The sequence below is a fragment of the Cryptomeria japonica genome, unplaced genomic scaffold (genome assembly GCF_030272615.1).
Source record: "Cryptomeria japonica unplaced genomic scaffold, Sugi_1.0 HiC_scaffold_446, whole genome shotgun sequence".
Classification (NCBI taxonomy): Eukaryota; Viridiplantae; Streptophyta; class Pinopsida; order Cupressales; family Cupressaceae; genus Cryptomeria; species Cryptomeria japonica.
The window spans coordinates 1-120,915 of record NW_026729266.1 but is presented as its reverse complement, the minus strand read 5'-3'; the positions used below and the strand labels follow the sequence as shown (position 1 = coordinate 120,915).

At 33.9% G+C, this 120,915-nt stretch overlaps 3 protein-coding genes and 1 pseudogene across 3 annotated transcripts; 1 reads left to right on the top strand and 3 right to left on the bottom strand.

Moving 5' to 3' along the window:
* The first annotated feature begins 4,348 nt into the window (after positions 1-4,348).
* Positions 4,349-4,792, top strand: LOC131871708 (secreted RxLR effector protein 161-like). The gene has a single exon (XM_059215993.1). The coding sequence runs from the start codon at positions 4,349-4,351 to the stop codon at positions 4,790-4,792; it is 444 nt and encodes a 147-aa protein (XP_059071976.1).
* Positions 4,793-22,285: 17,493 nt separating this feature from the next.
* Positions 22,286-26,160, bottom strand: LOC131871707 (cucumisin-like). Its single transcript, XM_059215992.1, has 11 exons — positions 26,071-26,160; positions 25,863-25,960; positions 25,672-25,769; positions 25,334-25,480; positions 25,117-25,222; positions 24,463-24,994; positions 24,283-24,386; positions 23,943-24,173; positions 23,243-23,354; positions 22,919-23,132; positions 22,286-22,827 (listed from the first exon to the last, which is right to left on the bottom strand). The coding sequence occupies exons 1-11, from the start codon at positions 26,158-26,160 to the stop codon at positions 22,286-22,288; spliced, it is 2,274 nt and encodes a 757-aa protein (XP_059071975.1).
* Positions 26,161-54,758: 28,598 nt separating this feature from the next.
* Positions 54,759-74,470, bottom strand: LOC131871706 (cucumisin-like; annotated as a pseudogene).
* Positions 74,471-81,891: 7,421 nt separating this feature from the next.
* LOC131871705 (subtilisin-like protease SBT4.14) lies at positions 81,892-85,748 on the bottom strand. Its single transcript, XM_059215991.1, has 11 exons — positions 85,656-85,748; positions 85,457-85,563; positions 85,266-85,363; positions 84,843-84,989; positions 84,623-84,728; positions 83,972-84,500; positions 83,792-83,895; positions 83,448-83,678; positions 82,880-82,991; positions 82,520-82,733; positions 81,892-82,436 (listed from the first exon to the last, which is right to left on the bottom strand). The coding sequence occupies exons 1-11, from the start codon at positions 85,746-85,748 to the stop codon at positions 81,892-81,894; spliced, it is 2,286 nt and encodes a 761-aa protein (XP_059071974.1).
* Positions 85,749-120,915: the final 35,167 nt, after the last annotated feature.

Genomic DNA, 120,915 nt, shown 5'->3' with positions numbered 1-120,915 from the left:
TCTTAACACTTGCATTGTTGTGTGCAAGAAATTATCATTTGTCTACAGAGTCAATCCATGCCCTGAGTTTCTCATGGCATCCTGATTTCTATAATTAGTGGTGCAAGCCACTCAGGGCAACATCAAACTAGGTTGGCTCTCCACATTTGTTGTGCACAAAATCTCACCATCATTCCATCAAATCCTAAACTCAATAATCGCATGGATTTCTCAATTTCCCCCACTTCCCATCTATTCCATATTCTTCTATCTAAGATCATTGTGTTATTATTGGCATATTCCCTCTTTTTATTAATTCATTCACGTCATATAAGATTGCATCATATAAATAAAAGATACACTCATCCATATAGCATTACATTTAGACTGCATCATAAATCATTCACACATGTGTATTTATACATAAAGCATAAAAAAAACTCATCCTGCATCCAAAAACTATGTCAGCAACACATCATAAACATACATACATAAGCATCCACTCTGCATCACAAAATAGGTCAGCATAGCACATCCATGATTGCATCCATATATGACATCATAAGACAAACAAAAATAATCCATCACAATAAATGCTACACATCATCTGTCACCAATCGAATCATGTATACATATATATATAAAGAGGAAAATATGTCCGTCATGATACAATGACCCCTCATTAGGTCCATTGTGGCGTATATGGCCCCCCGTGAGGGCCCATCTTCCCCCGCAGTCTCGCCTCTCCTATTCTTCTTTCCAAATTCTTCACGATTGCTTCATATTTCTTCCTCATTTATCTATTCCACCCTGATTCTTCTTCCTCTCTTTTTTCGAGAATTTTTCATCCTTTTTTTCGAAAAAATTCTCAAGGGGGCATACACCTCCCATGCTTTACGTGGGGGCATCCTTTTCTTCTTCTATCTTCTACACATCACCAAAATGTTGACACTTAAAAATAATTATCTTAGTTATTTTTTTATTCCTCATATAATTAATTTTGACTCTGATCATGTCTTATATAGGATGGATCCTTCCTGAAACCAGATGCTCTGATCATGTCTTATACAGGATGAATCCTTCCTAAAACTAGATGCTCTAATCATGTCTTATACAGGATGAATCCTTCCTAAAACCAGATGTTGTGATCAATCATGTCTTATACAGGATGAATCCTTCCTGAAACCAGACGTTGGGCTCTGTTCATGTCTTATACAAGATGAATCCTTCCTAAAACCAGATGTTGTGATTAGTCATGTCTTATACAGGATGAATCCTTCCTGAAACTAGACGTTGTGCTCTGATCATGTCTTATACAGGATGAATCCTTCCTAAAACCAGACATTGTGATTAGTCATGTCTTATACAGGATGAATCCTTCCTGAAACCAGACGTTGTGATCAATCATGTCTTATACAGGATGTATCCTTCCTGAAACTAGACGCTCTGATCATGTCTTATATAGGATGACTCCTTCCTGAAATTGGACTAAATCTAGACCTTATCAATTGAATCAAAGAAGATTATTCTTTGAATCAACGCGTCATTACACCTCGCTTCAAAGAGGGATGAAATGTAGGCACTTAAAAATAATTATTTTTATTTATTTTTTATTCCTCACATAATTAATTAATTAATTATACTAATTCAAATTCTCCTCAATATTAATTAAATATAATTGATATTGTCACTATAGTATATGACTGATTTATTTAATAAATCAATCCCTTTCTTTATCCTTCTAAAAATTGAATTCTCGTAAATCTCCCTCTGAGCTAATTAATTTCAATTAATTAGTTAACCCACATGCTTCCTACAAACCATCTTCTTAATTCATCATTAACCTAATAAAGTCTTCTAGAAACTTCCTAAACTCACTTAACCTTATTCTTCTAATTTTTAATTCCCTCCACTCATTCTCTCACCTAATCAAATCCTCCTACAAATCCTAATCCCAATTAACATTTCCTCTAATCCCCCTCCTAATGAGTTACTAATGGCTAATCATCATGATTACCCACAAAGTCAACTCCTTGTCCCTTCCATCCAACCACTAGCTTGTAATGCTCTTTTCCTAGGTGAATGTGAGATTTTCAAAATCTCACAATCCTCTAGGCATCTCCTCTCCCAAGGAATTTTTAATTCCTTCTTATTCCTCCAATCCCCATGATTATCCCTTTTTGGAGAATTTTAAATTCCTCCTCCCCATTCTTCAAGGAATGTCACATCCCTTGCTCCTCTCAAGGCACATTGGGAAGTCTTCCCAATGCTTTTTTCTCTTCTCAAGGTACCTTGGGAAGTCTTCCCAATGTACCTTGAGGAGTGTGTAGACAAGAAATGCCTTTAAGGCATATCTCTTGGTCTCCACACCCTCTCTTGGGCCTTGTGGGAGCTCACAAGAAATCCTAGCCCTTCATCTTGAATCCATCCTAGCCATCCATTTTTCCTCTCCTCTTCCTATAAATTGAGGATGTCATCCCTTCATTTTTCATCTCCAAGTTTAGTAATCTTATGCTGCCCTTTTGAGCCTAGGAAAATCACTTTAGCATCCTTATCATGTTCAAATCATATCTCATCCACACTTGATCATCTCATTTCCATCATCCTCCAAGATCCATCTCATTTGTGCACAACATTGGAGAGCCATCCACATCAAGCAAGCAAGAGGAGCACATCAAGTGGAGCATCATCCAAGGGCGCCTTCACTTCATCAAGATCCATCCAAAGGAGAAGGTATAAGGTTTGAGAGGTATATACATTCTTATTCTTGTTTTAAGCATTTCAAATTATGTCTTTCAATTTCATATAATTATATGTTTGATTTGCATGCTTATTAACTAATCCACCTCACAGGTCTTTGTCCCCTCTTCAAGAACATAGAAATTTTCCTAAGAAATATTGGGCTGAAGTAGTTTACACTGCAGTCTACCTTCTGAGTTGGTCACCTACACATGCCAATAAGAAGATGACTACTGAAGAAGCTTGGTCAAGACGCAAGCGTAAAGTGGGGCATTTGAAAGTCTTTGGTTCTATGGCTCATGTATGGTTCCAAACGCTAATCATGCTAAGCTAGATTCAAAGACCCAAACACTTATGTTCACTGGTTATAGTGACAACCACAAGGCTTACAGGTTGAATGATGTGGGGACAGATCGTCTCATTTTCAATCATGATGTTGCGGTTGATGAGACTACTGGTCCATTCATGCCTACTACTCCTACTCCTGTGACTCTGTCTATATAGACTCCTGATGTTGGTTCATCTTCCTCTTGGTTCCCATGATGGGAGGGTTTCAAAGCATTCTAACTCTAAAGATGAGGAATCTACTATTCCAACACCACCTGATTTTTCACAAGATTCACATCTAGATGATTTTACTCCAGCAACTCCAAAGGATGTTGTTCCTCCAATGCTAGATGTTGGAACTTTTACCCTTAGGCCTAAATTGTGGGCCAAGACTATAAGACATCTTCATGATGATCATATTCTTGAGGATAGATTAGTTCACTGCAAGAGAAAGCAACAAAATATAGTCAACCTTGCACTTATGCCCAACATCCACAGCATCCATGAGCCCCAAACATATTTTGAGGCTAAAGGAATTCATGAGTGGGAAAAGGCTATGGAGATAGAATACCATAGTCTTCTAAAGAATAACACTTGGGTTCTTTTGAATTTGCCTCCGAGGAAGAAAACTATTAGTTGTAAATGGGTTTACAAAGTCAAGTATCATGCAGATGGTACTTTGGATAAGTACAAGGCTAGATTGGTTGCTCGGGATTTTACACAGTCGGAGGGTATTGACTATGAGAAGAGTTTTGCTCCTACTACCAAGATGAATACCATTCATCTTCTTCTCACCATTGTAGCTCAATTTGGATAAAAAATTCACTAGATGGATGTTAAGAGTGCATTACTCAATGGTGAGTTGCAAGAAATTTTTTATATGATTCAACCTCCTGGCTTCAAGGATCCTGGTAAGGAACATCAGGTTTGTAGATTGATAAAATCCCTATATGGCTTCAAGCAAGCCCCTCAGGCTTGGTACTTCAATATTGATCAGTATTTGGTTGAACATGGTTTTCAGCGCAGTCCCTCTGGCACTAATCTATATGTAAAAATTTTCGGTGATGATATTGTTGTCTACATGGTTGACTTGATGATTACTGGTAATTTAGCACATTTGATTATAGCCATCAAATGGGACTTGTGCGAATCTTTTGACATTACAGATTTGGGGCTTCTCCATTATTGCTTAGGTGTCAAAGTGTGGCAGTCTGGTGACAGTATCTTTATTTCACAGTCCAAGTATGCCTATAGATTGCTTGACAAGTTTTGAATGCAAGATTGTAAACCTGCTTCCACACCCATGGAGAAAGGGCTGAAGTTATCAGCCAAGTCTGATTCACCTGCAGTAGATGAAACCGAATTCAGACAACTAATAGGCAACCTCATCTATCTCACTGCCACTAGACCTAACATCTATTTTGCTATCAACTACATCTCTCGCTTTAGGACAACCCCAAAAGATGAGCATTGGATTGCAAGAAGGCGAGTGTTCCAAAATGTGAAAGGCACTTCCGACTATGGCATTTTGTATAGCAGTTGCAATGATCCAAAGTTGATTGGTTATACAGACTCAGATTGGGCAAGATCAATGGATGACAAAAAATCCACTTCTGGGTATGTATTCAGTTTGGGTACTAGTGTCATCACGTGGAGCAGCAAGAAGCGACAGGTCGTGGCTCTTTCCTCCGTCGAAGTTGAATACCAGGGAACAGCTAAGGCCGCATGTGAGGCAGTTTGGCTCTGAATAATGCTTTCTAACATGCAGATGCCGGAAGTAGGTCCTTCTCCCTTATATATTGATAATCAAGGGGTGCTCAAATTGGCCAAAAATCCAGTCTTCCATGAATGTACCAAGCATGTCGAGCTTCATTGTCACTACATCTGCAAGCAGGTAGAAGACAGATCAATTTAGTTGCAGTATGTTCCGTCAGCAAACTGCAAATATTCTCACACCATCTTTGAGCTTGGATAATTTTGTAAAATTTAGGGGGCAATTTGGTGTTTTTGATAGATTGACCATTAAGGCAGGGTGTTAGAGTAATATTTAATATTATTACTGTGAATGGTCAATAATGTAACTAGTTGTTAGACATCTTAAAATGTCTACAGTAACAGGTAGTTAGAAGTAGGTGTTTTCTTAAATATCTACAATGTTTTGTATTTCTATAAAATGTAATCTTTTCCTAGTTTATAAATGAAGAAGATATTTTTACCAGTGAAGCTGTTTTTCAGAAAATTGCCCTTCACCACCTTATTCCAAAGAACCCCATTTAATTAAAACATGTTGCAATTGTGTGGCTCCATTTGAATAAGGTCCCAACCCATGGTTTGCACAATAAATCCAAAAACAAGGCCCAAAAAGGGATAGCAAATTTACCGGTTTGGGGAAAGACATAGGAAAATGAGGTATTGCTAAAAGTGTAACTTTCACTAGATCTAACAAGGTCGATCCTTTCCAATAAATGATTGCAGTACAATGTGGCTAGGATGGAGATGAAAAATGTGATTATAAAATGTTTAGTTCTCATTGGGATTAATTTCTTCAAGGATCATATCATGAATATCTTCTAGTAATTCATCTTGTGTCATCTAATTTTTGAACCCCTTAAAAAAAGTACTTAAGTTGGCAGCTTAAGAAGCCAACTATAGCCAATTTCTTTCTCATAGTTCTCTAATATAGTATTAAAGCTATGTTAGATTGAATATTTTACTTTTTAATGTGGTTGAAGATGATGTTAAATTATATACCTATTTATCTCATGCTAATGTATAATTACCCATATTATTTTAATGATAATTTCACTCTTTCTAATGATACTCCCTATCCTCTAAGCCATTTATAGGATTAAATGAAAATATAAATTACTTAATTGAATTTGAGTTAAAATACCTAAAAATATATACCTAGTCATGTTTACTAATAATTGATTTTATTTTTATAATTTATAAAAAATAGGATATGCAAAGGATCAACTTCATGTCAGTTTTTCTTGCAACCAATAAACACTATTTATCATTTGTAGAAGAGTATCTATAACCAAGCATGAAGATGTAATTGATTAGTCAGCAAATATCTATGATGGAATATTTTATTATAGCAATTACCTATTTATAAGTTTCTTACCTATTTATAAGTTTCTTGTTTCTAATATACTTTTATGAAAATGGTAAAAAATATTATGTAACTTTAGTAAAATATTATGAGTCATCTTATATAAAAACTTGAGGGAATCACATAAGGAATGTTTAATCATGTGATATTTGAAGGTGATATTCGAAGAAGCATAATTGAAATAATTAGTGTTTTAAATATACTTATTTTATAATTTTGAGGAAAATTAAGTAGTTGCATCAACAAGAGATAGTTCTCATTATAGACCATTAGGTAGGGCCAATCAATGAGAAATGTGTCTTGATGATGAAATGAATTATTTTATTTATTATATTTATTTTGAATTTGATTATAAAATATGTGTGATTTGTAATATTAAAATCTACTTAACATATGTGATGAATAGAACATAGACATTACATTTATTTTAATTATTGTTTTGATTTATGAATCTTACAAGTCTGGAGTAAAAAAGTTATTTTAATATTGTGTAGGATAGATTTATTTCATTCTTATTAAAATAGAATAGAATTTTTTTTTTAACCTTTTGAGTTATTTATTGATAAGCATTTATAATCATTTTGTAAACTAATTATCATTGTATTATTTTTTATGACATTCTTTATACTAGTAGCTAATTTTAAAAAAATATATCTTCTTCTTATAGTTCTTTTAACCATATAAAACTAGAATGAGGATTTAATCATCTTATTGTATAATATATAAGCTCAAATCAAAATAAAAACAAGAAAACTAAACTATATGATATTAAGTATATCTCAAGACATACCAAGCATAAGGGGCCAATATTAGGTCACATATAGATCTTCTAAGCTTGCAACCTAAGGCATCTATAGAAAATCTTATTGTTTTTCCATCTATATCTTCTCTTCAATGTCTTCATCATGGAATAAACTCTTCATATCTATTGAATCTCCAAGTAACATGTTGTAGTGATAAAAAGTGTGATTTAGATAGAGTTCATTTTTACAACTGGTGCAAATTATTTACATTAACCAGTGCCGAAGACTTTCAAGAACCCTTTTCCTCTAATCTATCCAAATTTAATGATCTTCTCTCCCCACTACAACTATAGAACTAAAATACATCTCACTCGCTCGCTCGATTATAGTTCTTTGAGCATTGCAACTTCTCTGGCTCTGATTGCAACTCATCTGGCTCGGGACAGAAAAGAAAGAATGCTGAACCTTCTGCACCACCTTCATGTTAGGCCAGCACTAACTGTATTGCTCTCCTCACTATTAGCCATGGACTTATAACCATTGAATTAGGATTGATCTTAACATTTTTCGATCAAACTAGTGTGAATGGTCTAATAAAATAATAGGATATTATTTAATAGTGAGGGAAAATAAAGCACATCTTGAATTTTTTATATTCCACATCAATAGTCTCTCTCACACACCTCAATGGGGGTGTCATCAACCAAAAAAATATCTAGCATAGTACATGCATCAAAAAATGCGAAACCACCTTGAGATTAATATTGTTGGGATTGCTCCCAACGACCCCTGACTAACCTGTCATGTCTCATCTCCTCTGTATGCACATCATATCTCTTTCGCATTGAAGACAAGCAATGAAGAAATATTTTGGCAAGATTTGATTTGATATCTTTCAACCTGTCAACTGTCTTAACTATAGATTTCACATAGATTGTGGGTGACTTAGAAAGTATTATTTTATTATCTTCTCTCTTTATCTACCATATGCGCCAAGTTCTATATAATGCATAACTCTATGTTTTGTATTCACTCTTCTCAGAGTCCAGCTCCGTAAGAGCTATAAGATGTAAGGTGTAATCTGTCAAGTTTGAAGCAAGAAGTAAAATCTTAGTTAATTGCAAGATGTTTCAGTTTATGTAATGGTGATTGTATGAACGAGCCATAGGTCAACTTGTTCAGTCAAGAGTAATATTTTATTTTGAACAATATAAATGTTTATGTCTGTTTTCCTTTATTTTTGTTCTTCGCCTATTTTCCTTTATTTTTGCTCTCCCCCTGTTTCCTTCTTCATGTGGTATCAGAGCCATGTCGGTCATGCTTACTAGGAGTAGAGGATCATGGGCCATGCTAGCAGTTGCCAAGAAATATTCATTTGAATGATTGCAACAGTCGGATGGAACCTGCCATCTGTTGAAAATAGTGGAGACAGAGATTTTTGTAGTCAAAAACTAAGTCTAACTGCTGGAAGAAGAAGAGTTCACTGTTTAATGTTTTGTCGTTGTGAAATGACAAATCATTGTTAAAAGGAGATGTCACAAAAAATACAGAAGTGCCAAAGTAGAAATTATGAAAATCGCCAAGTCAGTCTGCAAAAGTCAAGGTTTCCGTTGCAAGAGCCAAAGGAGATCCTGATTGCCAATCAAAAAGAGATCATTTTTTGTTTTATTGTTTAGCAACAGCTATTTGGAAAGTATAAGCACTAATCAAAAGAATTGTTTGTATTATATAGCGAGAAACAAGTTAAAAATTGCTGAAGTCAAATGCGATTGTAGTTTCAAAACGATCTGATGGATATGATGGATATAGTGTAATAACTCACCATAATTAACTCAACAAAATTGACCATTCTTTTTTTTTGTTTAATTTAATCATTTGTGTTTGATTCAATCGCATACTCTGGGCATCCATACATTTGGATTAGGCATTCATCCATCCGGGATGAGCATCTAACCATACGGGTTAGGCATCTGTCCATACGGGACATAAGATTTCATCTATCCAATACGGGATAGGCATCTACCCATACGGGGTAGGCATCTATCCAATCGGGATAGGAGGTGCTCTGGCCAGAGACTTAGACTCATCGGGACCATTCGGGTCCTGAGCCACTCACTAAGTACTACACTCTTCTAACAGAAGTGCACCGAGGTCGCTGTCCTTAGGAGTAATTTAAATAACATAATACAAGCTTGAATTCTGCCTCGGAATTTGGCTTAAAGCCTCGGGAAGTCAAGCGAATCCATACGGGATTCCTTCCGAGTATGCATTGAATTACTTTCTCCATTTTATTATACTTATCTTTCAAATTAGGATTCTACTCAATCCTTCCTTACCAAGCCTAGACCCCACCCACGAACGCATGAGTACTGGGAACAACTCCGTCCCAAGACTGCCTACATACCCGTTTCGACACGGGATCAAGTCGTAAAGTATGTAGTTCTATTTTCTACTCTATGGTTTGATGTAAATTGATTAGTGGGTACGCAACCCTTTCTAGGGTCAATGTCGCAGACAGTTTCTCTGCGGTTGCTACCCATGGTGGTAGCACTTAAACAAAGGCTCAAGATGGCCTATTGTTTGTGGCCTAAAACAACTACATCCTAACACCTATCATAAGCGTCACCCTTGACCAAATTGTCAATCACCAATATCTCTTCAAGATTAAATCAATTTCATAAAAGCATTTTACTTAATCAACACTAACGGGGGTTTACTATGGTTTAACTCAATGGATGTAAAATCATTTAAGGATTATCTTGTTAGATTATCGATCCAAGAGGGATTACCCGCCCCTTGGATTTTAACTTCCAAGTGTCCCTTATTACTCCCTAACAATTTATAGGGACGATGCCACAGACGTCGTTGATGCAGATTAATTAGGCATTAAGTGCAGTAGTTCAACACGACGACATTACCCGTAAGCGTGACCCAGAGGCACTGTATATACGAACGCTGTTAGGTTTTGGTTTCCATCTTCCTTTATTTAATTTTCTAACTAAGAGCTATGAAAACATCATGCTTGAAAACAATTACTTAATTGAACATGTATAATTTAATTAATTGAAATAACAACTTGATGAATCATGTAGAATAAAAACCATAACTAACTTATTTATTATTCGAAACTTGAAATATAACTTGCGTAAAAATGACAATTATGAAACTTGCATATTAATAATTAAACGTGTGACTTGCATGAAGATGAAGAAAATGTAACTTTGTCATTAATAAAATGCAAATAAAGTATAAGTAATTCGCATGAAGCAAGGATGGCATAAGTTACATGCAAGGTTGAGAAATGTGTTGATTTATACCATGAGAAAAATCACTTGTAGAGCCATTGGTCCCAAAAATAGCAACTCGCTTAGACATTTGGTTTGAATTATATTAATACGAATTAATTGCTATATACCAACTAAGTGCCCCAATGGATCCTAATAGATTGAATGATTCTATTTATAACATTTGATATAATATAATTTACAATTATAAAATTTACTATAGATAAATTAATTATGAATTTACTACACAATAATCCCCAATATCTATAAATTTTTCTAAGTTAAATTTAATAACTTAAAGTTTATACTAAGGAAAAAAAATAACAATTTCTAAATTGCAATTTATACATTTATATTTATAAAAAAAAGTTTTAAAAAACGGAAAGATATGCGAATTTTTTTGTTTAAGGGTTAGTGGGGAGTGGGGCCCATGGGTCCCATCACTACTGTGGGTCTACGGAAGTAGGCCCACAGTGATGAGGGGACCCTGTGGTCCCCTCCACTACCCTACGGCCACTGTCGTGATAGTGACCGCAGGTAAAGTGCAGGGTACCACTTCCCTGACGGTGACAATAACCGCCTCCCCCATGCACGCCGCCCGATATTTTTCAAAATGATTTTCAAGAACATGTCGTTTGCTAAATTATTATCACTTTGCAACATTTAATATATTTTATCATTTGAAATAAAAAATTTATATATATATATATATATATATATATGGTTTACATTCCCAATTATTTAATGATATATATAAACAAAAAGAGTATTTATGAAAATAAGAACATGAATAAAATAGATAATCAAGTTATCGCAGAGGTAGGTAATTATTTTAAATTGACTTCATAGGAAATGAAAATAGAGAGATTAGCTTCAGCAAATAAAACAGATAATTAGAAATTGATTTCACAGGAAATAAAAATAGAGAGAGATTTGCTTCAGCAATAAACAGATAATTAGAAATTGAATTCACAGGAAATAAAAATAGAGAGAGATTTGCTTTAGCAATAAACACATATAGAAATTGATTTCACAGGAAATAAAAATAGAGAGAGATTTGTTTCAGCAATAAACAGATAATTAGAAATTGATTTCACAAGAAATAAAAATAGAGAGAGATTTGCTTCAGCAATAAACAAATAATTAAAAATTGATTTCATAGGAAATAAAAAAAGAGAGAGATTTGCTTCAGCAATAAACAGATAATTAGAAGTTGATTTCACTGGAAATAAAAATAGAGAGGGATTTGCTTCAGCAATAAACAGATAATTAGAAATTGATTTCACAGGAAATAAAAACAGAGAGAGATTTGCTTCAGCAAATAAACAGATAATTAGATTTCCATAGAGGATTATTCACAGAGAAATATATTCCTCCATTGCAACTAATATTCACAGAGAGAAGTGTGTAACAAGATAAAAATATTCATGAAATCAAATGAGAATAAGGAATTACTCACAGAGATAAATAACACAGAGGATTATTCATAGAGAAGTATATTCCTCCATTTCAACTAATATTCACAGAGAGAAGTATATAACCAGATAAAAATATTCATGAAATCAAATGAGAATAAGGAATTATTCACAGAGATGAATAACACAGAGGATTATTTTCAGAGAGAAATGATTACATGAGATTTATATCTTATTATTAAGCATTTTCTGTTCGTAGGGAAGTAAGATTTTAAATGTAAGAAAAGAATTATATTTAAATTTCCAATCCAGTAAATGAAAAAGAGAGAAGAAAAGCAAGATCTGATATTTTCTAAAACAAATAATAAAGCTATCTTTCACATGCAAGAAAGATCTGATATTTCTTCTCTAAGGAAAAAATTAAACAAACAAATAAGCTATCTTTTCAATATTATCACAAAATAAAATTTTATAAAGAAAAATCTAGAAGCTATGTTTTTGGATAATACCATTTTCTCATATGAGAATGTGAAATAACAAGAGAAGAACCTGGCTTAGCGAAGTTCGATGTTGAATCCAACCTTCTAGCTATCCTCCTTAGATCCTTCCTTGCCACTTGAGAGAAATCTTTCAAACAAAAACTTAACAAATCCTGCAACGAAAATGAGACTACCAAGAAGATCCTACTACTAAAAACTTGGAAAATTTTCTTCAAAACATAATCAACTCCCTTCTTTGAAACTTGCATACAATTTTATAAGAAAAATCCCTCAATTCCATTATCTAGAGAATTTAATTAAAAAAAGAGATTCTTTTCCAATATTGGACTCATGCAAATTGATTAAAAACTTAGTGGGGGAGTTACATGCAAGGTGGTGGGGATTCCTCTAGAAGCTTCTAATTCTTGCTACAACATGTGCGATAATTGGGAGTGGGAAAAAAAATAAAAATAATGCCTTTGAATTATACTCTCCAAGTTTGTGTGTGTGCTTATTATTATTCTTTTATATTATTTATTCAATCATTTTAAATAGTTTAACCAAAAATATAATAGAATTGTATTTAAATCAAAAAGTGATAAAGGAGGGTTGTGACATCCTCCCCCCCTTAATTTGTGCATCGTTCTGATGCACTTATTGAATGTATCCAAAAGAGTCTATAGTTCATGGTTAGTTTAAAACAAAAAAGGAAACAACTGTTGCATTTCCCTAGTATCTTCCCATCCGGCATTCTATTAAACATACTGGTTCCATTGTACTCTGCATTGATCAACCTCTCTGTTGTGCAATTAGCACTGGTGCCCCTCCAAGAATTTGAATGGCTTTATCATTTTTCCTCCCATTTCCTGGACCTGTAAAGCATCCCAATTCAAAATATGTTTCTCATCAGGTACATACTTTTTAAGAAGAGATACATGGAAGACATCATGGATTTGGCTCAACTGGGGAGGTAAGGCCAACTGGTATACAACTGGATTAATACTTTCCAAAATTTCAAAAGGTCTAACATAACGAGGTGCAAGCTTGGTCTTTTTCCTAAACCTTATGGAACCCTTGTGCGGCCTAACCCTTAGGAAGACTTTCTCTCCCACCTCAAACTCCCTTGGTGTCTTGTTTTTGTCTGCATAAATTTTTTGCCTATCTGAGGCTTCCTTCAATCTCTGCCTAATTTCCTTAGTTTTCCTTTCCATCTCCTTCAACATATCTGGTCCAACAATTACTCTATCTTCAAGATTATCCCAACTCAAAGGTGTTCGACATGGTCTACCATACAATGCTTCGAAAGGTGTCATTCCCAAAGATGTTTGATATGTATTATTGTAAGCAAATTCTACAAGAGGTAGGTACTCTTCCCATTTCTTTTGTTGGTTCATACAGTACATGTGAAATAGGTCTTCCATAATTTGATTTGTCCTTTCTGTTTGACCATCGGTTTCAGGATGGTATGCAGTGCTAAAATCTAGTTGAGTTTTCATAGCTAATTGAAGAGTTGTCCAAAACCTTGAAGTGAATCTAGCATCTCTATCTGATATGATTTTCTCCAGCATTCCATGCAACCAAAATATTTCCTTAACAAAGAGCCTAGCCAAGGTAGGTGCATCATCCATCAGATTCCCTGGTATAAAGTGTGCCACCTTAGTGAGTTTGTCAATTACCACCATTATTGTATCATTCCTAGAAGGTGATGTGGGTAACCCTTGCACAAAATCCATGCTAATAACTTGCCACTTGTGTTGAGGTACATCATGTAAAGGTAATAATCCAGCTGGATGTCTATGTTCTACCTATACTCTTTGACACTCCAAACATTTAGCCACATACTTAACTATGTCATTCTTCCTCCCTTACCAAAAGTATAACTTCTTTAGGTCTGCATAAAGTTTGTTAAATCCTGGGTGACCTAAATAAGGGGCATTATGAGCCTCCAACAAGACTACTTCCCTTAAGTCTCCTGAATTAGGAATATAGATTCTATTATTGTATCTAAGCATCCCATCCTCATCCAATGTATACCCTTCAACCTTAGGATCGGTTGGATCATATTCTAAAGTCAATTTGACTTGCTCATACCATGGGTCATGTCCCTGCTCATCCATTACTTGCCTTTTGAAAGAAGTTTTGAATGTTGCTATAGTCATTAAGTGTCTCCTCCTACACAAAGCATCTGCCACCTTATTTTCCTTCCCCTTAATATATTCAATTTCAAAATTATATTCACTTAGAAACTCTAACCACATTCTTTGTCTAGCATTTAAGTGGGGTTGGGTAAAGATGTACTTTAGTCCTTGGTTATCTGACTTTAACTCAAAGGGCTTCCCTAGTAAGAAGTGTCTCCATTTCTATAGGGCATGCACAATCATTGCTAACTCTAAGTCGTGGGGTGCATAATTAACTTCACGAGTCTTCAACTTCCTAGATTCATAAGCTACTACCCCTTCATCTTGGACAAGTACTCCTCCTAAACCTTCAATAGAAGCGTTAGTTATGACTATGAAGTGCCCATTTGGATCTGGTACTTTTAAAATGGGTGTTGAAGTTAGTTTCCCTTTCAAAATTTGGAATGTCTTATCACTTTGTTATGTCCACACAAACCTTTTACCCTTCCTCTATAATGAGGTGATGGGGTTTGCTATCTTAGAGAATCCTTCCACAAACCTCCTATAGTAACCCGCTAGCCCCATAAAGCTTCTTACCTCTAAGACATTTTTAGGGATCAGCCATTCTACTATTGCCTTTATCTTATCTGGATCAACTGCTATTCCTTCCTTGATATTATATGCCCAAGGTAGTGAATCTTTTCCTCGAAGAAGGCACATTTTGACAATTTCTCATATAACTTATGTTCTCTCAACCTTTGCAAAACAATTTGTAGGTGTACTAAATGTTGCTCCTCATTCCTAGAGTAAATCAATATGTCATCCAAAAATACCAAAATAAATTTATCCAAGTAATCATGGAGTACACTACTCATTAGGTTCATAAATGCAGCTAGGGCATTGGTTATACCAAAAGGAACTACTGTGAATCCATAATGCCCATATCTAGTCCTGAAAGTTGTCTTCGAAATGTCCTCCTCCTTAATTCTGAGATGATGGTATCCTGATCGGAGGTCTATCCTTGAGAAAATTGCTGCTCCTTTCATTTGGTCAAAAAGATCCTCTATTCGAGGTAAGGGATACCTATTCTTTATTGTGACCTTGTTCATCATCCTATAGTCGATGCATAGTCTTAAGGTTCCATCCTTCTTCTTAACAAATAAGACTGGCACTCCCCATGGTGATATACTTGGCCTTATTAATCCCTTAGCTAAGAGCTCCTCTAATTGCATCTCGAGCTTTTGTAATTTAGTTGTGTTCATTCGGTAAGGTGCCCTTGACACTAGTTCAGCTCTGGGTAGTACGTCGATAGAAAAGTAAAACTTCCTTTTAGGGGGGTAAGCCGGGTAATTCCTCTAGAAATACATCCTTGAATTCTATTTTAAGAAAGGGGTATTTTCAAAGGTTGGGGTATTTTCCTCTTTTCCTTCATCAATTTCAAGCATATAGATTAGGCCTCCTCTTCTTCTTTCCTCCTTTAATTGCATGGCTGATATGGTTTCTATATTAATGGGGTTAAACTTTCGTTGGATTTTGACCCCTTTTCCCGCATCATCCAAACATTCAACAACTTTATTATAGCAATCTACATTAGCTTGATGGTCTGTTAACCAACTCATTCCAATAATTACATCATACAATCCTGGGGGTGCCACATAGAGGTCTACCCTTATTCAAACTCGGGAAATTATACCCTTGCCCTCGACAACACTTAGTTACTTCCCTAGCCATTCTAGGGTTTTACCTGAAGTTAAATTATGTAGTTAGTTATTGATTTAAGATTTTAAGATTTAATTTCTACCATTACAAAACATTCCCTTAGTTGTGTAAATTGAAGTGAGCACAAGGCCTAGATTTGAACCTTTGCTCTGATACTACATGTAATAACCCACCATAATTAACCCAAAAAAAATTGACCATTCTTTTTTTTTGTTTAATTTAATAATTTGTGTTTGATTCAATTGCATACTCTGGGCGTCCATCCATTTGGATTAGGCATTCATCCATCCGAGATGAGCATCTAACCATATGGGTTAGGCATCTGTCCATACAGGACATAAGATTTCATCTATCCAATACGGGATAGGCATCTACCCATACAGGGTAGGCATCTATCCAATCAAGATTGGAGGTGCTCTGGTCAGAGACTTAGACTCATCGAGACCATTCAGGTCCTAAACCACTCACTAAGTACTACACTCTTCTAACAAAAGTGCACCAAGGTCGCCGTCCTTAGGAGCAATTTAAATAACATAATACAAGCTTGAATTCTACCTCAGAATTTGGCTTAAAGCCTCGGGAAGTCAAGCGAATCCATACGGGATTCCTTCTGAGTATGCATTGAATTACTCTCTCCATTTTATTATACTTATCTTTCAAATTACTACTCAATCCTTCATTACCAAGCCTAGACCCCACCCACGAACGCCTGAGTATTGGGGACAAGTTCGTCCCAAGACTGCCTACATACCTGTTTCGGCAGGGGATCAAGGTGTAAAGTATGTAGTTCTATTTTCTACTCTATGGTTTGATGTAAATTGATTAGTGGGTACTCAACCCTTTCTAAGGTCAATGTCCCAAATAGTTTCTCTACAATTGCTACCCACGGTGGTAGCACTTAAACAAAGGCTCAAGATGGCCTATTGTTTGTGGCCTAAAACAACTACATCCTAACACCTATCATAAGCGTCACCCTTGACCAAATTATCAATCACCAATATCTCTTCAAGATTAAATTTCATAAAAGCATTTTACTTAATCAACCCTAAAGGGGGTTTACTATGGTTTAACTCAATGGATGTAAAATCATTTAAGGATTATCTTGTTAGATTATCAATCCAAGAGGGATTACCCACCCCATTGATTTTAACTTCCAAGTGTTCCTTATTACTCCCTGACAATTTATAGGGACGATGCCACAGATGTCATTGATGCAGCTTTATTAAGCATTAAGTGCAGTAGTTCAACACGATAGCATTACCTGTAAGCGTGACCTAGAGGCACTGTATATACCGAACACTGCTAGGTTTTGGTTTTCATCTTCCTTTATCTAGTTTTCTAACTAAGAGCTATGAAAACATCATACTTGAAAACAATTACTTAATTGAACATGTATAATTTAATTAATTGAAATAACTACCTGATGAATTGCATAGAATAAAAACCATAACTAACTTATTTATTATTCGAAACTTGAAATATAACTTGCGTAAAAATGACAATTATAAAACTTGCATATCAATAATTAAACGTGTGACTTGCACGAAGATGAAGAAAATGTAACTTTGTCATTAATAAATTTAAATAAAGTATAAGTAATTCGCATGAAGCAAGGGTGGCGTAAGTTACATGCAAGGTTGAGAAATGTGTTGATTTATACCACGCGAAAAATCACTTGTAGAGCCACTGGTCCCAAAAATAGCAACTCGCTTAGACATTTGGTTCGAACTATATTAATATGAATTAATTGCTATATGCCAACTAAGTGCCCCAATGGATCTTAATAGATTGAATGATTCTAATTATAACATTTGATATAATATAATTTACAATTATAAAATTTACTATAGATAAATTAAGTATGAATTTACTACACAATAATCCCCAATATCTATAAATTTTTCAAAGTTAAATTTAATAACTTAAAGTTTATACTAAGGAAAAAAAATTAACAATTTATATATTTATATTTATAAAAAATCCTAAAAAAAAAAATATATTAAAAAAAGGGAAAGATAGGCGAATTTTTTTGTTTAATGGTTAGTGGGGAGTGGGACCCACAGGTCCCATCACCACTGCGGGTCTGCGGAAGCAGGCCCGCAGTGATGAGGGGACCCCGTGGTGCCCTCCACTACCTTGTGGCCACTACCATGACAGTGTCCATAGGGGAAGTGGAGGGTACCACTTCCCCGACGGTTACAATAACCGCCTCCCCCATGCACGTCGCTTGATATTTTTCGAAATGATTTTTGAGAACATGTCGTTTGCTAAAATATAATCACTTTGCAACATTTAATATATTTTATCATTTGAAATATATATATATATATATATATATATATATATATATATATATATATATATGGTTTACATTCCCAATTATTTAATGATATATAAACAAAAAGAGTATTTATGAAAATAAGAACATGAATAAAATAGATAATCAAGTTATCGTAGAGGTAGCTAATTGTTTTAAATCGACTTCACAAGAAATGAAAATAGAGAGATTTGCTTCAGCAAATAAAACAGATAATTAGAAATTAATTTCATAGGAAATAAAAACAGAGAGAGATTTGCTTCAGCAATAAACAGATAATTAGAAATTGATTTCACAGGAAATAAAAATAGAGAGAGATTTGCTTCAGCAATAAACAAATAATTAGAAATTGATTTCACAGGAAATAAAAATAGAGAGAGATTTGCTTCAGCAATAAACAGATAATTAGAAATTAATTTCATAGGAAATAAAAATAGAGAGAGATTTGCTTCAGCAATAAACAGATAATTAGAAATTGATTTCACTAGAAATAAAAATAGAGAGAGATTTGCTTCAGCAATAAATAGATAATTAGAAATTGATTTCACAGGAAATAAAAACAGAGAGAGATTTGCTTCAGCAATAAATAGATAATTAGAAATTGATTTCACAGGAAATAAAAATAGAGAGAGATTTGCTTTAGCAATAAACAGATAATTAGAAATTGATCAGATTTCCACAGAGGATTATTCACAGAGAAATATATTCCTCCATTGCAACTAATATTCATAGAGAGAAGTGTATAACCCGATAAAAATATTCATGAAATCAAATGAGAATAAGGAATTACTCATAGAGATAAATAACATAGAGGATTATTCACACAGAAGTATATTCCTCCATTTCAACTAATATTCACAGAGAGAAGTATATAACCAGATAAAAATATTCATGAAATCAAATGAGAATAAGGAATTATTCACATAAATGAATAACACAGAGGATTATTTTCAGAGAGAAATGAATACATGAGATTTATATCTTATTATCAGGCATTTTCTGTTCATAGGGAAGTAAGATTTTTAATGTAAGAAAAGAATTACATTTAAATTTCCAATCCAATAAATGAAATAGAGAGAAGAAAAGCAAGATCTGATATTTTCTAAAACAAATAATAAAGCTATCTTTCACATGCAAGAAAGATCTGATATTTCTTCTCTAAGGAAAAATTAAACAAATAAATAAGCTATCTTTTCAATATTATCACAAAAGAAAATTTTATAAAGAAAAATGTAGAAGCTATGTTTTTAGATAATACCATTTTCTCATATGGGAATGTGAAATAACAAGAGGAGAACCTAGCTGATTGAAGTTTGATGTTGAATCCAACCTTCTAGCTATCCTCCTTAGATCCTTCCTTGCCACTTGAGAGAAATCTTTCAAACAATAATTTAACAAATCGTGCAACGAAAATGAGACTACCAAGAAAATCCTACTACTAAAAACTTGGGAAATTTTCTTCAAAACATAATCAACTCCCTTCTTTGAAACTTGCATACAATTTTATAAGAAAAATCCCTCAATTCCATTATCTAGAGAATTTAATTAAAAAAAGAGATTCTTTTCCAATATTGGACTCATGCAAATTGATTAAAAACTTAGTGGGGGAGTTACATGCAAGGTGGTGGAGATTCCTCCAGAAGCTTCTAATTCCTCCTACAACATGTGCCATAATTGGGAGTGGGAAAAATAAATAAAAATAAAAATAATGCCTTTGAATTATACTCTCCAAGTGTGTGTGTGTGTGCTTGTTATTACTATTTTATATTATTTATTCAATCATTTTAAATAGCTTAGCCAAAAATATAATAGAATTGTATTTAAATCAAAAAGTGATAAAGGAGGGTTGTGACATATAGTGCAGTAGATAAGTTAGAATATGTAATGTTATGAGCATGAAGCTTTGAAAATGTGAAAGGTGAATAATGCAGATGTGTAAGCTGTTGTCAAAAACAAAAGATAGATCACTAGTCATGTGAAGAAAACATAAGTGTTGAAGCCGCTATAGAGGACTAAATTGGATGGAAGTAGAAGTCAACAAACAAAAGGCAGTGAAAAAGATATTCATAGAAATTGAACAAGGATTGAAGCAAGAAAAAGTTTGGAGCAGATCGCTAAACAAGAAATAGTTGAGTATAGCCACAATTGTTGGATGAAAGGTTTGATGCTTGTATTTTTAAGTGTGTTTGAAGATCAAGAAAATTTTATTTTGTTGTTTTGGGATTAATTTTATTTTTGGTAAAATGTTATATAGACTCAAAAGATCTTCTTGAGCAAAGGGTGTCCTGGTATGTTTTGTGTTGTTCATTTTAAAGTTGGATTAGTTGATGGTTGAAAGTTTGGGAAGGGTGCCTAAGTATGTGTCTAGGTTGAGAGAGAGTGAAAGATTGTAGGAGAGCATGTTTACTGTTTGTTGAACAATGTAAGAAAGAGTAGTGATAAAAGAGACCAAAGGAGGATATTAGTTGTCAAAAGTCATAAAAAGATCAAGGAAGTTATCAACAGATAATGAAGAAATATTGTTGAATGTAGCAACATTCTATAATTTGTGTAAGCATGTTTGATGCCAAAAGAGCCCACTGAATTTGAGATCCCCAAGCACTAGCAATGTAACTCCATGGGAGGTGTTGATAGAACAAGTGAATCACACTTGAACATATGATGGACTGGTTGCTAGAAGGGCTAGAGCTCATGGTTAGAGTATCCCAACAGGATCATGAGATTTCCTAGGTTTGATCTCTAGTATTTGAAGATGTCGAAGCATCAAAGAATGAAGTCAAAAACAATTTAGAATTGGTAGTTGTGATTAAGGAGAAGTGTTGGAAATAATCCCAACTACCCATGACTAACCTGTCCTATCTCATCTCCTTCGTATGCCCATCATATCTCTTTATCCATTTAGTGATTTCTTCTGACTTCCAAATTTTTGATTGCAACACTCAAATGACTGTCTTTGATTTCTGTGATCTCGTCTATTTTCAAATTGCTTTGGTGGTGGCTTCTACTTCCATCAAAACATCCAAATCAATACATCATACAGATAGTGGAGCTTCAACTACTCAAAGATGACTTGATTCTATAAAGACTAGTAACTCAACGATAGAACACTCTAATAACAAATGGAATGTCCTAAATTTATATCTTAACTAATCCATTAAAAACTCACACACTTTGCAAACTGACCTCTAGATTAGAATACCATAAATTACAACTTCTTTGCTTTCCCTAAAACAAAATCCATTTCCAGAAATGTTGTCTCCAACTTTGGACATAATGTTGAAGATACCTATGAGGCGGGCATTGAAATCTACTCTGACACCTGGCATGTATTTGTCCCATATCGGGGTAGCTTGGAAGATATCGACCAAAGAGATATTTTGTCTCTTTCAGCATGCACCATTATGTTGCACCTCTCTCTCCGGCCATGCACAATTCTATGGTTCCTCTTCCTCTCTCCTCGTTACTCCATTCCGCCTAGGCTCTTCCTTTAAATTATGTGGCAGTTCCAGTTACCATGTCTAACAAAATTCCTCTCTATTCTATGCCCCCTCACCTCTCCTTACGCATTGATGGGCATCAATATCTTTTTCAATAGCTCTTATTTTCGCAAGAAGTCTTGACTGCAGAGATGCACGGCTGGATTGAATATACAGATATGACCTCCCGACTCTATCTTTCCATACTAAGACTATCCCTCTTGTCCCTTCCGTTTATTTCTTTTCATTTTATTTTAATTAATATTTTATCCATTTAATATGCAGTCGAAGGGGCCGATGGTGGGATGTGACAAAACCCTCCTTTTATAAATTGTACCTGTTTACTAAGCCCATTAACTTATCTGAAGAGCAATATAATAATTCTGTTTAAAAAACAAACATCTTGATCATGTGACACAAATTTCCAGCAATTTTTATTCGGTAAAAATATTTCAAACAAAATCAGAAGCGAAACAATAACCATGAATAATGGCAAGAAAAATTACTTTGGGTTTTAGTGGTACAATTTCAAAGTAATACCTAATTAACAGTTACGTATAGATGCAATGATTGTCTTACTGTTTCACATCATAATATACAAGAATGGGGCTGCGCACACTGTAATTGCCAAAGCTCCAAGTCAGTGCACCTGATAGTAAAGCGTAATTATCTGGTATGACTTGACTTTCAATTTTTACATTGTATGACATCTTCTGGTTGGAGGACGTGAAAGTGAGTGTATCTGGTTCCACTGTCACGTTCATTCCAAAGGGTGCATCTATTTTGACTTCATATGTAGATTTTGCAGGTCCCACATTTGTAACAGTTCTTGGAAATTGAGCCAAAAAGGGCTCGCTTGCATTGCTAATAACCATTATGGAAGGATAGTTAAGTTCCCATACTCCTTGTTTAGATAATTTTGAAGAACAGCTGATAAATTCTCCTGTCAGCAAACGTAAAGATGTTTCATTGTATCCTTGGCTACATAGCATGTTGATATAAGAATTTGCATCGGTGTCATAGACAAGCCCTGGATTGATGGCCTTCAGGGGATTAATCTGCCCTGCACCATATCCTAATTCTGCAGCTTCATTGCCGTCTAGTGTTGCATCTAATGCTGATGCTGCATGACAAATGAAATTGTGTCAAGAGTTAAGTAAAGATAAATGAATTTAATACAATTTTTGGGTATTTGAATCGATATCCACCTGTGGTCATGAGAGCGGATTTAATAGCAGCAGGAGACCAGTCAGGATGAAATGACTTGACATAGGCAGCTGCTCCTGTGGCATGAGGACATGACATGGATGTTCCGGAGATGATATTGAAATCCACTACTCTTTTGTCCAAAGGATCTATGCTCATTGGTGCAACTTTTGACCAAGCCGCTAGAATATCTACACCAGGTGCGGTGATATCAGGCTGTCAAGGAATTATAATATGAATGGATTTGTTTAATAGTTAACTATGAGCAATTCAAGTCCCTTGTAAACGAATTTTCAAATTCCAATCAGATATTTGAGTTTTCATACCTTTAGAAGATCTGGCGTGATTTTGCTAGGACCTTTAGATGAGAATGAAGCTGTTATAGGTGCAGGTGAATCATTCCCAGCCACACTTTTTGCTATACTTGCAATAGGAGACCTATTAAAATGTACAAGAGTTAAAGCATGGTTTTATTCAGAGTTTTCATTTTTTTATTCAACTACCCATGTTAGAGGTTTTGATTTCAGTTTTGATTTTTATTTGTACCATAGATATAATCATTCTAAATGTCAGTACTTGTACAATTTTTCAGTAATCTTGAATAGGGGATGTAATTCTTAATAACTGGGATGACCATACGGCTGAGTACTCCCATACACTAGAACAACAACTCTAATCTTAAAGGGCCCATCTGCAACCATCATCATCCTAAACTGCAAGTAATGTTAGTAGTGAGATGTAGAGTTATAAAACATATAATCAATATTACACTTATATTTTAAAGGCAGCTTACTAATTCATACTAAAATAATTGTAAAAAAATAATTATATTTAGATGATCATTTACCACCCTATCCAATCCTGAAAAATCTTTCTAAACTTAGTTTAATATAGCAATCCCCATTTCACAATATAAAAATTCTAAAATTTTGAAACTTTCCTAGATATCCTAGGCGACTTTCTACTCAATCAAATACATCTTTAATGGAGAGAAAAGTAATTCATTTCATTGGTCAACCCATTTACCTTGTAGAATTGATGTAAGATCTGACAACCTCTCCCTGCTTGCGTGAAATAACTGTGGCAGGGACCATGAACGAGAAAGCAGTATCATTCATTGGATCGTACATTATTATGGCACCTGCCCCTCCAGAGACATACACTCCACCATCTGGCAGATCACCGGGGCTTGATAAGTAGCAAACGACTATTTTTCCTTCGACTATACTGGGGTCCAGAGAATATAACCCGCAACCACTGATCAAATTCACAATTAACAAATGGAGAGCTTTGAGTTCAACAAAATGAACAAATATAATTGAAGTAATTCTTAATCAATATCATGTGATTTTGTTACGCATTTCACCTGGAGTCCTCTGAAGAAAAACCACCAGAAACATTAGCAGCATCTCCTCCATATACTAAAGGATACCAAGGCTGCTCCATTATGAATGTGTTTATAGCATGCCCCTACGTCACCATAAACTCAACACATTAGAACTTTGACCACTTAATATCAGTGGAAACAATGATATGTTCAATTTACCTCGAAAGACATCTGATTTTCCAAAGTAAGTTCTGATTTGAACTGGCGATCAATGGTGCTTGCAGCCACTGTCAGAGACCAGGGGGAAAAGTTGCAAACAGATCCCTCAAGGGCATCGTTACAAGCAGAATTTGATGTTAAGATTCCTCTCTTCATAGCATGGAATGCTCCTATTGCAATGCTATCTTCGAAGTAGTCAGGTGGGGGAAGGAAGCCTCCAGTTGAATAACCAATTGAAACAGAAATGACATCCACACCATCATAGATTGCATCATCAAACGCTGCAAGGAGATCTACATCGCTGCAAGAAAGTGACCAACAAGCCTTGTACATAGCAATCCTTGCACCTGGTACTCCTCCACGTACATTTCCTTGGGCTAGTCCAAAGAGGCTGGCATTTCTGACAATGCTTCCAGCAACTGTGGAGGCGGTGTGTGTTCCATGGCCATCTGAATCTCTTGGAGAGAGGAACTCGCCGGCAGGTAGTGGAGATGTAAAGCCTCTATAATAAAAGCGTGCACCTATTAGTTTCCTGGGAAACAGTTAAAACTCAATTGTCAGCATGGCAAAAAATTAAAAAAAAAAAATTTCTGCACTAGTGTTTCTGAATGGGAAATGGATTTAGTTCTAAAAGTAGAACGAATGAGTGTTTACTTATTGCAGGCTTTAAAGTCGGGTGTTGTCTCGCACAGTCCCCTCCATTTTGAGGGAATGGGACCCAATCCCGCGTCATCGAAACTTTCTGATTCCGGCCATACCCCTACACGCAAATTGGGTCAGAAATTTTTTCAGAATTAATATGGGAAATATGCAAAACCATTATACTGTCTCTTCTGTGGTACCAATGAGGCTTCTATTGTTTTACTTTTACCTGAATCTAGAACGCCAACAATTACGTCACTTTGATATTCCAAATAATTGGTTTGCTGAGACAGAGGAAGTCCCACAAAATCCCATGATCTACTTGTCAAGAGTTGAGCCTTTTTGCTTTTAAACACCGAAACTACACCCTCTGTGCCTATAATTCTTAAACAAGCACGACATTGGTCAATATTGAAACATGTCTCCTACATAGAGCAAGGAGTGCAAATATACAGCTTGCATAAAGGAATTTATCAATTCAAAAAATTTGTTGTCCACCATTATGGTATGTCGACAGCATTCTAATAATTCCTACAATTAGTTTGGGTAAATACGGCGCAATCTTACTTGAGAGATGTTGGACATGAGATGAAGAAAGCCAAGCCGCGAATCCATTAAAGCTCTTCCAATAACTATGAACCAAAGATTCATGTGCTGCCTCATGGCTTAACAAGCATATTGAAAATATTTAAATTAGAAAAATAGCTCTTCTTTAGAAGGACAGAGTGGACATACAGAAGGAGGAATTATATAAAAACCTTCCAAGTACAGGATGAAGCAATAAAACGTGGGATGCAGTCGCCGCTGTTTGGGAATAATCTGGGGATGGAACATCACCCATGTACACAATGTAAAGCTGATTTGGCAGAGAATAAAATGTTAGTCATTAATAATTCAAACAGAGGGAGATGAAGTTATTTACTATATAACATAGAGTTGGTAGAAGGAGAAGGGTAAAGATATTACCTTTACATTCAAGTGTTGAGAAGCAGAGGTGCAGAGGCTGAGGAGAAAAATGAAGGGAAACACAAGATGAGAGATGCCTGTGGCTGCCATTAAGAGGTTAGTAATATTTTGACTCTATCAAAATGCAATGGAACAACCTATGTATTTATTAAATTCTGGTGTTTAATAAATAAATATAACATTGGCGTTTCACAGATATTAATGAAAAACAACAATAACAGATGCAGCATTTGCCGTTTTCTTCTTAGTACAAGTTTTGCGAAGGCGTCAAGGCTAAAACCATCGATTGAATCGGAAGTCGGATGTATTTATACCCGCCTTTAGCGCATTCTTAAATACTATAAAATCCACACAAATTGTTCGAATTTGAACTAAAATTTAATATAAAGGTAACTATATATTTTTAACAAAGGATGACCACTACGGACTAATCTCTTTGCGAATTCGATGATCCCCAAGGGATAAGGTGTTAAAAGAGTTTTTGGGAAGAATTAAGAGGATAATTAATACGTAAGTTTTTAAAGATATATGAGAATTAAAATTTTTATATGTAAAGAATAAGTATACAAATTTTTAAAAAAGGCTAGTTTTAAAAAGTTTTGAATTTTTAATATTGATGAGAATATATTTAGTATTAAGATTGAACAAATAATCAAATAGTTATTATATGAAATACTAGTGTAAAGATTAAAAATAACTATATATTTAAAATTAGTAGCACAAAGACAATCATATTACAGGAATTGAATGAATTGTGGCAAAAAAAAATGAGATAAGCAAGTGGCATAAAAATTGAAGCGCTTCAAAGAGTTCTAAACTCTAAAAACATCATTGCCCTTTAAATCATCGATGTAAATTTCTTTCCTAACTACTCTCCCTTCTTTAACTATTGAATCTAAACCAAAAGATACAGGACCACCTTGTGGGCTCAACTCAATTTTTATTTTCATTGCTTGGCAATGGTAAGATGAAAGGAGGATGAATTGTCCACATAGATGTGATCTCATTTACCTTCTAGCAAGGACCCTATGACCCACCTCTAATACCTTCCCCCTTTCTACAAACCTCCACATAATCCCTCAACTTTGAGGAAGCCTATTAACAAAAAATATAGGGATAAATACTTGAGTTTTGAACGTCAAAGAGCTTTTGATGTTGTAGTCTTTATCCCAAATTTGGTCCATTTAAGGTGAACATAGAACTAATTCCAGACAGAAGATATCTTAACTTAAATAGAAGAGTAAGAACACATACAACACCTTATGCTCTATGGCTTTGATTCAGCAAGATGCAGTGTTAATCTCTAGATGTCTATCTATGGTACCTTCTTTTCCAATATCATCTCCCCTTTAAAACATTGACTTGTCCTCAAGTCAATTTTTTCATGTTATAAGCATGTCCTTGTATATGTGTTGGAGGCTATCAAAATTATTTTCACACTAATTTATGGCCAACTGTAGCTAGTAGATGTGGATGTGGGGCTACAACAATTGTTACTCTAATTATAGAACTGTGGTGGGTATTTAAGGAGTTTGGAAGAATTGTTGTGTATCTAAGTACATTGAAGATATGAGCCAACCATAAATTAACAACCTCCCATAGCCAATGAAACTGGTGCCAAGTCTTATCCTTCTACTCTTCTAATTGTTGGTATTGGCCATGTAGGGTATTTATGTCTACCCAATCCTTCTCATCTAGATCTTCTAATGCATCATAGCTACTTGATTTTTGGATGATCTATAGCTCTAGATTATCCACCTACGCCTTGAGTAGAGCTACTATCAATGACCATTATAAAAATAACTAATATAACCTACTCACATCTCTTTCAATATCCTCCATTGTATTGATTTGGTTTTCCAATGACAAGAAAGTAGTTGTACACTTTTTCCTTTCATCATCTATTATAGCCTTGGTAAGCTTGATAGTTACATTATTTCTTAGAGTATCCTTCTATAGTGTGGTATCCTTGAGGAAGTTTCCTCTATTAGGATTCTTAACCTCACTAGTAGTGGCTATGATATGTCCCCTTGAATTAAATTCTAAAGTTGTTGGATTAAATTCACATTATTATTTTATCTTCCTTCATGATATATGGCTTTTTTATTTTGATGGGTTTTTAATAAGTTTTTGTAACGTTTGATAGTTAATATGTAACTTAAATAAATATTACAAATATAAAAGATATAATAGAGTAAATGATATGCATATAATAAAATATTTTTTAAATAAAAGTTAGAATTTGTGTTCATTTGTGTTATGAAAGAATACATGCAATGGAAATAGCACAAAGAAGAGGGATACATGTTAAGGATATCAAGGAAGATGGAGCAGAAATGGTAAGTTGGGTACATGAAGAATTTGAAGGTGAAGTGGACCAAGGAGGATAGATTTTTTAAAGAAGTACACACGATAAACAATACACCAAGATTGGACTCCCAAATATAATGAAAGTCTAAATATATAATGTATATAGATAGATAAATGACATTATTGTTATATATGAGAGTAACATTATTTATAAATAATGTATACATTGTTTCCATTCTTAACCAGCTTTGAATCTTTCTTCTATGCTTTTACACCTCATCCTATTTCTTTAAACAAAGAATTTTAGTAAACAAAATCAAAGATAGTTGATTGTGTGGCTACTGCAAGTATAATTGGATCTTGCAAGGCTATTCTTGGTCTTTGAATATCAACCACATTATGTTGCATGTTAAGATAACCGGTGAAAAACTAAGAGGGCGGGCGAGGGGGGGGGGGTGGTGAATCAGTTGTTAACAGATTATGAAAATTTAAGCACACAAACCTTTTACCAGAATGCATAAACCAAATATCAGAATAATAGATATATCAATTAAGCACAGACATAAACCATAAAAAAAATACCATGCATCCACAAAACATAACACCAAGATTTGTACGTGGAAAACCTGATAAAGAGAAAAACCATGGTAGGAAGCCTACCCACAGTCAAATAATACTTCTGCAGTAAGTATGTGATTACAATAAGGGGCCTGCACATGCAAGAAGGTCAATAGCCTAGAGTGCATTGCTCATCACAAAGGACTCTCACTGATTACAAAAGAAACCTAGACTACAATCTAGAAATAAGAATGAACTGCAAGAATAGCATCTCCTATGCCTGACTACAATTTTAGTTAAGCTCAATGTCAGAGGTCTAAAACCTCTTACACAAACTCAATTCGATCACCTATGATTGACCAAATCCTCTCCATATGATTACCAACCCAGTACCTAAACAATTAGGTCGGCCACCTAAAAGATGATACAATAAATCCATTACATAAACCTGCAAACCAAAGATAATCCAAGTCGACCTAAGAATAAAACAACATTAACCAAACAATAAATCCAACCAGTAATGCATTAGGAGAATCCACCAAAACGTTACATAAACCAGTCCATAACCTAGCAGAATAAAGCTGGACCTAAAATAGGTCGCCATTAACCAAATCAAATAACACCATCACACATGTTAACCATCAGCATCCTAAAAACCTTCTAGAAGCTGCACCACCACCACTTATCAAATTCATCAAAAGATCTTCAATAAAGCTCTGCCGGTAGAACCCTTACTGGTAACCAAAAGTCTTAGTAGAACATATGATAGCTTTCGGATCACCATATCCCAAACCAACTGAATGTGACAAGCATCTGAACCACATGAATGACCGAACCAAACCAATTCCACCAATCGAAATATACCAGAGACAAATCTCTTGATCATCATGAAAGTCAAACCACTCTACCGGAATCCAGTAGACAACCAAATAAGCTAGTGTTGACATCAATGACAAACATCAATGCAACACATAATCAATTCCTCCAAATTGCCAACATTGCCTACTATGCAAGAAATTGAATCTTTTTGGATAGATAAATTGGGATTGATAAAAAAGTCAATAGAAGATGTTTGTGAAAATTTTGAGCTTGCTTGAAAATCTATAATTCTATACTCAAATTCCTCTTTCCATAGCTCCAAGTTAATGCACCTATAGCAAAAACAATTCGTATGTCAAATGCTTGGAAATTGTCTACTTTGTTTTTTTCATTGAAATTTTAATTCTAAATAAAATTCTATACCTTTGAAGGGAAAAAGAATAGAATAGTTTGTAGCCTTAATCCAACCATTTTGGGTACAACCTAATGAAAGTAGTTAAGATCTGTAACTCTTGGCCTTGAAAGGCACTTCAATGTTAGAAAAGTAAATTGGACCAATCTCCAAAAATAGAGCGAAAAAATAGAAGTCTTACACAATTGCACTTTACTTATAAGGTTTGAGATGTATATGACCTTTCTTGCTAGACAATTTATAAAGTCAAATATTTTTAATAATCTTATTTTCTCTTTATTTATATTCTCCTAAGTTGTTATAAATAGCAAGTCTTGTGATTTGTTCATATTTATGAATGTTAAATATTTTGAAATTTGATGTCTTAGCATCTTTCATTTATTTCTTATGATCACCCTCAACATAAACACCATTCATTAGAGGTGTTCAACATTTTAGATGTGTAAAGTAGAGATATATTCTAAAGATTTTCGAGCCCATCAAGTGTACATGCACTCCTTTACATATTATTAACAAGAAATTTGAATATCTATAAACAATTCTAAAGAAAAAAAAAAATTAAACCATCTAATAATCAAGAATATGAAAAAAACAAAACTAATTACTACAAGTTTAAAAACAAATAAATCAGCATTTTTAATATAATATTCAAAAATTTGCAATCAATATTTATTTATAATAATCTTTTTAATTAACGATTAGTCTTTCAAAGATATTATGAATAGACACTAGTTTTATTAGACATTTTTCTGTTTACCAAGACTGTTAAATTATCTGAAGAACTCTATGATAATTCTGTTCAAACAGTTCGCATTGATCATTTGAGACAAATTTCTAGCAAGTTTTTGTTTCTAAAAATCATTACAACAAAAGCAGAAGCAAATCGACAGCTATGAATAACGAGAAGGAAATTTAATTTGGGTTTAGTGGCACAATTTGGAAAGTAAATTTGCCCAATAAATAGTTACTCATAGATGCCATGATTATATTGGTGTTTCATATTATAATATACAACAATGGGGCTGCACACACTGTAATTGCCATAGCTTCAAGTTAATGCACCTATAGCAAATCGTAATCATTTGGTAAAACTTGACTTTCAATTTTTAGATTATATGACAACTTCTGTTTGGAGTAGGTGAAAGTGAGTGTATCTGGTTTTGTTGGGTATATGAAGTCCAACAGTCACATGGCTGTTTGTCTTTCTGAGAAGACTCTTCATTTCATATTTGATATGTTTATATAAATGGCTGTGTGTAGCCCATATATGATGTACTATGTAATTGGATATTGGTTAATAAGAATTCTCCTTGTATTTTTTGTGGACGTAGCCATTTAATGGTGAACCACGTTAATCTTGTGTCTTGAGTTCTTTGTTGTGTCTATTATTCTTTCTGCTGTTTTGTGTTCATTATTATGTGTTTTCTTTGCTCATTTTAAAACTAACAATTGGTATCAGAGTCACGGTTGGCTTGAGCAGAGATGGGATCCGATTGGATAGTTGATCCTAGAGTTGGGTGCTTTTATGTTATCAATAAACAAACTAGAGTTTCAGATGATGAGGCCGAATCAGTCATCAAAATTTTTTTTGGCAGTCTAGACTCGGTAGAGAGTGATGTCCAAGTGTAGGTTGAAACCAAATGTCATTGGTGGGATGGCTGGAAAAAGGAGGAGACTTTGGCTGAAGAAGAAGAGGGTGTTTTGTATTCATTGTTTGAAGAATAGACTAGTTTGTTTCCCTTCCAAGATGAGGAGGATGCCTCGCGGGGTGAGGAGGATGTAGTCTTGAATCTAGCGAATGAGGATGACCCTGAAGAAGAACAAGTAGATTGCAAAAGTGATGATTTAATGTTCCAGATTGTAGCAGTGGAGGCAGAGTGCAATGCATTGATTGTAGGTACTACACAAGTTTTCCGCACAAAATACAACAAATTCATTCAGTGAGGCAATCATGAGAATTGGGAGTGACATTTGTAGGCTATTCACACCTATAGGAGAGTTTTATATTTGGGCATAAAAATCTGATAATGATGATCTAGATATTCTATTACGGGGGAGCACAAGAGCAAGAGACTTTGATGGAGGAGTGTATTATGCATCAAAAGATAGTAGTGTTCCTGATTATGGATTACCAGATGAAGTAGTTAGAGAATATGTTCTTAACTCCGATCTGACTTGGAGAAGATTAATTCACACTGTTCATGAACAGAGTTTGGCGATATTAAAATCTTCTCAAGAGCTGGTTGTAGTATGAGCCTTGGAATGGAGATGTAGGGAATGTTACAGGCTATGCTGGTTGGACTTCACGGGGGAGATTGTTGGGTATATGAAGCCCAATAGTCACATGGTTGTTTGTCTTCCCCAGAAGACTCTTCATTTCATATTTGATATGTTTATATAAATGGCTATGTGCAGCCCATACATGATGTACTGTGTAACTGGATATTGGTTAATAAGAATTCTCCCTATATTTTTGGTTGATGTAGCCATTTAGTGGTGAACCACGTTAATCTTGTGTCTTGAGTTCTTTGTTGTGTCTATTATTCTTTCTATTGTTTTGTGTTCATTATTATGTGTTTTCTTTGCTCGTTTTAAAACTAGCAGGTTTCACTATTATGTCCATTTCAAAGGGTGCGTCTATTTTGGCTTGGTAAGTAGAATTTGCGCATTTGTAACTATTTCTGGAAATTGAGCAAAAATGGGCTCACTTACATTGCCAATAGCCATTATAGAAAGATAGTTAAGCTCCCATACTCCATTTTTTTGATAAATTTGAAGAACAGATAATGAATTCTCATGTCAGCAAATGTAAAGGTGCTTTATTGTATCCTTGGGTACATAGCATATTCATCTAAGAATTTACGTCGGCATCATACACAAGCCTCAAATTATAAGATGTTTTCCTATTTACCAAAACTATTAAATTATCTAAAGAGGACTATGATAATTCTGTTCAAAATAGTTCATGTTGAACATTTTAGGCAAATTTCTAGCAATTATTCGTTCCTAAAACTTATCACAACAGAACTAGAAGCAAAATGAACACTGATTAACGATAGGGAAATTTAGTTAGGGTTTTAGCACCGCAATTTTGAAGTGATCCCTAATGAATTGGTACTCATAGAAGCCATGATAAACTTAATGTTTCACATAATATTATACAACAATTGGGCTATGCACATTATAATTGTCATAGCTGTTGGAATGTGAAGTCAATTAGGACTTTACTTTCATATGTGTCATACAAGTTGTCTTCAATTAGGACTTTTCTCCTCTATGTGTCATACATGTAGTTATGTGAGTCGTACTTACTATATTTAGTAAGTTGTCTCAAACTAGGACTCTGTAGCTCAGTTATGTTGACTTAGTAAATTATTAAGTGAATCATAGGAGAATCAAGTTGGACTCTATATGTGTCAACCTTGTAGATGATTGAGAGCCACATATAGGCTTAGTCAATAATATGACTATAGTGGTGGCATTAGAAGGGTTAGAGGTGCAAATTTGAGAACTTAATTATAGCATCAAGTTTCTCAAATTTGTATATATATAGAGTAGATTTCCCTCTTTTGAAAACAAGGCGAGAATAGTTTTTTAGATTGTTGTAACTTGTAATTCTTGAGAATCAATATGAAAGACAAAATTTGCTCATGGTTTTTTACTGGTATGTTTTTACCAAGTTTTTCCACATAAATCTGTGTGTTATGTGCTATTGTTCTTCTATGTAAATTTTCTGCGCTTGTTATTTTTCTTACAATTGATATCAGAGCTTAGGTTATTTGTGTAGAAGTTGTTTGTTTCTAGAAGTGAGAAATGGCTGGAAATAGTGTTACCAGATTTGAGGTACATAAGTTTGATGGTTCGAATTTTCCTCTATGGAAGCTTAATATTCAAGCTTTGTTGGTGAAGGATGGATGTGACAGAGCTCTTAAAGGAGTATCATCAAAACCTGCAAATATCAGCATGGGAGATTAGAATACCATGCATAGTGTGGCTAGAGCAACAATCCAGTTATCTCTAGAAGATTCAGTTATGTTCAATGTTGCAGAGGAGAAATCTGCTCATGAATTGTGGAATAAGCTTGCAAATTTGTATGAGATGAAGTCATTAGCAAACAAAATTCTTCTAAGGAGATAGTTGTATAATTTGAGGATACATGACAACTCATCTGTCACAGATCATCTGAACAATTTCAACACACTAACAAGCAAATTGGCTTCAGTGGGTGTGAAAATCGATGAAGAAGATAAGGTAGAAATATTACTTTGCTCCTTGCCAGATAGTTGGGATCACTTGGTTATGGCTCTCAGTAATTCTGCACCAAGTGGGAATCTTGTCTTTGAGGATGTGGTGGCTTCTTTAATCTCTGAAGATTCAAGGTGGAAGAAATCTCAAGAATCTTCTTCTAATGAAACCCTTGTTGCAAGAGATAGAACTTGGGAAAGAGAAAATATTGAGTGTGAACAAACCAGGTCCAAATCAAAGGGGCAAAAAAAGGTGAAATGCTGGAACTGTGGCAAGAATGGACATGTCCATAAGGATTACAGGCTGCCAAAAGCATCCAAGGAGAAACCTAGTACAACTGCATCTGAGGCAAACACTACTGAAGTTCAAACACCATTGGAAGATGGAGAGGTATTAACTGCTAATTTGAGAAGTTCTTTACTTCATGTTTGGATTATTGATTCTGGTGCATCCTTTCATATGACACCACATAGAGAGTGGTTTACTACTTATCAGTCTTGTGATCATGGTGATCGTGGTATGGTCTACATGGGAAATGACAACGCATGTGAAGTTGTTGGTGAAGGAGAGGTAAGAATCAAGATGTTTGATGGAGTAGTTAGAGCTATTCAGCATGTTAGGCATGTACCTGGTTTAAAGAAAAAATTACTTTCACTTGGAATGTTTGATGAAGAAGGTTATAGATTCAGTGGTAAAAATAGTTGTCTCAAGGTAATAAAGAGAGTTGTGGTTGTGCTAAAGGGAGAGAAGGTTGACAATCTCTATAGATTAGTTGGACAAACTAACATTGGAGAGGTTGTTGTGGTATCTGATGTAAAGATGGACTCATTATCAACCTGGCATCAAAGGCTAGGCCATATGAGTGAATGAGGTCTCAAGGTATTGCTAGATCTAAAGATTTAAGTATTTGTGAACATTGCTTGTTTGGAAAATAGAATAGACTGAGTTTTTCTAGAAGTACTACCAGAAGCAAAGATGTTTTAAATCTAATTCATTCAGATACTTGGGAAGCTCCTGTAACATCTATTGGAGGTTCATCATATTTTGTTTCATTTATAGATGATCATTCCCATAAGGTGTGGATTTATCTTCTAAAGAATAAATCTGAAGTGTTTTCTTGTTTTAAGAGGTTTAGAGCTCTGGTAGAGAATCATAAATGTAAGACAATAAAATGTCTTAGAACTGATAACGGAGGTGAGTTTTGTTTAACAGAATTTAATCAATTTTACAGTGAGCATGGAATTGCAAGGCATTTGATGGTTGCTAGTACACCCAAAAAAAATGGTGTTGCTGAATGCATGAACCGTGCAATCATGGAGTGAGCCAGATGCATGCTAAGTAATGTTGGTTTGGAGCAGAAATTTTGGGGTGAGGTTGTAAATACAACTTGTTTCTTGATCAATAGATCTCCCACTACAAATCTTGATAATAGAGTTCTAGAAGAAATATGGAAAGATAAACCAGTTGATTACTCATTCCTCCATATATTTTGGTTGCAATGCTTATGTACATATTCCCAAAGAGAACAGAAATAAGCTGGACAAGAAGTCCCCAAAATGTATTTTTCTTGGCTATGTAGAAGGTACAAAGGGGTACAGATTGTGGGATACTGCTGCCCACAAGATTATTGTTAGTCGAGATGTGTATTTTAATAGAAATTCAATGCAAAGAGGTAAAGACCAACAAGTTATAGAAGTTATTCCAGTAGAGGTTGAAAAACCTGATGATCATCTAGATGTGCTTGATGAAGAACAACTAGATGCAGAGCAACTAGATGAAGATCAACATGAAGAACAACAACCAGTTGATCCACAAGGTGAATCATCACCTTTTTTAAGAAGATCTAGTAGAGTAATCAAACCGCCTACAAGGTATTCTCTTACTTGTAATTCTTCTTATGCATTATTTACTAATGTTGGTGAGCCTAGTTCATGTCAGGAGGCTTGTGAAGCTAAATGTGCAAGCAAATGGGTAGTTCCTATGGAAAAGGAGATGGAAGCTCTGCATAAGAACAAACTATGGCAGCTTATGCAATTGCCTAAGGGGAGAAAATCTATTGGGAACAAGTGGGTCTTCAAGTTGATCATAGATTTACATGATAATTTGGAGAGATATAAAGCTCGATTGGTGGCCAAGGGGTATGCACAGAAATATCATATTAATTTTGATGAATTTTTTTTACTTGTTGTATGGTTAAGTACTGTTAGAGTTGTTTTAGCTCTTATTGCTAGTCTTGATTTGGAGTTAGAACAATTAGATGTAAAAACAACCTTCCTACATGGTGATCTCCCTGAGGAGATTTATATGCAGCAACCAAAAAGTTTTGAGGAAAGAGGCAATGACAATCTTGTTTGTAGGCTGAGAAAATCATTGTCTGGTTTGAAATAGGTGCCAAGGTATTGGTTCAAGTGGTTTGATTCCTTCATGTTGAATTTGGGTTTTAGTAGATGTGACGCTGATCATTGTGCCTATTTTCAAAGATATGATTATGGTAGTTTTATTATTCTACTACTGTATGTTGATGATATGTTGGTAGCAAGTCCCAACATGTATAAAATCATCCATTTGAAAACTCAGCATGCTAGGGAGTTTGAGGTGAAGGACTTAGGCAGTGCAAATCAGATTCCTAGAATGAGGATACATAGAGACAGAAACAACAAGAAATTATGGTTGTCACATAAAACTCATGTGGAGAAGGTTTTGCAGCTCTTCAATATGTAGAAAGTACAACTAGTTCGTACTCCATTTCCTATTCATATTAAATTGTCTTCTGAACAGTTCCCTAGCACAGAAGTAGAGAAGACACAGATGTCTCATGTACCATACTCATCAGCAGTAGTAAGTCTTATGTTCACCATGGTGTGGACCAGACCAGACATTACACAAGCAATGGGAGTTGTCAGTAGGTACATGGCGAATCCTGAAACTGATCATTGGGCAGCTGTGAAGTGGATTCTCAGATATTTAGGCACTTTAGATGCTACTATCTATTACAATGGGAGTAGTCTTCAAGTTAATAGGTATGTGGATGCAGATTTTAGTGGAGACAGAGATAATAGAAACTCTACAACAGGTTATGTTTTCTCTTTATCTGGAGGTGTTGTTAGTTGGGTGTCGAAGTTGCAGGTAGTGGTGCCATTGTCTACTACTAAGGCTGAATATATGGCAGCAACACATGCTAGCAAGGAGATTATTTGGCTTCATAAAATTTTGGGTGAATTGCAAGTGAAGCAAGATAACATGGTACTGCACTGTGACAGTCAAAGTGCTTTACTCTTAGCACAAAACTCAACTTACCATTCCAGAACAAAGCATAGTGATATTCAATATCACTTTGTTCGTGAAGTGGTGGAAGGAGGACAGATCTCTTTAGCCAAGATTCACACTGATGTAAACCCTATAGATATTATGATGAAACCTGTTAGTATAGAGAAGCTTATTTGGTGTAGAACTTCTCTTGGTCTGCAGATTATGTGATGATAGGCAGCATTGGAAATGGTCTTTTAGTAGAGGAATTATTTAGAGTTTGAAACTTGACTTCAAGTGGGAGAATGTTGGAATGTGAAGTCAATTAGGACTTTGCTTCCATATGTGTCATACAAGTTGTCTTCTATTAGGACTTTGCTCCTGCATGTGTCATACATGTAGTTATGTGAGTTGTACTTACTATATTTAGTAAGTTGTCTTCAACTAGGACTCTGCAACTCGGTTGTGTTGACTAAGTAAAGTATTAAGTGATTCATAGGAGAATCAAGTTGGACTCTATATGTGTCAACCTTGTAGATGATTGATAGCCACATATAGGCTTAGTCAATAATATGACTATACTGGTGGCATTAGAAGGGTTAGAGGTGGCAAATTTGAGAACTTAATTATAGCATTAAGTTTCTCAAATTTGTTTATATATAGAGTAGATATCCCTCTTTTGAAAACAAGGCGAGAACAGTTTTTAAGATTGTTGTAATTCTGTAATTCTTGAGAATCAATACGAAAGACTAAATTTGCCTATGATTTTTTATTGGTATATTTTTACTAGGTTTTTCCACGTAAATCTGTGTGTTATGTGCTATTGTTCTTCTTTGCAAATTTTATGCACTTGTTATTTTTCTCATAATAGCTACATGTCAATGCACATTAATAGAAAATTGTAATCATCAGATACAACTTGACTTTTAATTTCCACATTGAATGATTTCTTCTGGTTGGAGGATGTGAAAGTGAGTGTATCTGGTTCCACTGTCATGTTCATTCTGAAAGGTGCCTCTATTTTGGCTTGCTAGGTAGATTTTGCAGGTCCTACATTTGTAACTGTTCTTGGAAATGGAGCCAAAAAGGGCTCACTTACTTTGCCAATAACCATTATAGAAGGATAGTTAAGCTCCCATACTCCGTTGTTAGATAAATTTGAACACACGATAAATTCTCCTGTCAGTAAATGTAAAAATGTTTCATTGTATCCTTGGCTACATAGCATATTGATATAAGAATCTACGTTGGTGTCATACACAAGCCCCAGATTGATGGCCTTGAAAGGATTAATCTCCCCTGCACCATATCCTAATTCTGCAGCTTCATTGCCATCTAATGTTGCATCCAATGTTGATGCTGTAGCAACAAATTGAAATTGTGAAGATAAGAAAAATAAAATGAATGTATAAATTTTTTGGGTAGTGAAATGGATATGCATCTGTGGTCATGAGAGCGGATTTGATGGCAGCAGGAGACTAGTCAAGATGAAATGACATAACATAGGCAGCTGCTCCTGTGGCATGATGGCATGTCATGGCTATTCCAGATATTATGTTAAAATCCACTACTCTTTTGTCCAAAAGATCCATGCTCACTGGTGCAGCATTTGACCAAGCTGCTAGAATATCTACACCTGGTGCAGTGATGTTAGGCTGTCAAGAAAATATGATGTGAATAGATTAGTGTGGTAGTTAGTAAGAGCCATATATCTCCCTTGGAAAGGAAATTTGAAATTCCAATCAGATATTTTAGTTTTCTTACCTTCAAAAGATCTTGTGTGATTGGGTTGGGTTCTTTAGATGAGAATGAAGCTACTATAGGTGCAGTAAATCATTCGTAGCTGCACTTTTTGCTATACTTGCAATAGGAGACCTAGTAAAATGTACAGGAATTTAAACATAAGACACCTCTTAAAGCATTATTTTATTTAAAATTTTCATACGAACATACTACTGTACAAATGGTTTTATTGAAGTAGCCATTTTAGAGCTCTTTGAAAATAGTAAAAAGATAGCTTTTTGTTTCAAATTCTTTTGTTGTATCATAGATATAATGTTTCTAAATGTGAACATTTGTCCTATCTTTTATTGTTGGTGTTGAACAGAATTCAAACTTTTTAATCAATTTTAAATGAAAATCTTAATAGCTCAATTGCTTTTGGATTTCATTGTGTGTGTCAATTTTTTAACATCAACGTTTTGAATCACACTTCGTGATTCATCATCGGGATGAGCAGGAAAACCAAGGAGATGAATCACTCCAGTGTGATTCCAAATGTTGATGTTAAAAAATTGGTACATACGATCAAATCTAGAAACAATTATTATACATTAGCATGGATTGTGGAAACTTGATAGCACTTATCTTAATAGCTGGATGATTATATGATGATTATATGAGTGAGTGTTATCAAAAACTAGACCAAGCATTATAATTTTAGAGGGTCCATTAGCATCCAAAAACATATTCATAATTAATTTCTTCCATTATATTTTAATTAATTAAAAAATACACACTTTTAAATGATATATATATATATATATATGTTGTTATGAAGAGGGTCTTGAATAGGCAAGATTAAATATTAGAGAGTTTTGCATAAAAGAGTTTCAAAAATAAAAATGAATTCAATTATTCTAAAAGTTTTAATGATAGATATGATTAGATGTATCTTCTAATATTTTAATAAACCATATATAAATATAAGCAATTTGTAAAGGTTTTGTATCAACTAAATCATGAATAGTTTAATGCTATAATACTCCAAGCAGTTTGGACAAAATTATCTTTTTAATATGTTTGCATACTAAATATTTGATTATGTAGTGTCGTAAATTGTACACCCTCGCTAGGGTTGTACAATTTCATGCTTAGGTTAGCACCCGCCTTAGTGTGTCTTGCATCTTGCATTTCTAATTCCCCTTTTGCATTTAATTAATTAATTTAATTAAATCTAAGGTCATGTTTCATCACTTTACATATTCTAAAGCTGGGCCCTTTAACCTAAGTGTGCCCCTTTTCATCTTATTCCTCCAATGAATCATTTAATCATAAACCCTAACTATGTCTTATTTTGATTGTTTAGGCCTAATTTCGATTATCAAAACATCTCGAAATCAACTGTAACTTTGCGACGTGCTCTAATACTATCATATCTAACGGCCCCAAAAATTTGGTGAAAAGTTGGTCCGACCGTGGTGGGAATGCACATAGTCTGCGGTTTTCCCTGAAATTTTGGGAGTAAAATCCTATGATATAATAATGCTTAACCCCAAAATATTAGCAGAAAATTCAAATCCTAGGTGAAATTAAGATCTAGGGTTTCATATTTAAGAGCTCTCTTTCTTCATTTGAAAAGGGTCTTCTTCTAAGAATCTAAGAGAACGTTTTTGGAGCATTAGAGCCTTCTTTGCAGCAAAAGAGTAGATCTTAGAAGTCTTCAACAAAATTCAACATTCATCCATCGAACATTCATCAAGCATCATTTACTCAATTGGGGGCTTTTGAAGATGTAGAAGAACAATAGGAGACCACCGACTGACAATTGGCTTGTACCTCTCCCTTGGGGTTTGGTATGGTTTCATGTTGTTTTCATGTCTTTGCATAAGCTTCATTTTGATTCACATTCACACTTTAAATCATTTTGTATTGTGAATTTAGAGTATTTATTTTGTCAATTATAAGCAATTAGGGTTTACTCTTTAGGGTTTCTCTAGGTTGTTTACTTTCATTCTTAGGATCTTGCACACACAAAAGGTTCTTGCACACACATTTTCAGTATATTATCAACTATTCGTGGAGGTGAAAATCACCAACACGGGGGTTTGAATAAGGCAAAACCCTATATAGACATCCCAAACCCTCTTTTTTCGCTTTAGGAACAAGCTCGGATCTAAGCATTGCTGGAAGTTTCAGGACCGGAAGAGCACACAGGGACAGTTCTGGGTTGTAGATGTTGGCATAAACCCCAAGAAAAAGGGCATGGTTCCTTGGAAATGCCTAGGACAGTGGCATGGCACCATGGTCCTGCCCTTTGTCAGCAGGACTTGGAAGAACAACACTTTGCAGTCTCAACAATCCTTTCTGTCAGTTTCGGCTCTAGAATTGCAGAATCAGGACAGTGGCATGGCACCTTGGTCCTGTACATTGCTTCTCAGATTTTAGACACAAGTGCACCTCTGATTTTTCCTTCTAATATGTTTTTTGCAGCAGTATATTAGTTGTTCTTTGATCTGCATTCTCAGATTAAGATTTGTTTGCTTACTTGTTTTCTAGGTTAGATTGAATTTGGCGTCATTCCTCTCTCTCAATTACAAAAAAGGAATAGAAAACCTAAGAGGTAATCCACGAATCTCTCTTTCTCATAAGAAGTAGCCGATAGGTGTTACCTCCCTAGACTCTTTCATATTCCATGAGTGTGTATGAGAGTGGGATTAGGGTTTCCATACTTAGTCTCACTTTTGCTCCTACACATCTTTGGTGAACCCAATGTGAATCCAATTTAATTTTCATTGCATTTCATTGTTAGATCTAGATCTAACTTATTTAATTTTCTTTCAAAACATTTAGAAAAAAAGAGATAGGTTCCTTTTATTTTCCTTGCATTGTGTGTTTAAGTTTCATTCAATTTTCATTTCAAAATGTTAAATTTTTATTTACAATATGTTCATGCTTTTGATTATGTATGCAATTTTTTTTATTATGAGTTTAGTAAGGATGAATTAGATGAAGCTCTAGATGATTTTTTTAACCCTAAGCCTTCTAAACCTACATTTTCCCAAAAATTAATCAACCTTGTTACTATGCCATTTCGTGGTGATGAGAAAGATAAGTTGAATGATTCCTCTCATGGTCACATTCCTATCAACTCCTCCACTAGATTTAGCAACACGGTTGACTCTCATGATTCCCTCTATTATGTTATGTCTCCTTTTGAGTCCAAATATAAGCCTTTCAATCACTATGATCATGCTTTATTGGATGATACCCTTGATGACTTTATGTCTTTTCCTAAACTTTCAAACAAGAATAATGCATCTAAAAGGTTAATCAATATGATCAATGTGACTGAACATAGCAAACCACTCTTTGTTGCCCAAGGTGCTTGTCCTTCTCCAACTTCACCTCTTCCTAATCAACCTCTTTTCATGGTTCAAGGTGGATATAGTCATGATTCCTTTAGCACTCCCAACAAGCCCATCATTATGGTTCAAGGAAGGAATCCCACTAAGAGTCCTTATAGCTATGCTAGACAACTGACTAAGGAGAGTTATAATGTAGTTGCCCATACCTATAACATGATAAATAATAGGAAACCTAACCCTCCTTCAGTTGTTCTGACTCCTCTACCTAATCCTCAACTCATTCTGCCTCAAGCACCTTGCATTTCACATACCCTTGGTAAGGAATATGATCTTGTCGAACAACTTATGGCTACTCCTGCCAAGATATCCCTTTGGGATTTACTTCAAACTTCCTCGACTCATCATGAAATGCTATAAGATGCCTTGAAAATATTGAATGTCCCACCCGCAATGACATCCAATAATATGGCTTCCTTGATTCACTCTATTACAACACCTAAGGCTCATATTTTGTTTACACAAGATGAGCTTCCCTCTAGTGAAGTTCAACAACAATATGATCCCTTAATTATTGTGGTTATTGTAAATGATAGGGTGATAAGATGAAAACTAGTGGATAATGGATCTGGCATTAATGTTTATAGCATTAACTTGTTGCATAAGATCTATGTTAATACATCTCTTATTAAGCCTAATTCTCTCACTATTTGTGGCTTCGATAATGTTGCTAAATCTTCATTAGGTATCATCACCTTTCTTGTTAAGGTAGGTCATGTTACTTTACCTACACCTATCCATGTCATGTCTGGAGAGTTGATGTACATCTTGTTGCTAGGGAGACCCTGGATTCATAGCATGCAAGTTGTTCCTTCCACATTGCATAGGCAAATCAAGTTTATTCACAACAATACAACATACACCTAGTTAGGTGACACAAGATTTTAGGCTTGTTTACAAACATCAAATTCCAAATCCTCTTCAATAAATTCTTCCCCAACTATCTTAGACAATTCCTCTAAAGTTTCTACTTCGATTAGTGTGACCAGTTCATCAAACCTATCTCTTATATTTGGATTGATTCCCAATAGTTCCTCATGTGGATCTAAGGTTCTTGAGGAAGAGTCTTCTCAGCCCGATTCTACGATTGAGAACACTTTATCTCTTGAAAAATATTCTTGTAGAAGATTATGGGGGATCCTTGGATTTCAATCCTACTTTCATAGGGGAATATAAAATCCCCCTAGAGATCCTAAGGTCGAAAAGAAGAAAGAAGAAGAAGAACCTAAAAAGAAATCTACTTTATCTAGGTCATTGAGTAATAACTTTGTGGTGGCTTCTCAGAATTCATCTCCCTTAGTTTGTGGTCTAAAGGATTTTGGTCCTTCACTTTTTCAAATCCTCCTTCTTCGCAAATGACTAACCTTTATGGTCCTAGTTTTCATATCCTAGCTAGGTGTGGATATAATGTAAATGGATGTGGTGCTCAAGAACAAGATATTAAGGTTCCCTTGGAAAACATCTTCTGTGATATGACATTTGTGCTTGGTTATGATCCTTTCAAGCACACTAAAGCCTCTAAGAGACCATCTATTAGTGTTAATGTCATTTCAACTTCTCTTTCGCTAAAATATCCAGAATATATTGACTGTGACCTTTCTTGTGTCTTTTCTTTGGATGTTTTTTCTACCGATGATTCCTTAGCTAAATTCTTGGGAGCTTATGACAACCTTCCTCATTATCACCATAACTGCAGTTTTCCCTATTGTCTAAATATGGAATCTTACTATAGGAAAGAAATAAATAACAATGAGATAGTTAAATTATTTCCTCAATTAAAAGACACTCCTCAACAATTCAATCTCTTGATAAATGACACCATTGATATCAAGATGGATCCTGGTATTGAAGACAAAATCATCAAGATAGGGAAATGTCTTGACAAAGAAGAGCAAAACAGTATGTCGAGTTGTTACATGAGTTCTCTAAGAAATTTGGTTTGATATATTCTGACATGCTTGGTGTAGATCCTATGATTTTAACTCATAAAATTGTCCTAATTCGTGATGCTAAACCTGTGAAGCAGAAGATTTGAAAGATTCACCCTAAAGTGGCATTACTTGTTAAAGTTGGGATTAAAAAACTGTTGGAATCTAGATTCATTCATCCTATCGATTATTCACCATGGATTTGAAACATTGTGGTCATGGCTAAAGCTGAAAACAAGATTAGGATGTGTAGGGATTTTCAAGATTTAAACAAGGCCTCTTTAAAGGATGACTTTCCTCTCCCGAATATCGATATAATAGTGGATTTAGTAGTAGACATTCTTTATCAATCTTTATGGATGGTTTCTTAGGATATAATCAAATCTTCATTAATCCCCAAGATCAATATAAAACTGCTTTTACCACCCCTTGGGGTACGTTTTGTTGGATTGTGATTCCTTTTGGATTGAAAAATGCAAGTGCAACTTATTAGCATGTTATGAATATCATCTTCCATGACTATATGCATAAAACCTTAGAAGATTACATTGATCAAACGTTAGACAAATCTGTTCTTCGTACAGATCATGTTAAGATCCTTCGTCAAATCTTTGAGAGAATTCATAAGTATAATATGCGTTTGAATCCCCAAAAATGTGTTTTTGGTGTGGATAGTGGAAAACTATTAGGATTCATAGTTTCACATCATGGCATTGAGGTGGATACGAAGAAGATAGATGTTATTGTTAACATGCCACCTCCTAAGAATGTCTCCCAAGTAAAAAGTTTGCAAGGAAAGATCCAAGCTATTTATAGGTTCGTCTCTCAACTTGCAGATCGTACCTTTCCCTTCACATAATTGCTTAAAAAGAATATCGCTTTTCAATGGAATGAGGCTTATCATCAAGCATTTGAAGACCTAAAGACCTATTTGGCCAATCCTCCTATTCTTCAACCTGTTGATCCTACTAAGACTTTCCTTCTATACACCGCTGGTTCCCATCAAGCTCTTGTAGCCTTATTGGCACAATGTGATAAAGATGGTAGAGAAGGCCTGGTTTATTACATAAGTCGCATTCTACTCGATTACGAAGTCTGATATTCTGCAAAAGAAAGACAGTGCCTTGCTTTAGTCTTTGCAACCCAAAAGTTGAGGCATTATCTCTTGAATGCTGAGATCCATGTTATCATTAAATTTGATCCTCTTAAGCATCTTTTCTCCAAAACTGACCTTTCCAAACATTTAGCTAAGTGGGTTATGATGTTGACCAATTTTGACCTTAAGTTTGTCTCACAAAATCCAATAAAGGGTCAAGCGTTGACTGATCACTTAGTTGATGCTCCTTCACCCTTCTCCCTACCTAATCTAGAGTCTTGTTTAGATGAATACATTTTTTCCATTGAGGTTAATGAGACTTGGGAATTGTACTTTGATGGCTCTAAGTTTCGTACAGGATCGAGGGCAGGGGTGGTCTTAATTTCTCCTCAAAAGAAGCCTATTCCTTTATCATATCGTCTCAATTTCTTATGTATCGAAAACATTGTTGAATATGAAGCTCTTATAGCTGGGATTAAAATAGTCTTGGTGTTGAGTGTGAAACATCTACATATTTATGGAGATTCTCAACTAATCATAAGACAAGTGATAGGAGTTTATCAAGCTAAGCAAGACAAATTATCACAATATAGAGGTCTACCTTTATCCTTGCAAAAATTCAATTCTTATACCATGGAGCTTGTTCCTTGAAAAGATAATCGACACGCTAATGCGATGGAATGTGTTTCCTCTCTTGTGTCTATAGAGGACCCCTTTGTAGATCTTAAATTCACTATTCACAACCTCACTACCCTGGCTATTGCTGATAATCCTAGTGATGTGGCATATTGTTGCATTATAGATTCTGATGAATGGTATTCGCATATCATGAGATATTTGAGTGATGGTACCTTTCCTGACTCTTAAAGTAAGAATACTACAATTAGGATTTGTAAATTGGTTGCTACATACATTATCCTTTGTAAAGCTCTTTATAGGAGGGGTTATAATGGCATTCTTCTTCGATGCTTAAACAAAGATAAAATCCCTATTGCTCTTGAGGAAGCACATTCAGGTGCTTGTGGGGTGAATTTTGGGGGTAGGTCCTTAGTTCAGATATTGCTCTAAATGTGATACTATTGGAAAACCATGGAAAAGGATTCCTTTGCATTTGTTAAAATATGTCATCAGTGTCAGTAACATAGCAATTTGATCCATGCCCCTGCCCAAGAACTTCGATCGTAGGTAGAATCTTGGCCCTTTTCTACATGGGATTTGGATCTTGTTGGTAAAATATCTCCTCCTTCATCTCAAGGACATACCTTCATCATAACTACCACTGATAACTTTATGAAATGGGTGGAAGTTGTTCCTCTTTGATCCACTATCGTTGAAGTAATTTGTCAATTAATTTTGGAAAACATTATTTCTCAATTTGGGATACCTTCTGCCTTAGTTTGAGCTAATGGAACGACATCAAAAAATAAGGATGTGAAGAATTTTCTCGAGAAATATAATATTCAACATAGATTTTATACACCAAATTATCCTCAATCAAATGGTCAAGCTGAGTCTTCTAATAGGATAATTGAACAAATTATCTGAAAGACTATAAACAAGCATGGTAAGGATTGGCATACTCAATTAACCTATGATCTGTGGGCCTATAGCATGAGTGTAGGTGTTTCTATGGGTTGTACTCCTTATAATCTTGTTTATGGTGCTAATGCCATTATGCCTTTGGAGTTATAAATTCCTTCTCTAAGAGTTTCTCTTAGGGGTATAGTGGATGATGATTCCTATAGAGAGCATAGACTTCAAAAAATTGAGATTTTTGATGAACGGTGTATAAATGCCCTCGAGCATATTCAAGCATATCATAAAACTTTGCAACGAAGCTACAACATTCCTTTTTAGTAGGTGATTTGGTCCTTTACAAGAATCGACGTTACGTGAATGCCTTACCAGAAGAGAAAGGAAAACTCAGCCCTAATTGGCTTGGACCATACAGTGTTGTTAAGGTCTATGGATCAGGTTCTTACAGGATAGCAAATGTGGAAGGTACGCCTCTCAAGGAACCCATAAATGCTATGCACCTTCATAGATACTATGCCTAGTTATTTTTCTTTTTCTTTCTCTCTTCCTAGTCTTCTTTATTCTCTCTCTCTCTCTCTCTATCCCTTTCTTAAAAATTGGGTAATATGTTAGCATGTCTTCATTAAAATAGGTAAGATTGAATGATGTTATATTGTTTGGTTTGCATTACTTCATTCTCGACAAGCATGTTTTATTACTTTGTTGTTTATCTTTGATTCTTTTTATGTAAATTGTAATAGATTTACATTTCATATGTGCTAGCATGTTATACATTTTCTTATGTGTTAAGTAGAATTATATCATGTTGTGTTTAATTAGAGTTAATTAAATCACACTAGTTATATAGTTCTAAGGCTTAATACATTCTTCTTTTGCATAATTAAAGTAGCATTTGATTAAATACTTAGTTATCTAATTAAATCACACATGTATCAATTTAATCATGAAGCATTGAGAAATCAATCACATAGAAATTAAAATTAGATATACATGCTCATTACTCAATATGTTAATTCTAATATAAGCAATGTGTATATTGTTCAAAAATTAAAATAACATATCCATGAGTATCATAATATATACATCAATACATCAAAATCATCTCCTATCCCTAGAACTAGTAACTGAAGGATGGTGGCTAGATTCCCCCTCCTAATCTGGCCGTGGGGGTGGCTCCATGGGGGTATATCATGATATGGACTGCAAGTGACTCCGCGAGGAACTCCTACGATCCCTCTCCATCATGATCCCTCAGTATGTGGTTGCCTCTGTCTGTGATGCTGCTAGGTCACGTTCTATCTATCATAATCTCTCTCATGGGACCTCCACCTCCGTTTGAATAGGGGACAAAATGTCCTCATGTCATCCTGCATTCCTCTGGGATCTATACGATATTTGTGAGGAACTAGGAATGTGCTCAGTCACAATAAGGTTTGTCACTGTATTTTGAATTAGAGAACGCCACTCTTGGATGGTAGCTACAAGATAAAGAGAAATTTCTATCAGTAACATTCTATATCATCAAATCTAAGTAAGTAAGATACATAAATTAAATCAATAACATGACACTTTATCTAGATCTCGCTCTCACTAGTAGGGATTGTGGATAGCAATTGCCTAAGACTGGGATCTGCTAGGCTCTCCGCGCTCATACTGCCTTTGTATAGTAGGTGTGGGCCGATGGGGACCAGGATTAGGACCCCTTCTAGGGTCCCTCTCCACCTAAAGTGGGAGACTTGGTGGATCTAGGGCTATGGTATCCTCCCTAGAGTGATGAGCGACTGCATTTGACTTGTCCTCCTCCTCCTCTTCGTCATCCTCCTCATCCTCCTCCTCATTGTCCTCCTCATCATCCTCCTCGTCGTCCTTGTCACCCTCCTCCTCATCTCCATCCTCCTAATCATCTCCATTTTGATCTCCCTCTTCGGTATCAAGATCATCTCCATCTCTGCCTGTCTCTTGCTCCTCTGTATCATCAGCTTGATCATCTGAGCCCTCCTCAGATGCATCATATTCATTTTCGTCAACTAATTGTCTCCATGGTCCAAGGCTCCCTCCAAGGAAGTCTACTGGGAACATGGCTCCAGGGTATGTACTCACCCACCATGTGATGTACGGTCGATGTGCATCTGAATCATCTCTATAATCTATCGCTATGCCCTCATTTGACCCATCTGATTTTGTAATATCGATCTCATCACTGGTAGGCCTAGGAATGGGTCCTAGCCTCGACATCATGCATGAGTATCAAATGTACACAGGCACATCAATAGGAACACATTGCCTGAACCCGAACTGTCGCCGAACTTGGTCAAAGTAGAAGGGAATGACTATGTGGCTGTACCACCCCTCTAATAAACGGTTCCTCTGCATGTTGAACATTTTCCTATGTATCCCTGCGCACATGTACATCCTGAGGTAGGGTCTCCATATGACCCCGCCTGCTATCAATCTATCCAAGCTCAACCTCCAATACAGGAGATCGCCCAATCACCACTCAAGGGTAAGAGGATAAGAAAATACCCTAGGCTTCTCTAGGAATAGCTCTATGGGGGCTCAACCAGGCCTAGTGCAGGTAATATGCTCAAACATCCACACCTATAGTAGCGTGCATGTCATCAGGCTGTATCCTTGCCCAAACACATACTCCCTAAGGTCGTGATAGAGATACATGAGCATGCTCTGACCCCAAGAGTATACTCTCCTGTGTCTCTCCATCACTCATATGGCATAGATGAGTCCTCCATGCATATGTTTGTCGTCCCCATTAGGGCACATGGCTAATTCAAGGGTTACAATCATGAGTCCCCTCACCAATGGAACCTTGTCGATAGGGTGTAGGAGCCAGCTAACCATGATACGACCCCTTGTCTCACTGTGCATCACTCTTCCCATAGAATATACCTGCTCTCTCTTGTAATCCTCCTCTATCCGGTCAGATCGATATCTCATGGTCTCTCCTCTAATGGGAAGGCACATAATGCGGTATACATCCTCAAGGGTGACCATCATCTCCCCCATAGGTAGTGAGAATGTTGAGGTGTCTGCATCCCACCTCTCCATCAATGTCATCAACATCGCAGAATGGAATCATATGGCTGCCATGGTCATCGCATACCACAAGCCCACTACATGTAGAAAATCCCTCTCTCCCACTATTAGCCTTGGGATCTACTCCCAAAGGCTCTGAAAGGTGAGACCGGCGATATACTCGCAGATGTATGGCAGTGTCTGCAAAATGCAAAACAATCTATTGTCAGTAATCAATCATCATCACTATCACTACAATCATTCTATCAGTTCTAACATTCATGTCGGCTAATCCTGTGTCATCATTGGTCGCCTTGAACAGGGACCAAGGTGCCCTAAGTGGACCAGGGTGCCCTACTAGGACCATTGTGCCTAGAGGGGACCATGGCACCCTAGGATGACCAGGGTGCCCTAGGACCCTTAGGTGTCTGAAGAGGGGGCCCAAGCCTAGACTAGGAGATGACATCATCATTTCTAAAAATATGAAAACACAAAAAAGTCAAATGGAGTCAACGAAAAGTCAACTCACCTCATCAAGCGGTCAGCTGGTGAGTATGGACTGGCATAGGATCTCCATCCTCATAGGTCGCTTAGGCTGGCATCAAGGCGTGATGGCTTGTATGTGGGCTCCTCTACAATGAATAGTGCAAAAAAGTTAGATAGTGACAAATGAAGGTGCCAGTTTCATATTTATGTGTTATGTACTTTTTTCACTTTATGTTTTTAAGTTAAAACCCTAATTTCTACACTTTTTCTTCAATTTATCATATCTTGAGCTAGGAAGCTCCAATTCTTGCACCATCGGTGGCATTGGAATCATGAATTCTCCCTCTCACTCTACATTAGTTCCATAATATTCTTGGATAAGTAATAGATCCTTTTTGTGAACTTGATTCGTCAAAATCTTTATCACAATTCGTTATGGAAAACATGATACCATGTTTCACCTCACTAATAAGAAAGTCGAAATAGGGGGACATATAGCTACCCACAAATTTCATCACCTTCCTTAGTAAGCATTTAGGTGATTTTGTGATCTAACATGTAGTTTTGTAGGGTGGGGTTCCTAATTATGTACTGTAGATACCATTGGGGGCTTCATTCGATAACTTATGGATATATCATGTTTTTCAAATGATGTTTACTTTTCTATACTTTATCTTGCATATGCACATAGTGTCATATCACTACTAAAGTGGGGGCTAAATGTAGTGTCATAAATTATATACCCTTGCTAGGGTGGTACAATTTTACACTTAGGCCAGCTAGCACCTGCCTTAGTGTGTCTTGCATCTTGCATTTCTAATTCCCCTTTAAGAGTTTAATTAATTAATTAAATTAAATCTAAGGTTTTGTTTCATCACTTTACATATTCTAAAGTTCAACCATTTACCCTAAGTGTGCCCCTTTTCATCTTATTCCTCCAATGAATCATTTAATCATAAACCCTAATTATGTCTTATTTTCAAGGTTTAGGCCCGATTTCACATATCAAAACATCTCGAAATTAGTTGTAACTTTGGGATGCGCTCTAATATTATCAAATCTAATGGCCCCAAAAATTTGGTGAAAAGTTGCTCGGACCATGGCAGGAATGCACATGGTTCACAATTTTTTTCCAAAACTTTTAGAGCACAATCCTATGATATAATAATGCTTAACCACAAAATACTAGTGGTAAATTCAAATTCTAGGTCGGCCTAAACATGAAATTAAGATCTAGGGTTTCATATTTAAGAGCTCTCTTTCTTCATTTGAAAAGGGTCTTCTTCTAAGAATCTAAGAGCAGTTTTTTGGAGCATTAGAGCCTTGTTTGCAGCAAAAGAGTAGATCTTTAAATTCTTCAACAACATTCAACATTCATTCATTTTATCAATTGGGGGCTTTTTCAGATTTAGAAGAACAATAGGAGACAACTGACTTAGGATTGGCATGTACCTCTCCTTTGGGGTTATGTATGGTTTCATGTTGTTTTCATGTCTTTACATGAGCTTCATTTTCATTCCCATTCACACTTTAGACCACTTTGCATTGTGTATTTAGAGCATTTACTTTGTCAATTATAAGCAATTAGGGTTTACTCTTTAGGGTTGCTCTAGGTTGTTTACTTTCATTCTTAGGATCTTGCACACACATTTTTAGTACATTATCGGCTATTCATGGAGGTGGAAATCACCAACATGGGGGTTTGACTAAGGAAAAACCGTATATAGCCACCCCAAACCCTTTTTTTCAGCTTCAGGTACAGGTTTAGATCCGAGTGTCGCTGGAAGTTTCGGGACCAGAAGAGCACACAGGGACAGTTCTGCATTGCACATCCTGGTAGAAACCCCTAGGATAGGGGCGTGGCACCATGGTCCTTCCTAGGATAGTGGAATGGTGCCATGGTCCTACCCTCTGTCAATAGGACTTGGCAGAACAACACTTTGCAGGCTCCAGAATCCTTCCTATTAGTTTCAGCTCTAGAATTGCAGAATCAAGACAGTGGTGTGGAACTCTGGTCCTGGACATTTCTGCTCAGATTTCAGACATAGGTGCACCTCTAATTTTACCTTCTAAAATGTATTTTTCAGCAGTGTATCAGTTGTTCTTTGATCTGCATTCTCAAATTAGGATTTGCTTGCTTACTTGCTTTCTAGGTTAGATTGCATTTTGCTTCATTCCTCTCTCTCAATTACAACAAAGGAATAGAAAACCTAAGAGGTAATCCACCAATCTCTCTTTCTCATAAGAAGTAGTCAATGTGTGTTACCTCCCTAGGCTCTTTCATATTCCATGAGTGTGTATGAGAGTGGGATTAGGGTTTCCATACTTAGTCTCACTCTTTCCCCTACATGGATTCATCTCTATCTACCCTTGGAAATCATCTTAAACTATGAGCAGTCTTTATAGTAAGGGATAAAATTCTAACATATCATAATTGAAAATTTTATGACACTTATATTTATTGGTAGCATACTAGTTCACAAATTTTTTTAACTGGCTACAATTTTCTTCTATTTTCATTTTGTTGGAGATTGCAATCCCCACTATTCCATCTAGATCTATCCTCTTCATATTGTTACCCTCTTTATGTTTTTCCTTGATGAGGAAAAGGATACATTAGCACGAACAGATAGACCCATTGGCATGAATAGAAAGATACATTGGCTTGAATAGACAAATAGAGCTACATTGGTATAATTAGATTTTGGTTTCTCATGTTACTTATGGTTGTAGTGTATGTGCAGAGCCATCTTGACAATCACAGGTTCTCTTGCTACTTTGGGCTTCACAGTTGGATCAAGTTGTATGGTTTTCTTGTATTTCCATGGGATATTATGCTTGATTACATATGTTTTAATATGTTTTGAAAAGCACATTGATATGTGTTGTCGCCATCTCTCTTAAGTCGATGTCGTACATTTTGTGCATTGATAATAATGTTTTATAGAGCGTTAAGTTCTTGCACTGATAATGATTATATTTATACTTTATAGTGTTGGCATGACACTCATTTGATGACTCGACATATGATGATTTCGTACTATAGATTATCACCGATATGTTGTTGTGTTGACTAGGCACATAACGATGACTTGGAAATCATTTCTTAAATGAAGTGTTTTTGTTAGAGTATTCGGGTATTTACTTGATTAACTAAACATTATTTGTTTAATTATTTAAGTTCCCTTTATCTCTTTTACACTTAAGCTAACTTTAGGTGCATATAATTAATTATTTTAATTAATTATTATGTGCAAACCTAGGTTTTTTCTTTTAGGGTTTCTTGACCTATTAAAGGTTGAGTTCGTTCTTTTCATTGTAAGAATCACATTACATATTTTTCTGAATATTGAGCTCTCTCTTTTTGAGCATATTCTTTGTGTATTTGTTTTTCTATATTTGCTTCCTTGCTTCTCCTTGTAATAGGTTTTTCAGCTTGCAGAGATTATTTGGGCTCCTATGGTGTTGTATTTTCTCAACTCCTATATCATATCAGAGCTTCAGATCTGTAGCTACCTGCTCTTTTTTTGAGAATTTTTGCATTGAAAGCAGATCTGGGGTTTTAGGAATTTTTTTATGTACCTAGGATTTGACCCTTTTTTCTGAGCAATTTGGGCCTAAACGGACCTCACCATCATGCTCAGAAGGCTCGAAAACCCCTATGGTCATATAAAAGTCGACCTATTTTGGTTCCTGAGCCTCTGGGAGTATTTTTTCTTAGATCGAGGCCGTACGACCTTGGCACACAAATCAAGAAAAAAATCAGAAAAAAATTTGCCTTTTTATGGCATGCAAGCCAAAATTTGATTTTTTGAAAAAAAAAAAATCAAAAAATCAAAAAAGGTGATTGTAGTTTTTTTTTTTTTAAAAGACCCCTATCAGTGTCGGCCTCCGGCTTCCCTTGCCCCACGCTCAGCCCCGACTGCCACCCGCAGTGCCCTCCACTCCCTGCATCGCTCAATTCCCCGGTCGTGCTCAGCCCTGGCCGCCGCCTGCTCCCCGGCCGCCACTTGCAGCCCGCCGCCCCAACAGCCCCTGCCCGACAGGCCAGCCTTTTTTTTTTTTTTTTTTTTCCGGTCGACCACCGCCCAGCCACCAGGGTGCCACCTGGCCGCCACCCACTGGCCACCGGACCACCGAAGAGCCACCAGGCCTCCTTTTTTGGCCTTTTTCAGGGGGGGTTTGGTTTTTTGGCTCTATCTTGGGCATATGGAGTCGTTTTTTCAAAAACGAATAGGCGTCGGAAAGATGGTTCCGAGGCCGACCTCATGGTGTTGGTAAATGTTTCCAATTTTGTTGTTTGACTTTATTTTTTTTCCAGTCAAAGTGAGGTCTAGTTTTTGCACTCCAAGAGCCATAGAATGAGCATCCGAACTCCATTTTTCAAAAATTTTATATTTTTGGAAAGCATGTGCTGTGTACTTTCCAACCATCTAAGTTTTATTTATAGATTCTGATCCATACATATTTTATTCATTTTATTTCTTTTCAGCACTCTGGTAGATATCATGGTTGTTTCAGGTCCTGGGATCTCTTCTCTAAGTAGGATGTCTCTATTTTGGTTCATGTTTCTATTTCTAGTCTTCTTATTATTGTAGCTTGTATTTATGCAAACACACTGAGATAAAGTGCCATCATGCATTGTTTACTTGGGATCCTGCACATCTTGTGCCTTGTTGTACATGCACTATTGATAAAGTGCCATGAGGGGGTTGATTTTTGCCTATTGTTTGCCATCTTCCTTTGTCCAGTGAGTGTTTCTTCCACGACATTCACCTCATGATGTGTGTCAAGTGAGTGTTCCTTCCATGACACCCTGTACTTTTCTTAGCACCTTTGATGTTCCTGGTTCTTCGTCATGCAGTTCTTGTTGGTTGTTCTTTTCAGTGTACTTGTCCCTCTCCCTCTTCTGCATTATGGGGAGGTTTATCCTGTTGGTTCTAATGCTTACGTGGTTCAATTGATCAGCTCTTTAGGCTTTGGTGTCTCATGCCATCTGTATCTTCGAGTTTAGTTGTTTGCCTTTGTTTTCCATCTGATTCAAGTAGTGCCATTTGAGGGCACTCATGCAGATTACAGTCTTCTCTACCTTGTCATGTTCTATTTCAGTGGAGGTTCTCTAGATCAACGGTTATTTTTCGACAGAGTTTGCAGGTTCTTCATGCTTCAGTGGTATTCTTTTCCATCTCTTTTTGGAGTAGAGTTTTGTTCCCGTGGGTTTCTCTATTTCTCCAATTCATAGAGATTTCATTGTATTTGGGTACCTGATCAAGCCTTGTTGTCAGGACCCATCTTTATTGCTTTCAGTAGCTGTTCTAGGTTTTAGCTTCTCCCTAAGTCTAGCTTAAGGGGGGGTGTTAGAGTATTCGGGTATTTACTTGATTAATTATACATTATTTGTTTAATTATTTAAGTTCCCTTTATCTCTTTTACACTTAAGCTAACTTTAGGTGCATATAATTAATTATTTTAATTAATTATTATGTGCAAACCTAGGTTTTCCCTTTTAGTGTTTCTCGACCTATTAAAGGTTGAGTTCCTTCTTTTCATTATAAGAATCACATTACATATTTTTGTGAATATTGAGCTCTCTCTTTTTTAGCATATTCTCTGTGTATTTGTTTTTTTGTATTTGCTTCCTTGCTTCTCCTTGTAACAGGTTTTTCAGCTTGCAGAGATCATTTGGGCTCTTGTGGTGCTGTATTTTCTCAACTCCTATAGTTTTGATTCACTTACGGACTTGAAATGACAATTTATTTTTGTTTGGGGCTTGGTTTATAAGGTTTAGGGCAAAAATAAAAGATTCGTTTTGTTGAATGATGAAAACCTATATGCAGTGCCACCATGGGAGTTTTTGTGGTAGTTACAGGCAGATTGGTTGGAAGAATCTGCATGTGGGTTTAGTGTATGTCAGGTTATTTGCTATGTAGATTTGAATGGAGACATTATTGGTCGCATTTGATGAAGTTGTTTCCAGATTATCAGGGATTTTTTCCAGGTTTTTCGATTCACCATTTTTCAGGTATTATCATTCTCATTTTTTTATTGGCTTAGAGTTTTGCATGAAGATAAAAGAAAAATGAAAAGGAAATATTGTTTAATATCATTTTGATAGAAAAAATCGAAAGAAAGTTTTATGGCGTTCGAGCCAAAAATAAAGGGGAAATGTTCATTTCAGATTGGTTACGATTACTTTTTGTAAAAAGAAAAATGAAAGAGGGTTTTTTTATTCTATTGTTCAAAAGTGAAAATAACATTATCCCTTTGTATTTTTTACAGTTCAGTTAATTTTGGTTATCCGAAAATGATTTTGCAAAAAAATTTAATTTGTTAAAAAAAAAAAAATTATTTATTTTTCTGCCAATTATGTGTATTATTGAGACCCTAACTAGGGTTTAAGTATCCTATTTCGAGGTTATTTTCTAAAGCTTTTGTGTTGGCATCTCTGTTATTTAAACAAAAAGACTTAGACAGTACCGTGGTTGGGATTTATAGCAGAGATAAAAAGGGTTTCATGAAGAATATTGTTATATATACATGGGATGCATACCTCTGGTTTTCACAATAGGGTTGTAACATGCACATATGATATATTACTCTGGTTTTCATGATAGAGTTATAACACTATTTCATATAGTGGATATTGAAATTGATATTATTGAAAAAAACTTAAATTTGTATTCAATGGTGGTTTTAGGACTACAAAGGAAATGCAGTTGTAAGATCATTGGTGAGTACACACTCAGACTTTGCAGTTGTTAAAATAATTGTTTTGAGGTGTTGAGTTGAACTCCACCATTCTAATCAGTTGAGGATTGAGCTGGAATAAAGAAAGTAGGTTCGAGTGGCTTTTTATACCCCATGAGGGTTTTTCCACTCAAGAATACTTGGTGTTATGTGTTGTCATCTCTTTGATTATCTTTTGTGTGCATTCTTTGTCAAGCTCTGATACTTAAATCGTGCATGTTACTATTCATTCAGTTGAATCTATTATACAAAAGCTATTTGGTTCAACTACCATTTTTAGGAATTAGTTCTCCTTGAAATATTGTATTGCAGAGAATAAAAAGATTGTTTAAGAAAATTCAGTTGAACAATCTTATATATTCTTTTGAAGTGGATTAAACAGTTGGGCAAAACAGTTCAATTGCATTCATCTGTCAAAATTGTTCCAATTTTTCATTGTGGTAAAAACCCTAAGTTCTAATCAAGTTTTAATCATTAATCTTGATGTGTAAATTTTTGTCACTCTGATTCACCCCCCTCCCCCTCCCTCTTAGAGTGAATCCACTTCCAACAAGTAAGCATAGGGTCCTGCATTAGGTATTTCCTTGGATTGATCCTGGTCTTGGAAATCATTCATTATGTCACATGTTCAAGAGGGGTCTTCTATCACTAGAGGTCCATTATTTGATGGAAATGATTATGTGTTCTGGAAAATTAGAATGGAAACATATTTGATTTCCATAGATCGTGATGTCTAGAATATTGTTTGTAGTAAGTACACAGTACTTGCTACTATACCTATAGATCCTGATGGGAAAAAGCAATATGAAATGAGGGTAAGTGCACCAAGATGGTGAACAAAAAGGGAGGTATAAGTGGCCAGTTCTTTTTTTTTTTTCTAAAAACAGGTAAACCTGAACTTCAAAGAGATATTCGAAGGTCACACACTCAAAATTAGGAGCTGAGAAAATAATAATAATTGTAGTACTCTAAATATAGTTTCTAAACTACTAAAGTTTTTTAAACTTAGATAAGATTAAGAGGGTCAAACCTCTCTTGCATGAAAAACTATTCCTGATTTTTTCTGAAAAACATAACATAGCTGTTTTCATGCGCAGCATAAAATATATAGTTAGATTTAGTATTTTAAAAAACACTTGGGTAGGATGATAGGTAATATTGAGATATACAAGTTGTGTATTTTTTTTGTTATTTTTTGTTGAGTTTTTTTTTTTATGATTTTTTTAACTGACCGCATCCTGAAACTTTGGTACTTGTTTGTGCACTGGGCATCACTTGTATCAAAATAATCGAAAATGAAAATGTTTTTAAAAAAATTGTATAGAATCTAGTGTGGAATAATAATATGTAATTTATTTTGATTTTGGTCAAGTATATCAAAATTTATTAAAAAAATGGTAGACGCATGTCTGTGAGGATTGTTAGGGCACTAGTAAGGAAAATTAAAGTTTACTATGCTAATGTTGTCTAAAAATAGAAAAAATTATATGGTCAAAAAGATGAGAACACGTGTGAGATTGTGGTGGTAATTTTAGAGATACCCACTTAATCATTTGTAAACCTGATGATGATGAAGTTGAGAAATCATGTTGAAAGATGACAAAATGTGTAAAGGGAAAAAAATGGAGGGAAAATGGGCTTGCAAGCCTTAGGGTCATTTTCCAACCCTCTTACCAAGCCAAAACCTGCATGGGTTCTGATGTGCAAGATAACCCGCTTGGGTTTTAAAAAACAAAAGGTACCATTCATAGTTCTACATAACCCGTACGGGTTATGTAGAACTAAAACCATCATTTTGAATTTCACAAAACCCATACGGATTTTGAAAAACATCATTTTGAGTTTCACAAAACTCATAGGGTTATGAAAAACCATTATTTTGATTTTCACAAAACCCATACGGGTTATGAAGACATCCAAATGTTTGCTCGTAAACTTAGCATATACTACACACCACTTGATTTTGGTAGACACCACTTTAGGAGAGCAGTAGGAGTCTCTGAAAATCTTTTTTTCCTTTCTTTCTAGATTCACCAAACCACATAAGGCAGAGTGAGGTCCCATAGAAAATTGATAGATTTGTTTAGGGAAAGGCATCTCCAACTAGTGAAACACTCTTGAATAGAGGCAGGAAAGACCTAATTCAGGTTCCAAAGCTGGAAAATTTGTGAGCAAATAGAATAGGAGAAGAGACAATGGATAGCTAAATGGTTAACATTCTCTTCCTCATTTTGGTAGAGGTAGCACCTATTAAGTAGATGGAAGCCTCTTTTGCAAAGATTATCAGTGGTGAGGACTTTATTCTGTAAAAGGATCCAAAAAAATATATTGATCTTGGGAGTGAGACCACTAATCCAGGCTTTAGACTAGCAAGGGGAGATTGAGATATCAACAGAACAATAGAGGCCACTGAATAACTACCAGAGGAGGTTCCTGCCCAAACGATTTTATCTTCAAGCAGAGGGTCAATCAAGACAGAATTAAGAAGAACCATAATAGGGTTGAGGGCTGGGTCTATGGAGCTCAGGTTCACCCAGTGATTATCCCTCTAGTAAACTGCCACCTTGATACCAAATCTGGCCTTGCACTTAGAGATAAAGGGAGAGAAACAAACCTTATTGGAGAGGGGGTACTCCAACAACCAAGAATCCTCCCAAAAATTGACTTTTATGCCATTACAAATAGTCCATCTTTTACCTAATCCAACGACCATTTTAGTTTGGGAAACATTGTTCCAAATAGCAAAACCAGTAGGGGCATCATAGGAATTTAAAAATTCTGAAAGATGTATTTGAGGTTGCATATATTTGGCTTGCTAGATTGAGTTCCATTTGCTAGTTTTTCCAAACAATCTCTAGATTTTTTTGGCACGAAGGGCTTTATTAATGGTTTTAATGTTTCTCAGACCAAGGCCACCCAATTTTTTAGGTCTACAAACTTTGTCCTAGGCTATCAGAGATATCCTTTTCCTCTCCTCAACCCCTGACTAGAGGAAGGAATTTTGAATTTTTTCAATAGCATCAGCAAATTCAGTTGGAATTCTAAAAAGACTTAAAGCATACATAGGAGGACTATGGAGGGAAGATTTTAATAATTGGATTTTCTCAGCTTGGCTTAGAAGGGCCCCTTTCCAACCAACTATTTTTTTGTGGAATCTATCCACTAAGCTACTTCAAAACGTCTCAGGGGGCTTTCTTCATAGAGGGAGACCAAAATAGATAGAGGGGAGCAAGCTGATTTGACAATCTAAAATTCTAGCAATTCTTCCTTGCCTATCTTCAGGAGTGTTGAGGAAAAAGAGGGATATTTTCATCTAGTTAATCAGTTGACCCATGGCTTTGCAATAGTTAACCAGAGCCAATTTCAGGGTTCTGGCTTCCTTGATAGTAGATACACCCATCGACACCGTGTCATCAACAAATTCTTGATGGGAACGGATCCTGTCAGCTGACGATGGTCAGGCACCTTTCAGCTGACCTTTAGAAACAAGTTTATTGATATATATGCCCAGTGTTTTAGCCAAGATAACAAACAAAATAGGAGATATAGGATCCCATTATTTGAGACCCCTTGAAGACTTGAAGAAGGGGGTAGGAGATCCATTGAGAATAACTGATAGTGAGGGAGTAGAGATCAGTTGGAAGATCATCTCAATCACTCTCTCACCAAATCTAAAAGCTTTGAGGATACTAAGAAAAAAGAACCAATCCATCCAATCATAAGCCTTCGACATGTCAAGTTTCATCAGGAAACATTGGTTTTTAGATACTTCCAGGGAGTGAATAACCTCATGGACTGATATGATGGAATCCAAAATCTGCCTATTAGGAATGAATCTGGACTGTTGGAGAGAACTAATATCTGAATGAAAGGGGAGAAATCTAAGGGTGAGAACCTTAGATATGATCTTGTAAAAGGAATTGCACAGACTAATTGGTTTGAAAAGTTCCAAAGAGTCAGCTTTTGGGGTCTTAGGGATAAGGACCAAAACTGTGGTATTTTTTTTTTCAAAAGCATCTTAGAACCAAAGAATTCTTTAACACCCTTAACAATGTCCTCACTGATGATATACCAAAATGACTGAAAGAAGAACATCAGGAAACCATCCGGGCTAGGGGATTTATTACCTTCAAAGGAAAAGACAACATGCTTAATCTCAGCATTAGAAGGGATAGGAGAGAAAATTATTTTGGTCTTCCCCAATCATGTTCAGGATAGTAGCAAGGAATAAACATTGGGTGCTTTATTCCAGATTACAATCTGCTGACAATAGAGAAGAGAAGTACGATCTAGTTTCCTTTTTTATTTCATCTTCCTCAAAGGACAAAGTCCCCCCTATGAACATTTTAGATATTCTATTGGTCGTCTTATGTTTCATGGAAGTCATATGAAAGAATCTTGTATTCTTATCACCTCCCTTGAGCCATAGAGAACGGGAACGCTACTTCCAGAATATCTCTTCTTTTTTACTGATATCATGATATTTAGATACTATTTGATTCTCATAATTAATGGAGACCTCACTATACCCATTAGCTTGGATTTTGGCCTGAATATCCTTAAGATCAAGTTGGATTGCAGATTTAGAGGCAAAAATGTCACCAAAAACTTCCTTATTCCATCTCTTAACCTTGTCCTTAACATTCCTTAACTTTTTGGCCACCCGGAACATGGCAGATCCCTCTACTGAAATGCTCAACCAATCTTTGATATCTTTCTCAAGCTTGGGGTGGCTCATCCATATTTTTTCAAATCTAAAGGGGAAATGTCTCCTCCCAGAGATGGGGTCTACAACAAAAGAAATTGGATAGTGGTCCGAGCCAATACGAGGAAGCGTATTTAAGGAACAGGTGCAACTATTGAACCAATCATTAGAGATAAGGGCCCTGTCAAGTCACACTTGGATCAGATCAAAGTCAATTCTTCTATTAGTCCAGGTAAAATTAGCACCCTACAGATCCACATCATGAAGCACCTGATTATCAATGAAATTCATCAAGTCCATCCTATTATCAAGCTAAGAAGGAATTCCCCCAAATTTCTCATTCTCCTTGAGCAGAGTGTTAAAGTCTCCCATCACCAGCCAACCTTTGGAGTTGAACTAAGATATGATAGAATCTAACTTTTTCCAAAATCTACATCTTTCTAATTTAGAATTCGGGGCATAGATATTAGATAAAAGTCAAGTAGTCCCATCTTTAATGTGATGAAATCTAACAAACATCATATTATTGTCAAGCCAAACAAGATTTCCTTGGACGTGCTGAAGGTTCCAAAAGAGAGAAATACCTCCAGATGAACCATCCGAGCTACCCCCAAAAACCTCATAGTTCTTAAACACTTTTATTTTTTCCACATTATGCTTAGGCATTTTAGTTTTTTGAATAAAAAAAATATCAGGTTTATGATCCCTGACTAAGTTCCTGAGTATTTCCTATTAATGCAGACCATTGAGTCCCTGAATGTTTCATGAAATGATCTTCATATTCATTTAAAAGAGCATACCTCATGGATGGTCAACTGGGTACCATCCGCTATATTCCTGTTGGCTTCCAGCATTGCTAGATTTGAACCTACATCAGCTTTGGTCCTCCCCCTAGTTTTCACAAGAGTAGTTTGGGGTGTAGATTTGGGGCCTTTTTTCCCTGTCTACTTTTTCTCTATACAATCATTGATCTTCATTTCATCACCCACAAGGTTCTGGGCAGGATCTTTTTACAAAGCGTCAGGTTTTCCTTCATCATCTACCCATTTAGAGATAATATTGAGAAGAGAAGTTGCCAGTGACAAAATAAAAGTGGATTTAACATACTCATTCTGGGATTTAGAAGATGAGTTTGCATCAAGAATATTGCATTGTTGGGCATCTATAAAGCTAGGATAAAGCTCCTCATTATTCTATTCCTTGTGAACAAAGTTCGAGTCCTCCTCCACATTGTTAGCATGCAGAACAACATGGATTTTACCTTCCTCCAGGTCTTCATCCTTCTTCTCATCACAGTTAGGGCTAGGATTTTTTCCTTCGTCAGATCTGGCCTGGTCGCCTTTGAGATCTTCCTTCTTAGATTCCTCAATACAAGCCTTATTATCATTTTCCTTTTGAACAAAGGTGTCAGGAACAATGGCATTTTGGATCTATGTTTCCTTCTTGTTGGTATTTTTAGCTTTCCACTACAACCTCTTATCTTTTTTAGTTGATTCTTATTTGATCTCACAATTACCTAATTATTTTAATATAATTAACAAATAATATTTAATTTATTATTTGTCGATTCCTTCTTTATATTTCTAAAGTACAAGTATAAGTAGAACCACTTTTTAATAGATATCACATGTTCTTTATTATTCGTTTAAAAATAAATTCTTTTGTTTAATTTCTATAAATGATAATTTTTTTGTTTGATGCCACTTGAAATGCCCATCATAATTAAATCCCTTTAAAACTTAGGTATAATATGATTTTCTAAAATCTTTTAAGATACATTTACATTATATTTATAGAAATATTCTTTTTAGTCTCATAATTCTAGAATAAAATGTTACAAAGATGTATTCATAATACATTTTACTAAAAATAGAATGGTGACATATATAATAGAAATGCGTATTTATTATTTTATTTTAAGAGTGTATACCCATTTTTATTATGCATTCTATACAATAAACAAGCACCCAAGATGGTTGGGCTTTTCTATTAGGTGTATTGAGTTGAAGCTATGACAACTACAATGTGAGAAGCATATTTTTTGTAGTAAGGTACTCATAGAATCTATGAGTACCTATTCATTAGGAATTGCTTCTAAACTTGTATGATTAAAATAAAAATTAATGTAATTCATAGTTGTTATTTTACTTCTAGTTATGTTTTAATGATGCTTTATGTAGAAATTTGTTTCAAATGATCAACATGCACTAGTTTGAATTAAATCACAGTATACTCTTCACACAATTAAATAGTTTAATTGAACAAAAAAATATTATAAAATAAGAGTGTGTTGCACAATATTTGATCCTTGGGGTATGCACAATCTCTTCCCTTTAAACAAAAAAATGTCCTGAATAAATACTCTAATGATGAAGTTTTATCCTTTTCCATCAGACTCTTCCATGTAACCCATGCATATTTTAAATTAGCATCTTCTTCACATAGCTCCCATATAGAATCAAAAAACCAATATTAACTCTCATTTTAGTTAGTAGTGAACATTTTAGACTTAATGCATTAGCCTAGTGGGTTAGATTGGTCAACTTTGCATCTTTCTAATTTAACTTACCTTGTATATTTTTGAATAATAATGCATTATGGTTATTATACAACATGAAATCCTTAGGTAGAAAATAGTGTTTTCATTTCTTAGGTGCCTATACAATTACACAAAATTCTTGATTTTTCATTGAGTATTTTCTTTTTGCCTCATTAAACTTCTCACTAAAGTAGGACATTATACTTGCATCTTGAATTAGTACTCCTTCAATTTTAGCCCCACTTGCATCACAATCTACTTGAATCACTATTTCAAAATGAAATAGTGAAAAGGTTGACTTATAATTTTTTCAACAAATAAAAGCATCTTTGTTAGAGCTGTTTAAGAAAACTCTTTCCTGTTATCTGCATAAATTCCACTAAAATATGTGATGAGACTCCTATAGAACCTTACTAATCCATGAAAGCTTCTTTCTTCAAACATACTCCTTGATGAAGGCCAATCCATGATTACTTTGACCTTTTCTAGATCCATTTTTTGTCCAATTTAAAAATAACGAATCGCAAGTAAATTAAATTTTGTCTAATAAAACTATAGTTCTTCAAATTTTTTAAGAAATTTTACACTTTAAACCTCTAGAATATTTCTCTAACTTGTTGTTGCAATTTTTCTTTTATTTTACTAAAAAAATATAATTATTGCAAACTTACCCAAAAAAGGCTTCAACACTTTGTTCATTAATCTTATGAAGTTGTTGGGTGCATTGCCAATCCAAATGGTATCACCAACTATTTGTACAAACATTATTTTTTCCTAAAGGATGTCTATTATTAATCCCTCTTTCTCAATCGTATTTGATGGCACCCACTCTTCAAATCATTTTTTTTGTGAAGTAATTGGCTCCACTCAAACAATCCATTACATGAACCAATTATGACCAGTAAACCATGTATTTCACTATTATTTTATTTGAAGACCTCAAATTTGTACAAATCCATCATTCCTCATCCTTTTTGTTTGTCATTACTATTGGAACAACAAATGGATTGGGACTTTTATTGATCATACCATTATCTCACAAATATTGCACTTTCCTATTAATTTCCTCATTCTCCATTAAAGTCATTCTATATAATTATTAATCTCGTAAAATCACATCATGAATTAAATCTTCTTAACTAATTATACTCTTGATAGGTAGCAATCAATCAAGTAACCTCTTCATCAATATATCTACATAGTCTTTCAAAATTTCTTAAATTTATTTTGGTAACTCCCTATTCTTCTTTGTTGTCATAATTACTGTTAGTCTAAGAATTAAAGCATATTATATTCTCTGTTTCTTCAATTCCTTCAATAATTTATTTTAAAAAACCAAATGATTCTTGGGGTTGTTTTCAACTTCTTCTTTCTAATCAACTAGTGGATTCAAAAATGCACTGCTTTCCATAATTATACATTTTGTATGTAATTTTTTTACCATTATGAACAACGTGTCTATCAAATTGCCAAGGTCTACCTAAAATAATTTAACATGCATCCATTATAATTAAATCACACAAATTGTCTCCCTTATAAATATCATTTTAAAAATCTATAAAAATTGCTCATTTATCACCAACTGATATTCATTTTGTAGCTAGGAAACTCTATATGGACTAGGATGTTTCATCCTCTTCAACTTTAGCCTTTTGACAATTTATTCAAACATAATTACATTAGTACTACTAGCCACTATGACCTTAAAAAATGTTCAACCTAAATTACACCTTGTTCAAATCAAATTCCATATTTAGAATGGCTCTTATTTTCCTTCTCTAGATTTAAAACAATTCATCATAGAATCAAAGAATCTCCATCTTTGGGATCTTCTCCATGATTTGGTGAAGCCACATTTTTATTTTCCTTGTGCCACATTGATTCCTACCTCTTTTATTTTTCCACCACTCATTATATTTGAGGATATTCAAATGAGTTATACATAGCCTCTCTGAATTGAAAACATGTACCAGTGAATCCTCTTCCTCTGCCTCTTCCAAAGTATCCTTTACCATGAGAATAATTTCCTCTCCCCCAGGATAATCTTGTATTCCATTATTATCCTTAGTGTTTGTTTGTAAAGTGATGGATTATCCTTGTTTGTTTTGATATCCCTTACCATTGTTTGATTACCCTCTTCCTCATACAAATTTGCCTCTAAATCTAGATTTTTTAAGCAATCTTTTCCTTTGGTTTCAAGGAAGATTAGTATGCTTCTTCCACCCTTGTTATTCAAACCATGATTATTTTATCTTGAATAGAATAATGCAAAATATTAACATATCTCAAAATCTCCTCAACATCATTGTGTACATGTTCTACTTAGATACTTAATTTATAAAACTCTTTAGTGTACTATTGCACAGTCTTTTTTTACTTCAAAATTTGTAAATATTTGAACAAGTTAATTTGATAATATACGTGAAGAAAATTTTCTTTCAATTTTGTCATTATTATTTCTTATGATTTTATTTTCTCTTTAATTTTCTATTTACTTTCAATCTACACATGATCCCTTGATAAATATGTGTTTCCCTATAGTTTCTTGTAAGAAAAATTCACCTTTTGGGGATCTTTAATCAATAAAAAATTAAAATATTTATCCATATTTGGTTTCAATCAATAATTTCTTATACATTTAAAATTCTATTATAAATTTGAGGATTTGACCTTGGTTTACTACTATTTTTTTATATTTCCCATAAAAATCTCGTCTCTGGTTCATTTTCATCATCATCTTTTATGTTAATTTCTAATGATTCAACTTCATTTTCATCTCACTATTATATACTACATGTACTCCTCTTCTCTATGCTACTTCTATTGTAGCCAGTCTTGCTACAATTCCTCTCATCATCTCTAGTATTGCCCTACCACTAGCTTATGCTACTTCTCTTTGCCGACAATCTTTGTGTGCCATCTTCCATGAATCTTCCATATTTGAAGGTGTTTTTTCCTTCCCTATCACCCACAAAAATTTTTTAGAGATTCCTTCTCTTGACACAAGTGCTACACGCTACTCGAGTTAAACACTTGATGGAGTCCAAATTTAGGATTTTTACCAAACTACCAAATTAAGTAGCTTAAAAAACTTATCCATCAAATTTCAATCTAGTAAAATATTTTTTTTTATGCTTAATTATCAACATATCACTTTAAATTGGTATTTTATATAAATAGAAAAATATTTTATTAATATATTTTCTAATAGATGACATAACAGTTTTGAATTTAAATCCTCTTCATTTACTATGCACAATCTCTCCTTTCTTCTTTTTATTTTATTTTTCACTATCCTCCTTGGCCTCATTCCTTTCTATTCCCCCTCTTCCTTTTATTTATATTTCAAAAAAATCACGCCTCTTTGTTAACATGAACCTCCTTAATATGCTACTACTAAACTCAATAATTTCTTAGATATATTGTCAAATAATTTGTTGCTACCATATTTTACAGTCGTGCCCTCTACCTATTAAAATTTCTAATGCCATTTTCTCTTCCTTTTCATTTATTTTAAAGTGTTTTGAAAATTACAAAGAATTCCACATGGTTTGCTACTCTCCCACCTCAAATTAAAATTTTGAGAACTCGAAATATCAATTTAAAGTACTGACTAAATTCAAATTTCTAGAGTCAAATTTTAAGAAAATAGGACACATTCCAATGTGATCCCTTAAGGCTATATGTCTTCCTAAGCCAAACTTCAAAAATAAGAAAACTAGATAAAACTAAAAAAATCCAAATTTGTGAGTAAGATTTTTCTATAATTGCATAGTAACAATAAATCTTCTCCCTAATATATCTATAATTGCATTGTCCATTGTGTTAATCTTTATCCATAATTGCCTATAATTTTATTGGTGATCATACCACACTTTTCCCTTGATTTGCTATAATTTTATTGGCCATCATACTACCCTTTGAACTTAGTTTCTTATAAATATTTTTGTGATTATACCACCTATTGCCTTTAACAATACATAATTTTGTTGGTAATTGTACCACTCATTGCTCTAAATTAATGATAATGGTAGGGTCAATGCCATAGAATTCAAAAACAAATTAAAGTAAGAAGGTAGCCAATTTAATCATTATTTTAGAAAAAAACAAAAAAAATTCAAATAACAAGCAGTTATAGTAGATTAAAAGTTCCCTCTATATGTACCCAAGAATTGGATTAGATGGTGCAACAATCATATGTTATTGTAACAATTAAAAATCTATTTTAGGTAATATATGTATATAAAAATAATATAAGATTTGGCTGAAAGCATATGCTACATAACACATTCTATTACCATTTTTGAGATACTTAGAAGGAATTTGTTTCTAATTTGTACTTAAAAAATTCTCTAGGTAGGTTGTGTCTCATCCATTCCCATAATTGAGCTGTTTCAATGGGAGCAATGGGTGCATACATAACAAAAATATGAAAAGACCTCCTTTGTATATAAAAGTAGGCCAAACATAGATGGCATTGGGTCCATACAAAAAGATACAATGGATGCACAAGTCCATAGGGCAAGGCCAAGAATTTCCCTACCACAAACTTCATTGTGGTTAGTTTAGAAGAATTAGGCTTCTTTCCAAATAGTATTTAGAGTAATTTTCCAAATGATATTATTAATTTTATCTTCTTGTAACATAAATATATAAGCTATTATAGAAGATAAGATTGTTTGAATTGATATCTATAGAATGCCATGGATAACCCACTCACATTTTAAGATTGAATGTAGCACTTTATTGAGAAGAGCAGATTAGAACATCCTCATCAAAGGGGACTGGAATAAACTAATAATATGACTTAGTATCCATGAAGAGATTAGTCTTGTATGAGTGTTAATAGGATCTAAAACAACAATTATTGATTGGCTAGGAAGTATTGTCAACACAGGGTTCTCACTCTTCTGTCAAACTATCCTCATCTACATGTCTTACCTACCCTCACCATTCTCTCCTTCACCTTGCTCTCTTTATTGCAAAACAATTATAGTAGTGATCAAGTTTTATATAATATTATTTCATTTACAATTATGCTTGTTTATACAAGCAATAACACGAGACCAATATAAGTTATTTTCTACCACTAACATGAAAATGATACAAGTTCATTTCAAGCATGCACACTATAAATTGTTTATGAAAAGCTAAATATACAAGTTAGCAGTTCATTAATTTAGAACCCATAGCTACATTAGGAACCAACTATAAAATACCAATTATAACAACTTAAAATTCTCTATTAAATATCATTTTAAGATATCCTATATTAAATATCAATTTAAAATATTCTATATTAAATATCCTTTTAAGATTTGATCTTGAATAGCCGTAGGGAAAACAAACCTTCTAATCCATCAAACTAAACCTCTTCTAACACTTCTTCAAAATATTCTGAAATAGAGTCTTGTTTTAATATAATATGAACCATTCAATTGCGTCGAGAGCACTCTGATAATTCCATTCTAAATGGTCCACGTTGACCATTGAGACAAATTTCTGGCGATTTTTTAGTTGGGAAATATCGTCACAACATAAGTAAAAGCAAAACGACAACTATGAATTACACCAAGGACATTTACTTTTGGTTTTAATGGCATTATCTTTGAAGTGATGCCGAATGAATAGGTACTTGTAGAGGCTATGGTTATCTTATGGTTATCTTACTGTTTCGCATTATAATAGATAGACAAGAATGGGGCTTCTCACACTGTAATTGCCATAGCTCCAAGTCAATGCACCTGATAGTAAAGTGTAATCATCTGGTGCAACTTCACTTTTAATTTTCAGGTTATATGATACTTTCTGGCTAGAGGATGTGAAATATAGTGTATCTGGTTCTACTGTCACGTTCATTCCAAAGGGTGCATCTATTTTGGCTTCGTAAGTACATTTTGCAGGTCCTACATTTGTAACTATTCTTGGAAATTGTGCAAAAACAGGCTCACTTGCGTTGCCAATAACCATTATGGAAGGATAATTAAGGTCCCATACTCCATTTTTTGATAAATTTGAAGGACAACTGATAAATTCTCCTGTCAGCAAACGTAAAGATGTTTTATCGTATCCTTGGCTGCATAGCATATTGATATAGGAATTTACATCAGCATCATATACAAGCCCCGGATTGATGGCCTTGAGGGGATTAATTTGCCCTGCACCATATCCTAATTCTCCATCTTGATAGCCATCTAATGTTGGATTCAATGTAAATGCTACATCACAAACTAAACTGTCAGTATAGATAAGAAAAATAAATGAATGTATACAATTTTTGGGTTGTGGAATGGATAGCCACCTGTAGTCATGAGAGCGGATTTGATAGCAGCAGGAGACCAGTCAGGATGAAATGACTTGACATAGGCAGCTGCTCCTGTTGCATGAGGGCATGCCATGGATGTTCCAGATACTATGTTAAAATCCACTGCCCTTTTGTCCAAAGGATTCTGGCTCACTATTGCAGCTTTTGACCAAGCAGCTAAAATATCTACACCTGGTGCACTGATGTCAGGCTGTCAAGGACAAATGAGATGATTAAATTTGTCTAGTAGTTAATTCAGATCAGTACAGGTCCTATGGAAATGAAATTTCAAATTCATATCACATATATGTTTTATTCATACCTTTAGAAGGTCTAGTGTAATTCGGCTGGGACCTCTAGATGAGAATGAAGCTACTATAGGTGCAGGTAAATTATTCCGAGCCACACTTTTTGCTATACTTGCAACAGGAGACCTGATGAAATATACGAAATGAAAACATAAATCATCTCTTAGAGCATGGAGAATCATGATTTTAACTAAATACTGACATACTCACTACAAATAAGGTTTTATTATGAATTTTCATTTTGTTACTAAACTATCCATGTCAGAGCGTTTTGAAACTATTAAAAGAAAAAAAATTAATTTCAGCCTTTATTATTGTACCATAAATATAACTTTTCTAAATATCAAGATTTGTTTGATTTTTTTTATATTGATTTTGAATTGGGGTTCAAACTTATTAATCAATTTTGGATTTAATTAATAACCACTGGATAACCTAAAATGGGCGAATACGGCTAGGCACTAGAACAAACACTACAGTCCTAACCATCTGCATCTAGGATCCTCCTAAAGTGAAGCGATCTTAGAATCAACGTGGCATACTCTAAAGGCAGCTTACTAATTCACAAATCTTTTACTGATCACAGTTAGAGATAAATCGTATAAGAAAGTTATTATATTTAGATGATCTTTGTATGAATAATGCACTAAACCACCCTAAGCCTGTAAAATCTTTCTAAACATAAAATGGCTCAACCACCCTAAGCCTTCGTAATAGAAGCTTTTAAAGGGACTCACTCAGACACATCTTTTCTTTAGGCTGAGCACGAGACTACACAGGCTGCAGCCAGTTGTTAAATACCAACTCCCCATCAGCTAATAAAGATATTTTTGCGAGATCAATACGTAAATATTAATGAGGTTTCATAAATCTATTGGGTTTTGGTCTATCGGCATACTACTTTTGGCTTAAAGATGTTCTTAATTTATTTAGTTGAAGTCCTAGGATGACTTTCTAGTCCATCAAGCGCAACCTTATGATGACAAAAGTGATTTATTATTATCTATGCATCGTACCTTGTAGAATTGATGTAAGATCTGATAGCCTCTCCCTGTTCAGTTGATATAACTGTGGTAGGAACCATGAACGAGAAAGCTGTATCATTGAAGTAATCATACATTATTATGGCACCTGCCCCTCCAGAGACATACACTCCGCCATCCGGCTGATTACTGCCATCTTTTAAGTTGCAAAGCACTATTTTTCCTTGAACTAAGCTGCGATCCAGGGAATAGAACCCGCAACCACTGACCAGTTCACATTCATACAAATGGAGAGATTTGAGTTCAAGAAAATAAGAAAACTTAATTTAACAAACTAATTTTTTATCAATTCATGTGATGTAGTATGTATTTCACCTCGAGTCCTGTGAAGAAAACCCCCCAGAAACATTAGCAGCATCTCCTCCATATACTAAAGGATACCAAGGCTGTTCCATTGTGAATGTGTTTATAGCATGCCCCTACGTAACCATTAAACTCAGCACATTAGAACTTTGCTCACTTAATATCAGTTGAACACAATGATATTTGGTTTACCTAGAAAGATATTTGATTTCCCAGAACAAGTTGTGATTTGAATTGGCGATCGATGGTGCTTGCAGCCACTGTCAGAGACCATGGGGAATAATTGCAAACAGATCCCTCAAGGGCATCGTTACATGCAGCATTTGATGTTAAGATTCCTCTCTTCATTGAATGGAATGCTCCTATTGCAATGCTATCTTCAAAGCAGTCAAGTGGGTAATACATGGATAAACCATGCCCAATTGAGACAGAGATGACATCCACACCATCATAGATTGCATCATCAAACGCTGCAAGGAGATCTACATCGCTTCAAGAATCTAACCAACAAACCTTGTATACAGCAATCCTTGCGCCAGGTAATCCTCCACGTACGTCTCCTTGGGCTAATCCCATAAGGCTGGCATTTCTGACAATGCTTCCAGCAGCTGTGGAGGAGGTGTGTGTTCCATGGCCAGATGCATCTCTTGGAGAGAGGAACTCGCCAGCTGGTAGTGGAGATCTAAAGCCTTTATAATAAAAGCGTGCACCTATTATTTTCCTAGGAAACAGTTAAATTCAGTTGTCAGCATGGCAAAATCTCAAAAGAATTATTGTCTACAGTGTTACTGCACGGATGAGAGTACTTATTGCAGGCTTTGAAGTCGGGCGTTGTTTGGCAAACACCCCTCCATTTTGGGGGAATGGGACCCAATCCAGTGTCATCGAAACTTTCAGATTCCGGCCATACCCCTACAGTCAAATTGATCTAAATTGGTTTAGAGATTTTTTCAGAATAAATATGTAACGCTAATGTGAGATATATACGCAACCATTTTACTATCTATTCTATAGCACCAATGAAGATTCTATTGTTATTTTTATACCCGTATCTAGAACGCCAACAATTACGTCATTTTGATATTCCAAATGATTGGTTTGCTGAGATAGAGGGAATCCCACAAAATCCCATGATCTACTTGTCAAGAGTTCAATCTTTCTGTTTTCAAACACTAAAATTACACCCACTGTATCTATAATTCACAAACAAGCATGGCATGGGTCAATATTGAAACATGTCTACTGCACACAAACTATATTTATGAAACAAACTATTATATGTCCACCATTATATTATCCCTACCGCATTCTAATAATTCTTACAATTGTTTTTTGTTAAGTACAGCGGCAATCTTACTTGAGAGATGTTGGGCATGAGATGAAGAAAGACAAGCCACAAATCCGTTAAAGCTCTTCCAATAACTATGAACCAAAGATTCCCGTGCTGCCTCATGGCTTAACAGGCATATTGAAAAAATAAAATTTAGAAGAATAGTTCTTCTTTAGAACAACAGAGTGGACATACAAGAGGAAATAATTATGTAATAACCTTCCAAGTAGAGTGTAAAGCAATGAAAGGTGGGATGCAGTCGCTGATGTTAGGGAGTAATCTTGTATATCTGGGGGTGGAATATCACCCATATACACTATGTAAACCAGATTTGGCAAGAAAAAAAAGTTCAGTCAGTAAAACATTTTTGAGGGGTAACATGTCAAAAAGAGGGAGATGAAGATATTACCTTTACATTCAAGTATTGAGAAGTAGCTGTGGAGACAAGGATAAGGAGAAAAATCAAGGGAAACGCAAGATGGGTTATCACTGTGCCTGCCATGAAGAGGTCTCAAAATGCAATGAAAGAGGCCATCTATTATGAACTCTCGTTTGTAATATATAAGTAAAACATTGTCTTGCACCACGTTACTCCGAGGCGTTTCACAGAAAACAATGGAAAGCAATAATCGAAAACAATAATAGAATGCGGTATTTGCCGTTGTCTTCTTAATACAAACAAGTTTTGAGAAGGCGCCAAGGCTGAAATCATCGATTGAATCGTCGGTCCAAGGTCGTTTGAATTTATACCCACATTTGTCGCATTCCTAATATTATCAACCACACACAAATGGCCCGAATTTAAACTGAATTTCAATTTAAGAAAGGGAAACTATTATAAACAAACGATTACCACTGAAAGCAAAGCACCATATCCTGATTTCAAATTCGATGATTACTATGGAAAAATATGTTTAGTTTTTGGGAAGAATTAATATATGAACTCTAAGTGAGAGAAGGAGAGGACCATAATCTGATTTCGAATTCGATGATTATTGAAAAAAGAGGTGTTAAGTAGTTTTTGGGATGAATTAAGAGGAGAATTAACAGAGGTTTTAAATTCTTGTATACAGACAAGAATATATTTAGTAAATAAGTAAAGAGTAATTATATGAAATATCAGTACAAAAGTTTGAAAAAGTTATATGTTGTATTAAAAAATTTGATCAAAGGTGAATGCAAGTGCTCTTTGGGAGGTAAAAGGTCATCTTCCATCTTCGGCTCTGAGTGCTTCTGCAATTGCTCAAGGATCTTAGATTGGTTTCCTTTGTCGCTCTTGGTGCTCTTTGTCCTCTTCATTACTCTGATTCTTGCAATATCCGATTGTTTGATTGGATGTCTTCTTTTTGGTTTGAAATGGTTTCTATTATATGGACTTAGGTTCTTGCTTCTTACCGTTTTATTTTAATTAATATTATTTATTTTCATATTTTTTTGATATCAATTGCTATTATATTGGTTTGATAGAATTGCTTTTGGTGGTGAGAAGTCATTAATGAGCATAGGCTAGTGTGCCACTCCCTCATACTTCTCGGAAGATTATGGAGGCTTTGAGTGATGGGTTATTGAAAGACGAATTAAATGGGAGCAATTAGGAATTGAATGTTGATTTCCCGCTACTTGAAGTCCCTATTGTTGACTCTGTGAGTCCAAAGCCATCAAACAGGGAGGCTCTTTGGTCTTTGTGTTAGCGCAAGTAACCAATTTTTTTCTATTGTTTAACAAAGCTCTTTTTATCCATCCTATGGATGATCATCGTTGCTTTATTCCCATGAATGAAAAAGCTAATGTTGCTTATTTTAATGTAAGTTAACAAAGGTCAATAATTTTATTTATGTCTTTTTCTTTGTTCTAAGCTTTCACATAAGCTTTATTTATTGTTATTTCATTAATTTGTGATTAATGAAATAGTTTTCTTTTTTTTTTCTTCTCAATTTTTCTTTTGTTAATTTGTAAGTTCTTTTCTTATTTTTTTCATCTAGATCATACTATCTTATGTAGGTTCTTAAAATTTAACATGGTATCAAACCTTACGGGAGCTAGAAAGAATGGAATTTATAGTCTTTTCTACTTTCACACCATACAATCATTTCCAATGGAATCAAAAGATTCTGCTTCAACTCAAAAGTAGAGACTTGTATCGTATAGTCATGGCAACAAACATTGAACCAAATTCTGCAATTAAAAAATCCAAATATTTTTACTACATGAATGAGGCTTTCAGTCTCCTATGCTTATCCATGTGGCTAGAATTGTTGTTTCATGTCGATGCTTGCACATCTGTAAACAAGGTTTGGATTATGTTGGAGACTATTTTTTGAAAGCAAGATGAGATGCAGGGTCACATACTTAAAAATAAGCTCAACTCATTAGATCCAAGCAATTTTAAAAATCTTGAAAACTTCTTCACAAAGTTAAAGACTTAATTAATTGAACTAAAAGGATACTAAATTGACAAATTCACGCAAGAAAATCAATTAATTCTTACAATTTTGTCAAAATTGGATCTAAAATATCTTGTATTTGTCTTCACTTTTTACATAGCCAAGCTTACAACAAGAGCAACTTGGAAGATACCCACACTTGATGCTTTTATTGAGGCTCTAATTCATGAGTAGGATAAGCTCATAAGGATTTGTACCTTGAAAAACTCTAAAGATAATGCACTTCTTGTGCATGCAAGTGGGAAGAACAATTTGAAATCCAATCAGAAATCCAAAGGCAAAGGAAAGAAGGAACTAGATCCTAAAAATGGAGCCAATCTCAAAAATCTAAATGAATGTACTAGATGGAAGGAAAAGAAGGACAAAAATGGAAAATCAAAGTGTAGCTATTGCAACTGTGGTTACCGTCTAGAATCACCATGCATGAAGAAGATCATTGATCTCATGTTGCAGACACTTTAGTAGAATAATATAGGTAACTTCATTCAAAAAAGTGCCAATAAAAAGAAGGAAGAAGAAGCACCAAAGAGGTAATGCACATACATTAATTTTTATTGATTTTTCTCCATATGCATGGATCATAGACTTTGGAGATTGACAGGACATGCTAACCACAAAAGATTCTCCTTCATCTTTAAAACCATATGAAGGTACTCATATTCTCATGAGAGATAACTCTCTAGTAGAGGAAACTAGACAAAGAAGGGTAGAGCTTAGAACTAGTAGTTTTGAGAATTACCTACACATTCCAAAGCTTTCTATCAATCCTTTTTTTCATATTGAATGATGTATTGTAGCACCAGAAGGAGAGTTGAATTCACCCCAAATTTAATGAGCATATTTGACATGAAAGACAAATCCAAAATTGCTATTGGTAAGGTTGATTATCAATCTCATCTGTACACTTTTATGGCTTTGTTGCTAAATCAAATTATACTTTACTACTAACACATGTAAATGAAGAAAATAGAATTTGGCATGAAAGATATGGTCATTTAAACTTTATATACATGGAAAAACTTAGAAAACAAGGATGGTAAAAGGCTTTCGTGCCATTGAAAGAACCATTGAAAGGATTATTGCCATATACCTCATAATGATCAACTTAGAAGAATTATGAGTTTAGAACCATATTTCCTTTCAATATATATAATAAATTTGCAAAAAAAATCAATAACTTGATCCTTACCATGAAGAAAAGAGATCCGAGTTCATAATCATCACCAAATGTTAGTGCATACCATGATTTGAATGGAGGTATTCTTTGTGGGTCCCAAAAAGGTTACAATGAATGAGGTGCAGCTAAAGTGCCCTCCATGGTTAACCTTGTAGAAAGGGATCCTAACACATCTTACCAAAACATGCATCAAAGTGCATACAAATCTACATGGTATAATACCATATTAGAATTTTTGCATCAAGAAAATATTGTTAGCATGTCATGCCAATCATTGAAATCAAATACTCATTAAGGCAATATTTTGAGAGGACGCATAATACTTGAATAAATTATAATTTAGCATAAATTTAAATTTATATTTATATCATTACAAAATACTGAACCAAAGAGGTTAGTTGGAAAGGAAAAAAATACCCCCTTTGCTTAAACAAGAGTGAAATATTATACCTTTCTATTTAAAATATCTTTTTCGCTATTTTATAAATTTTGAATTAAAACTAGATATATATTTTTAAAACTCACATTGAAAAAATGTGTATATGAAATTATGATGATTAAAATTAAAAAACCTTTATTTAAATGACTTTAAATGACACACCCTTAATTTAAGAATCTTTTAAATATAAATTATATTGTTTTAGTTTTAAAAACTTCAAAATGTAATTTTCAAAAAAAATAAAACATAACATGTTAAATAAATACAAATGAATGAAAATTGAAAGAATTTAAAGAATTTTTATTTTAAAAAATCTAATTACAAATTTTATTTTCAAAGCTTAAAAAAATAACTTGAAAGTTAAATTTTAAGATTATAAAAAGTACTTTAAAAGAGAAATTACTTTAAATAGCTTTATTTGATGAGAAATAAATTAAAAAAAAAACATTTATAACATGAAAATAAAACTCTAACTTTTAATAAATTTAGTTGAAATTACATGAAACTTCATTTTAAAACTTTATTCTAATACACGACTCTACCAAAATCAAGGAAGACTTGATGGAATAGGGGAGTAGATAACAAACAAAGCATAACAAAATAGGGCAATCAAAATACAAAATGAAAGCCAAATCTTTATTCATTGGTTATAGATTGGTTACAAGTGCCTCTTTTTATGGAGGTCTTTAAATATTTCGGGAAGCTGGAGATAGTTGGAAGAAACATATAGAATCTTGCATCTAAAATAATGTTTTTTAGAATGCAAATCCAACTGAAGATCTACTTGAATCCTTGTCTTTAATGTTGTAGATATGCTTGCAAACTGATGATAAGAGCTGACTACATGGTTGGGGTAGTTGAGATTACTATCTCTAACACTCCCCCTTAATCACAACTACCATAAATGTTGCGACATTCACAAATTTATTTTCTCTAGACTATTGTCTTCTTGTGTCCCTTTCCAAATCAATTATTTAGACTTTGAAATCTTTCCTTTAAACCATTTCCAACTCTTAATAATGATACCATTCATTTGGATTCTCTCCCTACCACAACAATCTCAAATATTCAAAATATCAACCGGGAACTTTCTATATCTTCACAATCTGTAAATGTCTTGCTAGACAATAATTTATTTTTACTGAAAACACTTGTTATTTTTTTTTAACATCCAAACCTTTCATGACTTCTATTAGTCTTCACATATGAACATTTGTACAACCTTTTGAACATACTTGTAAGCTCTTCCCAACCAGATCCATAGGTCCATCCACAATCCATTTTTATACAAGCTGTCATAGGTTCATGTTCTTCCATTCTTTGTTCCAACACATTTTTTTAGAATGATTTCTTAAACCACAAATTTTGCAAGGATGTAGATCCCAACACATGTCTTTAATGTGACTTTCTTTGTTGCAAGAGAACACTGGATTTATTTCTTTTTTTGGTGATTTGTTTAAACATATATCATGTTGAACATCAATTCACCTTTTTCTATATCCAAGCCCTTCATATTTTGGCATCTCTATTGGTTGAATGAGCTCTTTGATTCCTTTTTCATGTTTTCCCAATCCTTTACCTTTATAATCCATTTTCTCCATAATATTCAAACCAAATTTTTGAAAACAACTTTTGTTAATCTCATCACTTCTGACAATATTTTCAGACTCATTAACATGCTTATCTTTATCACAATGACTTTAATAAAATTACACTTATCAAATGATGAACACGAATATTTTGTACTATATGAAGTGTCGTGGCCCAATGCTTTTGACTTTAAACATTCATTCTCTTCATTTAATTTTGATATTTCCTTGTTGTATAGACTATTCTCCTCTTCTACTTTCTTCAATTTCTCTTCCAACTCATTAAACAACATTAATTTTTCTTCTCTTCATTTTCCTCTTTTACTTTCTTCAGAAAATTTCAAGCTCACAATTATCATGCAAAAGAAAGTTTACATTTTTATAATTATCTCTTTTAAAAGCATTATCAAATTCTTTTCTTACATTCCTTCAATTCTTCTTCCAAATAATTTGTTTTCTCTTTGTTTACTCTATCAGCTTTTCCCATTGAAACAAAAAAAAAACTTACCTTGCTCACACACTTGACAATTTTGTGCACCTTCTCAATCTTTGACTAGCAACCTTTTCTTTTAGCTGTAATCTTCTTTTGGCTGATGCCTACATTAACAATAGAAAATTTTCCTCCTCTAATGCCCACGATCCTTGTAGAAAACAACTTGGAGCAACTATCAATGATCCTTTACTCCCAACAAATACAACCAACCAAGCTTTGATACCACATGTAGGAAAAAAGGGGTACAAAATAGGAAGAAAACACACATAAAGTTTTATAGATTCGTTAGATTCAAAAATTACATTAACAATCTGAACTTCAGCTTCTTCAAAGTTGCCATCACATTTTGTTGCTCTTACATCCTCTTACAGCTCCATACATTGACTGCTAGATACAAACTCAAAATCTAATAGCTCTGTAGCTGAGAGAATTCATACAAAAATAGACCTACGATATATATCAAACTATAACATCTGGTGATATGGAGATATGGAGAATACATAGACAACAATACTCAATCACGTATTTGTAAGAACTATTAACCAATAAATCATATGATTATAATTCAAAACAATGATTATTTATGTCCAATCGATTATATATGCCTATGTACTTATGATTTATAATAATGTTAGAAAGAAACCAATATGTAAAGATTATAATCCTTAAAAAGATGAATTAAAAAAAGAAAATAGAAAAGAAATCACTTCTTTGTAAAAATAAGTGATTTTTTATAACATTTAAATTAATTACTAATTACCAGTAGTGTACTTTACATGATCTACAATGATAGAGTTTTTCTAATCTCTCAATGCTACTTATGTAATTTACTAGAACCATTGAACGAAGGGTATTTTAAAATGTATCGGTACTGCTAAATACACATTATGAAATAACCGTGTGGTAGTGGTAACCAGAAATCAATCTTGACATTATCAAGAAAAGCAATCTTGTCATCGTGCATGTTCAATTAAATTAACATGTGTACTGCCATCAATACATTTTCAAGATGAAATCAAGTAAATTAAAAATTAAAAATTACTTCATCTTTTGAATTTATATCCAATTAATATTATATTAGATGAATTGTTCTTCATTGCATGTCTAATTATCAATGATTAAAAACATAGAAAATAGATTTTAGAAAATTTTATCATTATTAAGAAGTTTATTTTATATGTAATCTTTGTTTAATACTAATATTATGTTTTTAATGTGCAATTTACAAATTTACAAATATATTTATTTAAACAATAATATAAGATCAATACAGTCTGTTTTTCATACTAACATGAAATCAATATAAGCTCCTTTTTAACATATACTTTAAAAACTATTTATCCAAAGATAAAATATCACAACATAAAATCTACTTTTTTTAAAAATCACATGAAAACTAAAAAGTAATCTGTAAAAAGAAAAAATTACAACTTGAAAGGTTATACTTGAATGTCCACAATAAAAATCTAATATATTAACAAAATAAACACCCTCCAACCCTTTACGAGGACATTGGAAAACAAACCCTGCTTTCATAAAATGCACCTACGTCCTAAGACAATTTAATTGCCCATAGATGCCATAATTATCTTACTGTTTCACATAATATACAACAATGGGGCTGCGCACACTGTAATTGCCAGAGCTCCAAGTCAGTGCACCTGATAGTAAAGCATAATCATCTGGTACAACCCGACTTTCAATTTTCACATTGTATGACATCTTCTGATTGGAGGACGTGAAAGAGAGTGTATCTGGTTCCACTGTCACGTTCATTCCAAGGGGCGCATCTAATTTGGCTTGGTAAGTAGATTTTGGAGGTCCTACATTTGTAACTGTTCTTGGAAATTGAACAAAAATGGGCTCACTTACATCCCTAACAATCATCATGGAAGGATAGTTAAGTTCCCATACTCCATTTTCGGATAATTTTGAAGAACAAGTGACAGATTCTCCTGTCAACAAACGTAAAGATGTTTCATTGTATCCTTGGCTACATAGCATATTGATATAGGATTTTGCGTCAGCTTCATACACAAGCCCCGGATTGATGGCCTTGAGGGGGTTAATCTGCCCTGAACCATATCCTAATTCCCCAGCACGATTGCCCTCTAATGTTGCATCGAATGTAGATGCTGAATCACAAATTAAATTGTGAGCATAGATAAGAAAGAAATAAGATTATATACAATTTTTGGGTTATGAAATGGATACCCACCTGTGGTCATGAGAGCAGATTTGATAGCAGCAGGAGACCAGTCAGGATGAAATGACTTGACATAGGCCGCTGCTCCTGTGGCATGAGGGCATGCCATGGATGTTCCAGAAACTATGTTAAAATCCACAACTCTTTTGTCCAAAGGACTTGTGGTCATTGGTGCAGCTTTTGACCAAGCTGCTAGAATATCTACACCGGGTGCGGTGATGTCAGGCTGTCAAGGAAATATGATATAAATGGATTAGTTTAAATGTTTTTTTTTGTTTTTTTTTTGAGAGTGAGCCACTGATATATATGTCAAGTTTAATTGTTAATTAAGATCAATTTTCAAATACCATTCAGATATTTTAGTTTTCTCACCTTCAAAAGATTTGGTGTGATTTGGTTGGGACCTTTTGATGAGAATGAAGCCACTATAGGTGCAGGTAAATCATTCCGAACCACACCTTTTTCTATGCTTGCCGTTGGAGAGCTAATGAAATGTATTGGAATTAAAACATAAGCAGTGTCTTAAAGTTTGGTTTTTTTCTTTTTTTGAAATTTCATATTCAATTTTCATTTTGTTATTGAACTGTCCACTTTAGGGCTCTTTTACACTCATATAATAAAGGCTTTTGATTTCAGCTTCTTTTGTTGTACCATAGATTTAATGTTTCTGAATGTCAGAATTTGTTTCATTTTTTATTGATCTTGAATAGGCAATCAAACGTTTTAACCAATTTTAGAGTAAAACAATATTATATCCCGAAGGGGCGTCTAGTAAATAAATTAGACCACAACCCAATAGATTGTGCCTATTAGGTAGTGCCGTTCATGAATTTGTTGGATTGTGGTCTAATTCAATTACTAGAAGTCCTAGATGACTTTCTACTCCATCAAACGCAATTTTTATGGGGGAAAAAGTAATTCATTTCATTCATGCATTTACCTTGTGGAGTTGATGTAAGATCTGATAACCTCTCCCTCTTTGTTAAATATAAGTGTAGCTGGGACGATGAACGAGGAAGCTGTATCATTCATTGGATCGTACATTATTATGGCACCTGCCCCTCCAGAGACATACACTCCACCATCGGGCAGATCATATGGGTCTGCTAAGTAGCAAAGTACTATTTTTCCTTCAACTAAGCTGCGATCCAGGGAATATAACTTGCAACCACTGACCATATTCATAATCATACAAATGGCGAGCTTTGATTTCAACAAATGAGCAAATGTAATTTAAAAAAGTAATTCATTATCAAATTCATGTGATGATGTTCTGCATTTCACCTTGAGTCCTGTGATGAAAATCCGCCAGAAACATTAGTAGCGTCTCCTCCATATACTAAAGGATACCAAGGCTGCTCCATTGTGAATGTATTTATAGCACGCCCCTATCACACCATTAAACTCAACTCATTAGAATTTTGATCACTTAATATGAGTGGATGACAATGATATTTGATTTACCTCGAAGGACGTTTGATTTCCCAAATTAAGTTGTGATTTGAATTGGCGATCAATGCTGCTTGCAGCCACTGTCAAGGACCAAGGGGAATAATTGCAAACAGTTCCCACAGATCCATCGTTACAAGCAGCATTTGATGTTAAGATTCCTCTCTTCATTGCATGGAATGCTCCAATTGCAATGCTATCTTCAAAGTAGTTAAGTGGGGGAAGGAATCCTCCATTTGAATAACCAATCGAAACAGAAATAATATCCACACCATCATGGATTGCATCATCAAATGCGGCAAGAATATCTACGTCACTGCAATCTGAAAAGCAAACCTTGTATATAGCAATCCTTGCGCCAGGTACTCCTCCACGCGCGTCTCCTTGGGCAAATCCAAAAAGGCTGGCATTTTTGACAATGCTTCCAGCCGCTGTGGAGGCAGTGTGTGTTCCATGGCCATCTGAATCTCTTGGAGAGATGAACTCACCAGCCTCTGGTTCAGATCCAGAGCCTTTATTATAAAAGCTTGCACCTATTATTTTCCTGGGAAATAATTAAATACATTTGTCACCACGATAAAATCTCAAAAATAATTATTTTCTACATCATTTCTTGATGGTAAAAGGATTTAGTTCCAGAAGTAGCACGAATGAATGTTCTAGTACTTATTGCAGGATTTGAAGTCGGGTGTTGTCTGGCACACTCCCTTCCATTTTGAGGGAATGGGACCCAATCCCTTGTCATCGAAACTTTCCGATTCTGGCCATACCCCTGCACTCAAATTGCGTAAGAGATATTTCTTCAGAATTACTTTGAGAATCTTGTGAAACCATTTTAGTGTCTGTTCTATGCTACCAATGAAGCCTCTATTATTTTTTGTTATACCTGTATCTAGAACGCCAACAATTACGTCACTTTGATACTCCAAATCATTGGTTTGCTGAGACAGAGGGAGTCCCACAAAATCCCATGATCTACTTGTTAAGGGTTTGGGCTTTTTGCTTTCAAAGACCGAAACTATGCCATCTGTGTCTGTAATTCACAAACAAGACTTTCAACTCATTATTTGGAAATAAAATGATAATACATTTGGAAAACAAAGACGAATTTCTAGTAACTACTACTAATATCCTGGTTGCCAAATTTCTAATTAAGATGCAATATCCTTCTCAGCATATATTGGGTATTTTAAATTTCCAATTCATAAGCAATTCATCCCATTATCATTATAATTCATCTCGACACCATTCTAAAAATTCCTACAGAGCACACTGTTAAATACAGCATCCATTTTTGGGGTAATCTTACTTGAGAGGTGTTGGGCATGAGATGAGGAAAGCCAAGCTGCAAATCCGTTAAAGCTTTTCCAATAGCTATGAACAAAAGATTCCTGTGCTGCCTCATAGCTTAACAAGAATATTACAAAAACAAAATTAGAAAAATATTTCTCCTTCCATGTAGAGAGTGAAGCATACAAGAAGAAAGAACTATGTAATAACCTTCCATGTAGAGAGTGAAGCAATGAGAGGTGAGATGCAGTTGCTGCTGTTTGGGAGTAATCTTGTATATCTGGGGATGGAACATCACCCATGTACACTATATAAAGCTGATTTGACAGAGAATAAAATGTTCAGTCAGTAGCAATCCAAACAGAGGGAGATGAAGTTATTTACTATCGAAGAAGAGTTAAGATATTACCTTTTCATTCAATTGACGAGAAGCAGCTGTGGAGAAAAGGATAACGAGAAAAGCCAAGGGAAACAGAAGATGGGTTATGACTGTACTTGCCATCAAAAGGTTAGTAATGTTTTTTTACTGTATCTCAGAATGTAATGAAACAGGCCATCAATTTATACTACTCTAGTGTGTAATAAATAAATAAAATGTTGATAATACTAAGGTGGCTTTTTGTCTTGAAAAGTGTGAAACGAAATACGAGTACGAACAAAGAATTTAAGTTCTTCCGTCGTGAGTTTAACGAGGCATTTCATTGAAATTATTGGTCGGCCAATAAATAATAACGTTAACAACAATAATAATAAAATACAATAACGTTTTCCTTTATAAAATAATAATAATTTTCAATTAAAGAATCCAACATAAAACAAGAGGTGTGATACAATGGAGTCCCTGTCATTTGCTAAGAACTAGTGAGTTATTGTTTCTTGTGAGAATAAAGAATTGCTTCATGTTTAGATTTCATAAGGAGCTTAACAATTGATGTTATGTGGTTTTGTGATAGTTTTTTAGGTCTTTATGTTCTAACAAGAGGTAAGGTGATGAGAATGTGTTTAAAAAACTACGATAGTATCACATATATAGAATTAGGATGTACATTAAGTTATTGCAATAGAACGTGTTGACTTCAAGCTAATCTACGAGAGGATGGAGTATTAAGAAAGGTAGGACTTATTATGCATATAATCAACATAGATAACAAGTGTAAAAGATAAATCATGAGAACTTATCATTCATGCTCATGCTATCCTTAATAGGCACAAGTTATTAAAAATATGTGATGAAAGAATGTGCTAGATTTATATAAGCATACAGTAAACAAATGAGTTAAACCATTATCGTGGCCAAGCTTCAGAAGATTGCACAATTGTACTAAAACATTCAATCAAAATAGACTTAATTATAAATAAAAATTAATAATGATTAAAAACAATCAATGGAAGTCAAATGATTAAACTTGTTTTTCTATTAGTTAAAATTTGACATAGTATCTTATTTATAGTCTAAATCTAATTTTGTATAAATGCTTATGCCTTGAAAAAATTCAATAAAACCATCTTAAAGAAAGAAAAGTTCTTTCTATTTATGTAATATAAGTTTATAAATATTTGGCAATTGATATTTGCACAAGAAAGGTAGCTAAGAGAAACTTTATAACTACTTAACATAGAAAAACTACATTCAAAATAGAATGCTATTGGCACAAATATGACAACCCATTGTAGCTTGTAGCTTGCTAACAACTAGTATTCAAAATTACTATAAAATGTTTACAAAATCTAAGCATGGTATCAAATGTTTTTTAATGAAAGGCAATTAACGAGTCAATTGCAGAACGCAAAAAAATAGAAATTGCCTCAAACACTATAAGTATGGGAATAGCATTGTAAGCTCTTTAGTTGTTGCATCATGGAGCTTCTGATTGTTGTGAGCTTCTCCATCAAAAACCAAAATAAAAATAAAAATTAAACCATCAACATTGATTTCATAAGCATTTGACAGAATGATAATAATAGAAAAAATGTAATGCATGATTTATATTGAGGTGCTAGAAAGAAAGTAATGTGTCACGTTGTTTGGACTATCATAGAACTTCTTGTTTTATTAGACAAATACCATCATATTTTGCACATTCTTTTGGTTTGTTTTATGATTATTTATGTTTATTATGTCCAGGTATATGCTAAAAAATATTAACACCCAAAGATTGATGCATCCTTTGTCCATCTTCTTCTTCTTCACACTTGATAAATGCTTCACCTCCGTCTTGTGTCTTTTTCAACTAAAAATCATAGGATACATCATCCTTAATAATATTTTCAAGAAAGAATTTGTAGTCTTCATCTTCCATATTAGTTTCAATTTTGGCATCTCTGCGTTTATTTTTCAAAGATAGCTACTTGAGCCCAAAAAGATAATGAAAGGTCAAAGTTTATGTTCTTTCTCCAAATAATATCATTAGTATCACTTCTAAATGCATCGCAATGAGTAGGAAACAAAAGCATAAAGTTAGGTAAAGTTTCAGAATCTGATACACTAGAAACAAAATAGAGTTCTCTTCATTCCTTGTTTTACATCTTGACTCAATGATCCATCTGATGTTTCCAGTAATCTTGCTGCTAGGTCAAAATATCTTTGATTAAACATCTTTAAGAAATCTAACATTTACTTTTGGCATCTTGCATATGATACTAATATGAAATAAATCATCCCTGGCTGAGCTTCTTCTTCAACCAAAAACCATATTTGCTTGGAGGAAACCCAAATCCTAGTGCACGCGCGCGCGCACACACACACACATACATATACATGTACATGTACATGTACATATGTGTACATGTACATATACATATACGTATACATATGTGTATATGTACATGTACATATGTGTATATGTACATGTACATATGTGTACATGTACATATACATGTACATGTACATGTGTATGTAGATGTATATGTATATGTATATGTATATCTTTATATATACATATGTATATATATACATACATATGTATATATATACATACATATGTATATATATACATATATATACATATGTATGTATATATACAGATATACATATACATATACGTATACATATAGATATACATATGTATATCTATATGTATATGTATATGTATATATGTATATATATACATATATATACATATATATGTATATATATATATGTGTGTCTGTATATATATATATATATATATATATATATATATATATATATATATATATATATATATATATATATCTATATGTATATGTATATGTATATGTATATCTATGTATATATATATATATATACATATCTATATGTATATACATATATACATATATATACATTCATAAATATACATATAGATATACATATACATATAGATATATATACATATACATATACATATACATATACATATACATATAAAGAGATGTATATATATATCTGTATGTATGTATGTATGTATGTATGTATATGTATATGTATCTGTATATGTGTATGTGTATCTGTATATATACATATATATACATACACACACACACAAATATATGCATATACATACATACATACATACATACACATATATATTTTCTTTTTCTTTTTCCTTTGTTTTGTCTTACTTTCTTCTATTATTTGCTTGCTCTTCTTTTATGTGTTTTTTTCATTTTCTCTCTTTTTTAATATTTTTGTCTTATTTTTATGCCGAGAGGCGTTCCTATATAGTCGCATCAAGGGGAGTAAAGGATAGAATAAAATGAGAATATTCTATGTAAACCGTAAAGAAAACGGATTCATGATCGCCTGTAGCTGTGTGGACCAAGCACCGTCTGCAGCTTCATGGACCAAAGACATGATTCGAAATGTAACATCAAAGGTCTAGCAGTTACATGCAATGATGACATGCAACAGTTGTGCAACGATTGGAAGGAAGAAAACAATAAAGGAAATTGGAAGTAAGAAAGCAATAAAGGAAATTTATTTTCTCTGCAATCGAATCTTACCCATTCCATTTGAAACAAGAGCAGATCAAATACAGGTGAGGAGATCCTCTGTATTCTAAGAATAATTTGTTTTCATTGCATTCTATGTATGCTGAGAATAACTTGTTTGCATTTTGGATGCAGATCGGAATACAGGTTGCATTGATAATGTTGGCATCATGTTAGCAGTCTACTTTGGAAACGGGCATGTATGGCAGAAGGCTTTCTCTCAACATAGCTAAGAATTGAAAAATTGTGTCTATTCTGTAGCTATCTCTATGATTTCGTATTTTGCATGCATGTCTACCAGATAATTTATAAGTTTCAATGGGTTGTTTCGAAATCACTTGACCATATCTATAGGAGCAACAACTATAGTTTTGAGAACTCCAGGTTATCCTACATAGTAGGATAGTAATCAAAGCAACCCCTATATATCTTGAGAGCAGTTATTTAGGTAGGCATGTTGTCATCCATTTAGAGTTAGATCGTTGCTATATGGAGTGGCTTTATCGTCGGGCAAGTTCTTGCTCTTCACTTCCAAGCAACCGTCGGTAGAATTAGTGAGAGAGCACTGCAATGGACTTCGGCAAACACAACCACTTAACCAATATTCTTGAGAATCCCAAGCATGGTTGTTTTTGGGCCTGAACCCCTGTAGACAAGTGCATGTAACATTGACATTTCCTTCAACATTGGTACTCAACCTAGCATAGCCATTGCATCTTTCATGCTACTATTAGGCAGGTCCATAGAAAAAGTGTACAAGAAATGATAGTAAATTGTAATATCAAATAGATATTTACATTGATATGAAATCCTTTTTCTCCACAATTAATATAATCTCATTTGAGTTGTATAATATAAAATCATGCAAGGTAAAAGTACACATGTACTTACAGAGACTATTGTTTGAATTATAAAGTTGACATATTAAGTGTTGAACCAAAGGAATCAAACATAAAATATTATTGTATAAAGACACAAATAGAAAACACTTCTTAACTAGAAAATCAGTTTTGAGTCTTTAAATATTAGAATTTAGAACAGACCAGCTTCGCTAGACTGTAAAGAGAGTCTCATCTCAGCAAAATCTCTTTTAAAAATATTAGCTGAAGATCATTGTTATAGCATGAATACAAATACTTCAAGTTCAGATGGTGTATAAATGGAAACAAAAGATTAACAGAAAATGAAACTACATAGAATAGTAATAAATAAAAGAGCAATATTGTTGTTTGAAATTTTAGAGTACTTTAAGATCAAAATTAGAAATATTATTTTCATAAAAGTAAAAAATATTATTATGTTTAGATTCTCTGAAATTAACAGTCAGAATAATTTTCAAAATGATTTTTTATATTTTTATTAAGATAGAGTCCAAATCTTATTACAAGGCAAACAACAATTCAAAATGATTATTATAACTAACTACTTTGAAACATATTAAGTTTATGAAAGATTCATGACAAACTGAAAAACAGTAATAAGATAATCACCAAAGTGAAACTGGCAAGTATATCATATTTCTTCACAATAGAGATCTTTTGGTGGAAATCAATTAAAGTTGAGTCATCTGCAAGGGTAACAAAAATTATTAGAATGCATTTAAATAGAGAGAATTATGAAATTTTTTAATGTAAAAGTAGAAGTATGATATAACTTTTAACTTTTTATACTTGACTTGAAGAATTAGTTAGAGTTATGTGATTCTCTTCTAAATTGATCATAACAATTAAAACAAGGTCAAGTACCATATTATAAGTAGTTGCTTAACTTTGAAACATTAAATTAACATATAATGACAACTATTAAAACATTTTGGAAACAAAATCAGATATCCATTTTGGAAAGAAAATCAGATATCCATTTTGGAAACCAAATCGGATATCCGTTTTAGAAAAATTATAAAATCACATTTTAGTAAAATGGGCATAACTTTTACATTTTATATCAAAATTTTATTTTTTTACAGGTGTTAGAAAGGTGATTTAGAGTTCTACACTATGAAATAGGTAGTGTTTCTATATTTTTTTATGTAAAAATAATTATAATTGATTTAAATTCATCCTTCAATTTTGAAACATCAAAATCTCACAACTCTTTCTTATGAATTCCCTCTTTCATGATTTTTGTGTAATAATCATCTCAAAATACTTGAAACATTAAATAAGTAATTATCCCCAACTCTCTCTCTCTCTCTCTCCCAATAACCCTCTCTTTCTCTAATCTTAGATACCCAATAACACACACACACACACACACATTCTATCTTCCACCCAATAACCCTCTCTTTCTCTAATCTCTCTTTCCCTCTCCATTTGTCGATTCTTCCCTTTTCCCCTTGCCTCCTCTTAATTAACCTCTCTCTCTTTTTCTAACCATGTCTCTCTCTCCACTTCTCTCCCATATCTAGCTCTCATAGTCTCTATCTCTCTCTCACACATCTCTCTCACCTTCTCCCCCTCCCTCCATAGCAGCAAAAGTCATAGGGAAAATATACTGCACACACCTCATCAAGAACTAAGATCCCAATATAGCTAAAACAAAAACATATAAATTAGAAAGGTAATAAAGATTCATTACCAATAAGGAGAGAGATGTCTACACATATGAAAATAGAGATAGAGAAGGATATACAAATAAAGAGAGAGGAGAGGGTAACAAAGAGATAGAAGAGATAAATATATAGAGAATTTTTTTTTTGTATAATTGTTTCCTTTCTAATTTAAATATTTTTGGTAGGAAATCTATGCAACTTGAGACACAATTTGTAGCACGCTTCATTATGACTGAAGTGTATCAATAGCCTACATCAACCATGTATGTATTAAGTATTAGAATATTACTTTTTAAGAGTATTTGTTTCTATCCAAGTAAATATTAGATTATTTACTAATGGGAATTTAATGGTATTAATATTAGTTCTCTACTAATATTAATACATCTATTTCAATAATTCATTAAGGAATGTTTATTTAGATTTGAATTTGTAGAACTATTTACTGCACATCTCTTTTTAGTTATTCATTTTGTGCTTTAAATTTAGTCAATCTGTAAGCTATGTCAATTATAATATGAATGTTTATTCTAAATTTGCAAGGCAATGAATATATTAAAGTACAATGTATATTTTTTATTTGGAAGGCACTACCACCAGATGGATATACATGCACTTTTCCAAATAAATATGTAATAGTAAATTTTTTTCTTATTTCTTATCTAGAAGGCAATGCCACCAAATGGATGCAAATGAAAATATTTGTTTTCTGGAAGGCAATGCCGCTAGATGAATGTAAATGATTATTTATTATCTGGAGGGCAATGCCACCAGATGAATGTAAATGATTATTTATTATTTGGAGGGCAATGCCACCAGATGGATGCAATTTCAAATTTGTATATAAACATATGAAAGTAAAATAAATAAATAAATTTCTTAGTTACGTGGATTTCACTCAATATTACAATCGCTAACCTTTCATCTAGTACTGTATGCTCTCATCTTGCTATTAGACGGATCTTGATGATCAGAAAGTGCTATGTAATAAGGAAGCAAGTCTATTTAGTTTGTTGACATTAAAATTATTTGATACCAGCTATGGTGCGACGAAAACAAAAGATGGATATGATTACAATTTTTAAAATAAATACATGAAAGTAAAAAGAAAAAAGAAATTAACCTACAATCTACCATTATTCTCTCTTATCTTGCCCTTTGAGGGATCTTGATGATTAGAATGTATTAGGTAATAATAAAATAAAGTCTATTTAGTTTGTTAACTTCAAATTCCTTTGATGCCAGCTATGGAGGGACCAAGACAAAATTCAGAATCGTCAGTACTAGCTATGGTGCGACCAAGATTAAATTTTGAATCAGAGGAGGAAAGAAAAGAATATCAAAGACAATATCAGAGAGAGTATTGTAGACAACAACTAGAACAAATGACATATGTTCAAATAGAACAACAAAGAAGAAGACGCAATGAAGCCAAAAGACAAAGATATGCTAGAAGAAGGGCAACAATAACAATGGAACAACTAAAAATTGAAAATAGAGATGGTGCAAATTTGTAGAGAAGTAGACATCAAAGAACATTCGATCAAATCTCTCATTCTCAAACAGAAGAAAGACAAGTCAATCCCCAACAAAGTGAGAGACAAAATCATCCATTTGATGGAAATATTGAGTTCAATGTTTAAAATTAAAATTCAACAACAATAGAATGTGTACCGGAAACACCACAACATGGGCATCAATTAGAGATGAATGTACGTGTTCAAGGTAGTTTAAAAAACATGTCAAACCCAAATGGTTCTCTTCGATGTGATTTTAGAAGATTCCAAATTCAGTTTAGGCATCATTTGGACAGATTTAGAACCCCAAACATGTCTTATGTTTGTCAAGAATCTTATCTTGGAATCAAATTATCTCGGAGGTCTAAAGGTCCCATATGCAATAGATGTCGCCAAGAGAGAGGGAATCATAGGTTTTCATCTTCAAATAATATGGATCCTAGCCCACAACCAAAGGACCTTGCAAAATTGACTCAAGTGGAGAAGATGTTAATTGCATGTGTCAACCCAATATTGCAAGTTACACATGCAATAGGTGATCAATATAAATACAAGGGACATACTATTAGTTTTCCCCAAAATATGGAGCAAGTTTCAAATGTTTTGCCACATTTGATAGAGAATTTGCCAATTATTATTGTTAGAAGAAGGGATCAACGTGGCACAAATTATCACTTTACAGTCAATAGGGATCATGTGTATAAAGCACTCAAATACAAAGTAGAGCATGACAAATTTTACTCAAATGTCATAATAGATCAAAATGCTCTCAATGAGCTGCCAAGAAATTCTGATGAAAATATATTCAACAAATTGAAAATGGTGTAGCTCGAATTTGACTTAGATGTAAATGAAATCATATTTGTGGGTCCTGTCATGGAGATTGATGAAGGTAATATAGTTGAGCACACAAAGTCAATGCTTTTGAGACCACCTAATGCCCAAAGAGAAATGGAATTAATTTGTGCATGGGTTAATAATCCTGATGCAAATCCAACAACGTTAATTGATTGGCCAAACATTGGTGCATCTCCAATCAATGAATATGTCACATTAGGGTTACTTGATATGGCATTTCCAACACTATTTCCTGATGGTAGATGTGATTGGTTAGAACCAAGAATGAGGTGAGTGCACTTGCATGAATTTGTCAAGCATCTGTTGTGGTATAGGGATCAGCATTTTGGTAAACATCCAAGATTTGGATATTTTATGATGAACATGATAATGAGACTCCGTGCATAAAATTCATCTACAGTGTTCGCAAAAAGAAATTTACAAGACATGCCTATCACCATCAATGAGCTAAGTCAGCATATGGAGAACATGCCACAATCTAATTTAGCTGATAGCTTGATGCGGTTTGGAACTACTTTAAGGGGTACCAAATCATACTGGGCTGAAATTCGTGCAAAATTGATAGACATGCTTCACCAAATTGGCACTCCTAGAATATTCTTCACTCTAAGTGCAGCAGATATGTACTAGCCTGATTTGCATGCATTAATGCTAGGAACATCCCTGACTACTTCACGAGAAGCTTAAAATTGGAGAAATCAGAATGTTATTGATTATCCTCATATAGTCATACATTACATGCATTTAAGACATACAATATTTAGAAAAGAGATTTTATAAAAAGGAATGAATGTCAAAGATTATTGGTATAGATATGAGTGGCAACATAGAGGTTTACCACATGTGTAGAGACTTTTATGGATCAATGAAGCTCCAAATTTGGACAACATTGGTTGGTCAAATGAGGAAGAATGAAAAAGTGCTAAGAGATATTTTTATTCTATCATTCATGCATGAAATCCCAGAGAAGATCCACATCAAAGGAATATATGGGCATGTTCAATAAATATTTAGACATGCATATCTATAATATTACATTAAACTAACTATTTATATAATTAACGATAAAACTCATATGTAAGTTCTTTTGTTTCCAATTGTAGGCATTCCAAAATTATCTGCAACATCCATGTCTCAAAATACAACAGAACTTGCAAACATGGATATTGATCGTGATTATGAAGATATATTAAATTGTGTAGAACGACACACAATTTGTAAGGAGGGTGCGTGCCTACGAAAAAAATAAGGAAGGATGGTTTGTAGGTAATTATTTAATCAAGTAATATTTATATATCAAAATTATATATTAGTCAAGAAAATAATATGTATGATTCGTTGATATTAATTATAGCTATAATTCTCCTTGGTCGTTAAATTTGAGGGGATCAAAATTGTATGAAGACATAGAAACCGGTGAGAAAAATTTTAAACCAGCAAGAAATGATGATAGAGTAAATTCACACAATCGTCACATACTGCAAATATGGAGAGAAAATATAGATTGGCAGCTAGTTCTTTCCAAACATGCGGTAATAAAGTACATTGCAAAGTATGCAGAAAAGGCCAAGAAAAGCTCAGAAACATACCACTAGATGTCGATGCATCTTTCAGACATGGAAAACCCTAATGATTTAGCTGCACAAGAATATAGAAGGCTCCTCACATAAACTGTTATAGAAACATACATTGGATCGCAAGGGATATGTCACAAGCTTTTAGAGCTTCCATTGATGGAGAGTAGTAGAAGGTTTGTTAATCTAAATGTCTCTCTTGAAGTTTTCAAACCTATAACAATGAATAATGAAGAGAACAATGATGAACAAACAAAATCTTTTATTGATGGATATAAAACAAGACCTATTTGTATGGAAGGTGTCACATTAATTTACGTAGGTAGAGCATGGATAGATAATCCAAAAAGAAGGAGAGACAACAAATGGGAGCCAAGAGAAAGAGCAGCCATTGTCAGAGTTTTTCCTAGGTTCGTATCAATTCCTTCACGTAAGTCTGATAAATGGATTGATTTCTATTTTTCAGAGGTATTATTGTACAAGCCATTCCATGACATAGAAAGGGATATTGGTCAGGATAATAACTCCATAGTAGAAAATTGGCAGTCATTGAACTATAATGCTTGGCATGTGCAGCGAACAACAATTGCAGAAAATGTTGAAAATGGTAGTGACTCTAAAATTGAAGAAAATGAAATTTTTCAAGGAAATACCATAGAGCATGAGTGGGAAATTATATCTATATTGCATAATGGTCAAAATATTCAAGTTTCTGAAATAGATATGTTGGTCTAGTGAATATCAGGGGAGCACACAATTCAAGTAATCAAATTCATAAAAAACATGAAGGATCATGGATGTCTCATATTTGATGATATACCACAATGCATCAACTACACAACACTTGGTGATAAATAAAAAAAGGCAAAGAAAATAATTATGGCACACTATCATAGTAATCAAAATGGGGTGCCTTTGTTCATGATAATTTAAGGAACACTAGGAATAGGGAAGTCATATTTGATTGGTACCATTAGTGAAGCTCTTCAAAATGAAGCAATGCCATGTTATTCTCCTCTTCTATTACTTGCACCAATAGGAGTTGTTGCCTTCAATATAGGAGCCTCAACAATTCACTCAAAATTGAGAATCCCAGTGAGAGAATTTTGTCCAGTAGAAGGAACAAGACTCACAAGTTTCCAAGAAGAAATGACACATATCAAATACATTTTGATTGATGAAATGAGCTTGGTTGGTCAAAACATGCTGGAAAATAAAGATTCTCGACTTAGGCAGGCATTCCCACTAAACACAAACATAAGCTTTGCAGGTATGCCAATATTACTATTGATAACAACTATTTTATATAATATTTAATATAAATCATTTGTACAAAATTGATATAATATAAGTACATAATTTTAAAAAAAAATTACATGTGTTATTAGGTATATCTATGATTTTAGTTAGAGATTTGGGCCAGTTGCCTCCAGTCAGTGATAGACCGGCATATGACAGCAATAGACGGGCAAAGTTATTATGGGAGGAATTCAAAACGGTGGTAACTTTAGATACAATATTCAAACAAGATGGAGAAAATATCCAACAACAAAGATTTCATCAACTTTTGACAAATCTAAGAGATGCAAACCCAGTAATTGATGATTGGGAGTTGCTTATGATGAGAATCCCTATTAATTTAAATGTTGCAACCAATGAGGAGTTTGACAATTTCATCCATTTGTTCTCTACTAATGACAATGTCCATAATCATAACAAGAGAATGTTGTATTCCTTGAGGCATCTTGTTGCATGCAGTGTTGCAACAAAGGTAGGAAGTGTTAATGCAATAGAAGATTGTTTAGATGATGAACTTGATCTAGAGTTATTGATTAGCAACAATTCAAGGGTGATGTTGACTTCAAATGTATGGAGAAATGCAGGTCTTGTAAATGGAGCTTTAGGGTATATTCAAAAGATTGTCTACAACCAAGAAGTGCTCCACCTAAACCACCTACATATGTGATGGTTGAATTTGACAATTATTTTGGAATTCCATTTGATGATCATCATACAAATACAATTTTAATAACATCAATATAGAGGGGCAGGACACTTCAATTACCATTAAGATTGGCATGGGCATTGACAATACACAATTCTCAAGGGTTGACTCTTTCAAAAGCTACAATTTATATAGGACCAAGAGAAAGAACAAGATTGACATTTGTTGCAGTATCTCGTGTGAAGTCTCTAGAAGGTCTTCAAATAATGGCACCATTCACATATGACCGTTATTAAAAATGAAAAATGGCAAACAACTTTCCAAGCAGAAAGCTGAAGAAAATAGACTCAAATTTTTAGAAGATAATTTGATGCAATATATTTTTCTTCAAATAAGATTCAATTACAGATAAATAATTTTTTTCCTAAATTTGTTTTGTGGAAAATGTTCTTTCTTATTTTGATCTTTAAGAAATGTTTTTCAAAATCTAGAGGAAAAATTAGTAAAAAATGGTACAAGTTATTTCTTACAATGTTAATGATTTATTATTGTATTTGTAAAATTTTGAACTTTACTATGTTTCTATTATGACTCATTTTTAGTTGCATTAGAAGTCAACATTGGTACAATTTATTTCTTACAATGTTATATCTCATTATATATGGATATGTTTTTCAAAACTTGAACTATGTGAACAAACTTTTTGGCTAACAATACTAATTTTCTTTACCTTTAACTATGTGAATGTTTGAAATCATAGTGATTTAAAATTAATATTATATATCAAAATTAATACATTATATGCATAAGCTTCTCTTATGTAACTTCTGTAATCATGATTTTTTTGGACTCAAATTGGTTAGTCATATTTTCTCAAAAAATGGAGGTAAGCGTAGGAATGAATGTGGAGGTCTGTAGTGAAGAGGAGGGATTCAGAGGAGCATGGTTTGAAGGAACTGTCATTGCATTTGGCAATGTTAGTCATGACAAGAATACATTTTTTTTCAATATGAAAAATTCATTACTGAGGGTTCAAATGGGGAGGTACTGCTGGAGGAAGTATATTTGAAAAATATGAGACCCGTTCCACCATACAAGCAGATGTCCATCGACCTCTCATCTGGCTTCGCAGTAGAATCACTTGACACTGATTGTTAGTGGAGGGGTATTGTTATGAACAAATTCATATCACCTTTTGATTGGAAGGAGCTCTTTCAAATATACTTTCCTGATACTTGTATTATGAAAGCTTATCCTAAGACTGACCTACGCTCTGCTCAAGAGTGGATCGGAGGACAATGGACACAACTACAATGGGACCTTCAACAAATATTTATGTAAAGAGTCCTTAAGAAAATAGGAAGCTAATGGATGAAGAAAACAAATTGGTTTTTTTAGAAGAAAATTTGATGTAATATGGTTTTGTTAAAATTTTCTTTAATGATTATCAAATAAATCATTAGAGGTTGATACAAAATGTTCTGTTTGATTTTTCTTTAATGAAAATTGAGTTCATATATTATTTGTTTATGTGATACATCATGTTCAACTTTTATTCAATGCCTATTAAATAGTTTAGAAAACTACTGCATTTCTTTATTTTTATTTATTTTAACAAAAAAATGAATATTAGTTAAAAACTATTTTCTTAAAAATACATATCAGTTGTTCTTTTAATTTCCATTAAGTGTTTTGGGATGTTACATATGCTATTAGAGCTACCAAGTTTGACACTGAACCTTAGTCTCGCCACTAAAAAAGTAAAGTAGAAACTTAACATAACTATCCTACTTCACAGGGTGTGGTTGCGACGAACACCTCAGAAGAAAGTTTGAAACCCCTTATGGGTTAACTTTTGGAAACTTTGGCTCGACCATGACTATAGATGTTGTTCATTTCCCTCAGATACAAAGACAATGGCTTAGGCAATTGATTGGCTTCGAAGAGAAAGACATGTTTCGACAACTGCTAGCAAAGCAAAATTAAAGGCATCCATTTGGAAGAAACTTGGAAACAAAAATAAAGCTGACCTTGAGAAACCACCTAAGAAGGGTCAAACCACTGTTGAGCCTATCAAACACCATTTAAATTCTCTCCATTATTGAGAGGAATCCATCAAACAAAGTGATAGCGACTCCTAAATGAGAGTCTACAAAATTTTGTAACTATTATGATTGTAGTCAATTTTGGATTGAGTGATAAAAATTAAAATTTTGGATTGTAAGCTCTATTTTTTAATGAATTACGTTCAAATTTGCTTTAATGCTTATGAAATGTTTTAATAAATTATTTTCAAATTTTCCTCAATTACTATTACATACTTTACTATGACTATTAAGTGTTCAATTGTTTATTTTATGCATATTTTTTATTACTAAATGTCAATATTTTTTAATATTATGTTGTAACTATTTATGGATATTTTTATTCTCATAATTCTAAAATACTAACTTCCATTTCATGTTATTTATATTTAGCAAATAATCAAAACATGGATGTTTCTGAAAATGCATCAGAAATTGTTGCTGCAAGCCCAAATGTATCTGTGAATTTAAATGAATTCATTGAGAGCCATATGGACAAATGTGCGAGAACAATTTTAGAGTACTGCAACAAAATTGTCAAAGAATATGAAAATACTGCCTTAATGATAGATGATGTTGAAGAATTGGAAATATTGCAAATGGAAGATGTTGCAAAAAAAGTTAAGGAAGTTTCCGTAATAGCACCAAAATTTCCAGATTCTTTAAAAGAAGTATATCACTATCATTATGAGAACAAGGGTCGAAATACCATCCTCATCATTGAAGAATTTGTTATGTATTTACATCATTACAATGAAGTGTTGTTCATTTAGTTACTTCTTGGCCAATCTTTAATACTTCTTAAATATTGAAGTTTTATGTAGTTGTTAGATAATGGCCCAACTGAGAACTATGTGCTGTTAGGGAATGTGTAAAAACTAATGGACAATTATTGAGCCTACTAAATTTTGTAACTATTATGATTGCAATCAATTTTGGATTGTAAACTCAGTTTCTTAATGAATTATCTTCGAATTCACTTTAATGCCTATGAAATGTTTTAATAAATTATGTTCAATTTTTTCTCAATTACTATTACATACTTTACTATGACTATTAAGTGTTCGATGGTTTATTTTATGCATTTTATCCACCAATAAATTTAATTTTCAAATGATTCAAAAATGGTTGTATTGATAAATCTCATGAATATAATAATAATAATTCTCACAATAGATAAGAATTTCATTTTTAATATTAATTGTTTAATATTTTGTAAATCTTTACAATTTTTACACATTTTAACTAATCCTAAAATCAAAATTCAAATAACTTGAAATTTGTTGTTGTAATAATGCTAATATAAATTGAATAAATATAATGTTTTATTTTTATCCACTCACATTATAGAAATTTCCATAATCAAAACCTTAATATTAATCATTATCATAATCAAAACCTCAATATTATTCATAATTAATAATTATAATATTTAACCCTAAACCTAACTATATATCTAAACCAAAACCTAAACCCAACCTTAATTACAATTCTAACCTTGACCCTAACCCTTTTCTATCTCGAAACCTAATCCTAACCCAAACCCTAGCTCTTATAGCTATCATCACGTACTATCTTTGATTGCAATCTTAATCCTAATCCTAATCCTAATCCTAATGATAATTATAACCCTAACCCTAACCCTAATTTTATTTACAATTAATAATTGTAATCACTAAGATTAGCCCTAATCCTAATCCCAACACTAATTGTAACCGTAACACTTGAAGCAATTATATCATTAGCTGTAATAATAATTCTAATCTTAACACTTATACTACCCCTAATTTAATCCTAGCCCTAGACTTAACCCTAACCTTAATTGAACTCTAATCTTAACCCTAATCTAGCCCAAACCCTAATCCTAACTGAAATGTACTACTAATTTAACCCTAACCATAATGTAGTTGAGTAACAACCCTAATTCTAACCATACTTAAACTCTAGCACTAACTGTAACTGAACCCTTATAATAACCTAACCTTAAAATTCACCTTAATTGTAATTACTATTTAAACCCTATTTTGAACTTCAACCATATTAACGTTAACCTTGATTGTAAATCCAACCTATGCTTGACGTTATCCCCAAAACCTAACTTTATATCTAATTATTAATTATAATCTTTAACCTAACCTTATATCTAATTATTAATTGTATATAACCTTATAATCCTAACTATAACCCTAACCCTAATCATAATTATAACCCTACCTAATTATAACTATAGCCTAAACCCTAACCCTAATTTTTATTATAATCACTAATTATAATTATAACCCTAACCCTAACCCTATTCTAGCCCCAACCCTAATCCCAACGCAAACCCTAACTCTTATAGCTATCATCATGTACTATCTTTGATTGCAAACTTAACCTTAGCCCTAATCCTAATTATAATTCTAACCCTAACCCTAATTTTATTTATAATTAATAATTATACTCTTTAACCTTAACCCTAATTACAATCATTAAGATTAACCCCAATCCTAACCCTTACCCCAATCCTAACTGTAATCCTAAGCATAAACTTGACTATGATATTAGTCCTAACCCTAACCATAATTTTCACCTAAAGCCCATCATAATTGTTATTCTATCATGATCATAATCTTATCTATAACTATAGTCCCACCCCTAACAATAATCCTAACCCTACCTCTAACCAAGATTTAAACCCTAGTCCTGATATTATACACTTAATAACTATAAAACAATATTACAGTTTCAAAATAAGAATATAATAGTATTATACTTATCGAGTGCTATATTAATATAATATTACTAATAAAACTATAAAAAAAATATTATAACTAAAAATAATTTAAATTAATAATATAATACATTTAAAATATTTCAAATTTATATTATGAATATTATTTTCAATAAATTATAAAAATAATATCATAATAATCAAAACAATATAAATTAATAATAATAGTATACTATAATATTATTCCACAAATAAATAGAAAATAATAATAATAATTGCAATAATAATATTACATATTATTGCAACAAACATTAATAATATAATATTATATAGTTCTATTTTGAACTTTGTATTGTTTCCCATGTTGTGTCATGACTGCTACTAGCTTACATATATATTTTTTTTAATCAAATATATATAATACACTGAGAGATATCCTTCTCGAGGCGCCTATTTTTATCATGTACCTCGAACTCTAATAGGTGCCTCTAGAAGGATATCTCTCGGTGTATTATATATATATTTGATTAAGATCAAATATATGTAAGCTAGTTATACATGTATATGAGTAGGAATATATTCGCGTATATATTCATACCCATATATATGTACTTAGTTTTAAGTTTATATATTTATTCATCTTAATTTTTTATTATTTTATTTGTGTTTGAATATATACATATACATATACATATAAATATCACATCACACACACACACACACACACACACACACACACACACACACACACACATACTTTCATATATATATTGTTTCTTTCTTTTTTTGTTTTATTTTTTATTTATCTTTTCCCTTATTTATTTTATTTTCCTTTTCTTTCCTTTATCTTTAGTTTCTTCTTGTTTTCTTTGTATTTGACTTTTTGTGCCACTCTTCCCCCTCTCTCTTCCTTTTTATCTAGCTTGGTCTATAATTTTACACATTTTTTTCTCTTGTAGCTCTCTCATCCTGATGATGAATCATGAAGTGTGATTCAAAACATTGATGCAAAAACTTCTACACAGCTAAATCCTGAAACATATTTGAAAATAAATCATCATGTTATTGAAGAACAACAAAATTAGATAAAGTTAGCTCAAAGAAATATTTGTTTCTTGTTGCTATCCAATTTTTACCCTTGCTATCTAATCTTTATCCCAAGGCTCAATCTAATCTAACTACAAATAAAATAAATGAAATCCTTAACGATAAAAAAATATATCCCAATGCAAATCAAATGTTGTTAAAGAAAAAGCTCGTTGAACCTTCTGTCTAAATATTAGTTTCAAAACTAGGTCTTGTATAAATCCAAAAATGAAACCTTAGCAAATCATTATCATTTCAGCAACATTAACCTGGGTTGATGTCATAAACCAGGTGTTCCTTATGCCTTCATGAATCTTATTTTTTCTCATTTTATATATTTATCTTGAAATTTTGTTTGTACCAATATTTTAAATTATATAGATCACTTTAAAATTTAAATGTCTCAATTTCTATCTTAAATTTTTTTCAATTATTGTTATGAATGGTTTTTTTGAAATAATTGTAGTTTGAGGATGAAGTTTAAAAAGAATAAGTAATATGATAATATTTTTGTATTGATATTATAATATATTATATTATTATTTTAATTTTATATATTTTTTAGCATATTATATATTCTTATTTATATTAGTATTATATTTTTTTTATTATAATATTATATTATTATTTTTATATTACTATTAAATTATTCTCACTATTATATTATTAATTTTATCACTATAATATTCTATTATTGCTTTTTATTAGGATAATCAGGTTTTGAAGGGACTTGAAACCCTTAGATTTTTCAGGGATCTGAAACCATCAAAAGGACACTGCAGATAGATCGAACAAAGCTAAACAACAACAAAGCCAGAGTTAGATAGGAGCATGTTGCATCAAAGGCTGCAAAACACAACAACCAAAGAAAAACAAACGTCAACCAAACACAAAAGATAGATAATGGAAACCTGACTAGAAACAACACTAGATCTAAGTCATCTTATAGATCTGAAAAAACATAAAGAAAGGGTTTATCTGGCACCCCCAGCCAAAAAATAGGGTTTTCCCAGGCTCCCTAACCTATAACAGAGTCTCCAGCTTACTAACAACAAGACCTGAACCTAACCAAAAACACGAACTGGCCAAACTGGGCCCTTGAAAACTGCCAGCATCCAGCCTATCCAAGAAAGAAGCAAAAAAGTGAGGGTTATTCTAGGCTCCCTCAACCATAAAAGTGGATTTTAAGAGGCTCCCACAACCTAAAAATATAGGGTTTTTCTGGGCTCCCTCAACCCTAAGTGTAGGTTTAACAAGGGTCCGACAACATGACCTGAAAGGAACAAAGACAAAAGCGTTAATCTAGGTACCCTTAATCATGAGTGTGGGTTTAACAAGGCTCCCACAATCAGCCAAAGCCCAGGCTTCAATAATACAACTAGAAAGACCAATTTGGGAAATAGGGTTTTCAAAAGGAACCCAAAACCTAGAACAAGAGACATCAAGAGGGTTTTGATTGGCTCCCTCAACCCATAAAACAGACTAGGAGATTAGGATCAGATAAGGATCCCAAACCTTTCTGTGAGGCACAATATGAGAGAAATGATAGGCAACCTCAACCAGCGGCATGAACAATAGACCATGAAAATTTCCTTCACCCCCTTTCTCCACCTCCATAGGAGAAATTGCCACCTCAATAGGACAAGGAAGGATGCAGACGATAGCCAGGAAAGTCCAGTCACAATAGGCAGAAGTCGAGCCACTCCCCTACACCTAGACTCCACCTCAATAGGAGAAAGGGCCTCTTCAATAAGGCAAGGAGAAGAGTAGACCATTAGCCCAAACACACCTCTCACTACCCAACACAGAATAAGTGTCTTAGTCTCTAAAGGAGAATCTCCCACGACAGACAAAGCACAATGAAGCCACTAAAGAAGAGCAGAAAAAACTCTCTTCATAGAGGAAACAAGATAGGAATCGAGGGTCTGATCGAAACAAAGGCCGAAGAGAACCATCCAAACCAACACCTAGCCAAGGGCCCAAGCCAAGCCTAGATCGATGCATCCCCATACCATAGCAAGTCTCCAACCCTAGCAAATAACAATAGAGAAAAGAAAGGAAGGCGAAAGAGTGGGGCAAAATCCATTATCTATTCCCACAATAGCTTCATCCCACACAACACCTCCCACCCTTCCTCGTTCGTCCCCATCCACACCCACAACAACGTCCAATAAAGAAAGAGTGAGCAAGGGGATACACAAAGAGCCCAGAATAGTAAATAGGGCATCGAAAACTACCCAACATTGAATGGGGTGAACAAAGACTTCAACGACAATAAAACCCAAGGGAACAATAGACCAAACCTTGCCATCATCATCGTCATCCTCAAACTCGGTTTCTTTCTCTCCAGAAGAAACCCTCAAACCAGCACTCCTGCCTCTCCCACCTCTCTCACTTCCACTCATTTTAGGCCTTAATATTATATTATTGTTGTATCATTAATTGACTATACATATATTATACTTATAAGATCATTATTCTTATTATATTATTAGAGTTAAATTAATGTTAGGGTTAGAGTGAGAGTTAGTTTCAAGAGTTTAATTTTAAGTTTCAATTATAATTGATGTTCACTTAAGGTTAAGGTTTTATGTAAATTAACACCGACTTTTACTTATGGTTAAACATAACCATAACTGAACTTGTTTTTATATTAAATTGATATTTATTATATCATATAGTTAGAATTAGAGGTTAAATTGTATTATATTATGTAATAATATTATTAGTAGGTAGGTACTATTGCAATTAGCTGCAATCAATTTATGTTAACTTGTTATTATTCAATAGCTTTTCTACCAATTAGAACTATGAATTTTTTCTTTTGATGATAAATTGTTAAGATGCATGATTTTTAAGTTTCTAAATTATATAAATTGTTTTCTCTAATCTAATTGGCTCAAATAATTTTCATCTTATTCACATATCCACTACCTAAATGAATTTTTTTAGGCAAATATTTAAGTACATTAAAATACTATTTAGAATGTTTAAATTTTCTTTTCAAATTTTTTCAGAATAGGTATCTTTTAAAGCTTTATATACATAAATAAACATAGATATACAATATAAAAGACTATGAATTAATTTATTTTAGTTATCTTAATGCAATTTAAAAATATAAAAAAATTGGATAATAAAGTAATATTATCAATAATATAATATTATATATATATAATTTATACAATAATATTATACTATAGCTATAATAAATTCACAATATAATAATTAAAATACAATAATAATATTGTGGAGATGATTTGATTATAATTAATTTGATGAATAATGAAAATTTTGGTCCTATAAATCTTTTGGTTTTATTTGATATATGTTACAAGGTAACTACCATGCCAAACAAATTTTGTTTTTATTATTTAAACTAGGTGAAAATATTTTGATACTAATTAATTGATTAATTAATTGTGAAAATCTTGGCAATTATCATTACAATGTAACTACCATGACAAGTGAGTGAAGGACTAATATTAATTGAATAATTAAAAATATATTCTCTAGCATTATTGATATTTCATTATTCAATATTAAAAAATGTATTCTCTAATATTCAACTAAGATTACACATATTTATAGATACTATTCTTAAGATCGAATGAACTAACTTATAAAATACAAAAATTACCAAATACATTCATTATAATTATAGCTTGATTATAATTATAGTTAGGGTTATAATTATAGTTTTGTTGCCCCACATTTGAAATACCCAAAATTTGAACTTTGGATTGGTCCTAATTCTATACGAAGGCTCAAATATGCGTCTCTCCAAAATGAGTGAGCATGTGATCCAAGGTTGTCATTCTTAATCTACATTGTGGTCAATCATAAATATGTCGGTCAAAATGTGAAAAATGAATCAGTTTTGAAAATTACAAGGAATTGAGGGAAATCGCTCTGTGAACATGTACTAAGTTTTGATGTCCCTCGCTCTAAAATTAATTAAAATCCCTCACCCTAGTTTTTTTCATGAGGATAAAAAAATAGTATATGCTCATTTTCCTACCTTGAAAGCATGTTTCAAATTTTTGAGCCTAACTCCTTACCATTTAAAAGTTATGGCCGTTTTTCCTAAATTTGTGTATTAAATTTTAATGGGAAATATTTAAATTAATTTTCAAGAATAATTTAATATTTTAAATTGGTTTCTATATTGTGATCATTTTGGGGGAAAAGTTATTTATAACACCATTATTTTTATTTCCCTTTTTCCCACTTTGTGGTCAACAGCTCCTACAAGTCCAAATCATAACCTTTGAGAGATTTAGGTTAGAAATGTTTCATTTTGGAGCATTCCTAACCCAAATTTATAACCTCAAAATTAGAAGTTAAGATTTCTCCAAAATGGAGCATCTCTAACTCACAATTATAACCTCTCACAAAAGAGGTTAGGATTGCTCCAAAATGGAGCATCTCTAGCCTTCCTTTCTAACCTTGTGTGGGCCCACTTTATGAGTTACATGTAAAGGTTAGAAATGCTCCATTTTGGAGCATTCCTAACCTTTCTCCCAAGAGAAATGAAAGCATGCTTAAGAGTATTTGAACTCTAGTGCCTCTCACCCATTGAACATAACATGCCTTGTTTAGAGAAAAGATTGATACTCGGACCAAAGGCTCGACACCAATCCCCCATATTTGGTTAGCAGACAGAAAGCATGGTCAGGTAGGCGATGAATGAGGGAGTGAATATATATTGATGGAGGAAACTATTTGACAATGCACGCAAACTGTTTGACATAATGCTTCAAAGAGATGTGGTAGCATAGACAACACACTCGAATTGTTTGAAAAAATACATCAAAGTGAATGTCATCTCATGGTACACCATGACCAAAAGATTCATAGGAAAATGGACATTTAGAAAAAGCTTTGGACACGTTCAAGTTTATGCAATTGACATCTGTAAATTCAAGTCCCATGATTAAAACTATGGTGTTTGTGTGCATTGTTTTCTTGGTGCTTGATTCATACCAAATAGAATCATGGATAAGGCACTTGAATTGTTTGACATGATGCCTTAAAGAGACACTTTGTAGCATATGCAATCGACATGGGTAAAGATTCTATATAGTTTTATTGAACGCCTCTAAAGAAATTTCAACATATGGAATTCAATTATTTCCAAGATATACACAAAATGATTTGTTACAAAGACTTTAGAAAATTTCAAGCAAATAAAATTTCCTCGCGAACATGCATGCAAAATATGGAAGGATAAAACAAGGCAGGTGAACTATTTGAAAATACTTCGAAGAAATGTCATCTCATGCAGGCTATGCACCCAATGTTGTTCGGGACGTTCATAAAGATTGATGTTTAGGTGACGCGTTTGATAGTTATTCATAGTGATAGTTCTTTATAAATATAAACCCTTCACAATATGTTTACGTGTTCCATAATGCTTGAACATAGTGACCATATTATACACTTCTAAACACTTTATAGATTCACAGTCAGAGATAAATGGATAAAATATTTAAGTTTGTAAATGCATGATAGACTTTGTTACAATGACCAAAGAAAATGCTATTAGCATGTTAGTTACAAGCATACATCAAGATAGGGCTGAGTAGGTGATAGTTTTCCTGTCATAATGAAGTATAAGTTTCATAGTCCCGATTACGTACCCATTCTCAAATGTACGCTTCCAGACATTGGTGATACTAAATTGGGAAATGTGAATCTTCCATATTTTTGGAAATCAATGGAAAAGAAGGATGAAACTTTGACAACTTGGAGTTTGCTAGATAGTGGATTGGCACATGCTGCAGGCTACCACACATCAGTCCAGTGCCCAAAATTAGTTTTAGAATGCATGAAAGCATTTAATACGAAGAAAAAATAAATTACGACAATAGAAGGTATGTGGTGGTTAAACTTGATCCAATCTCTATTTTCATTGTGTTTAGATTGCCTTTTAGAGACCAATTCATAGAGGTAGATAGAGAGTATGCAGATACTTATTTTGTCAATAATGAAGCCTAGTGTCAGAGTAATATAGCTAGAAAATGGTTGGCAAAACCAAGAAGGAGGAAAACACAACTTCCCATGATAATACACAAGTCTCTGTTGATGGAGGATATAGCAAATATGTTATTTTATTAAACCAGGTCGTGGGAAATGAGGATTCTAATGACTTGAAAGAGTGGATGTTTTTGTTCATCAACATCATCTGTGAAGGCATGCAATTTATTAATTGGGCTAAGATTATTAGTAATAATCTTTGCGATGAGCACTCAAATAGAGAAATAATTATAATATCTCTTTTATGCCATTGTCAGAATGAAGAAATGGCTAGGGTTGAATGTTTAATGCATTTATGATGATGCAACTCAGATTTACCATTATAATCCACAGCTGCAGTTGGAGGAAAGTTATCATCACTTTAGGTGGGTTAATGATGCCTTTACTATGCTAACAGGAAGAGAACTAAAAGGTAACATTGGACTCAGAATATCTCCAAAAGTAGCAGCATTGGTAAAAAAGTATGGTAGTTACTTCATACAGTTTCCAAAATTCACATACATCTGGATAGGAGGTTATGATGGTTGCCCTCTCATGTTGCCAAGGTTTGTTGAAGATTCAACAAAATTTCCCACAATAAAAGGAAAAGCATTATCTCTTTTCCCATTGGAGTTGGTTATTATAGCTATGAGAGCTACTCAGATGCTCAAAGTATTGAGAGGTATATAGAATCATTTGTACCCTTATGATATGAGGTTTCATTTTGATAGAAAAGGGTATGATGTAGGAGATTTGGAACTTGGTGCCAGATTTGAGCACTTTCCTACTATAGAAGATTTCTTGCAGGACTGTGAAGATGATTTTGAGGTACAAAAAAGGGATTGGATGAGGCTCACTTTCAAGCAGATAGTTTATTACAAAATTGAAATAAATGTGAATGACATTGAGGATGATGAATCTGATTTTATTGATGCTTTTTATTTTGAGAGGATTCAACTTCTTCCTCTTCCACCCATAATTTGGTCACTTCCAATGATAAGAAGCATTCATGAAAGATTAGCCTATATGATTTGAACAACACTTGAATGGATTAAAAGTAAGAGGATTGAGGCTACAATAACCCAACCTCCACGTAAAGGTAATACTTCAAAAGATAGAAGTGGTGCACAAGGGAGTTATTCTCTTCTAACTAATTCGCACAGAGGTTAAATCCAATTATGAGCCTACACCAAAATATATCCAAGGGAGGTGATGATGGAGAACATCCAGAAAAAGGAAAGGATCTTGCAGAGGCATGTGAAGTTAGTTATGTCATTAAGAAAAAGAGGTTAAAGACAAAAGGGAAGACAATGAATCATTTCCAAGAGCTAGGAGCTGAGTTGGAATGTATTTCACCTCAACATCCTCCCAACATGGATAATCAACAAATCCCCTCTGTCTCACCTTTTATCATTATTTCATCACCATAACATGATGATTTTGTGATTCATGGTGAAGCTCAAATGAATGATGTCTATACTGAAGTTAAATCTCCACTCTTACCAAACAATCCAACATCTTTAAGCTCGACATCTATGAATAATGAAGAATCATTTCCATCATCTTCATCATCTTGGTTACAACAGAGCTTACAGAATAAGAAGAGAACTATTAATTTGATAGCTCCTAGTTTGGATATGGTTGCAAATGCACTTCATGAGACAACCAAACCAAAGAAAACAAAAGTTGCATCCAGATTGGGAATTAGTCCTTCATCAGGAAATTTGTGTGTTCAGGTAGCCCAGTCTATTGTTGAAAAAGATGTAAGTGAAGCTAGTGAGGCAGATTTTAATGTGACATGGGTGGATCTAGGACCTACAACACATGAGGGAGTTGTTAAAAAATTTCAAATTTCCACACATATTCTTGTGGACAAAGAAAAAAAAGATAAGGAAACAAACGATCAGATAAAGCAACAAATACAAGTTCTCTCATCCTATATCAAATCCATTGTAGATTCTTCAAATGAACAGTTGGAGTTAGCATCAACTTTGGCATTAATGCATGTTGAAGGAATAATTATAAATAAGGTGATTAAAGATAAACATAAATTAAGTAGACATAGTAAAATGGTAGAGGAATGGATTAATCAAATGAAGTCAAAGACATTATACTTCATTGGAAAAGCCAAGGATGTTCACATGAAACTTGTTGTATAGGAGCAACAAATTGCTACAATATTGAAGAATACCAAAGAACAAGAAATGTCTTGGGAAGATACTTTGAAAGAATTCCAAAGAATAGATAAAATAGATATGGATGTACTCATTGCCGAGAAAGTCTTCTCTCATAAAGAAGAAAATCAATCAAGTAGATGGTGCAAGAGTATAAGTTGGAAATTGGAGAATATCAAGCAATGCCTAGGTGAGTATCAAAAACTCTTGGTAACTTGTGAGCAAAAAAAAATGAAGGTAATAGAGGACACAATGAACATTATTTGTGATATATCAATAAAGAAACAATTTCAACAAATGGACAGTTAGGTGGTCTTAAGAAAATTTCATGATAGAATCAATACTGAGCTAGTAGATGTGTAAGTTTTAGATGCAGATAGAATGAAGAGACTCAATGTTATTTCAGTTGCTTTGGATGCTTGTGACATGCCTTCATTATCATGATTTGATTGACATTCAGGATGGCCAAGCTACTGTAAAATTGAAGATGAATAATGTGATCATTCCCAAAACAAGTTCATGGTAGATGCTCTCAAAGCATACAGGTTGTTCAAGTCCAAAACACCACTTCAGCAGGATCAAGTAATCGGCCAACATGCTTCTCCATGATATTGATAATTAATATCATGCTTTCATCTTTCTATATTCTATTTTGTTGTGTTTTGATTAGTTATTCTCAAGTATTATTTTCAGTCTTATGACATAAATTGAGAATTTCCATCTCATGGAGTCAAAGGTTAGAAAGTTGACTTTTTTTGCGCATAAATGTTTAACTTATTAACTCATTGTAATTTGTGCTGAAAAGAGTTAGTTATTAAGAGAGGATTGAAGTTGGTTATGTGGTAGTTACTCACAGGATATTATAAATAGTGGAAAGATGGATTATTAAAGGACTTTTTGGACTTTGCGAGTTTTGGGATAGCTAAATTTTTTGGACTGTATAACTCCATCTTTTCAATACAAAACAAATTGGAAGTGTTTCCATGATTGTCAAGTATTCATTTTCTCAATGTTATGTAATTATCTTGTGATATTGAAATAACAAGTTTGCAAATTACTTTCCCAGTTTCATGAAGACAATATTCATATGACACTATAAATTTCTTTGGTATCTTTGGGGTATATTGATGTCATGCAAACTTCAATGCTTCATTTAACTACCTTATTATGTGTGGTCTAGAGTTGATAGTGATGAGTTTAGAAATCAATGAAATCTTAATAACAATTGAATGTTTGTTGGGTAGATTTCTTCTAAGTTCATTTATAGTTAGTTTCCTCTTTTTCTTTTCAAATTAACTTTATTCAAAAATACAAATACCCCTATCATACAAGGGAGTTTCCCCTCTCAAACATAGAAGAAGATCGTATCCAAATAATAATCTATCCAACCGTTGGGAACCTTTTCTTTGTCACTCCTCCATTGGGCACATAGTAGAACATTTTGAAGTGACAGATCTATTTACCAATAGATTTTGGCGACTCTGCTGGGAACCCCAAACAAGAAGACGGTCGCCTTGATATTTTCTTTCCTCTTACCCACCATGAAGAAAGATGGTTCTTCCACATGAAAACGTTCTTCCTATGTTGCAACTGAATTTTGATTGGGTTCATGCTGAACAAGAAAATATAATTTGTCAGTCAAATACATAATCTTAGAGAAATAGAAGAAGTTGGGCTGAATACGAGAGATTGAGCTTAATCCTCGAAGAAGAAGAAAGAAATGCACAAAATCTTGTGGTGGTGTTTGAAAGTGAAGTTGAAATATTTCCTCATGTATTCTTAGCAATAAATTTTGTTGATCAACCCAACCAACATCAAATTCAAAGACAATCCAAAAGATAAGATATCATGCTCTATGACTAGCTATGGTCTTGACTTGTCATAATCCACCGGTCTTGATGAGCTTAAAATATGCTCATAATTTGGATGTTATGATAAACTTTTAAATGCCTTTTCTTTTTTTATTTCATGAATGTTCAGACTTTGTTGAAACCTTTTTGGGATATCCTGTAGCAAGATACTTTTATATTCCTGCAGCTCATTGTGTTGACTTGATTGCATTTATTGCCCCGTTGACTCCCTAAAATGACTGATATATCATATACAGTTTTTGAATGATGAAGTGAATTTAAATGTGTGATTAATGAATAGATATCGTTTATGTGCCATACGCCTTTTTCTGTTGCCTGTTACCTTTTGTTTCGCAGGTTGTTGAAGAACGATCGAGTCAAGCACAGCCGATCTCAACCTTGCAGTAAAGTCCATTTCCTGCATGACTTCGAGGGAGCTCCAGCGAAGACTCTGTGACCGAAACCATGGGAAATAATTTTAATGGCAGTTAATTGGGAAAGAGTGGAGCACTAGATTCTCTCTCTGGATCGGGTTGAACGCATAAATTCATTTATGAAGTTTGTTCCTTGACTCGGGGATATATTTTACTCCCACGTCTTTCTTTGATGGAGTTAGTTAGTTAGTTACTCTCCTATTTTTAAATAAAGCTCTCCTCCTGCACAAGAGAGAGGAGGGAGATGATAGATAGAGTAAGATAGAATCAGAATAGTAGTTATCATGTAAGAATCAATATGATAATGAAAGACAGAATCTGTTTAACTAGAGACAGAGTTTGTTGTTAGTTTCCACATCAACAAAACAATGTATATCATTCTGTTTTTATGAATAAAGTTCAATGAAGTTCTGAGTTTAGCATCTGCGTAATCAGGAGATGCTTGCTAAGGGGGCCCACTTAGTAGGTATCTGTAGGTAGTTAGTTAGTTGTTCTTTCTTGTTAAAGCTTCAGTTTGCTTTCATCTTTAAAGTTTTTATACAAACTCAGCTCTACATTGCTCTTGCAGCACAAGGAATCCATCAGTGTGCCTGTTCCTGCAGCATAAGGCCAGTTCATAGTTTGTGTTTCAGTTGTAGTTACCATGATTTTTGTTTTAATCAAATCATAGTTGAGTTAAAGAGCTTTGCATTACCTTCCTGTAGTGTAGGTAGAATTTCTTTCCAGTATGTATTTCTGCTAAGATTTGACCAAAATGAGTTCCTAGTGCATATATTTTGCTGCGCCATTTAAAGTATACGTCCCCTGGTTTGACAAGTAAATGAACGTCTACAGAGGGAGATATTGGTCACCTGATGGAATGCCCAATTCCCAGGAAAGGTTTTACAGTGATTTTCATATCCTTTTGTGGGCGCGACCAAGTCTTGCAACCGAATCTTAACCGGATTCAAGCTGAACAACAATACATAATATCACAATTGAATAGGCTTGCTTGGAAAGTTTGTAAAAGTTATCAATAATACCATCAAGTACATCAAGTGTTGGTTGAAGAAATAGATTTTGGTGAGCTTCTTAGGAGGGTACCTCTTGGGTAGGAGTTAATCGTCATTAAAAGAATTGTGGTAATTCCAAGGTACAATAGGCAAATAATTCAACACGTGCAAGATCAACAAGAGCAAGATAATCAATAAGCACGCTGGCAAGCAAGAGATATACTAGAGGTGATAGAAGTAAGTGTTTCAGTGATCCCAATTTTGCTGAACTACACAAGGTCAACTATTGCACACCTTTCACAACTCATAAAAAGAAAGTTAAGTCCACTAGTACACCTTCTTCGCCAAAGAAAGAAAATATATATTCCCCATCTTTTCAAGATTTAACCTTACTTCCTCCTCTTGTTATTAACTTTGCACAATGAATCATGCAACAAAATACTCTACCAGTCCCATGGGGCATAACCATAGGTCCTTTAGCTTTGGGAAATCAATTGCATGACTTACCAACTGGTTCAAGGAAGCATATTCCTAAGTTTTTAGGAGATGGAAAGGTTTATACAAATATTTGAGGATAGGTTCAACACTGTTGATGATGGGCGTTTTCTTCTTGCCCAATTGATGAAGATGAAAAAGGAAGTGCATGAACCTATGAGAGAATTTGTGGCATGATTCAATAAACTCGTCAATAGACTTGCAACTGATAAAAAGACCATAGAAGAGAATCAAAAGTGTTTCTTCATCAACACACAACCTACTAACATAGATTTTCAAATAAGGAGAGGATGAGTTGTTGATCTTACAACACCACAAAGGTTAGCTATTGAAGTTGAAGATGACTTAGTGAGCATAGGAAAATGGAATAAAGAACTGCAAAAAGGAAAAACGCAACAAGCCAGCCCAGCAACCACAAACCTAATGGTTTAAAATTTATCCAATGATCTGCTCTAGTTGAAGAAAAAGTTGCCACAAAATCCACCACCTTTGTATTAAGATATTTCTAGGAGGAATTATATTGTGTACCAGCAAAATCGATAACTAAAGCTTCCTGCTCTGACACCAAGGTTGGCTATTGAACATCCATCTACCAGTATTTGCCAAACTACTACAATGTGTGATTTTTATCTCACAACAAACCATGATGGAGCTTCATGCCTCAAAATGACTAGGTTTATGCAGATGAACCAGACCAATGAAAAGATTGAAGAATATATTGAAGATGAAACTGGTCAGTAGTTTGGTCCATCTACACTTAACTTTTTAGAATATGAGTCTAGTGAGGAAGATGAGAAAGACACTAACATAAATAATCATTCTTGTAATGTTTTCACAAAGAATTGGTGCTAGAAGCTCAAGGAAAAAGCTAAATCTACTACAAAAGATAAAGAAGCAGAAGATATTCCTAAGTGAATCCTATGGAGGAAGCAAAGCAAAGAAGAACTGGGATCATCAAGAAAAGCTGAAAAAGTTGTTCATCGCGGGCAACCTTCTCTTGAAGATTATTTTGATTTTATAGAATATTGTAAAAACACCAAGGTGCAAATTTCTCAATTTGAGTATCTCAAGAAGAACCCGCAACATGTGGACAAATTGGTGCATTGTATCAAAAAGGATCTCAAGCAGTCACATTCAGACATACATCAAGAATCAGGTGAGAACTTTGATGATGATAACCAAGAGGGGTCTATTTCAAAGGAATCATCTCTTGTTGCCACCTTCTTTTCTGATAAGCAAGATCATTTCTATATATCTTTGTATATTGTCGATTGTAAGTTAATCAATTGCATCATTGATTCTAGTGCATCCGACAATGTAATGCTTTCTAAAGTTGCTCATGTATTAGGCTTGCCTTTGAACAAATCAACTGGTAAAGTGTTTTCAATGGAGTCTAAACAAGTTCCCCTTGTCGGACAGATCAAAGACTCTCAAGTCGCTTTAGCCACTCAACCTCAAAAGAAGTTGAAACTTAATATTTTGGTTGTTGATATCCCAACAAGTTATGGTATGCTCTTAAGCCGTAATTTTGGTAAAGACCTCAGTGGTGAAATTTAGTTAGATTGGTCCCATGCCATGATACTTCTTGGCAAAAAGAAAGTCAAATTAGACCCTGAGCCTAAGGAAAAGTATACAATCCTCAAGTTTGATGATCCAAGGGCAGAGATATTGTATGTTGAAACTAGTTTGGGTACTTATATGTTATCATCAAAAGAGGAAAATATTCATGAAATCCTAGTTCCTGATATATCTTCAGAACTTTGGAGAATGCAATTTGACAAAATTTCTTCATCTTCTAGTTCATGCACGAGAGTGGTGCTGACTTCTCCTCAAGATGAAAAGTTTCATAAATCTTACAAGCTTGAATTTGATACTATAAACAATACTGCAGAGTATGAGGCTCTTCTCTTAGGGCTGGATTTTGCCAAGGAGAAATGGATCAAAAAGTTGCAAGTCATGGGAGACGCTGAGTTAATTTTTAACCAAGTGTAGAATAGATACCAAAGCAAGAATAAGACGCTGAGGTCATATCGAAATAAAGTGTGGGATGAGATCAAAGGTTTTGATGCTTTTTCCATACAAGCCATTCCAAGGGAGCAGAATACAAAGGTGGATTCTCTTATTGTCTCAACCTCTTTATTGCTTACTCATCATGACTTTGATAAGGATGTTTACATAGTAGAGATGATCTATCGGCCTAGTGTGCCAGATAATATCAGAATTGGAAAGTCTTTGATAATGACAAACACATCATCTCATTCTTGGAGGGAAGCAAAAAAATTTCCAATTTGTCTTTTGATGAGAATCAACCTTCGACAAGTTAGTAGACTACTAAAGAAGAGGAAAAAGAACCTGAAATTATGTAACTTAAAGGTAATTCCATTCTTAGATGAAAGGTGCCTCAAGGCCTTGAACCATCTTCGGGTATATCAAAACTGCTTGTGGATGAGTTATCACAAAAGAGTCAGAACCTGGGAATTCCAAGTTGTTGATCTTGTCCTCATGGAGAATCAAAAAAATCTTCAAGAAAGAGAAAAGAAAGGCAAGTTCAAGCCTAATTGGCTTGGATCATATGTAATCACAGCAAAATATGGATCAGGAGCTTATAAGTTGGCTACTCCTGAAGGTGATCCTTTGGATGATCTAATGAATATCGTGTACCTCAAAATATTTTATGCTTAGTCCTCAAAAAGTCTTAAATTGTCCAAAAAATCAAGAAAAAAATTTTTAAGAAAAAAAATGAGAAAAAGATCCTGAAAAAATGTCACTTTGGTGAAAACCTGGCAAACAGGTGCCTTATGACACAAAAAAATTTTAAAATCAGAAAAAGAAAGAAAAACAATTCGTCCACCAGTGAAAACCACTTTGTGGCGCTATGGACAAGTACCTTGGTGAAAACCTCTGTAGAGGCACCAAGGTAAATAATCGAATCCATTGTCTAGCATGTAGATCCTACAAATCATTTGCCATCCAGCCCACCCATGCACAACATTCCTTCTTTTCTACCTCCCAATAAAACATGCTTATGATGATGAGTCTTCGCCTGAGTCATGAACAAGGAATGTCCCATTAAAACTGAGCTTTTATGCCTCTGTGTAAGGTTCAAGAAGTCTTGAGAAACAATCCCAAATCCACTAGTCACTCTCCAAAACCATAGAATCACTTGCCTAATCCAAAAGCTCGCTTTGCCCAAGGGATGACCCCTTCCCTCGCCTGGCAACCTAATCCTTCATCCTAGTTCTACTCTTGGCAAGAGGTATCATTTGGTCGCAAAGAAGTGACTTGTTAGATTTTGTTAGTTTTTTTCATATAGACTTGCATCTTTTGCCCTACGATTGCCACTATTTATGACTTCTTGGGTTCTTCCATATCCAAGTACGTTATGATAGGTGCATACTAGGGCATATTTCATAGTATGGCATGTTTTGGACCCCTTTTGTATAAACCGGTGACCTAGTACTAGTGTTTATCAACACTTACCTTCTCATGTACAAGAGGTATCGGTGTGTTTGAGGGTTTCCTTGCACAAACCCACAACTTTGTATTAGTGTTTCTTAACACTTGCATTGTTGTGTGCAAGAAATTATCGTTTGTCTACAGAGTCAATCCATGCCCTGAGTTTCTCATGGCATCCTGATTTCTATAATTAGTGGTGCAAGCCACTTAGGGAAACATCAAACTAGGTTGGCTCTCCACATTTGTTGTGCACAAAATCTCACCATCATTCCATCAAATCCTAAACTCAATAATCGCATGGATTTCTCAATTTCCCCCACTTCCCATCTATTCCATATTCTTCTATCTAAGATCATTGTATTATTATTGGCATATTCCCTCTTTTTATTAATTCATTCACGTCATATAAGATTGCATCATATAAATAAAAGATACACTCATCCATATAGCATTACATTTAGACTGCATCATAAATCATTCACACATGTGTATTTATACATAAAGCATAAAAAACACTCATCCTGCATCCAAAAACTATGTCAGCAACACATCATAAACATACATACATAAGCATCCACTCTGCATCACAAAATAGGTCAGCATAGCACATCCATGATTGCATCCATATATGACATCATAAGACAAACAAAAATAATCCATCACAATAAATGCTACACATCATCTGTCACCAATCGAATCATGTATACATATATATATAAAGAGGAACATATGTCCGTCATGATACAATGACCCCTCATTAGGTCCATTGTGGCGTATATGGCCCCCCGTGAGGGCCCATCTTCCCCCGCAGTCTCGCCTCTCCTATTCTTCTTTCCAAATTCTTCACGATTGCTTCATATTTCTTCCTCATTTATCTATTCCACCCTGATTCTTCTTCCTCTCTTTTTTTGAGAATTTTTCATCCTTTTTTTCGAAAAAATTCTCAAGGGGGCATACACCTCCCATGCTTTACGTGGGGGCATCCTTTTCTTCTTCTATCTTCTACACATCACCAAAATGTTGACACTTAAAAATAATTATCTTAGTTATTTTTTTATTCCTCATATAATTAATTTTGACTCTGATCATGTCTTATATAGGATGGATCCTTCCTGAAACCAGATGCTCTGATCATGTCTTATACAGGATGAATCCTTCCTAAAACTAGATGCTCTAATCATGTCTTATATAGGATGAATCCTTCCTAAAACCAGATGTTGTGATCAATCATGTCTTATACAGGATGAATCCTTCCTGAAACCAGACGTTGGGCTCTGTTCATGTCTTATACAGGATGAATCCTTCCTAAAACCAGATGTTGTGATTAGTCATGTCTTATATAGGATGAATCCTTCCTGAAACTAGACGTTGTGCTCTGATCATGTCTTATACAGGATGAATCCTTCCTAAAACCAGACATTGTGATTAGTCATGTCTTATACAGGATGAATCCTTCCTGAAACCAGACGTTGTGATCAATCATGTCTTATACAGGATGTATCCTTCCTGAAACTAGACGCTGTGATCATGTCTTATATAGGATGACTCCTTCCTGAAATCGGACTGAATCTAGACCTTATCAATCGAATCAAAGAAGATTATTCTTTGAATCAACACGTCATTACACCTCGCTTCAAAGAGGGATGAAATGTAGACACTTAAAAATAATTATTTTTAATTATTTTTAATTATTTTTAATTCCTCACATAATTAATTAATTAATTATACTAATTCAAATTCTCCTCAATATTAATTAAATATAATTGATATTGTCACTATAGTATATGACTGATTTATTTAATAAATCAATCCCTTTCTTTATCCTTCTAAAAATTGAATTCTCGCAAATCTCCCTCTGAGCTAATTAATTTCAATTAATTAGTTAACCCACATGCTTCCTACAAACCATCTTCTTAATTCATCATTAACCTAATAAAGTCTTCTAGAAACTCCCTAAACTCACTTAACCTT

What these genes read in the sequence shown, in the direction of transcription:
- LOC131871708 (XM_059215993.1), top strand. Translation starts at nt 4,349, where the DNA reads ATGGAGAAAGGGCTGAAGTTATCAGCCAAGTCTGATTCACCTGCAGTA.
- LOC131871707 (XM_059215992.1), bottom strand. Translation starts at nt 26,160, where the DNA reads ATGGCAGCCACAGGCATCTCTCATCTTGTGTTTCCCTTCATTTTTCTC. An exon ending in CTTCATCCTGTACTTGGAAG is followed by an intron (nt 25,770 to 25,862) that starts GTTTTTATATAA and finishes ATGCTTGTTAAG; the next exon opens with CCATGAGGCAGCACATGAAT. An exon ending in TTTTCTTCAGAGGACTCCAG is followed by an intron (nt 24,174 to 24,282) that starts GTGAAATGCGTA and finishes GAATTTGATCAG; the next exon opens with TGGTTGCGGGTTATATTCTC.
- LOC131871705 (XM_059215991.1), bottom strand. Translation starts at nt 85,748, where the DNA reads ATGGCAAGTACAGTCATAACCCATCTTCTGTTTCCCTTGGCTTTTCTC. An exon ending in TCATGCCCAACACCTCTCAA is followed by an intron (nt 84,990 to 85,265) that starts GTAAGATTACCC and finishes TGTGAATTACAG; the next exon opens with ACACAGATGGCATAGTTTCG. An exon ending in TGTTGGCGTTCTAGATACAG is followed by an intron (nt 84,729 to 84,842) that starts GTATAACAAAAA and finishes ATTTGAGTGCAG; the next exon opens with GGGTATGGCCAGAATCGGAA.